General features: G+C 46.3%; 2 protein-coding genes across 2 annotated transcripts; one reads left to right on the top strand and one right to left on the bottom strand.

The window, feature by feature from the left end:
• The first annotated feature begins 401 nt into the window (after positions 1-401).
• Positions 402-44,113, top strand: GAMT (guanidinoacetate N-methyltransferase). Its single transcript, XM_082275595.1, has 6 exons — positions 402-623; positions 10,733-10,878; positions 33,317-33,380; positions 38,355-38,422; positions 41,308-41,418; positions 43,686-44,113. The coding sequence occupies exons 1-6, from the start codon at positions 452-454 to the stop codon at positions 43,824-43,826; spliced, it is 702 nt and encodes a 233-aa protein (XP_082131721.1). The 5' UTR covers positions 402-451; the 3' UTR covers positions 43,827-44,113.
• A 31,302-nt stretch (positions 44,114-75,415) lies between these two features.
• On the bottom strand, positions 75,416-100,126 carry NDUFS7 (NADH:ubiquinone oxidoreductase core subunit S7). The gene is made up of 8 exons (XM_082243359.1): positions 100,021-100,126; positions 99,821-99,857; positions 99,667-99,735; positions 93,352-93,469; positions 90,328-90,507; positions 85,906-85,952; positions 77,500-77,588; positions 75,416-75,541 (listed from the first exon to the last, which is right to left on the bottom strand). The coding sequence occupies exons 1-8, from the start codon at positions 100,034-100,036 to the stop codon at positions 75,444-75,446; spliced, it is 654 nt and encodes a 217-aa protein (XP_082099485.1). The 5' UTR covers positions 100,037-100,126; the 3' UTR covers positions 75,416-75,443.
• Between the last annotated feature and the right edge of the window lie 18,055 nt (positions 100,127-118,181).

The raw sequence follows: 118,181 nt of genomic DNA, 5'->3' as shown, positions 1-118,181 counted from the left end.
CGGGCCGCCCTGCTGCAGTATATATGCGGCGGGTGGTCCGGAAGTGGTCTTTTTGATACCCATATGGCCAGTGCACAATCATTGCTGGTACTGTATATATTTTTTCCCTTTTTGCCTATATTGAAAGATATTATAATACAACGGAGAGCCTGGTATGCATTTATTTTCTGAACAGAATAGCAGCACACAAACCTTCCAGTTCAGCTTTAGGGCCACTTTAAAACTTTAACCTCCCCCTGCCCAGCAGTGATCACTTTCCAAGAGCACCCAGCAGAAGCCGCCTCAGCCACGCCCCCCCCCGTGTCACCACACCCCCTAGGCTGACTCCCATTCATCCATGTGCTGCCAACCACGCCCAGTGCCAAAAGTCCTATAACTCTAGAGCCGGAGGGGCTGTGCTGTCTCTGTGTCCTGCTCTGATCTCTTAGCTGCACGATCTGAAGTCCCAGTCATGTCCTCAGAGAAGATCTTCACAGAGGGGGAGACCTGCAAGGCTCAGTGGCACCATGCATCTGCAGGGTACAATGAGGCTGACACCCACCTGGAGATCCTGGGCAAACCAGTCATGGAAAGGTGGGAGACCCCCTATATGCACAGCCTGGCTGGGGTAGCTGCTAGTAAAGGTATGTTCTTCTGATCACTGTTTACATGCTGATGGAAAGGATTTACAAAACAAGTGTATTCTATCATATGTGTTCTGGTGTTCCAACTTGTATTATGAATCTGTAGACTGACATGCACTGTGCAAGGCACTGTGCTACTCTAACTGTCACAGCTGTGTAATAGATCTGTGAGCAGTGTTCATTTTCATGTCAAGTTTGGATTTCGTTTTAGGCCCCTCTCACACAGGCTTTTCCGATCAGGTCCACCTGTCAGTTTTTAGACGACCCTGATCAGATGCCCCATGCACCCCTATAGGGCAGCAGATGGCAGTGGTGACAGATCTGCTGACCCCCGCCACGATCAGATTCTGTCTGTGAAATCCAGACTGATGGAAACCCTATTTTCCATCTGTCTGGAGGATCAGATTGGATCAAAACGAACATGCAGTCCAATTTCATCCGATCTGCCATAAAAGAGCTGGGATCTGACAGGTCTGTCTCTGCAAAGTAAGTGGAGACGAACCTGTCATCTGCCTGCTCAGCGAGGATCGTGGGATCGATTCCCCTGCTGAGCAAAATGGATTGCGCTGGGTGCAGGGCCATCTATAATATTGATTGGACCCTGGGCAAATATTTTCTTGGGCCCTCCCAAATCCATGTAACAACTATTTGCAGGCAGCGCGGGCTCAAGGGGCAGCTGCTTTGGACCCCACAACAATGACTGGGCCCAGGGCAGCTGCCCCTTTTGCCCTGTGTTAAAGACGGCTCTGGCTGGGTGGAATGCCCGTGTGAAAGGACCCTATGTCTTTTGACTAAAATGTCGTTTTAGTTGTATTTTTAGTGCGGTTCACACATGTGATGCGGGAACCCTGCGAAATCCACTGCGGGTTCCCGCATCGCACTCGACTCGCAGGCAGTTCACACTGCCATATGCGAATTGCTGGGGGTGTCAATACAAAGTTAACGACACCCCCAGGTCAGTTCGCATATCGCAGTACGAACTGTCAATTTGGACCTGAATCGGATTGCATAGGTGTGAACACCCATGGGATCCGATTCTGGTGCGGACCAAAAAAAGGGTCCTGTGCCACTTTGGTCCGAATGCAATATGAATTCAGCCATACACTCTGTATGGCTGAATTTGCAACGCACAGACGTCGCATGTGATTTGCAGTGCGCTGCGATTCACATGCGATGTCTGACATCGCATATGTGTGCTCAGGCACTCAGTAATCTGAATTTTTTTTTTTTTTTTTTTTTTTTTATGTGGGGTACACACTATAGGAAAATCAGGTGAAAGATCGTCCTTTTTTTTTTTTTTTTTTTTTTTTTTTTTTTTTATCCCCTCATTGTTTCACGGCAAATCGGAACAGATGAACGAAAATTATCGTACGACAAAGGCTTTTTTTTTTTTTTTTTTTTTTTTCTTTTTTCTGTTTGGGTTTATTGTTTCTGATCATGCGCAGTCTTTCTTTTCTGATTTTTTTTTTTTTTTTTTTTTTTCTTGTATGAAAATGGTACACATTAAACATCATTTGTTTTATTCCCATACGAGAAGTTTTGTTCCTTTGAGAAAATACAAAAATTCAGAATCGGCTGTCAAAAGTTGTGTACACACTATAGGAAAATCGTACAAAAATTCTTTGGATGAAAATGTTTGCCCGATTTTTCTTAGTGTGTACTAGCATTTAGTTCCAGTTCACACTGGTGCGATGTGGGAAACCCTGCGATTCAGTGCTGGTTCCAGAATTGCACCTGAATCGCACACTGGTTCCCACTGACCCCTGCGAACCCCTGGGGGTGTCGTAAAGTTAATGACACCCCCCCCCCCCCCCAGCCCTGCAATGCGGTGTGAATCACATGCAACATCTGTGATCGCACAAGTGTGAACCCAGCCTGAGTCGACTAAAATCTAGGGATCCATTCATACTTGAGCGTAGCAGTATCAAATGAATGGTCCCGTTCCAAAAACACTTGACAAAAAAGCTAAAAAAAAAAAAAAAAAAAAAAAAAAAAAGAAACACGCATCGTGCAGCAGCTGTTGCTGCACTATGCTTGGGTGTAAATGAAGCCTAATGCTTTTAGTTTAATTGTATTACTTAAAGTGGAGTTCCACCCTAAATTTATACTTGCCTCCATCTTCTCGCTCCGGGTCACCTGAAAAACAAATGGATAATCGCAATTTTTTTACTTGCCTCGTAGAGTAATATACCTTACTTCCTTCTTCCTCCCCTCGGCGGCCACGGCGATTCGTCACTTCCTGGCTTTTGCAATGATTCCTGGGAGCTGAACGTCATCGCTCCCAGGAATCAATGCGCCTGCACCGGCCCCGACGTCAGTTCCGGGCCGCGCGCGTCATTCCCTTCTAAACAGCTTCTGGGCATGCCCAGAAGCTGTGGAGGGATGACGCGCGCGCACCGGAACTGACGGCGGGGCCGGTGCAGTGCATAGTGGGACCGAAGAAGAAGGAAGAGGACACAGAAGAGGATCACGCTGGCTTCAAGCTGCCCACACCTGAGATGGCAGCGCTGGACAATACTTTTTCAAGGTAAGTATTTCTCCTAAAAGGTAAGTGCAACCCGGGACAGATCAGAGGCTAGCCATTGTGCAATGTACTAGCCCTGACTGTCCCGGGGGTATTTTTATTAAAAAAAGTATTCCCAGGGTGGAACTCCGCTTTAAGCATTTGTCTGAAATTGCCAAACTCAAGTGCCGGTTCACACTACCGCGGCACGACTTCGGGGGTGACCTGTGACTTCGGCGCGACTTGCACGGACTTCATATAATGAATGTCTATGCAAGTCGCTCCGATGTCGCCCCGAAGTAGTACAGGACCCTTTTTCTAAGTCTGAGCGACTTGAGTCGCTCCTATTAGAACGGTTCCCGTAGCACACAATCTTCTTTTTTTTTTTTTTTGTCATCTGAATAGATTTAGTCGACTAAAATAGTATTAATTTAGGCAACGAAAATATTTTCTTCACCAAAATTAACACTGCCTGTGAGATCCCTAGAGCAGTCTATCTTAGCCAGGGTTCCTAGGGGTTCCTTGAGAAGAGAACACTGATCCCCAAGGAACCCCTAATATAGTGATGTATGTCAGTGTAACCCTGGCCGCCACCGTTGCGAGGGCTCGCCTCCACCCTGGCCGCCACCGTTGCGAGGGCTCGCCTCCACCCTGGCCGCCACCGTTGCGAGGGCTCGCCGCCACCGTTGCGTGGGGCTCGCCTCCACCCTGGCCGCCACCGTTGCGAGGGCTCGCCTCCACCCTGGCCGCCACCGTTGCGAGGGCTCGCCTCCACCCTGGCCGCCACCGTTGCGAGGGCTCGCCTCCACCCTGGCCGCCACCGTTGCGAGGGCTCGCCTCCAACCTGGCCACAAAGTCAAGGGATCGTACAATGTTTTGTATTGCCTTTCTGGAAGGGGGCTTTAAGTAAACCCTATTATTATTTATTTATTTATTTTATACAAAATTGTCAATAACCTGCTAATGGTGTTAATGTACATAAGATGCAGATATATTTTTATTGGGGGTTCCCTGAGACCTAATTCAAGGATTACTTCATAATAAAAGGATAAGAGATGGTATACTTGACGGACAGTCCTCAAGACAAGCTTGCTCTCCAGCAATGTGTTGGGTGTCTCAGAATAGCTGTTTTGTATGGGTTACATTTAGTGACAGCTGGATGCTAGAAGGAGGGGCACTAGGCCTGTGTGCTCTTTTTTTAGTCCTTCCTTAGCTGAATAACTTTTTGTGTCTTGACTCCAAGTATGGAGCAACTAATTGTACAGTCTTCCGTATTTATCCTACGTTACTGGGGAATCTTCACATCTGCTGCTACATTTTCACAGAAGGTTCTGTGGAAGAGCGATGCAGACACAATTGAAACGAGTCGCGTTTTAGAAAATGGTATTATGGGAAGAATGACAGGACCTGCTTCAGTCGCCGCTCTTCCAATGCCTCACTTTGTGGTCTTTTGAATGTGCAACTTTTAACATTGTTTCTATGTCACATGCAAGAACAAGAAAAAATACCTTGTTTTTAGTTGGTCCCTTTTTTTTTTTTTTTTTACGCTCAAGCTGTCTGTGAGCGACTGCAACATGTTACGTTTTACAAGTGTGTTGATCCCTTTTTAGAAATTAAAATATAATCTCATAAAAAGACATGTAAAAAGGATTGTGCATTGTTGTGTGCCATAGGAACGTGCAGTTTTGCTTGCGTTCCTGCATCGCACAAGTGTCAATAGAATCTGAGCACATACTACTGCAACAGATAAACCTGGAGCTCCCTAATTAGAGGGACAATAGTGGGACACAATACTGGGAATATCTGACAGCAGTTCATTGGGTCACTGCAGACTAAGGCCTGTTTCACACCAATGCATTTTTAGTTTTGAAGAAACACACTACAGTCCATTTAACATGGTTTCTCTATCGTTCATTGAAGGACGCAGTTCTCTCTGATCCATATCAGTAGGGTTATACTGCCCCCTACAGGAGTAGGACACTAGGCTTAAAAAAGTTCTGGCTACGCCTATGGGCATTCCCGGAGAGTAAACCTGCTCTCTTCCTTCATAGGATGTCAGTTTTAATCTGCCTAGTCAGGAGTAAGGACCTACTTCCTTGCTGGGATCTTTTGGTCTTGGCATAAAAGTTTTTTTTTTTTTTAGCTAGCCTTTTTTCTCCGGAACTTTTCCTGTGAGATCTTCAAGCAATTATGCCGCACTGGGCGATGGGCTGGATCCCTATATCCAGTGGTCACCCCAGTCTGGCCAGCGAGCGCGTGCAGGCCTTGGCTCTGTGCTGGGTCGGCCGCGACATAGTCCCACTGGGCAGGCCGCATCGCATGGGGGGCAGGGGGGTGCGCCGTTTGCAACGCTCGGTCAATCGTGCAAGGGGGGGCCTCGGTCAGTTCCTCCAGGGCTGGATGGTGTAGGAGGGCTGGCGGGGGAGGGGTCTCCCTGTGGGGTCCTGTTACCGCGCTGGCCTGCCATTTTGTTGTAGCCTTGTCTGCTTCTATGGTGGAGGCCATCTTGGTACACCAGTTTTCGCCCATTTTGCAGTGGAGTTTTTTTGCTGTAAAGGCCGGTGGGAGTGTCTGGAGGCGTTGTTTTGGTGGAGGAGCAGCTACCTGGCTCACTCCTTTCTCTGAGCCACCGCTGGGACCCTCCTATGGGGGGGTTAAATCTGATTGCTATGTGGGGACAGTGAGTTACTGAGGTTAGTCTCTCTCTCTCTTTGGGGGGTTATTAGCGCGTGCGCGTGCCATCCGGAGCAGCTTATTTTGTTAGAATGCTCATGTAGGATGGGACCGTCTGAGACGTTCCCCCCTGGGGTGTCTTAAGTGGCTGCTAGACGTTACCCTTTTGAGGAATCTCTGGTATAGTGGACTGTTCCTCCTATGATGGCTCTGTACTCCCTGGTGGGGTCTGCACTGGGAACAGTGTTCTTGATTGCCCTTGCCATGCAGACTCTGCCTGATGGGCGGAGTTCCAATGCCGTGACTTGGTGAGGGGCAAGTCCCTGCTGCCCTGGGGGAGCTGTTGGACCAACTGGCGCAGGGGCTGCAACTGGTTTGCCATGCCGCGCTGGACACGGCTCCTTTTTATCGGGTTACCTGTCTGTTTTGGCGGTGGTTATCCAGTGTATACTTAGCTGAAGTGTTGGGGTCTGCGGATCAAACTTCTAAGAAGGCCTTAACAGATCTCCCCTTTCAGGGGGATTGCCTGTTTGGCGCTGCCCTGCTTTTCTTCCACAGGCTAACAAGGGTAAGAGCCTTCGTCGCGGATGGGGTCCCTCCCTTTCGGCTCACAACAGTTTTTTTTTTTGTCCCTCTGGGACAGTGGATGTGGCAAAGTACTTCAAGACCTCCTTGGGTAGTTCCAAACGACCCTAGTCTCACAAACAAGAGAACAGTCATTGTGTCCTTACCCATCTGTGGGTTGGGGGGTCGTTCTTGCCGGTTCTCGGACCTATGGCTGGCCCGGATCCCAGGCAGCTGGATTCAGGAGGTCATGCGGTCCAGTTGAAAGATCGAGTTTTGATCCATTTTTTTTTTTTTCCGTCGAGGTCCCTGGATCGCTTGCATGTGCTCTGTGGGGCAGTTCAGGCTCTGGTTCAACAAGCGCGACCTTCTGGCCCTTTGATGGTTTATTGCGGATCAAAACTTCCAGGCCATATCGGTACGCACAATGGGGGCTTCCCTACATCAGGGGGAGATTCCTGGCCTCCCTAGACCTCAAGATGCCTACCTTCTAATCCCGTTGTGTTCAGGACACCAATGGGTTCTCCGTTTTTGTTGTGGGGAAGGATCTCTATGGGTTTGGGGTGTTACCCCTTGGTCTCATTCCTGCTACTCTGATCTTCTTCACAAAGGTGTTGACTCCGGTCCTGATGCATTTGTGGCAGCGGGCGTATCGGTCCAGGTTTCCTCGCCGATCCGCTTCTCCGTGTGTACTCCCCTACAGTGCTGACAAACTAATTTGGAAGTCACCATGAGAACTCTGGAGGAGTCGAGGTGGGTTCTGATACTTCAGAAGTCATCCCTGGTCCCCTCCGTGAGACTGGACTATCTGTGCCTGACTTTGGACTCGTCCTCAGTCAGGGGGGTTTCTCCCTCCGGGGACAAAACTCTTGGAATTTTAGACTGCAGTTCAACTGTTCCTGTCCAGCACATGGTCCTCCCTTCGGACCTGCATGAAAGTGCTGGGACTGATGGTGTAGTCTTTCGAGACGGTCCTTTTCACTCAATCCCTCTCCTGGATCCCCCAGAAGGCAATCCTTCTTGACTTGGACTAGAATCCAACTCTCTGGACTTTTGGATCCGGCTGAGCTGGGTGACTAGGGAGTCTTGCTCTGGAATCCTTCCTCCCTTTTTTTTTTACTGGACGATTGTCACCGTGGTTACAAGCCTGTCCAGGTGGGGAGGAGTCCTCGGCAGGTTTTCTGCTTCCAGGTTACCCATCAATGTCCTGGAGCTGAGAGCGATCCGGCTTTGCCTAGTTCACTGGATCGGGCACCTACAGACGTGCACTGGACAGCTGTGGCTTATGTCATTCACCAAGGGGGCACCATTGGTGTCTTTGCGCCCTTGGAAGTGACAGGCATTCTTCGTTGGGCGAAGCGCCTTGTTCTAGCAATCTCCGCTGTTCCCTTTCCAGGTGTGAAAAATTGGCAGGCGGATTGCCTCAGTCGACAGGCCTTGGATGCAGGGGAATGGTCCCTTCCTTCAGAGGTGTTCCAGCAGTCATGCCTTCGTTTAGTGCACTCTAGACGTGGACCTGTTGGCGTTGCATCTACTGGATAGTGCAGAGGTTTGTGGTCTGCTCCAGGAATCCTCTGGCGGGTGCGATGGTGGCACCATGGGTTCTGTCAAAAGCAGAACCTTCGAAGGCAGAAGTTCCACATGAACGATGCTGAGAAGTTTAGCATGGTTGCCTGCGCAAGGCTGACACTGGCGTCATTTGAGATTGCTCACGGATGGGCCAAGGTCAGTATCGGCTGCTGTCTGCCTTTCCTCCTCCTCAAGTTGCTGCCAGGAATTCTCTGCAGGATCGAGGCGGAAGGGATTCTGGTCATTCTCATGGCTCCGGACTGACCTTGCTGAGCTTGGTACGCCGCCCTGGTCAGGCTATCCAGACGCTTTCTCTCAGGGAGGATTTATTGTCTCCAGGGCCAATCTTCCATCCGGCTTTACGGTCGCTGGCTTTGCTGTTGAAAGCCAGGTGCTGAAGGACAGGGGATTGTCTGCTTCGGTGATTCCCACCCTGCTTAAAGCGTGAGAAGCGACAACTAGGATGATTTATTTTCCTCGCTCTTACTCAGTGGTCTGGATCTTGGCTTCCTTCAACGGGGAGTTGCACACAAGTTGGCCTTGAGGACTGTCAAGGGTCAGGTTTCGGCTTTGGCAATTTTCTTCCAAAGGCAGTGGCCACCCGTTCCCTGGTGCGTAACCTCCGTCACCAACTGGGGCCCTTGATGGTGCAGTCGGTTCTTCCAGAACCTCCTTTTGCACGTATTCGCGGGTATCCCCTGCCTACCTTTTTACAGAAGGTGGTCTTCTGGTTACTGTCACTCTGCGTGCAGGGTGTCAGCACTGGCGACATTGTCCTGTCGTTCTCCTCCCTATATGTTGGTTCATGGAGACAAGTGGTACTTCGTCCGGATCCGTCCTTCCCTCCACGGGTTTTTTCTAGTGTTCACTTGAACGAGGACATTGTATTACCATCCTGTGTCCTAAACCCTTGCATCCTGCGTAATGTGTATTGCATTCTCTGGATAGAGTTCAGGCACTCAAGGTGTACTTGGCGACTACCGAGTCTTTTTCGTAAGTCAGGCTTGCTCTCTGTACTTGTGGATGGCCCATGAATAGGACTGCCTGCATCAGCTACGACTGTTCCCAGATGGCTTAAGCCCCGTACACACGCGTCGATAATTGGCTGTGAATTTTCGGCCAACGTCCGATCGGCCGATTTTCGGCTTGTTTAGTATGATGCTTCCGACTCCGACTTTTCGGCCGAAAAAAATCTGGTGTGCAGGCTATAAAAATTTTTGTTGGCCGTCAACACAACGGCCGATTTGTGTGTGGTTTTTTTTTTTTTTTTTTTTTTTTTTTTTGTCAGTCAGTACAGATTTCGGCAGACAAAAATCTGATGAGCAAGACTGGGCATGCTCAGAGAAGAAAAAACACACGGAAAGTAAACCAGCACATGACATCACTTCTGAAGTAGATTTTTGTTGGCCGAGAAAATTCGTGTGCAGGCTAGGCACATTCCAACCAACAAAACACCACTCTGGACAAAAGTCAGACGATCGGTCGGCCGATAATCGTTGCGTGTGTACGAGGCATTAGACAGACGGTGGTGCAGGCTTATTCAGTCAAGGGTCAGGTCCTGCCTTTCCCTGTTTCGGCGCATTCTACTAGGGCGTCTAGTGCTTCCTGAGCTTTTTCGCCATACTGGCATCTGTGCTCCAGGTTGCAAGTCGTTAGCCTGGTAGTCTGTTCACATCTTTTTGTAAGGTGGATGTGCTGGCATCTACAGATGCCTCTTTTGGTCACTGTTTTTTGCTGGCTGCTGTCTGGAGGGTGTTTACTGTTTGTTTTCAGGTGGGCCTCATCTTTGGTTCTGCTGAGTCCTATGTTGCCTGGTTGGCTATGTTTAGCCTTGGGGACTTGATCTTTTCTGCTGTTCCCACCACTAATTTTATGGCACTGCTTTGGGACGTCCCTACTGATATGGATCAGAGAACTGCGTCCGTCAATGAACTGGATTTTTGACTTGCAGTAAAATCCTTTTAAGTTCATTGACGGATGCAGTACCCGCCCCTCCCATTTTGAGTTGGGTTGGTGTTACTTTCTGACACTGCTTTGATACAAAACTGACATCCTATGCAGAAAAAGAGGGTGTACCCTCCGGGACTGCCCATAGGCCTAGCCGGAACTTTTTTCTGCCTAGTGTCCTACTCCTATATGGGGCAGTATAACCCTACTGATGGATCGGAGAGAACTGCGTCCGTCAATGAACTTAAGAGAAAAGGATTTTATGGGAAGTCAAAAATCCAGTTTTTCCATGGGTCACGTTCACATCTGTGCATTTTATGGAAAGGGCCAGGGACTTGTTTTTGGTTCCATAGACTTCAATGGATGAAAAAAGTGTATTGAAAAACGCAAAATGCACCTGGAATGAAAATATATATATATATATATATATATATTATACTGCATAGACGTGAACCAGGATTAAGGCTGGATTCACACAAATGCGTTTTTGCATTTCATTTTTCTTAACCTGGGTTCCTATGGAACACGCTCGCATCAATGCATTTTTGTGCCTCTGCATTAGTGGAAAGTGTCAGGGACCTGAGCACTGAAAGGTGAAATGCCTTTCTTGTTCAGTGGCTAATTTATTGATTTCTCAAGGCATTCCCACCTTGATTTTTAAAAAAAAAAAAAAAAAAAAAAAAGTCTCATCTCCTAATTTTATGTTCTTGTATGAAGGGGTACATTTTCAATCCCTCTGAAATATTTTGCTTTACTGTCACAACTCTAAAGAAAAAATAGATTACCTGCTGTAGTAAGTAGCATATTGCTTTTGGTTGTAAGTTAATTGCTTTAACCTGTCTCTTCAATTTAGGAGGACGAGTGCTAGAGATTGGCTTTGGCATGGCAATAGCAGCCACTAAGGTGGAAGAGTATAATATAGAAGAACACTGGATTATAGAATGCAATGATGGGGTATTCCAGCGGTTACAGGAATGGGCCAAACACCAAAAACATAAGGTAAAGTCATTTTATATGTGCCTTCTATGAGCAAAGTAGGAATTGTGGCCACCTAATTCATATTAACCACTTCAGCTCCGGAAGGTTTTTACCCCCCTTAATGACCGTCATTTTTTGCGATTCGACACTGCATTGCTTTAACTGACGCTTGTGCGGTCATGCGACGCCGTACCCAAATACAATTGATGTTTTTTTTTTTTTTTTTTTCTTCTTACAAATAGAGGTTTCTTTTCGTGGTATTTGATAACCTCTGCGATTTTTAGATTTTGCGCTATAAACAAAACAAAAGCAACAATTTTGAAAAAAAAAACATTTTTTTACTTTCTAATATAAAAACTTCCCAAGAACAAAATTTAAAACAAATTTTTTTTTTTGTTATCAGTTTAGGCCAATTTGTGTTCTGCTACATATTTTTGGCAAAAAAATCCCAAAAAGAGTTTAATTGGTTTGCGCAAAAGTTATAGCGTTTACAAACTACGGGATAGATTTATGGACTTTATATATTTTGAAATCCATGGCAAGTTCCCTTGCTTTCTTATTTCAAACTGACCACGCTAGGGATAGAAGCACATCCATCTCAGCTTAGTCAGTTGTTTTCTTTTCATTCTGCTTGGATACACAGCCTACCTGTACTTTAATGGCCAGACGTCTGCTGACACACTCCCCTGCACGGCTCTTCGCCAGGAAAATCAGTTTACTTTGGTTTCTCTGCCTCTTACCGACGCACCTCCTGGAATCTCCACCCCCACCTCTCTAAGACCCTCATGCAACTGAGAGCAGAGGTTATGTGATCACATATGCCCACTGTGCTATAGCTTAATTAATGGCTGCAGCGTGGCTCTGCAGTTCTGGGAAGGCGTCCCTAGATGTCCTCTTAAGAATGTGCTTCCTGTGGTGCGCATCTGGAAGTGTCTGTGATCACTGTGTAGCGGATCACAGATCAGGGCCAATTGCTGCGGCCCTTTACCATGTGATAAGCTGTATCCAATCACAGCTGGTCAAATGTAAACAGTGTTGCCGGTTATTGGTTCGCCTACAGACAGCGTGTGAGGAAAGGACAGCTGATCTAACAGGGCACAATGAGTACAGCATTTACACCAATAAACAGGGCTCTAATCAGGGCCCTGATTATCTGTGCAGCCTCATTAGCACACATCAGTGAAGGAGAAAAATTGCTTATTTGCAAAATTTTATAACCAAAATAATGAAGTGTGTGTGTGTGTGTGTGTGTGTCTGTGTGTGTTTTTTTTTATATATATACACACACGCGACCGGCCGCATCTCCCCCTCTCTCGATCTGACAGCTACAGCAGGAGGGGTCGAGAATCCCCCGCTGACATCAGTCGGGAGGAGAGAGGCGGGCAGTTTTGTGAGCGCCGAGTGGAGATCTAAAATAAGGTATAGACTATAGAATGGCATTTTGTTTTATAAAGCGCACACACACTGGTGCACCTATCTATATCAAACAGAGGATTATATGGGAATTGAAAAATAATTTTAGCAGCAGAAGGCGGGTACTGTCACTAGCTGACAGACGGGGGGGGGGGACAGGGGAGAGCTGCGGATGACGGAGGCACGTAAACTGACCACTGTGTCGGTTCAGCAGCCATGATAAACTGTGGTCTGTTTACAGAGTGGAGGGCAGAGCCAGGCAGGATCAGCCAGGTATTTTAGGTGATGAAGAGGACAAATTACACAGCACAAGCACTGTGCTATATAACCTGCTTTAACCACTTGCCGACCGCCGCACGACTATCTACGGCGGCGGTCAGCCCCTCACAGGCAAAGTGACGTAGGTCTACGTCGCTCGCCTGTGAGGGTTTAGGGAGCGAGCGCACGCCACCGGAGGCGCGCTCCCGCGTGGTCACGGACCCCCCCCGCGCGTGTGACCGGCGGACCCGATCGCCGCCGGCCACTCTGCGATCGGCGGGGGAGAGGGAGAAAGTCAGGCAGCTTGTGTAAACAAGCTGCCTGTCATTCTCCTCTCTGTATGAGAGATGATCACATGGATCTACTATGTAGATCCATTGATCACTCTGCATACAGTTGAAGCCACAGCCAATCACAGTTAGAATCACGCCCCTAGGGACACACACAGCCCCTCCCTCTCAAATAAAGTTAACCCCTTCACTACCAGTGTATTTTTACAGTAACAGTGCATATATATAGCACTGATTACTGTAGAAATGTCACTGGTAACCCCAAAAGTGTCAAAAATGTCAGTCAAGGGTCCGATCTGTCTGCCGCAATGTCGCAGTACCGCAAAAAAAATCGCAGATCGCCGCCATTACGCGTTAAAATAAAAAACAACAAAAATGACAAAAATCTTTCCCTTTGTTAGTAAACGCAATAACTTTTGCGCAAACCAATCAAAATACGCTTTTTGCGATTTTTTTTTTTTTTACCAAACATAGGTAGCATAAAACAAATTGGCCGAAAATATTAAAAAATTTTGATTTTTACATTTTTTTTTGGGGGAATTTCATATAAAAAAAAAGGGGAAAATATTGCTATTTTTGCAAAATTTACGCTCTTTTTTTGTTTATAGCGCGTGATCAAAAAATCGCACAGGTGATCAAATACCGCCAAAAGAAAGCTCTGTTTGTGGGAAAAAAAGGACGCCAAATTTGTTTAGGTACAGCGTCGCACGACCGCGCAATTGTCCGTTAAAGTCACGCAGTGCCGAATCGCAAAATACCCTCTGGTCGTTTAGCAGCCAAATCCTCCGGGGCTTAAGTGGTTAAAGCAACAGGATCAAACCCCCCCCCCCTTTTTTTTTTTTTCTTTTTTCTTTTCTTTTCGTGTGAATGACCCTTAAGTCATAAAAAATGTATTTTGATTACAAGATAATTTAATTTTGTACTATTTATCCTACATTTTGTAGGTAGTACAATGTGATTGCGTTGTGTAGTCAGCTAAAAGTAGAAGTTGATCTAATCCTGTAAAGCAAAAATTGCTATTGCTTATTTTGCAGCTGATCCAGTCACAGCATCAGCTTCAGTTTGGAGGCTGATGCAGGAGAGGCAGCTGACAACAGAAACCCAAAAGTAACTCTATGGGTGACGTCCCTTCCCAGCCATTTTACAGCCGTTGTCGGTCCTCTCCTGCACACAGCTTCCACTGCTGGAGACCGGATCGGCTGCAGAATAGGTAAGTACAGCGATTTTTAGCTTTACAGTGTTTAGAATGTGAGAGCAGGATTAGTGTTTGCTTTTGCCTGAACTTACACTTTAAGGAGTATATCACTAGGGGAAAGGGGGAAGTGTGTGGTAACGTGTGTGTGTGTGTGTGTGTGTGTGTGGCTTGTTACAGCTGAATGCCAGTGTTCTGACAGGCATAGCTCTGATCCTCCTGGGCAGTGACAGAGCTTGCCACTAAGCCCCGCTCACACACATTCCTAAAGGCTCATCACTATAGTAGGCAACCAATGCACATGGGACTGTACAACCCCACAAATAACCACGAACCCCATACCCATCTGACCAATCATGATCGCAAATAAAACCAGGAAACTGAAGTGTGGAAAATTTGGCACCCCCCTTAATTTGGGTTTTAAAAAAGCATATAAATAACCTTGAAGCTCTTCATTTTACAAGACCGTTAACAATGAACACACAGACCAATACCACCGTTAAAAGTTTAATTAAACCACCTAATCAGTCTTTTCACGACTTGAGCACCCATAATCTATACCAACCACCATAAACACTGTCCTCCCACCACTCCTTTGGAGTGACATTATCCCTGCTCAGTTTTTTAGGACTCGAGCACCAAGTAACCTCCACCATAAACTGTGTCCCCCCCCCCCCCCCGAATCTGTGGAGCGACATTACAAAAAAGTTATAGCTGACAGTTTGATTGAAGATTCAGACTAGAGATCGACCGATTATCGGCAACGCAGATATGCACTTTCCCCGATATATCTGAATCGGCTTTTGGATTTACCGATCGTCGTGATGTCATAGCGTATGTTGCGCCTCCGCGCACTGGACAGCACTTAGGCCGCCTCCCTCTGCTTTCTTACAGTGTCTTTTACCCGCCGCTGCCACACTGGAGTCTGCATGTGGCACAGGCGGTCGGTTGGGAGAGTTGGGACAGAGTTCTTCTACGCTGCAGTAGAACACCACTCACTGCTGCAATAATTTTTAATCACTAGTGCAGTAGTGATTTCAAATTATTCCAGTGAGTGAGTGCTCTACTGCAGCGGTAGTATAATCCAAACCACTGTGTAGCTGTTGCCTTGCTTTTTCTTCTAGCAGTATTGCACTGACTGCAGTAGTTGCAGTGAGTGCCATACTGCAGTGCAGATAGTTCTCCACTGACTCCAGTCCAATCCACTGTGACATGTGTAGCTGTTGCCTACTTGCCTTGCTTTTCTTCTAGCAGTATTGCACTGACTGCACTACAGTAGTTACAGTGAGTGCCATACTGCACACAGAGGTAGTCCTCCACTGACTCAGAGTCCAGTCCAGTCCAATCCACTGTAACACGTGTAGCTGTTGCCTTGCTCTTTTTATAGCAGTGTGTATGTGTATTTTATTGTATAGCTGTTGTTGTTGCCTAGTTTTTTTTTCCTAGCAGTTTTGCGCTGACTGCACTGCAGTAGTGAATTAAAATATTTATATTGCAGTGAGTGAGTCCACTACTGCAGCAGCACTTTATTATAAAAAATGCACAATCAGATGATGTGAAATTCTAATGTGCAACTCCTTGCAATTTAAGTTTTCCTTTCCGTTTTTATGCAGTTAAGGTGTGATGAAAGAGCACTTAATGTTAAAAATGTGAAAATATCAGCCGATACCAATATGCGATCGGCGAAATATCGGTATCGTCAACGAAAAAAACGATATCGGTCGATCACTAATTCAGACCAACAGCTGCTGGTACATAATAAAGGAAAACACTTTGTCCCCATTGGTTGCTTGCTTTATTTCACATTTTGCTTCTAAGCATTTTTTTGCCCAGTATCAAAGCAGAGATGATCTTCTGGCAATAGGTCTTCTGTGCCTTCTTATTAGTGGCCAGGATGTGAGGGGGGGGATGTCCCAGGACCTGAAAAATAAACTGAAAGCCAGCAGAAAGTTTCTGTACCTTTTTTTTTTTTTTTTTTTTTTTTTTTTTTTCTCCCCGCGGGACTGCAACATTACGGTGGACAGATCGGACCCTTGACTGACATTTTTGACACTTTCGGGGGTACCAGTGACATTACTACAGTAATCAGTGCTATACATATGCACTGTTACTGTAAAAATGACACTGGTAGGGAAGGGGTTAACTTAAGTGTGTCCCTAGGGGCGTGCTTCTAACTGTGATTGGATGTGGCTAGTGATGTAACCGCAGAGATCAACGGTCTTACATAGCAGGATTGTGTGATCTCTGCTGTTACACAGGGGAGAATGACAGGTGGCTTTGTTTACATTAGCCGCCTGCCTTTCTCCCGGTGCAACCGTCGATCACGAGTGACCGGCGGACATCAGGTCCGCCGGTCACTCGCGGGGGGGGGGGTGGGGGGGTCCGTCCGTGAGCGAGTGGGGGCACGCTCGCTCCCTAGAGCCTTACAGGCTAGCGACGTAGTACTACGTCACTTTGGCTGTGAGGAGCTGACTGCCGACGTAAATTGTCAGGCAGTCGGCAAGTGGTTAAATAGTGCTAATTCTAATAAAGCTGTGAACCATGGAAGACCAATCTAGGAAGGAAAAGGAGGGATGGTTGTAGGGGGTGACGTCCCATAGGGACATTTGGTTAGCCCCATGTCCCAAGCAGGAGACCTAAAGGAGCAGGCAAGTTTGGCACAATTCGGAAAGACTGAAGCATTGCCTCTTGGAATGCCATGCAATTTAGCTGTGACCAGAATGTCTGGGATGCTGCTACAGGTGTTTAAAGGAATCACTAGTTGTCTGTATTTTTTCTTATTTATTTATTTTGGATCAACTTTGTTAGTGCAATGGATGAACACCAGCTCTTATGATACCATGGGGGTGATGGGTCCTCTTTATGGAGAGATCTGGGGTCTGAGACCCCAGATCTCTCCGCTGGCATCCAAAACATCTGATCAAACTGAGATTGGTTTGATCTGATAATTGCACAAGCTGGTAAAGGCTTGGGATTACACTAGACCAAAACTGGAGTTTACTAAATCCTTGTCGCTTCTGGTTTCTGACATCCCACAGTGGGAGGAACATCTGTTCCTCTCACTGTGTCCCAGGAACAGAGTGCAGCCATTCACATCCTTACTGAGCTCCCTGACCGAAAGCCTGGTAAAGGCGCCTGTAGAAGTAATCCAGCAGCAATATAGTCCATCGGATTACTTTTACATTGTGGGTTATTGTCTGCAGAGAAAACAATACCCGGATCATGATTGCAGCCTCAACCATGATCGCTGCACTGTATAACCACTTCAACCATAGGCTGTTTATAAACAGTCCAAGGACGAGATCTGATTAACCATGCAGTAGGCTCCATTTGTCTACTCGCATGCTCCCTATCCTCCCATCAGACACCAACAGCCTACAAGTACATTTTCCCTTGTGAAATGGCAGGCATATGCACAGCTTTGACAAATTGCCCTATACTCTGATCTACTGAAAAAATGCAAAAGAACTGAAATAGTTATTTTTTTTTTTTAATCAAACGAGTCTTTATTGTACAAGTATCCGTAAATAACAGTAACAGAGGAATGCAGTGAATCACAGTCAATGAAGTGAGCAATTCAAGGTACATCTGAACATAAGTATCAAACAGGGCGTAATAAAATAAAAGAACAAAAACAAAACACAAACATGAACAGTGCGAAAAGTACGCCAAGGAGGCGTCTCCTGCGTGGAACCAAGTCCAAATATAAAACATGAAGACCGAGGCATACAATAGCTGGTCGACAGACCACCTGCACAGCACAACATAAGAGGGGAACCCAGACTAAACACACGTTTCCGGGGCCTGCGTCCATCTGTCCCATATCTTATTAAATTTTGTGGGGCAACCCCGATGCGTGTACAACAGCTTCTTGTAGGGCACAACAGTATTAACTTCCCTAAGCCAGTCATGAAATGTGGGGGGTCTATCACGCATCCATCGGCGCGCTATCAATTTCCGGGCGGAGAATAAAGTTTCGTGCAAGAATATAGTAGTAAATTTATTCATACTGGTATCAGGAAAAATTCCCAATAAGCACGGTTTGGGGAGCAGGGAGAGGGGGGAGCCCATAGTGTCATGAAGGAATTTAACTACCTGAGTCCAGTAACCCTGGATTTCGGGGCAGCTCCATATCAGATGATAAAAAGTACCCCGCTCTCGGCTACACATAGGGCAGGCGTCCGTGGCGTCTCGTCGGTATTTGGCAGTCAGCAGGGGGGTAAGGTATGCCTTATGTAAGATGTAAGTCTGGGTGAGTCTGTCGGACAGTTTAGGGGAGACTAATTTACAGGCATCCAGAGCGTCACTCCACTCGTCATCCTCCAAGGGACCCACATCCTCCTCCCACTTAGTCTTAGATGCGTACGCAAGGACCGTGGAGGCTGGCTCGTGTAGCATAGTGTACAATATCGAAATAAGATGACTAGGATTCGAGCAACTGACCACCTCAAGTACTGGGACCGGGGGCAGAACCGGCACCGGTTGAGGGAATTGCGTGTGGAACGCATGCCGCAGCTGAAAGTACCGGAAGAGCATAGTACGCGGGAGGTGAAATCGAGCGGCCAGGGACTCAAAGCTCCTAAGCGTCCCATTCGCAACGATATGGGTCAGAAAAATAATACCGTGTCGAACCCACACATGCACATCAGGGATAGTTCGGAATTCAGGGAGGGACACGTTGTTCCACAGCGGGGTATATTCATGGAGCCCAGGGAGAGCCAGTTTGCTGGAGACAACGTCCCACAACCTCCTGTATTGGTATAGCATTGATGCCCGACCATCCCTGTGATCCGCTCCCCGGATCCCTGATACAATAAGAGAAAGGGGGTCTGTGAGTGCATGGGTCCGAGTCGGTGCCAGAAGTGCCAGAAATCTATCCCTATCAGAGGAATTATAATGGAAAAAATGAGACAGCTGCGCTGCAATATAATATAGGTTAGAATCAGGGAGAGCCAAACCACCCAGATTGGTAGCGTTCTTCAGCTTCCGCCAGGACAATTTGTGCCTGGAGGTTCCCCAGACAAACGGTTTGAGGAGAGACTCCAGCTGGAGAAAATAACGGAGCGGAAGATAAATTGGGGAATGCCACAGCACATAAAGCAATTTAGGAAGCAACACCATTTTTATCAGGTTAACTCGACCCATCACCCCCAGCGGTAGTCTAGTCCACGTCTGAGTCCTCGCTTTAATCATAGTAAGGAGGGGTAGCAAGTTGTCCGACACATAGTCTGTCGGCCTCACCGTGACCTGAACCCCCAGGTATTTAATGCGATCTACTCTGCACAAGGGGAACTCGGGATTAGAAGGGAAAGACGAAATATCGTCAATAGGTAAAATCTGGGACTTGTCCCAATTGATCTTCAGACCAGAAAACTGGCCATATCGACCAATCAGGGAGAGTGCAGTATTCAACGAGGGCCCCGGGTCAGCGAGAAACAGCAACGTATCGTCAGCGTACATACTGATTTTCTCCTCCAGGGGCCCAACGCGGAGACCTCTGATATCCGGGTGATCCCTAATAGCAATGGCCAAAGGTTCGGCGACCAGGGCATACAATAGTGGTGACAGAGGACAGCCCTGGTGTGTCCCTCTACTCAGAGGGAAACTATCAGACGTCCAGCCGTTGGCCAGCACCCTAGCCACCGGGGCCTGGTAAAGAACCTGCACCCAGCGGACAAACCGCGGGCCAAAGCCATAGCATTCCAGACATCTCCATAGAAATCTCCATTCCACAGAATCAAAGGCCTTGGCCGTGTCTAAGGACACAACTACCCTGGCTCCCACATTGTCATGAGTGGCCTGTAAATTCATGAATAGCCTTCGCAGGTTGAATGAAGTATTGCGGCCAGGCATAAAGCCCGATTGATCAGTGTGTATTAACGAGAGAATAATCTTGTTGACCCGAGTAGCCAATATTTTCGCCAGAATTTTAACGTCTACCTGGAGGAGAGATATCGGCCTGTAGGACTCAGGTCGTTGCGGATCCTTGCCAGGCTTGGGTATCAGGACCACCAGAGCCTCCCGCATGGACGGGGGTAGGGAAGATGTCTCAAATATATCCTCAAACAACGCTAGTAGGCGTGGGGCAAGGTCTTCAACATACATAGAATAGAATTCTATCGGGAGTCCATCCAGGCCGGGTGACTTAGCCCTTGAGAACTGTGCTATGGCCTCCGAGACCTCCTCCACCTTGAGCGGGGCCTCCAAGGACTCAACCTGCTCGGCAGTCAATTGAGGAAAGGCCACCGAGGCCAAAAAGGCGTCCATGATAGAATCATCCGCCAGGGCCGTGGAAGTATAGAGGTCCTGAAAAAATGCCCGGAAGGCGTCTGCCACCAGTTTTGGGTCAGCAATTAGGGTTCCCTGCGCGGAACACAAACGAATCACCACAGGGGGCCTATCCTCACAATGAACCAAATAAGCCAGGAGTTTACCCGCACGCTCCCCGTGTTCAAATAATTTCTGTTTCTGGAAAAACAGCTTCCTACGGGCCCTATCATACTCCAACTGTGTCACCACTCTAGTGGCTAGTTTATACTGTGCAGCTCCCTCCTGCGTAGGAGCCGCCTGAAAGGCCCGCTCCGCCGCGGACAGATTGCTCAGGGCCCTGTGATAGCTCTCCAAAGAGTCGGATTTGAGTTTGTTAATTGCAGCCGTCAAGTGGGACCGGACATGGATCTTGAACGTTTCCCAGACCACTAACGTGGACGCAGAGTGAATATTGTCTGTAAAAAACTGTCGCCAAACCGATGCCAGATCCGCCTCCACTGGGAGAAGCCCAAGCCAATGGGGGTTGAGCTTCCACGCTGGGAGGGGGCGGTTACTGCCAAAACCAATCTGCACCCAGTAGGGGCAGTGGTCCGATAGCCCACGAGCCGAAAACCCAGCATCCACCAAACGTGGGAGGAGGGAGGGGGAGACCAATATAAAGTCTATACGAGACATGGACTGACGAGCAGAGGAGTAACAGGAGTAGGCCCGTCTGTCGGGATACCTGGCTCTCCAGGAATCAAACAGGTTAAATTCCGTCAATAGTCTAGCAAATCTGGTCGTGGTAGGCAAAGGGGATGTCGGAGCTGTCGTGTGTAATCTGTCAAGGGAGGGGTTCAAGGTATTGTTGAAGTCGCCCAACCAGATCACCGGAACATGGGGGTTAGATAACATGAAGTCTAGGCCTTCAGTAAGGATAGTGGATGAGAAAGGGGGGGGCACATAAAACGCCATGAGCAGGAAGGGCTCTCCGCATAACAACACAGAAAGAAAAACGTATCTACCCTGAGGGTCTACTAGGGATCCCCGAAGCTCAAACTGCACCGATTTGGCCACTAAAATCGCCACTCCCCGGGAATGGGAAGTAAACATGGAGTGGAACGTCCAGCCGATCCACGGGCGTCGAAGCGCCATCTGAAGACGGCCCTCCAGATGGGTCTCCACCAGCACCACCACATCCGCACGCTGGCCCTTAAGATAGGCAAACACTGCAGAGCGTTTAATTCTATCGCCCAATCCCCGGACGTTCCAGGTAAGAAATTTAAGTTGAGCCATCAAGTACTAGGAAAGATGAGTGGCATAGGAGCCTCGGGGGTCCCGTTCGACGCGACATAATAAAGGTCATAAAGTGCATTAAATGAGTAGCCTCGGTCAGGCAGGCATATAACTGTTCCTGAGATAGTGCATCCACACGTAAAAAACAGATCAGAATATTCGATATACATTCCCATAGACATAAAACAAAAATGAACAATAAAGAAAACAACAACACCCCCCACCCCGCCCTGCACCAACCCAAACACGTGCGGGCATACCATTTCCCAGTCCAACCACAGTAAAGACCGGACCTGCAAAACATAGAAACATAATAACAGTACGAAAGTAAAGGAGACAAGCAGGTCCAGTATTTGGCCCAGAGGAACAACAATCTGAGCATAGGCCCCCACTGACCACACAGACAGTGGAGGGGTGGTTGGCGCGTAGCTCTGTCACTCACAGAGCTTGCGGGCGAAACTTCGCTGGGTAGCAAAGCACAAGTGTAGGAAAATACTAGAGAACCAGAAAAAAACACAGAGACAAAAAGAAAAGAGGAAGAGGGGGAAGGGGAAGAAGATATACAGCCTAAAGTCACATAGAGCCAGAAAACCAGCAGAGAGGAAAAAGGGGAAAGAAAGGGAGCCAGAAAGGGGAACATGTATGGTGAAAGAAGAGACGAGAGAGAAAAAAAAAGGGGGGAAGAGAAAAAAAAGACCAGGGCTCGCCGGCCATAGTCATGGATAGCAGCATCCGGAAGGATAACTCGAGACATCTAAGAGAAATATAGAGAAGTCCGGGATAGTTCAGAAGGCAAGAGATGGCAAGGATCAGGGGGTAGGGACGGATGGAGAATGCAGGCATAGGAGGCAAACGAGTCACCATGGAGAACAGCAAGGTCCTCCTCCAGACTGAGTAAAAACCGGAGAGATGACAGGTGGCCGGAGGGTGTATAAGTGAGGCATGTCCATTCAAGCCAGTGATTTCACAGCCACTCCGCAGACGGAGGTGCAGAGCCTCCCTCCATACTGTAGACCAACAGGCAGTAAAGGATATTGGGTAGAGAACAGTCACCAGCAGGCATCAGGGGTAAAAATCGTGCTGGAAGGGAGGTCAGTTCCGAGTGTCCAGGTGTTCCAACCATGTTATGACAGCCTCAGGATCATCAAAAAATTGCACCCTCCCCTCCCCCTCAACCCGCAGTCGGGCAGGGAATAGCATAGCATATTTGATATTCTTGACGCGAAGTCTGCGCTTGGCCTCCAGAAAGGTCTTGCGTTTCTTCTGTACCTCGGCCGAGAAATCGGGGAAGATTGCAATCCTCCCGTTCCCAAAGGGGATATTGCCCTTTTCCCTGTTTAGGCGCAGAATGGTGTCTCTATCCCTGTAGTTAAGCATCTTAGCAATAAAGGTGCGGGCAGGCGCCCCTTGAGGAGGGGGCTTCCCGGACAAACGGTGGGCACGTTCCACAGTGAATGTGGGGGAGAAGGCCTCCCGGCCATAAGTATCGGTCAGTAGACGTTCCAAAAAGTCAGCCGGGTCCCTGCCCTCAGCCCCCTCAGGTAGCCCGATCAGTCTGATGTTACAGCGTCTCAGACAATTTTCCATGTCGTCTTGTTTGACTAATAGCTGGCTCACCTGAAGTTGGAGGCGATCAGAGACATGCTGCAGGGGGGGCAGGGAATCCTCCACTCCACTGATTCTGTGCTCAGCTTCGTCGACCCGTTCCCGCAGCTTCTGCTGGTCCTGGCGGAGCAGGGATATGTCCATTTTAACTTCCTCAATCTTCGCCGTAAGGGAGGCTTGGCATACCGAGATTGCATCTAAGACACGGGTAGTGTCTGCAGCCACCACGCTCCCCCCCGCTCCCGCCTCGGCGCCATCTTGGGCAGCACTGTCCTTCTCCTGACGGCGGAACTTATCGAGCTTCGCTACGGTGTCTGTAGGCTTCTTCGGCGGCGACATGATACCCGTGGCGTCAGGACACCAGCAGGAAGCTGTAGAGCCAGAAAGTAGGGTCCGAGATGCAGGATAAACGGGATAATAGGATATTCAGCCGGCGGAGCTCCGTGCACTAGCTTCCTACTTCATGCCGCTCCAGGCCACGCCCCCACTGAAATAGTTATTTTAACTGTTTCTGTTGACTATTGTTTTCCTTTAACCATTTAAGTCAGTTGAATGAAAACGATGTTCTAAAAGGCTACAAGTGGAAAACAAAGAAGATAAGACACCCAATGGCAATTGAATCTTCATTATTGCTGAGTATTTTATTAGAGCCAGAGAGAAGAAAAATGAATGGCCTCTGGGGACAATGGGGTTTTAGTCTGTAGTTGCAGGCAACTGAGACATTGGTTAGAAGGTACCAGTTTATGTAAATGGAGTGGAATTGGGGAGAAGTCAGTCTACCATTTTTTTTTTTTTTGTTTAAGCTGTCTATCCAATGCTCCTTCCCAACACTGGCTTGCCATGGGCTTTAGGACTCCCATACACATATCAGCCTGATCTGACCCCCTTTTCTCTTCGGGTATATTCAGGTGCATCTCAAATTAGAATATCGTCAAGACCACAACATACAGGGGTATACAATGTACGGTTAAAAGCAAACACACACACGCATCATAGGTTGAACTGGATGGACTGATGTCTTTTTTCAACCTTACTAACTATGTAACTATATGTCAAAAAGTTAATTATTTCAGGAATTGTATTCAAAAAGTAAAACTCATATTAGATAGGGTAATTACACACCGAGTGATATATTTCAAGCATTTCTTTCTTTTAATTTTAATGATTATTGCTTACAGCTAGTGAAAACCCAAAATTCAGTATTTTAGAAAATTTACATTTTGTGATAAAGTTCAATATGGTGCCACACTCTAATCAGCTAATTTATCCAAAACACCTGTAAGGGTTTCCTGAACCTTTAAATGGTCTCTCAGTCTGGTTCAGTAGGTTACACAACCTTTTAAATGGTTTCTCAGTCTGGTTCAGTAGGTTATACAACCTTTTAAATGGTTTCTCAGTCTGGTTCAGTAGGTTACACAATCGGGGGACTGCTGACTTGACAGTTGTCCAGAAGGTAGTCATTGACACCCTCCACAAGGTGTGTAAGTCATAAAGAAGCTGGCTGTTCAGAGTGCTTTATCCAAGCAAATAATGGAAAGTTGAGTGGAAGGAAAAAGTGTGGTAGAAAAAGGTGCACAAGCAACAGGGATAACCACAGCCTTGAGAATATTGTGAAGCAAAGGCCATAAAAGAATTTGGGGGATATTTACAAGGAGTGGACTACTGCTGGTGTCAGTGCATCAAGAGCCACCACACACAGACTTATCCAGGACATGGGCTACAGCTGTTGCAGTCCTTGTGTAAAGCCACTCCTGAACCAGAGACAAGGTAAGAAGCATCTTACCTGGGCTAAAGAGAAAAAAGGCTAAAGAGAAATAAGAATGGACTGTTGCTCAGTGGTCAAGTCCTTCTTTTTTTTTTTTTTTTTTTTTTTTTTTTTTTTTGGATAAAAGTACATTTTGCATTTCATTTGGAAATCAAGGTCCCAGAGTCTGGAGGAAAAGGGGAGAGGCACAAAATCCAAGTTACAATGGGTCCAGTGTGAAGTTTCCACAGTCAGTGATGATTTGGGAAGCCATGTCACCTGCTGGTGTCGGTCCACTGTGTTTTATCAAGTCCAAAGTCAGCCCTCTACCAGGAAATTCTAGAGCACTTCATGCTTCCCTCTGCTGACCAGCTTTATGGAGATGCTGATTTTATTTTCCAGCAGGACTTGGCACCTGCCCACACTGCAAAAAGTACCAATACCTGGTTTATTGATCATTATATCACTGTGCTTGATTGGCCAGAGGAAGATGAGACACCAGACCCAACAATGCAGATGAGCTGAAGTCGGCTATAACAGAAACCTGGGCTTCAATTTTTTATTGGTCTGGTGTAATATTCTTAATTTTCTGAGATACTCAATTTTGGGTTTTCACTAGCTGGAAGCCATAATCCTAAAATTTTCAAAAAGAGAAATGCTTAAAATATATCACTGTGTGTGATGAATCTATAATAATGAGTTTCACTTTTTGAATTACTAATCTAAATTTACTTTTTGACGATATATTGTAATTTTTATGAGATGCACCTGTATAGGTTGGCCATCTGATCTGAAAGCCTGATGTGACACTTGAGTGGGGATCTGGCTAGCTAATGGAATCCCCTTGAAGTTCATGAAAATGTATATGTATTCTGTGAGGCAAACCGTGTGATTACCCTTGGCAGGTATTGGTGCTACCAAAAATGGGGGGGGGGGGGGGCTGGGGAGATATCTGTGGCTAGTATGGTTAACACCTCATCCCATTTTTTTTTTTTTTTTTTTTTGAACACCTATTAATTACACAGGCTCGGTGGCTGATTAAGGTGGTAATTAAACTCACTTTGTGCCTTACCTGGGTAATTCTTATGTTTTGGGGTTTAATGGGATGAGGTGGCAATCCTAGTGGCTTGTAGGGCTGAACGATATTCGATGTAACATCGAATATCGTGCTGCGGCCGTGGGCGATATTCACATCGCCGGATCATGCGATATTGGGGACTCAGTAAAGGCAGAAGAATACAGCCGTCCCACATGTTAAGTCCGGTGTTCTGCAGCTCTCCTGACTGAGCGGTGAGCAGCACGCTGTGAGCAGCGGCACAGGGAACCAATCAAGCGTGCCTGCACACCTGATTGGTTCGCTGTGCCGCTACTCACTACGTGATTGGTTTCCTGTGCTGTGGGGCGGAAGTGTATTGTGGGGAACTGGGAGTGTGCTTCCGGTGCGAAGGAGCTGCCTGGTGAAGAGGACTACAACTCCCAGCGTTACCCCCACTTCCCGCGTGTCCGTCTGCCCCCATCCAGAGAGATTCCCCCCCGACTTCACAGCCCGATCATGAGGGATAAACAGAAGAGGCGGAGGGAGCGCACCTGGGCCGAGGCTGCCAAGAAGGTACCAAATAAGGAGGGGAGGCGACTGTACCATGTACACCAGGAAGAGGTGGGTAATATCGCAATATATATTGTTGGGGGGAACAAATATCGCAATGTGATTTTTTTTTTTTTTTTTTTTTCCCAATATCGTGCAGCCCTAGTGGCTAGCCTTCATGCACACTGTGAATTTAGCCGTGATGAGCAAAGATCCAGAGTTTAGAAGCAGGTGTAAGGCACAGGCGCACAATCCACCGAGTGCTACTAACCTTTAGCCCCCGTTCACATCAGCATGATTTGACAGATCAAATTGAAGCCTTTTGCCGGCAATTGGCATCGTCCCATCAGTGCAACGCCAACTTTGCGGTGCCGTACCGATTTCCAAAAGTAGTTCCTGCACTACTTTGGGGGCAATTTCAATAGACCTCTGTTCATGAACTTGCACAGCTTTCTTTCAAGTTGCGCCCCAATTCGGACTGCGATGTCCGCTTTGAAATCGTGCAAGTTCAGATGAAGTCGCATGATTTAAAAGCCGCTTTCAATGTGAACGAGGGCTTAGGGCAGTATGTGCCCAAGGTCAGAATCTCATGAGGTGCAAGCTGGTTATACATGCTTTGAATTTCCCTCATTCAGACTTGTAGGCTGAACAAGAGAAATTGATTCCTCTTCCCCTCCCCCATCCACACTAGGCAGCGCTCATAGAGTAATGTCAGCTGTTAGCTATTTTTCTCAATGGCAGCTGAATACTTGAACAGTGCTATCGATCTGCTGAAGTGGCTCCTTTTGATAAGTCAATTGAAAAATTACCCAGGGTGGGTACGGGGAAAAATCAAGAGAGCAGCCTAAAAACATCAAAATTACGAGGCTTATATACCAATGCCAGAAGCCTGGCCAACAAGATGGGAGCTGCTGATGTTTGAGGAGGACTTAGATTTTGTGGGGATAACTGAGACTTGGTTTGACAGCTCTCATGACTGGATGGCGACCATTCAGGGGTATTCCCTTTATCGCAGAGATAGAGAGGGTAAAAAAGGGGGAGGGGTATGTTTGTATATTAAGAACAGTATACAGGTAAATATGAGGGATGATATTAATAATGGAGCTATGGACGAGGCAGAATCCCTATGGGTAGAGCTTCAAAGGAAAGGCACGGTGGGGAAGGTAATATTGGGCGTATGCTATAGGCCCCCAAACCAGAGGGAGGAGGGTGAGGTGGACCTCATGTTCCAGATAGGATTGGCAGCAAGGATGGGAAATGTCATTATAATGGGGGGCTTTAATTATCCTGATATAGACTGGGCAGAAGGAACCGCGCATTCAGCCAAGGCTCGGCAGTTCCTAAATGTTTTGCAGGACAATTTCATGGGTCAGATGGTGAATGCACCGACAAGAAACAATGCGGTACTTGACCTACTGATTACCAACAATACAGACCTGCTCACGGATATAGAAATACGGGACAACTTAGGGAACAGTGACCATAGGTCAATTGGTTTCAGTATTAATTACAGTAATAGGAAACACAAGGGTAATATAAGGACACTGAATTTCAAAAGAGCCAATTTCCCTAAACTGCGCTCGCTGCTAGAAAATATCAAATGGGATAGAACCCTGGGAACAAAGAACACGGAGGAAAAATGGGAGTGCTTCAAGAGCATACTTAACAAGGGGGTGGGCCAGTGCATTCCACAGGGAAATAAATTTAAAAGAGCAAAACTAAACCCTGGGTGGCTAAACTCCAACATAAAAATGTATATTAGAGCTAAAGAAAAGGCCTTCAAAAAATACAAGACTGAGGGGTCATTGGCAGCATTTAAGCATTACAAAGAGTGTAATAAGAAATGTAAAGATGAAATCAGGGCGGCTAAAATAGAACACGAGAGACATATAGCGGAGGAGAGTAAAAAGAACCCCAAGAAATTCTTTAAGTATATAAACAGTAAGAAAGCGAGGCCAGAACACATTGGCCCCATAAAAGATGATAAAGGAAAAATGGCCACTGAGGACAGAGAAAAGGCGGAAGTGTTAAATAATTTCTTTTCTTCAGTCTTCACAAAGGAATCGGGGGGCTACACGAACCCCGCTTGTAAGGCCGAACTAAATAATACACCTCAGGAAGTGCCGCCATGGCTAACAGAGGATAGACTTAGAGCTAAACTAGAGAAACTTAACATAAATAAATCCCCGGGACCAGATGGCTTGCACCCAAGGGTTCTAAATGAGCTCAGTCAGGTGATTGCCAGACCATTATTCTTGATCTTTAAGGATAGTTTACAGACAGGTATGGTGCCAGCTGATTGGAAAAAAGCTAACGTGGTACCAATATTTAAAAAGGGGCCGAGATATATCCCGGGTAACTATAGGCCGGTCAGCCTAACATCTGTAGTCTGCAAAATTTTGGAAGGGATGATAAGGGACCACATACAAGACTTTAGTAATGAAAACGGTATTATAAGTAGTAATCAGCATGGATTCATGAAAAATCGTTCATGCCAAACCAATCTATTAACCTTCTACGATGAAGTGAGCTGCCACTTAGATAAAGGTAAGCCTGTGGATGTGGTGTATCTGGACTTTGCAAAGGCCTTTGACACCGTTCCCCACAAACGCTTACTGTACAAACTAAGGAAGGTAGGTATGGACCATAAGGTGAGTACCTGGATAGAGAACTGGCTCCAGGGGAGAGTACAGAGGGTGGTGATTAATGGGGAGTACTCGGATTGGGCGGGTGTGGAAAGTGGGGTCCCCCAGGGTTCTGTCCTGGGACCAATCCTGTTTAATTTATTCATAAATGATCTAGAGGAGGGGATATCTAGTACAATCTCAGTATTTGCAGATGATACTAAATTAGGCATGCCAATATCTTCTATGCAGGATGTGGAAATCTTGCAAGCAGACCTGAACAAAATAACGGGATGGGCAACTACTTGGCAGATGAGATTTAATGTAGAAAAATGTAAAGTAATGCACTTGGGGGCCAGAAACCAGAAAGCAAGCTACTCACTAGGGGGGGAACCTCTGGGTGAGTCTAGGATGGAAAGGGACCTGGGGGTACTGGTAGACAACAGGCTTGGAAGTGGCATGCAATGCCAAGCCGCTGCAAGCAAAGCCAACAGAATACTGGGTTGTATAAAAAAGGGGATTCACTCCAGAAATAAAGAGATTATTCTTCCACTCTACAAGACTCTGGTCCGGCCACATCTGGAGTATGCTGTCCAGTTCTGGGCACCGGTCCTCAGGAAGGATGTGCTGGAACTGGAGAAAGTCCAGAGAAGGGCAACAAAAATAATTAGGGGAATGGAGGACATCGGCTATGAGGAAAGACTACAAGCACTGAACCTATTCTCTCTGGAGAAGAGACGCTTGAGGGGGGATATGATATCAATGTACAAATACTGTACTGGCGACCCTAGCATAAGGAACAAACTATTTAGAGTAAGGGAATACAATAAGACACGTGGCCACTCACTAAAACTAGAGGAAAGGCGGTTTAACCTTAAAGTGCGTAAGGGGTTCTTCACTGTAAGAGCGGTAAGGATGTGGAATTCTCTTCCGCAAGCAGTCGTATCAGCGGGGAGCATTGATAGTTTCAAAAAACTATTGGATGGACACCTTAAAGACCACAACATACAGGGGTATACAATGTACGGTTAAAAGCAAACACACACACATAGGTTGAACTGGATGGACTTATGTCTTTTTTCAGCCTCACTAACTATGTAAGCTAAAAATTGACTTGTGGAGCGGTGGGGTTAATAATGACCGGTTCACCCACAGCTTGAATTCCTGCTGAATCAGTCAAAAATTTGAGTAGTGTATGGTCAGCTTTTGCTAAAAGGACTGGAGATAAGCTCAGCATGCATATGGTAGGCTCACATGTTTGTGGAGTGAGACTGTAGAAGGTCACAGTGTAGAAATGCGTAAAACTGGGTTCACGGATGCAGGTATTCATAGGAAATGCTTACAGGATCATGTTTGTATCTAGAGTCAACAGAATAGGACCAAAGGGCACTAAGAGTAGCTGTAAGGGACGAGTAAGCTAAGCAGCTGCGTGGGAAATGCACTGTCAGCATAGAATAAATATCTTGCATGAGGTGGATAAGTAGAGAATTCTTACATGCTTAAAATGGTTCTAAAGGCAAAAGTTTCCCCCCTAAAGTGTTACTAAACCCACAGCAGTAAAATCAGTCTGTATATGCAGTAAAGCATGCTTGTTATACTCTGTGGGGCCTAAGGGGTTAATCTTCTGCATTGTGTAAAAAGGCAGTTTGATCTTGTTTTCTCTGATCCTTCCCTTCTTCTACTGCCCCAATCCATCTCCTGATATTACAGAGCCCTTAGGGGCACTCTACACTTGCTCAGTTTGGTGTGTATTGCTAGAGAGGTGTTTTTTTTTTTTTTTTTTTTTTTTTCCTTGGGAGGGTACATGTGACCAGTCACAGGGCCAAGCAGCACTGTGCAGACAGAGGGTCAGGGGTCCTGCAGCCTCATAGGACAAACGGGGAAGAATGAAAACCCTTCCTCCAACTTTTAACCAGACACTGATATAGAAGTCACAAGACTGCTATATAATGCTGATGAGAAAAGATATTTAGCAGTTTATATTTACTAAAACTTTTGTATTGCCATGTACTGTGGGAGACCGGATATAGTGAATGCAGGGTCCTGGGTTTAGTAACACTTTAATGCATTCTATGCCTTCTGCAAGCAGCTCCAGCCCCTATTCTTTCCCGAGCCCAATCTCGATCCAGGGATGTGCATGAGAGCAGAAGCTCTCTTGGCTTTCTATCCCTTTGGCTCAGACACAACTGCTGTCATTTACAGCCAGTGAGGAGGGAGTGTGGAGCCATGCTCTGTGTCAATGCACCAGTGCCCTCATAGCAAGTGGCTTGCTATGGTGGGTACTTGGCAGGGGGAGGGGCCAGTAGCGTCAGGTGGGGAACTGAGCGGATCGGAGCTGCTCTGTGCAAAACCATTGCACAGCGCAGGTACATATGACATTTTTATTGTGTTTAAAAAAATATCCTTTTGCGTCACTTTTTTATTTTTTTATCTTATGTATATTTAAACCAAAACTTTTATTTATTATTTTTTTTTAAATCTTTGCATGGAGTAAGGAATGGTTAAAGCTCATCAGTTTTTTTTTTTTTTGCCATTGTCCCATTGGAAATGTTTCCCTACAGCACAGGTGTCAAACACAAGGCCCGCGGGCCGAATGCGGCCCCCCAGGCCATTTCATGTGGCCCTCGCACCACTCTTGCGGCACCCCTCTTTTGTTTCTGCTCCCACCTTTACTCAGTAGTCAGCAGCAGAGAGGACAGAACTACTTTTCCAGATCCTTCACTCCTCCGTGCAGCTGCAGAAAGGCTAGTCTTTGCCCCCCCCCCTTCTCAGCAGTCCACAGCAGAGAGGAGGGCAGAACTCCTCCATTCAGATCCTGCACCTCTCTGTGCAGCCGCAACACCACCTTGCCCCTGCCTCCCCTGGTCTCAGCATTTAGCAGACTCTGGAAGCTGACTCCAGCCCTCCTTTGGTTCTCCTCCAGATCCTGCGCTTTATTCTTCCCAGATCCACCCGCATCTTTTTCCTGGCAGCAGCACAATGTAAGGGGGTGCATTGTGATGTAAGGAAGAGTGGGTGACTCTTGACTTCTCATGTAAGGGGGCGTGGGGTGCTCTGGACATCCAATCTTGCAGATATAACCGGCCCTTTGAGGGCAACCATAATGCTGATGCGGAATGAAATTGAGTTTGACACCCCTGCCCTACAGACACAACAGGAAGTGAAAGAAAACCTGTAAAGTGAGGTAAATCCATAAATATTTGTCACAAGTAATCCCCCCCCCCCCTTATTCCTGTTATGGTGACCACTCAAATGTTTGTCTTATCCCTCACTTTGAGACCCGATGACCATTGTCCGCTTTAAAAAATAATTAGTAAATCTCCATAGCAGGGACACAAATCACAAAAACAACCTGACAAGGGTTCTAACTACTCACCACTTTATCCAGAACTAAAAAAGATATGATTTTTAGATACTTTTAATGGATGTGCCCTTAAGTGGGCACACAAAGGATAATGTGTAAAAGTGATATTAAAGGTGTGTGTGTTTTTAACATTTTTATACTTGCCAATGGTTTTACAGCCCAGATCCTCTTCTCTTCTCTTGGTCCCATGCCGGCGCTCCTGCCGGGTGCCCCCACAGCAAGCAGCTTGCTCTAGGGGTACCCAAGTAGGCTCGCTCCCAACCCACAGCTCTGAGTGTCCATTCACACATGTATCCCTGGTTCGGCCCTGCCCTCTCTCTTGATTGGCTCACTGGCTGTGATTGACAGGAGCGGGAACCAATGGCTCCTGCTGCTGCCAAAAGCCAATCAGGAGTGTGAGTCCCTGGATTTCCCAGGCTCTCATGGACATCGCTGGATCGAGAGGGGGCTCAGGAAAGTATAGAATGCATGAAGGTAAAAAAACCTTGTGCCTCTACAACAACTTTAAAGATGAACTCTGTGCTACACAGCACAGCCCTGTATGACCGGGCAAGGGACCTGATATTTCTCTGCTGCAGTTCAGTAACCCTTACACAATTCGGCCAAACTGGTGACCTGGCTTTCTATACTGTAGTAAAGAAATACAATTTGGTCACCTTCCTGCTTCCAGCCTGTGATTGAATAAAAAATAGAGCAGCCACAACCTAAAGAGCTTGGCCCCCTGCTCTTCTACTGTCAGCATAATCCTTGTCAGCACATATGCAAGCACCACACCTGATTTCCTCTATTGTCCCTCCCTCTCCAACAGCTAACCTTTTTTGGTCTTATTTTTTTTTTAGATTGTCCCACTGAAGGGGCTTTGGGAAGATGTAGTACCAACATTACCAGATGGACACTTTGATGGTAAGTTACTGTGAAACTATTAACTGAGTGACATATGTGTCCATGTCGACAAATGGACACATGATTTTAACCACTTGAAGACCAAGCCTTTTCTGGCACCTTTTGTTTACAAGTTTAAATCAGTATTTTTTGCTAGAAAATTACTTATAACCTCCAAACATTTTATTTTTATATATAATTAAAAAAATATATATTTTTTTTTTCTCACAAAAGTGAGTACACCCCCCCACCACATTTTTGTAAATATTTTATTATGTGACAACACTGAAGAAATAATAACACTTTGCTACAATGTAAAGTAGTGAGTGTACAGCTTGTATAACAGCAAATTTGCTGTCCCCTCAAAATAACTCAACGCACAGCCATTAAGGTCTAAACCGCTGGCAACCAAGGTGAGTACACCCCTAAGTTAAAATGTCCGAATTGGGCCAAGCGTGTCAATATTTTGTGTGGCCACCATTATTTTTCAGCACTGCCTTAACCCTTTTGGGCATGGAGTTCACCAGAGCTTCACAGGTTGCCACTAGAGTCTTCTTCCACTCCTTGATGACAACGTCATGTAGCTGGTGGATATTGGAGACCTTGCGCTCCTCCACCTTCTGTTTGAGGATGCCCCACAGCTCAATAGGGTTTAGGTCTGGAGACATGCTTAACCAGTCCATCACCTTTACCCTCAGCTTCTTTAGCAAGGCAGTGGTCGTCTTGGAGGTGGGTTTGAGGTTGTTATCATGTTGGAATACTGCCCTGTGGCCCAGTCTCCGAAGGGAGGGGGATCATGCTCTGCTTCAGTATGTCACAGTACATGTTCCCATTCATGGTTCCCTCAATGAACTGTAGCTCCCCAGTGCCTGCAGCACTCATGCAGCCCCAGACCATGACACTCCCACCACCATACTTGACTGTAGGCAAGACACGCTTGTCTTTGTACTGCTCACTTGGTTGCCGCCACACACACTTGACACATTCTGAACCAAATAAGTTTTATCTTGGTCTCATCAGACCACAGGACATGGTTCCAGTAATGCATGTCCTTAGTCTGCTTGTTTTCAGCAAACTGTTTGCGGGCTTTCTTGTGCATCATCTTTTAGAAGAGACTCCCTTCTGAGACGAAAGCCATGCTGACCAATTTGATGCAGTGAGCGGCATATGGTCTGAGCACTGACAGGCTGACCCCCCCCCCCTTCCCTTCAACCTCTGAGTGCTGCCAGCATTGCTGCATACATCTCTTTCCCAAACACAACCTCTGGATATGACGCTGAGCACGTGCACTCAACTTTCTTGGTCGACCATGGCGAGGCCTGTTCTGAGTGGAGCCTGTCCTGGTAAACCCCTGTATGGTCTTGGCATCCGTGCTGCAGCTCAGTTTTAGGGTTTTGGCAATCTTCTTATAGCCTAGGCCATCTTTATGTAGAGCAGCAATTCTTTTTTTCATATCCTCAGAGTTCTTTGCCATGAGGTGCCATGTTGAACTTCCAGTGACCAGTATGAGAGAGTGAGAGCGATAACACACTTGCTCCCCTTTCACACCTGAGACCCTGTAACCCTAACGAGTCACATGACACCGGGGAGGGAAAATAACTAATTGGGCCCAATTTGGACATTTTCACTTAGGGGTGTACTTACTTTTGTTGCCAGCGGTTTAGACATTAATGGCTGTGTTTAGTTATTTTGAGGGGACAGCAAATTTACACTGTTAGCCTCGGTTCACACTAGGGCGACCTGTGAGGCGACCTGGTCGCCTCACAGGTCGCCTCCCATAGGGAAGCTGCGGACCCGTTCTAATAGGAGCAACACAAGTCGCTCCGACCTAGAAAAAGGGTCCGGAGCTTCTTTGGGGCGACCAGGAGGCGACCGCCATAGACTTCAATGTTATGAAGTCCGTGGCGGCCGCTCCGAGGTCGCGGCGCGCTGCTCGCACCGCGATCTCGGCGATCGCCCAGGGAAGTAGCGTCGCGGTAATGTGAACCGGCGCTTATACAAGCTGTACACTCACTACTTTACATTGTAGCAAAGTGTAATTTTTTTCAGTGTAGTCACATGAAATAATAAAATATTTACAAAAATGTGAGAGGTGTACTCCCCTTTAAAAAAAAAAAAAAAAAACAAAAAAAAAAATCCAATATATATCCACATTTTTGGGCAAAATATGAAAGATGTTACGCCCAGTAAATAGATACCTAACATGTCATGCTTTAAAGTTGCAAATGATCGTGGAATGGCGACAAACTACGGTACTTAAAAAATCTCCATAGGCGACACTTTTTACAGGTTACCTGTTTAGAATTACAGAAGTCTAGTGCTAGAACTACTGCTCTCACTCTAACGTTCATGGCAATACTTCACGTGTGGTGTGGACACCATTTGCATGTGTGTTCACAAATCTACGTTTGTGTTCGCTTCTGTACACAAGCACGGGGGGATGGGGTGCTTTAAAATTTTTTTTTTTTTTTTGCTATTATTACTGTCCGTTTTTATTTATTTTTTCCTTTGATCACTTTTATTCCTATTACAAGGAATGTAAACATCCCTTGTAATAGAAATAAGGATGGCAGGTCCTCCTTTATGGAGATGACTCCAAAAAGCAAAAGATCAAAAAAACAAAATTTAGATCTTTTTGCTTTTTTTAAAAAAAAAAAAAAAAAAAATAATAATAATAATAATAAAAAACAGTTTACTTCAGCCCTAGACTGGAAGTGACATTGTGACATCACTCCAGTACTCTAAGACCATAGAGGCCATCAAAGACTATCTAGTCTTTTATCGCCTCTGTGATTTGCCAGCCACACCGTCGGATCATTTCTCAGGTGCGCTGGTGGACACGGTAAGCCCGAGAAACACTGGCTAGCGGCGGGAGGGGGGACGCTTCTGAAAGCATTCCAGCGGCTTATGAGCTGCTTGGAGTGCTTTTATTGGAAAGCTAGCCGCCTTCAGCCATAACCTGGTAAACCACTTGCAAATGGCTATGTATGTATGTATGTGTGTATATATGTGTGTAATATATATATATATATATAATTACATTACAGTGCCTTGCGAAAGTATTCGGCCCCCTTGAACTTTGTGACCTTTTGCCACATTTCAGGCTTCAAACATAAAGATATAAAACTGTAATTTTTTTTTTTGTGAAGAATCAACAAGTGGGACACAATCATGAAGTGGAACGAAATTTATTGGATATTTCAAACTTTTTTTAACAAAAAACTGAGAAATTGGGCGTGCAAAATTATTCAGCCCCCTTAAGTTAATACTTTGTAGCGCCACCTTTTGCTGCGATTACAGCTGTAAGTCGCTTGGGGTATGTCTCTATCAGTTTTGCACATCGAGAGACTGAAATTTTTGCCCATTCCTCCTTGCAAAACAGCTCGAGCTCAGTGAGGTTGGATGGAGAGCGTTTGTGAACAGCAGTTTTCAGTTCTTTCCACAGATTCTCAATTGGATTCAGGTCTGGACTTTGACTTGGCCATTCTAACTCCTGGATATGTTTATTTGTGAACCATTCCATTGTAGATTTTGCTTTATGTTTTGGATCATTGTCTTGTTGGAAGACAAATCTCCGTCCCAGTCTCAGGTCTTTTGCAGACTCCATCAGTTTTTCTTCCAGAATGGTCCTATATTTGGCTCCATCCATCTTTCCTGTCCCTGTTGAAGAAAAGCAGGCCCAAACCATGATGCTGCCACCTCATTGTTTGACAGTGGGGATGGTGTGTTCAGGGTGATGAGCTGTGTTGCTTTTACGCCAAACATAACGTTTTGCATTGTTGCCAAAAAGTTCGATTTTTGGTTTCATCTGACCAGAGCACCTTCTTCCTCATGTTTGGTGTGTCTCCCAGGTGGCTTGTGGCAAACTTTAAATGACACTTTTTATGGATATCTTTTAAGAAATGGCTTTCTTCTTGCCACTTTAGAGGGACGGCCAGGTCTTCGTAGATTTGCAGTGGTCGGATACTACTTCCATTTCAATATTCTCGCTTGCACAGTGCTCCTTGGGATGTTTAAAGCTTGGGAAATCTTTTTGTATCCAAATCCGGCTTTAAACTTCTCCACAACAGTATCTCGGACCTGCCTGGTGTGTTCCTTGTTCTTCATGATGCTCTCTGCGCTTTAAACGGACCTCTGAGACTATCACAGTGCAGGTGCATTTATATGGAGACTTGATTACACACAGGTGGGTTCTATTTATCATCATTAGTCATTTAGGTCAACATTGGATCATTCAGAGATCCTCACTGAACTTCTGGAGAGAGTTTGCTGCACTGAAAGTAAAGGGGCTGAATCATTTTGCACGCCCAATTTTTCAGTTTTTTATTTGTTAAAGTTTGAAATATCCAATAAATTTCACTTCATGATTGTGTCCCACTTGTTGATTCATCACAAAAAATTACAGTTTTAGATCTTTGTTTGAAGCCTGAAATGTGGCAAAAGGTCACAAAGTTCAAGGGGGCCGAATACTTTCGCAAGGCACTATCCTTGTTCTTTAAAATGATCCATACATATCCACTGTTTAATGGCCATGTAATCTGGTTTTCATTAAATTGTTTCTTACTGAGTGTTTCTGCCTTCTCCTGAACTACCTAACCTCTAATTTTTTTTTGTTTCCACTCTTCTTTGGGGAGAACAGTGCGCATTAGATAGCGATGTGCACTGTTCTATGCACACTACAAATCCCATAGTCCCTAGTCTAAGTTGGGTGTGAGCAAGAGAGGAATGGCTCTGCTCCCACATACAATGAGACCATGGAGCATGAACGTAGCCACCCTCTAATGCAAAGATTGCTCAATGCAGAAAAAAAAAAACACTTTGGAGGAGGCTTAGAGCAATAGAAGGTAATGCGTTAGCAATACATACTCTAAATACTTGAATGGAATTCTTTACTTTTTTTTTTTTTTTTTTTTTGTCTTTTTGGAATTTTTAGGGTCGCTTTATTCTGTTAAAAAAAATTAAAGAAAAAATATATATAAATGTTTCTTTGTTCAGGAATTCTCTATGACACATACCCTCTCTCTGAAGAGACATGGCATACACATCAATTCAACTTTATTAAGGTAATTTTATGTACATTCTAAGGTTGAATGATAACATAATGTATTATATTATTTACATTACATTTTAGATTTTCCTTTCTTATGGTTTGAATGCATTACACAGAAGATGTACAACGAGCGTAATGACTTGTATATAAGTCCTTACGAGGTGATGTATTGAATTGTTTTCACCTCTTTAGGAAGATAACTTCCGGCAAACCCAGATAGGATTTCACTGAATCCCATGGAATGCATGTATGTGTTGTGGGAAAACACAAAAAAGCTGGAATTCCTTCTCGTGTAACCAGCTTTTGTGTAGGTTTGTACAAATGGTGCCTTGTACACTTTGATTACGTTTCCAGAAACACCACTCAGGGCTATCATGCCACTCTTGCAAGATATATACAGTACTGTGCATAAGGTACAGTCTTATGCAGGTGTGAAGAAACTCTGCTGTAAATTAAGAATGCTTTTAGACATGGAAGAGTTAATCTTCAGGTAAACTTAGCTGAAAGAGTCCATCCTCCAGATGAAAACCAATAAGCCCATGAAGTCTCCTGGGATGTATGAGATAATTTTGGCCTAGGCCAGAAACTAGGAAGCAACCGAAGAAATCCTTTAAGCAGAAAGTCTGGTACTAGAATTATTGCTCTCACGCTGACGATACTTTACGTGTGGTCTGATCACCGTTTACATGTGTGTGCAACCTATGTACGTGTTTGCATGGGGTGATGGGACGCTTTCGTTTTTTATTTTCCTAATTTTATTGCTATCACAAGGTATTTATAATATCCCTTGTGATAACATGGGCAGTGACAGATACTCTTTAGTGAGAGATCTGAGGTCTATTAGACCCCTGATTTCTCCTCTGCCCTCTAAAGCAGCGCATTAAACAAAGATCATTTTGATCAGCTGCTTTACTAACTGATGACAGCGGGTAAACAAACAACTGGAATTGACTAAATCCTCATTGCTTCCAGTTTCATACATCATAGGTAAGATTGGGGAATGGATGTTACTCTTTCTCTTTGGACAGCTGGTACGACTGTCCACAGTGGCCCCAGGCTTCCTGGTGGGACAGGGAAGCCTGGAAATAGTGTATTGGTGCTGGGAGGGGAGTCCCCTCCCACTCCTTGTGAAAGTGATCAGGCGGGTGTATAGCTGCTTGGATCACTTTTATAAACCAGAGAATTGTCGGCTGGAAAAAAGAAACCAGGAGCTGCAGCTATGATCCTTGTATAACCCCTTCAGCCTAAGGTCGGTAATATATGGCCTAAGGGCATGAAGTGGTTAACATACAATCCATCCATGCTTTATTTTGTTGAGAAATCACATTTATAACGCCCTCCTAGCATTTCTAGCAAAGCCCATCTTGAGTAAGGGCAGATGGCTCATTGTACTTTCTAGAGTCCATCTACCCTTAGCTTAGGCAGGCAGGAGTGCATCCTGACAGTCCCTCCTCCAGATGAAAACAAAAAAGCCCATGAAGACTTTTTTTGGAATGTATGACATCATTTTGTCCTAAGCCAGAAACCAGGAAACAACCGAAAAGAGGTGTGTGCGTGAGTTAATGTTTGAGCGTGTTTAGCCCCACTTTAACCACCTCCCACCCGGCCATAGTACATATACGGCCGGGCGGGAGTCTCGTCCTTCTGAATGGACGTTCCGGAACGTCCTTCAGAAGGAGAGAGATCGCGCCGCCGCGGGCACGCGCAGCGGCGCGATCTCGATGTGCCTGTGTCCCTGGGACACAGAGCAACAAGACTCGGCAGGAGGGCCCTGTGATTGGCCCTCCTGATCACATGACGGCTGTGACCAATCACAGCCGTCATGTAATGTCAATACAGCCGTTGTAACAGCTTCGATCTCTTCTCCTCCTGACAGATCCTGTCAGTGAGGAGAAGATCAGAGGATCGATTCTGCAGCCGGGGTGATCAGTGAGTATTTCTAATTACTCACTGATCACAGGGGGGGTCTGTGCTGGTAATCAGATGATTGATTACCAGTGCAGCCCTGGGGGGAGGGGATGCCACTAGAGCCACCAGGGATGCCCACCCATGACCACCAGGGATGCCCACCATGACCACCAGGGATGGCAAACAGGGCTCAGAGAGCCTGCCAGTGGTGCCCCCCTATCAGTCCTGCCCACCAATGCCATCTATCAGTGCTGCCCACCAGTGCCCGTTATTGCCATCTATCAGTGCCGCCCACCAGTGCCCATTATTGCCCATCAGTGCCACCCATCAGTGCCACCCATCAGTGCCCATCAGCGCTGCCTATCAGTGCCCACCAATGCTGCATATCAGTGCTATCTATCAGTGCCACATACCAGTGCCCATCAGTGCTGCATATCAGTGCCACCCCATGAGTGCCACCCCATCAGTGTCTCCTCATCAGTGCCTGTCAGTGCGGCCTCATCAGTGCAGGAAAAAACGTATCTATTTACAAAATTTTATAACCTAAACAGAAAAACTTTTTTTTTTTTTTTTCAAACTTTTCGGTCTTTTTTTATTTGTGCACCAAAAAAGAAAAAACCTGGCGGTGATCAAATACCACCAAAAGAAAGCTCTATTTGTGGGGAAAAAATGACATAAATTTGGTTTAGGTACAGTGTTGCATGACCGCACAATTGTCATTCAAAATGCAACAGCGCTAAAAGCTGAAAATTGGTCTGGGAAGGAAGGGGGTTTAAGTGCCCAGTATTGAGGTAGTTAATGTACAGCAAGTGTTCTGTTGTCTGTAGATTTTCATACAAGTGGACCCATCCTTCTTCAAAGGACAGATGAAAATGTTGTTTTTGTTCAAGATACTGATCTAATTTACAGTGCTACTCTTCTCAGAGCTTGGTTCTAGTCATTGCTTTGCTATATATTTACTAGCTTGGCCAATTTTATGAATTTCTGCAGGGTCATGCACATCGCCTTCTCAAGAAAGGAGGTGTCCTCACTTATTGTAACCTGACATCTTGGGGAGAGTTCCTGAAGACCAAATACACAGACATTGAAAAAATGTTCCAGGTAAAGCAACACTATTCTACTACTGTGTAACCTCAAATGCTGACATGACTGGATTTAAAATGCATGTCCTAGATGGCACCAGGTCACATTTGTTTGCTTTGGGCCGCTGATAAGGCAGTACAACAAGACTGGTTGTACGGGGCCCAGGCCCCATCCGCTAAAAAGGGGGGCCCAGGGCAGCAAGGCCTCATGCACACAGGGCGTTTTAAAGCGTCCAGGCTTTTTTTTTTTTACAGCTTAAAAAAAAGCCTCTTCATTGTATTCAATGTGTCCATGCACACGTAGGCTTTTAGGAGCTGTAAACAGCATAGGTGGTTTTAAAGCTGCAAAAAAAAAAAAAAAACCAGGGCCAGTACATTCTGGAGCAGCAGCGTTCCAGCTGTAAAAAAACGCCTTATACAGCTAAACGTATGTTAACGTTGTATACAGCATTCAGCCACGTCAAACTTTTTTAAGCTGTAGTAATTGTATTTGTCAGTGGAAAATAAGATGGCAGAGAAATGATGTTAAACGCACATAACGCCAATGCAAATCGCTTCTTTTAAAAGAAACAGCTGCTTTTTCCTTTTGCCGGTACTAGCTTTGCAGCTCGCTTTTTAAAACGCCCTGTTTGTACGAGGTCCTATTCATTTCTTCCTAAATTAATTTCACTAGACCACACCCCCACTCGTACTTGCTTACTAGAGCTTAAATTACATTTCCCTGGGCACCATGAGGTGAGAACAGAAGTAACTTCTTTTTTTTTTGGTGTGTAGGCGGATAATGTCAGTGCTGCTGTTCCACTGCAACCTGGGAGTGGGGGGGGGGGGGGGGTAGGTGTAGTTGGCCCCATTATTCCTAAGTGCAACCTGGGAGTGGGGGGGGGGGTAGGTGTAGTTGGCCCCATTATTCCTAAGTGCAACCCTGTCTGTGATGCAGCACTTCTTTTGAAAAAAAGCTCAGGTTCATTTTGGGTCTGTTTTAATGCTTTTTAAAGCGGAGTTCCACCCAAAAGTGGAACATCCGCTTAAGTGCTCCTGACCACCCACTGACATGCCACATTTTGGCATGTCAGTTTTTTTGGGGGGGGGGGGGGAGGGGGTGTGGGAAGTGGGTACCTGTCAAAACTAGGTACCTGCTTCCCCCCCCCCCCCCCTTCCGCTCGGGCCGCCTAGGTTCTCCTCTCCCCTTCCCTCCCTGCAATCTTCTGGGACACATCACAGGTCCCAGGAGATTGTCCGTCCACTAGGGAAGCTTGGTGCATGCGACTCGCGCATGCGCACCTGGCTGTGAAGCCTCAAGCTGTCACAACCGGGTGCCCACACTTGTGATGCTGGCGCTGCAAGAGGGAGAGAACCGAGGCTCCAGCCGGCCACATCGCTGGATCGTGGAACAGGTGAATGTGTGTTTAAAAGTCAGCAGCTATACTTTCTGTAGCTGCTGACTTTTAATAAACACAAAAACGGCTAGAACTCCGCTTTTAAAGTAGTTGTAAAGTCAGAATTTTTTTTTTATCCTAATGCATTCTTTGCATTAAGATAAAAAGCCTTCTGTGTGTAGCAGACCCCCTAGCACCCTGTAATACTTACCTGAGCCCCCTCTCTATCCAGCGATGTCCACGTGCCTCAGCCATCAAGGGACTGTTCCTCCTCATTGGCTGAGACACAGCAGCTGCGCCATTTTGGCTCCCGCTGCTGTCAAAGTCAGTTAGCCAATCAGGAGAAAGGGGGCAGGCCCGAATGGCAGCTTGGTGTCTGAATGAACACACGGAGTTGCAGTTTGGCTTGGGTGCCCCCATAGCAAGCTGCCTGCTATGGGGGCACTCAACAGGATGGAGGAGCCAGGAGCAGTGAAACAGGCCCGAGAAGAGGAGGATCCAGGCTGCTGTGTGCAGAACCACTGCACAGAGGAGGTAAGTATTATACGTTTATTAATAATAAAAAAAAAAAGAACATGAAAATTAGTCACTTTAGGGCCCACAAAGTCAAAGGATGATGCATGAAAATGCATGCATGAATAAAGCATGCCTAAAGTGTTTAAAGCCCCTAGAAATGCAAGTGTGTGAACCTAACCTAGTTTTATTGCTAAAGTTGCATACTTGTGTGCATTGTCACTGTGCATCTATAGATTCCCATTCCGCTTCTTTTACTTCTAATTCATTAGTTTTATGATCCACATTAAATCTTTGTTCTTTTTGCTTCTCTTGCCATAACCCTTTTGTTGCACTACCTTATTCAGCTCTTTGAAATGACTACTGACTTGCGTTGCTGTCCTCTTATGTTTTATAGGAAACGCAGATACCTCCGCTTCTGGAGGCTGGATTCAAGACTGAAAATATCAGCACCACAGTAATGGACCTAATCCCCCCTGAAGAATGTAGATACTACTCCTTCCCCAAGATGATCACACCCACCATTCTAAAGGTCTGAGAAGACCTCCTTTCTCTCCCCACCCCACACTGCCAGCCAGTTACACTCGCTGACAAACTGGGATTTAGCATTTTTATAATGGAAGTGTCCCCTTTTAACTGTAGGTGCTAGTCCTGTAGTTATTAGTGAGTTGTCAGCCACTGGTTTTACTCCCAGTATTAAAAGACCTAAATTACACTACAGTGCCGTTTACTGTTTCAAGCAGACATTTTTCACTCTAGGTTATTCTATCATTATAATGTGAATGTTATGTGGCATGAATGCACAATAAAGTTATTTGCTTTAAATTCTAGGTTGTCTTTTTTGTTCTAAAATCGTATATATATATATTAATGCTGTAAATGTTTTATAGCTTCTTGACCAAAAGCTTAGCCTAGGTTCACAGAGTTGCACAGGAGGTTTGGTGCTAGAATTATTGCTCTAGCTCTGATGCTTGCGACAATACCTCACATGTGTGGTGCGATCACTGTTTACATATGCGTGCGGGAGTAACATATACGTTCGCTTGTAAGGATGGGGTGCTTAAATTTTTATTTATTTATTTTATACAATTTTTTTTTTTTGTACAAATTTTGCTATCACAAGGGATGAAACAACATCCCTTGTGGCAGCATGGGCCATGAACGGTCCTATTTTTGGAGGTCACCAATCTATTAGACCCCACATCTCTCCTCTGGCCCCCCTATGCAGCCGATTACACAGAGATCAGTCCGATCAGCTGCTTCTCTGGCCGCTGGTGTCCAGGTAAACAAAACCGGAAGTGACCAATATGCGTCACTTTCGATTTCCAGGGTTACAAAGAGAGGGGACGACGTCAGTTCCTATCTCTCTGTACAGGGTAGCCATCACTGCATCGCTCCCGTCCTCCGCAATGGGACCGGAGAGGCGGGACTCCCTTCCGCCACCCGCAGAATGGCTAATTAGCCACTAGGATCACTTTTGCCTTGTAGAGAATCGCTGGCTGCAAACAATGATGCTGGGATGATGCCTGTAGGTGCAGGCATCATCTCGGCACAACCACTGAAACCCAAGGACGTAAGTAGTTAACAGAAGTCAATGCAAGTCGTATTGAAGTCGAACCAAAAGAAGTGCAGGAACCTTTTTTTAAGTCAGAGTGACCTGAGTCGCACCAATTTAGAACGGTTCAATTTCAGTTAATAGGGTACGACTTATCGTGCGACTTTGAACTTTCAAGTTGCATGATAAGTTGTAGCAGTGTGAACCGAGGCCTAAAGGATAAGTTCACCTTTCATAACCTCTTACACTTCTATTTAGGGTGTAACATGTTCCGAACAGACCGGCCCCCGCACCTCCCCTATCTAAAACAAAGTGGCTGAGCGGGGCTTTGCCTGCCCAGTTGTCACACTGCGAATGGAAAACTACAAGATTTGCGGCTGTCAGCTTGCAGTTTTCAATGATCTACCAAATAGCTATGGAGTTATTCTCTCTTCCTGTCAGATTGTCAGATTGTATGTGCTTGCCAGTACATGAAGTACAACCACACAGATACACTGGCAGATCTGCAGGAGACCTGCATGGCACCAATGATCTGCTGATTTTTGGTGCAATGTTTTACAGGCTGAAAAAAACAAATTTATAAATGCATTTTTTTTTCCTGCCAAAAAAATGTGCATTTATTTATTTTCTAAAAAGTGAACTTTTCTTTTATACAAGAATTTCTCTTTCGTTTATTGCTCCTGATCCTCTTAACCATTGGGTTCTACTTCCCTCTACAGGAGTGGGACAATAGGCAAAAAAAAAAGTTTGGGTACACCTATGCGCAGTCCCAGGGGATATACTCCCTCTCTCTGCTATAGGTACTCAGTTTTGTTTCTGTCTAGTGTCAGGAGTAAGGACCTAGTTCTTTGCTGTGATATTTTTTTTTTTTTCCTTTTAGACAATTTGGACTGGGCGACAGGCTTAATAATATAGATCCAGTGGTGACCCCAGTCTGGCCAGCGAGTGCGTGCAGACCTCAGCTCCGTGGTAGGTCAGCCGCGACATGGCCCCACCAGACAGGGGCTGGCCTGCGAGTTAAACGCCTCAAGGTCGCATACGAGTCTTGAGTCTTGGCCGAGTCCCAGCATTTTTCCCGACGTACATCCCCCCCCCCCCCCCCCACACACACACACACACACACACTTTCGATGGAGAGGAGGTTCTGTTCTAAATGGATCCTAAAGAACGATTTCAGGGACTTAGGTAATAGATTGAGGAATAGGACCTCCAAGGTGGTTTTCGCTGAAATACTGCCTGTACCTCGAGCCACACGAGAGGCAGAAGGAGATTAGGGAACTTAACAAGTGGCTGAGGAATAGGTGTAGGAAGGAGGGGTTTGGGTTCCTGGAGAACTGGGCTGACTTCTCAGTCGGCTACCGGCTCTTTAGTAAGGATGGGCTGCACCTTAATGGGGACGGTACAGCTCTTTTGGGGAGAAAGATGGCCAGCGACAGTAGGTCCATAACGTCAATTGGCAGGTCTGTGCGGGAAATCCTCAGATCAAACAGGAATAAACATGACCACCAATCATGTTTTAACTTCCGTAAAACTAAGAGGGGTATATGCTAATGCCAGGAGCCTAGCTAATAAAATGGATGAGTTGGAAATGTTAGTACATGAGGATGACATAGACCTTGTGGGAATAACGGAGACTTGGTTCGACCCCTCACATGACTGGCTGGCCAATATCCAAGGGTATTCGGTGTACCGGAAGGACAGGGTAGGAAAAGGAGGGGGAGGGGTATGTCTCTGTCAAGAACAATGTAAGGGTGATAGAGAGGAGTGACCTTACGGAAGGGATGAGCATGGATTTAGAATCTGTGTGGGTAGAACTCCATAGGGAAGGAGAAAAGGGAAAAGTAATTGTGGGGGTTTGCTATAGGCCACCTAAACAAGGGGAGGAGGTAGAGCTGGAATTTTTAGCACTATTGGGTAAAGTGGCAAAACTGGGATCAATCATCATATTGGGGGACTTCAATTATCCCGACATTGACTGCGTAGAGGGGACTACACACTCACAGAAGGCCCATCTATTCACGGAAACCTTACAGGATAACTACATGTCACAGTTGGTGGACTCTCCGACTAGGGAAAACGCAGTCCTGGATCTATTGATCACTAATGACCCAGTCCTAATCTCGGAGGTAGGACTCCAGGACTACCTGGGCTCTAGCGATCACAGGATGATTACATTTAGTGTAAATAACAATATAACAAGGCAAGTGGGGAACACAAGAACCCTAAACTTCAGAAGGGCAAACTTTCCAAAATTGTACTCATTGATGGAAAGGGTAAACTGGGATCACTGACCAGAGGAAAAATGGGAATGCTTTAGGAACAAATTAAGCAAATGCATCTTGCAGTGCATTCCTATGGAAAATAAATTTAGAAGAGACAAAGCCAAACCTGGCTGGCTAAACCGTAGCGTTAAAAAACTTATTAGGGGAAAAAAATTGGCCTTCAAGAAATATAAAGCAGAGGGCACAGTATCGGCTTTCGAGCAATACAAGGAGGTAAATAAGAAAAGTAAACACGAAATCAAGATGGCTAAAATCAACTTTGAGAGACAAATAGCGGAGGATAGTAAAAAAAAAAAAAAAAAAACCCAAAGAAATTCTTTAAATATATCAACAGCAAAAAAACTAGGGCAGAGCATATTTCACACATAATTAACGATGATGTGAGGATGGTTACTGAGGACACTGAAAAGGCAACCATGCTGAATGCTTTTTTTCTCGTCAGTCTTTACACAGGAAACGAAGGGGTACACTGACCATGCCTGTATGGTTAGTAGAAATACACAAGACTTGCCACTATGGCTAACAGAGGGTGAAATCAGGGAAAGGCTGGATAAACTTAACACAAACAAATCACCAGGCCCGAAGGGCGTACATCCGAGAGTACTCAAGGAACTCAGTAAGGTGTTATCTAGACCACTGTTCCTGATCTTTGCTGACAGTATTAGGACAGGAGATGCACCAGGGGATTGGAGGAAAGCTAATGTGATTCCGATATTCAAAAAGGGTCAGAGGCATATCCCGGGAAATTATAGGCCTGTCAGTTTGACATCAATAGCATGTAAACTTCTGGAGGGGATGATAAGGGACTATATCGTAGAGTTTGCTAAAGACAACAACATCATCAGCAGTAATCAGCACGGGTTTACAAATGGGCATTCTTGTCAAACCAATCTCTTAACATTCTACGAGGAGGTGAGCTGTGAGCTAGATAGGGGCAGACCAGTGGATGTGGTGTACTTGGATTTCGCTAAGGCGTTTGATACAGTTCCCCATAAGCGCTTAATTTATAAAATAAGGTCTGCAGGTATCGACAGCAGGGTTTGCTCTTGGATACGGAACTGGCTAAAAGAGCGTGTCCAAAGGGTGGTAATTAACACTGCATACTCAGACTGGTCTGAGGTAGTAAGCGGGGTCCCCCAAGGCTCAGTCCTGGGACCAACCTTGTTCAATTTATTCATAAACAGCATTGAGGTCGGGATCAGGAGTTCAATATCAGTTTTTGCAGATGACACAAAATTGGGCAGGGCAATAACTGCACAGCATGAAGCAGATATCCTACAGAATGACCTGGACAAAATAACGGAGTGGGCAACGACTTGGCAAATTAGGTTTAATGTGGAGAAGTGTAAGGTTTTGCACTTGGGGACTAGAAACATAAAAGCACAATACACGTTAGGAGGGGAACCCTTGGGGTAATCAAAAATGGAGAAAGATCTGGGAGTCTTGGTTGATGATAGATTAGGCAATAGCATGCAATGTCAAGCGGCAGCTGCCAAAGCCTGCAGAATATTAGCATGCATAAAGAAAGGGATGTATTCCAGAGATAAGACTATAATCCTTCCACTTTATAAAACTCTGGTCTGACCGCATCTGGAGTATTCTGTCCAGTTCTGGTCGCCAGTCCTCAGGAGGGATGTGTTGGAGCTGGAGAGAGTCCAGAGAAGGGCAACTAAACTGATTAGGGGATTGGAGGACCTTAATTATGAAGTGTGTCTGCAATCGCTTGATTTATTCTCCCTGGAGAAGAGACGCCTGAGGGGGGACATGATAGCAATTTATAAATACCTCAATGGGGATCTCAGCTTTGAAAAAAAGCTGTTCAGTCGAAGGGATTGCATGAGGACTCAAGGGCATACAATGCGATTAGAGGAGAAGCGTTTTAACCTCAGGCAACGTGGGGGGTTCTTTACTGTTAGGGCTACAAGATTGTGGAATTCTCTACCACAAGAGGTGGTTTCTGCAGGTAGTATGGTGGCTTTCAAAAGCCTCTTAGACGTACATCTCAAGGATCAGAACATTCAGGGCTATGTGAGATGATTACAGCCACACACAACTACACAGGTTGAACTGGATGGACTATTGTCTTTATTCAACCTCACCTACTATGTAACTATGTTTGGAGCGGTGCCCGTCTGGTTTCTGGTATGGTAATTGGCTGTCTTCGCTCTCCCCCTGGAGGGTTTTGGAGCGGACGTGGGCCCCTCCACGGGACAGTCGGATTCTCGCTGGATTCTGAATTTTCAGAAGTCTGCTCTGGTTCTGTCCACAAAGCTAGACTATCTGGGTCTGACTCTGGACTCTCAGATCCGGCTGAGTCGGGGAACGAAAGAGTCCATGATATGGTGGCTTTGTTCTCCGGCTGGGCAAATCCTTCCTCCCCTTGTATTGGACAGTGGTCACCACGAATGCCAGCCTGTCCGGCTGGGGAGGTGTCCTCGGGAAAAATTCTGCTCGGGATCTGGACACTGGAAGAGTCCAGACTCCCGATCAATGTCTTGGAACTCCGAGCAATCAGACTGTGCCTGGAACATTGGGCAGATCTTCTTCAGGGATGTCCAGTGTGCATTCAATTGGACAATGCCATGGCCGTGGCTTATGTCATTTTACCAGGGGGGCCCAAGAAGTGTCCTGGACGCTCTGGAGGTAGCCGGCATTCTAAGGTGGGCAGAACGGTTTGTTCCAGCCCTCTCCGCCGTACACATTCCCGGGGTGGAAAACTGGCAGGCAGATTACTTCAGTCAGCAGGCGTTGGACCAAGTGGCTCCTTCATCCGGAGGTGTTTCATCAGTTGTGTCTCCGGTGGGGCATTCTTGAGGTGGATCTGTTGGCGTCCTGGCTCAACCTAAAGGTGCAGAGGTTTGTAACTTGGACATGGGATCCTCTGACCGATGCCACAGAGGCGCTGGTGGCCCCATGGGATCAGTATTGTCTGATTTACGCCTTTCCTCCGCTCAAGCTTCTGCCAAGACTTCTACGCAGGATCGAGGCAGAAGGGATTCCGGTAATCTTAGTGGCCCCGGACTGGCCTCGCCAGGCTTGGTACGCCGATCTGGTGCGGCTGGTCGCCGACGTTCCTTGAAAGCTTCCTCTCAGGGAGGATCTACTGTCCCAAGGACCAATCTTCCATCCTGCTTTACAGTTGCTGGCTTTGATGGCTTGGCTGTTGAACACCAGGTGCTGGTGTATAGAGGTTTGTCTGAGTCAGTGATTCCATCGCTGTTAAAAAATGAGGAAATCTACTTCTAGGAAGATCTACCATTGTACGTGGAAGATGTACGTTGCGTGGTGTGAGTCACTTGGGTTTCATCCTAGTTCTTTTTTCGGTGGCTCGGATCTTGACCTTCCTTCAACGGGGGGTTGAGCAGAAACCAGCAAGAGCCAGGTGTTGGCCTTTAGCGGTCTTCTTTCAACGCCCCTTGGCCACACACTACCTGGTGCGTACTTTTCTTCAGGGAGTTTAGCACTTGACTTCTCCAGTACGGTCTTCGTTACCGCCTCGGGACCTTAATTTGGTGTTCTGTCCTCCAGAAGGCTCCGTTTGAGACTCTTCGGGAGATTCCCCTGCTTACGCTGTCCCAGAAGGTGGCCTTTTTGGTAGCTATCACTTCTGCGCGCAGGGTTTCGGAATTGGAGGCGCTATCCTGTCGTTCACCTTACTTGGTGGTTCAAAGAGATAAGGTGGTTCTTCGCCCATCCATCATTCCTTCCTCAGGTTGTCTCTGATTTTCATTTGAAAGAAGACATTGTGTTGCCTTTCCTGTGTCCCAGGCCAAAACATTTGAAGGAAATAGCTTTGCATGCCCTGGATGTGGGCCGGGTGATTAGGGTGTACCTGGCATCAATAGAGTCTTTTAGGAAATCGGACTCCCTATTTTTGTGCTCACGGATGGACTTTGGAAAGGGTTGCAGCTTACACATGCATTTGCAAATGTGTGCTAACTAAGGCCCCTTTCACACAGTCTGTCCGTTGGACGGACTCCGTTTATTTCAGCGAGGGATTGATCCCCCGCTGAGCAGGAGGATGACCGCTGTTCTCCACGCTGTGTGCGGAGACACAGCTAACCGGTCCCCATGCATCTCTCTGGGGGAATCGGATGGGAACGGACCATCGGTCCGTTCTCATCCGAAGCGCTGGACGGATGGAAAATAGGGTTTCCATCCGTCCAGATTTGACGGATCGGATGTCAGCGGACATGCCCTATAAACATGCATGGGGTGACCGTTCAGATCCGCCAAAAAAAAAAACCGGACAGGCGGATCTGAACGGTCCGCCTGTGTGATAGGGGCCTTAACCCCTGTTTTTTTTTTTTTTTTTTAAATCTTTTTATTGATTTATAAAACAGTACCAATGTTACAAAACATAACTAAGACAAAAAACTAGGTGCGAGAAGTCTATATCAAGGATTAGCAGAAAATAAGCAATCAACAGTATGCTGCCCACACAGGGGCTAGGCCATTCAAGAGGAGGTATCAGCCCAACTCAGAAACAAAACGTCCTTGTGGGGATCATGACAGCCGGGACACAGCAAGTATCAAAGGGTAAGGAATTCCAATACAATCAACTAGTAAATGGCAGTGCAGTGAGACCGTGAGTCAGAGTCACCGTGACTGTTAACTCGACAATGCAGAGGAAGAGTCCACACCCCAGGGCCATTGATGGGGGGGGGGGGACCACCAGCCCTCTTGTAGGGGGCCCGAGCACACAGGGGGGCCCACACAGAGAGGGGGATTAGTGATATTCAACAAATACAGAAATCATTCTCCAGCACCTGAATCTGATCTGTCCCCCCTCCCTGCTATCAGCTTTTATCTGCTGAGAAAGAGACAGTCCCTTCACTAATCCCCCTCCCTGTGTGGGCCCCCCTCCCAGCACTGGCTCTAGTGTTATCTCTACTCAGGAGTTTATTTGTAACTTTGTTTCTCTCTCTCTGTCTCTTTGATCACTGAGCTCCAAGTGCCCAGCCTGTATATTTTGCTCATCTCATCTTCATTTTTATTTAGCATATATTTTTTTTTTTTTTTAGATTTAGCAGGAATTATGTGAGTTATGTTATATTTGTGATTTGTGTCTGCTAATAGTGATTTTGTTGTAATTTTAGCTAAATATATCTTTAATATTTTCTTGGGGGGGGGGGCCCTGCCAGCTAGTCTGTATGGGGCCCCGCGATTTCTAACAGCAGCCCTGACGCACCCTATCATACTTCTTGGGGCAACCCCTATGGAAGTAGGTATCACGATACAACGGAATAGCCACGTCCACCAGGCCCCTCCACTGCAGAAGTGTTGGGCGAGCCCGCTGGCGCCAGCGGAGGGCTATATTTTTCCTGGCGTAAAAGAGCAGCAGGCCCAGGAGGGTGCGATCCACTGCTCTAGGAACTATGTCGTCTAGAAGACCTAACAGGCCCAGTCTGGGGGAGGGGATATCAAGATTTGTAGGATAGCGGAAGACACCTCATAATTCCGGGACCAGTAGGGTGAGAGGTGTGGACATGTCCAGAAAATATGAATGAAGTCACCCATAGCTTGTCCGCAGCGCCAGCACGCTGGGGGATGGGAGGCATGAATTTTATGCATACGGTGGGGGGGGTGAGATATGCTCTGTGGACAATCTTATATTGAACCAACCGAACCAGTAGGGAAACCAGAATAGTAAAGGGGGATTCCCATATGTGTAACCAGTCCACTGAGTCCAAGTCTGGAGCATCCCAGGCCCAGCGAGCATGTAGGCCAGAAAGCTCCGGAGAAGAGACTCGGAGGAGATGGGCATGAAGCACAGAGACAGCCCGCTCGGAGCAATAATGGCATACCACCCGCTCAAGATCCGATTGTACTAACTGAAAACTTGTGCCAGGGAACTGGGGTCCGAAGGCGTGGGAGAACTGCAAATAAAGGAAAAAATAAGAGGGCGGAAGATTGCAAGTAGTGACCTATTGAGAAAAGGAGGGGAGGGATAAGTCACCTGTGAGATCCGAAATCTTCTTAATGTTATGCTTAGTCCATTGACAGGGTCAGGTAATTTAAACAAGTGTGGCAGGGCGGGGTTGATCCACAAGGGGACACTGGGGGAGACCGCGGTGCTCGGGTATGCCTCCAACGACAACCCCTGCCACCAGGCCCGGAGCGTCGTCTTCATGGAGGTAGTCAGGGCGTAGGGAGCCCGAGGATCACTAAACAGTAGTGGAGTCAGGGCTTCCACAGACCTCAACACCGCAGCCTCCACCACAACAGCGGAGTTAGATGCCTCCGAGACCAACCACCAAACCGCAGTGACCAGTTGAGACGCCAAAAAATATTTGTGCCAATCTGGGAGCGCCAGCCCCCCCTGAGACAGGGGGCGCATGAGCGTAGCAAACTTGTAACGAGGGAGACTACTACCCCATAGAAAAGCGGAGAACAATCTATTGAGATGGCAAAAGAAAGATTTTGGAATCCAACAGGGCGAATTACAGAGTAAATTTGGGAAGAATTTTCATTTTAATGAGATTAATCCTGCCCAGAAGGGAGAGAGGAAGATGCTCCCACGCCTTCAGTTTGGCCCTAAGGTCAGAAACTACCGGGTCAAGATTGAGAGCAATAAAGTCTGCTGGGTCTAGGGACACCCGCACCCCCAGGTATGTAAAACTCTCCATCCACTGCAGAGGGACATCCGGAGGAGCCCCGGACCTGGCCCCGGGTTCAATGGCCAAGAGCTGTGACTTGGACCAGTTCACCCTCAGACCTATCACTTCCGAGAAGGCGTCCAGCCCCCGCAGGGCCCACTCGAGCGAGGGACCCGCATCATTGAGGAACAGCAGGAGATCATCAGCGTACAGGGCCACCCTCTCCTCCAGCCAAGCCACTCGCAAGCCCTTAATGTGAGGCGAGACGCGAAGCGCCTCCGCCAGAGGTTCCATGGCAATGGCAAACAAGGCCGGAGAGAGGGGACAACCCTGCCGCGTACCGCACGACAGCGGGAACACGGAAGATAGCCTACTGCCCAGGCGGATGGCAGCCACCGGTGACTTGTAAATGATTTGAAGCCACCTAATGAACAAGAGGGGGAAGCCCATCCATCTAAGGGTCTCCCACAGGAAGAGCCACTCCACAGAGTCAAATGCCTTCTCTATGTCGAGTGAGGCGACAACCCTAGAGTCGGAGTTAGTATGTTGGGCCTGCAAGTTGGTATACAGTCTATGAAGGTTGATATCAGTAGATCTATGGGCCATGAAGCCGGTCTGGTCTTGATCAACAACAGAGGGAAGCAATGGTTGCAATCTGGCAGCCAGCAATTTGGTAAGTATCTTAAGATCTCTATTAAGCAGCGCAATCGGCCTATAGGAGGCACATAATGTGGGGTCTTTAGGAGACTTATAAATGAGAATAATATGTGCCTGCGTCATGGAGAGAGGGACCCAGCTGTCAAACAATCATTAAACAGGGCAGCTAGCAAGGGAGCCAGAATGTCGAGATGGGCCCTATAAAACTCAATAGGCAGCCGTCGGGGTCAGGGGCCTTGCCTCTGGGTATGGAACGGACCACCACCCGGACCTCCTCCTCTGTAATTGGCCGGACCAGACCGGCTCTCTCCTGATCAGACAACCAACCCAGGGCAATAGGGTCGAGGAGGGGATACAGGTCCCTTGGGCAAAGGTCTGGGGGGAGAGTGGTGGTGTACAACTGAGAGTAAAAAGCACAAAACTCTGAAAGTATTTCCTCCAGCGAGGTAATGGCTCCACCCGTGGGAGACGTGAGCTCAGGGACCAAGGTCAGGGGACCCATGATGAGACATAGTCGCCAGTAGCTTACCATTACGATCAATGTGTTAAAAAAATTGCTGTTTCGACTGGTACAGGGCAACAGCGTTATCTCAGAGTGATGGAGGTGAAGGTCTCTCTTGGAGGCTTGTAGCGCCTCAAAATTGGGGGGGCGAGGGGTCCCGTTCATAGCAGGCGGAAGCCTCTCTAGCTGCCGCCTCCAAAGCAGAGACCTCAGCAGACTGTTGCAATTTAACTGCCTTAATGGCCGAGATATAGTGGCCCCTGGTGAATGCCTTGAATGCGTCCCATACTATCTCAGGAGAAGATGTACCAGCGTTCACATCCCAGAACCCCCGCAAAATCCGGGGGGGGGGGGGGTCTGAGCTGAGATATCCTGTTGTTCAATTCATTGGGCGCCTAAGCGCCACATAGAGCCAATGCGAGTACATCCAGAACGCAACTTGACCAGCAGGGGGCTGTGATCAGACAACCCGCTGGGCAAATAGGTCACCTCCTCCACATCCGACATCATGCCGGGGATGGCAAAAGCATAGTCAATCCTGGATGAGGTCTTACTGGTGGGGTACTTCCACCGCCAGACCTCTTGGACCCCGGCCGCCACTGCCCAATGAGGGAGATCCCCAGAGAACACCTTGGGGGGTGTAGGCCGGTCCAAATCGGGAGAGAAGATGGCATTGAAGTCCCCCAGCAGAAGCATTTTGGCAGGGTTGTAAGCAGAAATCTTATCTAATACTGTATACAGGACCTCAGATTTAAACGGCAGGGGGACATAGATACCAGCCACCACATATCTTTTTTGCCAGATAGAGAGTACTAGGATAACATACCCGCCGAGGGGGTCAGTGTGCACCGCCTCAACCACCTCGGGCAGGGACTTGTGGAGTAAAATGGAAAACCCTCTAGCATAGGTGGAATATGAGGTGTGGAATGCTCTCTGAACCCACGGTCTCTGTAAGGACTGCAACTTGCTGCCCACCAGGTGTGTTTCCTGCAAGACCAGGATGGAAGAATTGCAGACTTTAACGTACTGAAATAGGAGCGCCCGTTTAAATTTGGAGTTCAGCCCACGGACGTTCCATGCGGGTCACTAGACGCCATGATAAAAAGGGTAAGAGGGGCCCGTAACGGCGGGCCGGGAGCTAAATAGCAGCACCTGGTGAGCAGCAATAAAGCAGAATTCCTCGCACCAAACTACATAAAAAAACCACAGTGAAACACATAACAGAGCAAAACAACCTGAGCAAAAACAGCTCACCCTACCGACCCTCGGGCACCCCAAAAAACACATGGGGGGACCGGGGGCGGTCTATACCCAAAACGAAAAGAAAAAAAATAGGTAGCACAGTAGCTCAACCCTAGGGCTGGCTACCGCCACCGAAAACGGTGGTGACTTTCACAGTTTCAAAGTGTATGAGGGCAGAAGGGATACAGTGCATGGGGACCAACAAAAATAGAAAAAATTAAAATCAAAAGAAAAGGGGGGAGAAAATCAGCAACAGCAGGAACAGTGGCAGGCGGGGAAAAGAAAAGGCACCATAGGGACAGCTCCTGAACAGCGGGCATCCATCGAGGCAGGTTGAAGTCCGGATCCACAGTTCTCATGAAGGGCAAGGAAGAGGAAGATGGCAAGGGAGGTAGGGAGCAGAACATGGGGAAAGAAGGCCAAGGCAAGGGACCAACCGGGCCCCACCTGTGATAGTTAGGAGAGGTTCGAGAGCCAGCAAGCAGCACAAGGGGGAGAGAAAAAAACAAAAAGGGATGGTAGAAAGTTGGGCACATATACTTGCGACAATTTCAGCAGCGGTGGGGATGGGCCGGGAAGGCAATCGGCAGAGGGGAATCAATTCAGCGAGTGTCTAGCCAGGCCGCCGCCTCCTCCGGATCATCAAAAAAGCGGGCCCGGTCACCATCAACCACCCGGAGTTTGCTGGGATATAGGAGACTATATTTCAGGCCTTTATCTCGCAATTACTTTCTGATGTCAGTGAAGAGACGGCGTTTGCGTTGCACCTGCGAGTAGTCCGGGAACAGCAGAATTTTAGCGTTGCCATAGCGAAGATTTTGTTTGGCGCGGGCCGCAGCCAGCAGGCGGCCCTCAGCCCGTTCCGGCATAACCCAAGATCCGGATGTTGTTACGCCGGAGCCGGTTTTCAGTATCAATGGCCCGGTCCTGTAAGGCTTTGACCTGGATCTGGAGAGCGTGCAACTCCCGAGAGTTGGACCCGGTGGAATCCTCCACCTCCGACATCCTGGTACGGAATTTATCCAAAGCATGCTGGATGAGGCTGATGCCCGTAGCCAAGTAGTCCATCTTGACAGTGAGGGTATCCTTGCATGCCTTGATGGCCTCTATGATATCAGATGGAGACTGATTCGAGGGCCCCCTGGGTCCGCATCGGTCTGTGTGCCAGCAGACATGCTGGGAGTGGAGGCCGTGTCCAAGATGGCCGCCGCAGGACCTGGAGGATTTAGTGGAACAGAGTCTTCCCGGGGAAAGCAGAGGAGCCCGCGAGGTGCCCCCTGTTCTCCTGGACCCCAGGGTGGAGGTAAAGGTGAGGTAATAAAGAGAGATGGATGCCGATGGAATCAGAAGGATGAGGTAAGGAGCGGAGCAGGAGCCCAGTGCGTCCACTCAGCTTCACATCGTAGCCACCCTTAACCCCTGTTTTTAATGCATAATGTTGGGCAGGTAATTTGTTTGGTTGGTGAATTGAGCTGGAAATTCGTTGTTTTGTTTCACATGCGTTGCCCTTCCATGTGCTCTTTGCTATGAAGGCCAGTTATAGGTGGGGGCAGGGGCCATTTTGTTGTTGATCTATACTGGTGAGTGGACACACTGGATGCCTTTGCCTCCACTGTGCAATGACCTGGGCGTCCACTGTGCCCCCAAGTACCTTTTAAGGAGGGTTGGGCTCCCTCTAGGCTCACCTGCCCCCTATCTATCCTTTAGAGTGCAAGTGCTTCCACTGTGGAGACTCTCTTAGATTTCAGGAGTTAGGACTGCAGGTAATACAGGGTGCAGTGAAGTGGGCCTGCAGCCTTCACATGCATTTGCAAATGTGTGCTAACTAAACCCCTATTTTTAACACATACTGTTGGACAGGTTATTTCGATTGGTTAGCAAACTGGTTGGTTAGTTGAGCTGGGAATTCTTTGCTGTTTAGAGGACCTTGTCCTCTTTGAAGATGTATTTTTTTCAGGTGGGTTTCAATTGTCAGGTTGAGCTCCTGTTTACCTGGTTGGCTATAGTTTAGCCTTAAATTTCTTTTTCGCTGTCCCCCCCCCACCCCTCGTGTTTAACACTGCTTTGGGACGTCCCAATGGTTAAGATCAGGAGCTGTCTGTCAATGAACAAAAGAGGAAATGGGATTTTTGACTTACCGTAAAATCCATTGTTCTGATGTTCATCAACGGACACAGCACCCACCCCTCTGTGGTGTTGTAATTCTTCTGACACTGCTTGTAACAAAACTGAGTACCTATAGCAGAGAGAGGGAGTCTACCCCCTGAGACTGCTCATAGGCGTAGCCAGACTTTTTTTCTGCCTAGTGTCCTACTCTTGTAGGGGGCAGTATAACCCAATGGTTAAGAAGATCAAGAACTGTGTCCATCGATGAACATCAGAGGATGGATTGTACAGTAAGTCAAAAATCCAATTTTTTAAATGTTAGTACATTTTCAATTCGCATTGGTTCACCACTTTCCCCATAAACATCACCCCACCACTTTTGGTATTCGATCTAGTGTCCCCATGCAGGTACTGGCCTTAAGCTCTAATATAGGCATGGTTTCAGAAAAGTTCTTTACAAAAGAAGTGGGGGGGTGGCATCTCTGTAAGCACCGGTGTCTGTTTTTGCACCTCTAGTGCTCAGAAGGAAGTGTGGGAAAGCAGCAGAGGTTTATGGGATAACTACCTTAAAATACTTGACCCCTTCCCCAGGCCAATTCTGATATTTATCACATACATGGTAAAATTACTTAGAACCCTCAAGCATTATTCTAAGTAAGTCCTTCTAAATAATTTCAGGCTGCTCCCTTTTGCAGGTAAAAGTGCCTATACTGCAGTAATACTCACCCTGTTCTTAGTTCATTCCATTCTTAGTGCATCCGATAATGCCAGGCGATTGGTCCTGGTCACCCTGGAGGGGCAAGAGGACCCCATTCTGCCACCTGTAAAAATGATCAAGCAGTTGATTAAGCGATCAGATCACTTTTACAAGATTGGGAATTTCAGCCTGAACAAAACTGGGATCATAGCTGTAGCCTCAGACATGATCACTGTATACCCACCTCAACATAGCTGTGTGTGTGTGTGTGTATGTTTATATATATATATATATATATATATATATATATATATATATATATATATATATATATATATACAGTAAAACCTTGGTTTGAGAGTAACTTGGTTTGAGAGCGCTTTGCAAGACAAGCTAATTTTTGAAATAAATTTTGACTTGATATACAAGCGATGTCTTGATATACAAGTAGCGTCATGTCACAACTGGGTATAAAAGAGAAGAGAGGCGCCTCTAAGTGTAGAAATATGGTTACATTTAATGAAGGTTCAATATTTAACAGCTCACATGGTTGATGATTAAAACAGGCACATCTAAGTATGCAGGCATCCCGGGTAAAGCTGTCCACATAGACCATCCTCCGCACTGCCATCTTCATTACACCCTTCCACGCTGCACTTCACGAGCGGTTCAAAGTCTCGCTTTCAGATCACTCTACTGCAGGGTAGTCTTCCCAATCACAATTGCAGACTGACATCGGTGAGAGCCAGTGGTTCAGAAGATGGTCTATGTGGACAGCTTTACCCCGGAAGCCTGCATACTTAGACGTGCCTCTTTAACCATCAACCATGTGAGTTGCTAAATGTTGTACCTTCATTAAATGTCCCCATACTGCTACACTTAGAGGCGCTTCTCTTCTCTTTTATACTCTGTAGCTCCTGCTGAATTTTGCTTCTAATCCCCTTGTGGAGGCTACCATTTGGGGATGGACATTTTATGATGACACAACCTATCACATTGCTATAATCTTTGTATATAGACTATAAACTGAAAGACTTATGAATAAATGGTTGTGGAACGGATCATCTGAGTTTCCATTATTTCTTATGGGAAAATTCGCTTTGATATAAGAGTGCTTTGGATTACAAGCATGTTTCCGGAACGAATTATGCTCGCAATCCAAAGTTTTACTGTATATGCAGTGGCATTAAGGTGGTTAATAATAAAGTGCTTCAGTTAACTGAACACCATGCAGTTGCTTAACTGCAGTTGCTTACATTTTTACTTAGCTTCGTAAAGGTGGAGCTGTGTACACTTTGAAAACTCCGTCATGTGCAAGGGAACAAGGTACAGCAGCCGTATTTGCACACAAACTGTAGCTCATGTTCCACATAGATTTCTGTATGCTGTCATTGTGTAAAACTCTGGTATGTGTGTGTCAGCACTAATTGCCAGGGCTTTCAGTGGCGCACTTGTTCTCTAGCACCACCAATGCTTAAGGCGATATAGGCTGGTATTAGCATGGCAAGGGGCCACATCCCTACACGGCATTGATAGCAGGCTGTATAGAAGTCCAGCAGAGCTACAGAAGCAGCACCAGTCTTTTACATTTCTAGATTTTAACAAATGAAGCTTGTCCTAGGTCTATGATGGGGCACAGGTGACACTAACAGGATAGGAGGATGAACTCGGTCTGGCTCCAGGGAGACATAAAACAGCTGCAAGATATTTACTTAATTACTACACACATACAAATTACAAATGGGAGAGGCATCTGCCTTGCCCCACACTTTTGGGAAACTCTCGTCACAGTGGTTGTGGAGAAGGGGTATAAGATTACCGGCCAGGCTACTCCTAGAAGTACTTATTCCTACTATATGGACACATTTGTCTGCCCCCCAAATAATCCTCATTTGTATTCAGTATATCCACTCTATCCCCTTCTTTCTCCCTAGGAGGGCTCCTCTTGTATTGCAACCCTTGTGAGCAGCTTTCCCCCTCCCCCCTCCTGCTTGGGTGCATCCCTTAGGACCAAATTGTGTATATCTACACCTGGTGCTTTTCATATGATCAGCCCAATAATATACCATCAGAATAAGCCTGAGCACCCCATACCCTCCCCAAAGTAGAGGTATATCCAGATTCTAACCTAATATGTACATCTATACATCTGAGACACTGATACAGTGTGAGTACGACAAATTAATTCTGTATCTATTTGGATGCTATATATGTAACACGCTTGGTTGTATATACTAGGTTAACACCTATTTATATTACACTTATAGAAAGGAGACTATGCGCTATCTCCATTTTTTCCCCCCTTGCAGAAGAAATTACTCCAAATTTCAAAATACGTTGGGATGGATCATGACCACTCAAGACCATTCCTAGGTTTTAGATTTCAGAGCATATTCAACAAGTTTTAAGTCTTGTACTGGATATGTAATCATATCCCCTACTTGTTCTTAAAATAATTTTGGTGAATGTTTCACCCTTTTTAAAGTGTTTAAAATACTTTCCAATAAAATTGATTGATTTTACATTGTTCACTTTGTCTGGTTGGCCTGTGCCTCTAAAATCCCTATGGGGCATCTATTCTCTCTTTTTCCTTAACTATTTTGGGATGTGGTTGCGCCCCCAGCAGCACTTGACATCCATCCTAATACAATTATTTATGTCTATGATAGATTAATCTGACGTACTATATATAATAAAGTGTTAAATATATATCCACTTGCAATATCTGTTACTATAGCAATTCAGAGTCCATGTCCTTTATGTTAAATGTATCATCGATATTACCATAATTTAGGTCTCTTAAAATGTACTGTACTTCAAGTATTAGAGCCTACATGGCTTTGGTCATACAGTGTCCATGTAAACACTCGGTTTCCTCTCCTAAGTTGCTTTGCTTTCCAGCAATCTAACTTTACTCCCATTGCAGCCACCATAAATTTACCTGGTGTTAAAGCCTACAGGCATGGGCAGCCATCATTCCTTTGTGTGACAATGCTCAGGCCTTGCAGACCATTACTGCATAAGAGGCCACATGGCCTTTTATATCAGGGAGGCTTTGCACAGACATTATCAATTCACTTTCAAAGAGAAGTTTGGGAATTAGAAAAAAAAAAAGGTTGGCTTTGCACGAAGAACTAAGTGATCAAACACAGCTGATCTCTGAGCACTCTGTGAGCAGAGAGTTGGGTCTGCAGATTTCTGCCGGTCCAGGGTTCTGGGGTGGATCTTTTCAGAGCCTGGACAGCTCTGTGACATCAGCCCACTGTAGGCTCAAAATTACTCACAGGAATGCAGAACTAACTGCACTCTTGTTATCCATCGGAGGAGTACACCCAAAATAACTTTGGCTATACTTCTCCTTTAAATAGGCAAAGTGGCACTGTCTGTTTAACCGCTGTGATAGCTTGACTGACAAATATTACAAATGCTTGGTCATGTAACATTGTACTCATTGTATTTTTTTTTTTTTGGTACTATTTATTCCTATTTTCAAAGGGGGGAAAAAATTTATTTTTCTAAGAACTTACAAGAAAATCCTTTTCTCTTGAGTCCATTGACAGACGCAGCTCTCATACTTTTTATCCATTGGGTTAGGCTGCCCCCTGCAGGAGTAGTACTAATCAGGGAGAGAAAAAAAAAAAGCAATTCACCACGCCCACAGGGCTGTCCCTATAGGCAAAACCCCACACACCCTGCTCCAGCAAAACAGTTTTGTTGCAAGCAGTGAAAGACACAAAACCATTCCCAAAACAGAGGGGCGGGCACTGCATCTGTCAATGGACTCAAGAGAAAATGATTTTACGGTAAGTTCTTACAAAAATCCAGTTTTCTGTATTGTCCATTGACAGACGCAGCTCTCATTCTTCTTATCCATTGGGACATCCCAAAGCAGTGTAGGCATGAGGGGTGGGGAGAACGCAACCAGATAGTAAACATAAACTCTAAAGGCTAAACTTAGCCAACTGGGTAACATGAAGCTCAACCAGGAACAGGAGCTCACCATAGAAAGAAAAAAACCCTAAAGGGAAATAAATTATTCCCTTATGAAACAGCAGCCTGCAATACCTTGCGGACAAATCATCTACCTTGTAGAATTTCGGAAAAGTGTGCACAGACGACCAAGCCGTTGCATTACAAACTTCCTGATGAGGAAAAGCCCAAGAGGCACTCAGCACTCCAGTAGAATGTGCCTTCACAGATGACGCACCCCCTGAATAAAAGTGCGAATCAGAGCATTAGTAGCCAATGGACTTTGGAAGTAAATAGCTAAGGCTGACACCAGGCCCTTGATAGTGCCCAAAGCCAACTGCTGCTCAACCCCTTTTTGCAAAAAGGCCAAAACCCTAGCTATAGAGAACAAGCGAGGGTGCAGCTGCAGCGATTCACACCATGAGATGTACGATTTTCACGTACGATGATAGATCTTCCTAGACGTCGACTTCCTGGCCTTCAAAAGTGTAGGAATCAGAAAGACATCTATCCCTCAATGCCTTTCTTTCAACAGCCATGCCATTAAAGCCAGTGACCGTAAAGCAAGATGGAAGATCGGTCCCTGGGACAGCAGATCCTCCCGCAGAGGAAGTCTCCATGGAGGATCAAAGACCAATTTTACGAAGGTCCACGTACCAAGACCAACGAGGCCAGTCTGGGGCCACCAGAACGACCGGAATTCCTTCCACTGCCACCCTGCGAAGAAACCTCGGCAGAAGTTTGAGCGGAGGGGATGCATAAATCAGCTGATACTGGCTCCAAGAAGCCACTAAAGCATCTGTGGCGTCGGCCAGAGGATCCTGAGACCTGGCCACAAACCTCTGGACATTTCTGTTGAGGCGAGACGCAAACAGATCCACCTCCGGTGGCCCCCACCGGACGCACAGGAGATGAAACCCCTCCGGATGAAGGGGCCATTCCCCTTCATCCAGCACATGACGACTCAGGTAATCCGCTTGCCAATTCGCCACATCCAGAATGTGGACTGCAGAAAGAGCTGGGACATTGTCTTCCACCCATACCAGGATCTCGGCCACCTCCTTGGCCACCAGGACACTCTTGGTGCCCCCTTAATGATTGATGTAAGCCACAGCCGTGGCATTGTCCGATTGAATCCGAACCGGGGAACCGTGTAGCCGATTTGTCCAGTGGAACAGGCAAAGCTTGATCGCTCTGAGCTCCAGAATATTGATCGGCAAGGAAGACTCCTTTGTCGACCAAGTCCCCTGGGCACAGAGCTTCCTCAGCACTCCACCCCAGCCTGACAGGCTGGCGTCCATGACCACCGTCCAGAACAGCGGCAGGAAAGACTTGCCCTGACACAAAGCTGGTGACTGGATCCACCAGGATAGAGCCAACCTCGTGAGATGGCTCAAATGTATATTCTGGTCCAACGACCGTGGATCCCTGTTCCATTTTGCAAGAATCTCTTTTTGCAGAGGCCTCGAGGGAGACTGAGCAAACAGAACCGCCTCAAAAGGTTGATACCATCAGACCCAGGACTCTCATGCAAATCCGTAGGGAAGACCGATCATTTTCCAACAGCAACATGATCGCCCCTTGCAACTTCTGAAGCTTTTCCAAGGGAAGAAAGACCCTCGCCAAGGCAGAGTCTAGAGTCAGCCCCTGATAAGTCACCCGTACGGAGGGCGTCAGAGCAGATTTTTTGAAATGCACCGTTCATCCGAATTCCTGAAGGGTCTGAACTGTAATTGAGAGATCGCCCAACAGATCCAAGTGAGAGTCTGCTCGTTATAGGAGATTGTCCAGATATCCCAAGATCACAATCCCTCTCTGATATAACAAGGCCAACACTGGGGCCAGGACCTTGGTAGAAACCCTGGGAGCGGAGGCGAGACCAAAAGGTAACGCCACAAATTGAAAATGCTCCTCTGCCACCGCAAAGCGGAGGAATTGCTGGTGTCCCCCAAAGATGGGGGACGTGCAAATATGCATCTTTGATATCGATGGATGCCAGAAAATCCCCGATTCAAACATGCTACCACCGACCGCCGAATGGACTCCATTCAAAACTTCTGCAACTGCACAAAGTGGTTCAGAGCCTTGAGGTCCAGAATTGGACACACCTTGCCCTCCTTTCTGGGCACCGTAAACATAGAATAGAACATGAATAGAAACCTTGAAAACGTTCCTGCGGAGGAACCGACACAATCAGTCCTTGGACAAGGAGATCCTGCACAGCCTCCCCGAGATCCTTTAAACGATCCGGAGACAGGCGAAGATTTGACTGAAAAAACCTGTCTGCCAGCCGGGACCGAAATTTGATCTTGTACCCGGAACGAATCAGTTTGTGAACCCATTTGTCTCGAATGAAGGAAGTCCAGGGTTCCTGAAAGAAGCGCAGATGTCCCCTAAGCCCAGAAACTAGTGAGGGCGCCCCTTCCTGCGGAAGAGGACTTGTCCGCAGAACCGGGCTGACTGGTCTTGGGCTTGCCCCGGGGCTTCTTAGTCCCTCCAGAAGCTCTGAACGACTTACCTTTTTCTTGCGCCCAGGAGGCACGAAAAAACCGTCTATGAGCGGGAAGGAAGGCCCCCCGCTTAATAAGCGGGGTGCTTTATCTTTGGAGGATTGGGGAAGAAGAGTACTCTTCCCACCAGTCAGACCCTTGATCAACTCATTCAGCGAGTCGCCAAATAATCACTCTCCCAGAAAATGAAGATCTGTTAAATCCTTCTTAGAAGTCTGATCAGCAGACCAGCTCTTCAACCAAACCATGCGTCTTAAGGCAATCCCCACAGCCGATACTATGGCCACCAGGGGAGCCGCATCCAAAAGACGCATCACACAGGAACACCAGGGCCTGAGCCATCTGGCCCATAAGTTCCATCAGCGCTGGGGGAACTATGTCAGGATCCAAGTTCCCCTTTAGAACCTTCACCCATTCCGTAACCATCTGTGACACCAAAACAGACAAAAAAAACAGTTTCGGGATAGAACCCGCCCACACATCAAGAAGGCGGGAAAGGGATTCCACCGGATCAGTAAAAACCGGGGAATCAACCACAGGCTATATAATAGATTTATTCAACCTGGAAACAGGATGATCCACCATAGGCGGAACCGTCAAACGATTGGAAACCGTCTCAGTAAAGGAATAACATAGTTTAAAGCGCTTAGGCATTACTATTATGTGCTTGATGCGCCGCCATTGGTCAGTAACAATATCATGAAAATTCTAGGGACAAGGAAAAACCTTGCTCGATTTCTGGGTCTTGCGGGAGCCAAAAGACATCCGTGTCCCTGCCGGCGTGGGCTCATCTGCCATTTTTAAAGTTTCCCTTACTGAAACAATCAGGGCTTCCACCAAGGCCCGTCCCCGCGCTGCAGCCGAGGAGGACAGGTCCTCTTCACCATCTGATTGTGAGGACAGCAACCCATCAGGTAGGGGGGCGTCCTTGGCGATCATATCAGTCTCTGAATCAGAGGACCCCACCAATGGTGGTGAAGGCAGCGGCCGTTTGCGGCTAGTAACGTTTTTTTATTACAAAATCGACCTTGGTCGCCAGGTTTTCCAGTGCTGCTAAAATCGCGGCCAGCAACTGCGTTCCGGAAGGTCCGGTAGTCGCACTAAGGGTGAAATCACCACCTGGGACTCCATAGTAATGCACAGAAAAAAAAGGAGTACTGTCACTTTAAAAACGCCGATTGCGGTCATCACCGCGGCCTGCGTAGTCCCCCTTAAATATATACAGATAGCAGAGTGCGCAGGGATATGCCCACAAAGACCCCAGAACTTTACCGCCCTCAGAGAAAACCTCCTGAATCGATCTGCAGCAGGAAGTTAGAGTCACAGGAAATGACATCAGCCTGATATGTGAAAGGTCACGCTGCCTGTGTAGCTCCATAGGGCTACACAAAAATGGCTGCCAATGCAAGTCTATGGGAAACACAGGGAAAATGGCTGCCCCATACAAGTAAAGTGAAAAAATTTCTATTGCCCACACTAAAGATGGCGGCGCCCACGGCGTGCCATGCGGCAGGGACCCCCAATATGAAGACCAGAAGGGATCTACAACCAGACCCAGCAGGAAAAGGTACCATGTCCAGGGCACCAGGCGCTGCAAAAATAGCGTCCCCCATCAGGCAGCGGGAGAGGGGGGCAGGGCACAGGGCCGGGTAACCTGACAGGCCAGGGGGATCTTTTAGGAAGTCCAGGTCCCATTATCCCCAGGAGAGGGCCCACGTCCCACGTTACTCAACAAACCATGGACGGGTGGGCTCTGCTCTGGACAGACCACCTCCCACCCAAGGGGGTGCTGCCAGCCGAGGGGTACGCTGCAACTCTGGGCGTTCCAGGTAGTCACGTCCCAGCAGGCTTGTCTCCATCCGAAAAGGGGCTCCGTCGTGGCGAGGCCTAGTGCGGGACTATAACCTGCTCACACTCGTAGGCCAGGCTGGGAGACCTTAAGGATCTAGATTATCCAGTGTGAAACCTCAGCCGGCATTGCTTGTAGATCACCAGGAGGATCCCCCTGAAGACTAAGGCTCCTTTCACAAATGGAAAACTTAACGGCGGATCTGAACAGATGCCCCATGCATCTCTATGGGGTAGCAGATGTCAGCGGAGACATGTCCGCTGACATCTGATCCGATCCTGTCCGTCAAATCCAGACGGATGGAAACCGTATTTTCCATCCTTCTGGCGGATCGGATCAGATGAGAAAGGAAAGGCGGTCCGTTCTCATCCGATTAGAGAGACAATAATAATAGAGGACAGCGGGGACCTGACACCTCTGTCTCCACACAGAGCGGAGACGGAGCTGTCATCAGCTTGCTCAGCAGGGATCGGCAGATCGATCCCCGGCTGAGCAGAACGGCTCAGTCAATGGAACAGAGCCTAACTAGCAAAGTGAGTAAAGCTAAATAAAACAAAATAGTTTTAAAACAAAAAAAAACTGGAAAAACCGAAGTCCCAGCAGGAAACCTACTAGGCAGAAACAAGCTGTTTGCTGGAGCAGGTTGTGTGGGGTTATGCCTATAAGGACAGCTCCGTGGGCGTGGTGAGTTGCTTTTTTTTCCCCTGCCTAGTACTACTCCTGCAGGGAGCAGCATAACCCAATGGATAAGAAGTATGAGAGCTGCATCTGTCAATGGACGATAGAGAAAAACTGAAACCTTTCCGTAATTTTCCTTTCCTGGTGCATATTCATGGCAACAATGGGTTGTGACTCCACCCCCACAACCTGATAGGACTGGTTAACTATAAATCAAAGACATACCTGGCTCACAGCATTCTTTGTAACTCTCACCATTGGGGTGGAAATCTGTATGCTGCCATGAAGATGCCCCAGGAAAGGAAAATTATGGAAAGGTGAGTATACAATTTTCCCTTTTCCTGGTGCATCATGGCAGCATACAGTGGGAACTAACTCGCCATAGGGGAAGGTGCAAGAAAAATGTTGTAATGGTCAGTAGCGTAAGTATGCATTTTCCAAATTTTACTGTCGTGAGTCGGTTTCAACTAATAAAGTGTAATGAAGTTGTCCTAGTAGGACCATATTGCTGACCTGCAAATAGCCTCAGGAGACACTCGGCACTACTCTGGCCACAAAGCTGGCACTGCCCTAGTTGAATGTGCTCTTAAGTCCTCCCGAACAGGAGGGTCTTGTGAAGAGTAGGCGCTTTTAATCGTCTTAATCTAGGAGATGACTGTACGTGTTGATGCTGACTGACTCTGCCTTAAGCCATAGTGGAACCAAGCATAGATTTCAGCTTTCCTGAATGAAAAGGTAGCTGCCAAGCAAGTCATCAGAGTTAGGTCAACATCCAGGGGATGTGGTTCTCTCACTCAAAGCGGAGTTCCGGGCATGAAAACGTTTTTTCACTAAACATACCCCCGGGACAGTCAGGGCTAGTACATTCCACAATGGCTAGCCTCTGATCTGTCCCGGTTCGCACTTACCTGCAAGAAGAAATACTCACTTATAAAATTTCTTCTCCAGCGTTGCCATCTCTGTTGTGGGCAGCTGAAGCTGGCGCGATCCTCTTCTGCGTCCTCTTCCGTGTCTTCTTCTCCCAGAATGCACCTGCACCGGCCCTTCTCATCACTTCCGGTGCGGCGCCGCATTCCTCCACAGCTTCTGGGCATGCCCAGAAGCTGTTTAGCAGGGAATGCGGCGTCGCCCCGGAAGTGACGAGCGGGGCCGGTGCCGTCGCATTGATTCCTGGGAGCGATGACGTTCAGCTCCCAGGAATCATCGCAAGACAGGAAGTGACGGCGGAGCCGCGGCACAGAGGGAGGAAGTGGAGAATAGGTTAGTATTTTCTATCTACAATTACAAGGTGAGTAAAAAAAAAAATATACCTAACTATCCAATTCCTTTTCAGGTGAAGAAGATCCAGCGGATGGGCACAAAATTTTGTGCCCGGAACTCCGCTTTAACCAAGAAAGACGGTAAACTGATTTCCTAGTTACAGTGGAAAGTGAAAGATACCCCATGGCTAAAAAGCAGTCTGGGGTTTTAGGACTGTTGGTCCAGGTAGAACGATAGGCGAGGCTCCTTGAGTATAAAGCCTGCAGCTCTGACACCATTTTCACGGAGGTTGTAACAACCAGAAATATGGTCTTCAGGGTTAGATTGCAGAGTGTGGTCAATTCTGTAGGATAGACATGAGGCCTTGATAGAGCTGAGGACCATAAGCAAGTCCCACATAGGGAACATTGGTTTCCAGGCAGGTTTATAACTTCATGCAAGCCTTTTAAGAATTGCATCACTAAAGGGTTAAGGAATCCTTAACCACTTGCCGACCGCTCACATGGAGAGTACTGCGGCAAAGTGGCTCGTTATCGTCCAGCGACGTAGGTCTACGTCGCTGGACTCCTCCCCGCCGGAGACTCGCTCCCGCTGTATTCAGACACAGCGGGAGTCAGGCCAGGGGAAGAGAGGCGGTGATCGAGTGAGGAGATCCGCCCGCTTGTGTAAACAAAGCAGGCGGATCTAAGTGACAGGCAGGGACAGATTACATGATTCGGCATAGCTGAACCTGCAATCTGTGCCTGTGTCACACAGTCCCCTCCCCCCACACACGTCAGTAAGCACCAGGCATACATTAACCCCTTGATCAACAATAAAAGTTAACCCCTTCCCTGCCAGTGTCATTTTTACAGTAACAGTGCATATTTATAGCACTGATTACTGTAGTAATGTCACTGGTACCCCCAAAAGTGTCAAAAATGTTAGTCAGGGGTCCGATCAACAATGTCACCAATATAGCTGATGTGGCCCACTGATCCTGAATATTTTCCACCCCAGGGGGTTTGCAAAGCTTTACACAGGCACCCCCTGGATGAGTGCACCCTAAAAGGACTTCTGCTGTTCTAACACAGGTGCCTTAGGCTTCAACAATAAGGATTGGGTACTTCTCCAGTTCCCTTACTAATCTTTTTCCCAGTGCGTAGGCGTTTGCCTCCTTGTATCTACTTGGGAGTTGCCGCCTGGACCATTTCTGATTTTTTTTTTCCCCCTTTTTTGTCAAGATGATATTCACTCTGACCTGCTCGTGGTCCCCCCTGAGATGGCTGTAGCCTCTCTACTCCAAAATAGATTGGATCCGTTGTCTGGTATCTTGCACCAGTTTTATTTTTAAGGTGGGATCCGTCGACCATGGTTTCAGTTATAATGCCCTCCTTGTCGTGAACGCTGGGAACACCGCGCTTGAAAAACATCAATTGACGTCTACTGACACATCCGCGGCAGAGTCTCCCGCCAATTTCAGCTCTTACAAAGCCGTTACCACCTTGTCTCTCTCCACTTCCTCCAGAAGGACTTTTCAGTCTGCAGGTCTGTAATTTTCTGTAAAATGCAAGGCAATATCTGGAGGTGTTCAGTATGTCCCCCTCAAACATAATTTCCTGCTTGTGTGATTAGCTCACTGATTTTCCCAGAAGTTTGCACGAAGATAAAAGTCAGATTTTTGGCATCTACTGCAACAAAAATTTTATTTTTGGTAAGATACTCCCAATAGGAAATCATGTCTAAAGGGATGCAGACCCTGCCACTTAAGAGTCCTGTAGGTGCAGCGGCTGGTTAATAATTATGAAAGCACTTCCATTAAACTCACTCAGCACATGGACTGGATATTGCTGGTCTGCAGGCAGCTGCTACAGTACGTAGACGCACTTCAGAGCTGGGTCTAATTTTAGGACTAGAGCCTCCTTGAACACAACTGCAAGGTGACATGTCTTGCCAGCTGCATTAATGATGCATCCACCATCAGAGGAGACAGCAGCAGGTTGAACTCTAGCTTTTTTTTCAGGATATACCATTTGGACAATCTGTTTATACAGGCCTTTTTCTCTGACCCCTTCCATTCTTCCTGGGATTAACTCCTCCAGTTGTTCATTGAAGGGAAATGAGTACTTTCTAACCTTATGGAGGAGTTTCCTCTACTTCACTCCAGGCATTTGCATCCTTAACTGCCCTTGCAAAAAGGCTCTTTTGGGTAATCGTCAAAGCCTGTGGCCCCTCTAATGCCTTCTTATCCCGACAAGCTTTCCAATTTGGACACCACCTACTGGCTCTGGTTGGAAGTACTAGGCAATTCAGCCACTAACTAGGAAGTACAGGCTTCATGTATTAACTCCTTGGTCAATTCTTTAATCAAGGTGGCTACTTTCCAGACATCCCCTTCTTTGTCAATTGTCGCTTCCTCCAAGCAGACTTGACATAAAAGCTTGTCAGGCCAGGACTTTCTACCAGAAAAGCAGCAACCATTAGGGCTGGTAATCTGTGGTGTTTATAAAAACAGGGTATGCAGCGCTCAATATGGTGATCACAGAAATCAATCAGTAGTACTAGTAATGATACTAGTTAGTGATCAATGCCGGTCCCCAACCGGTTTCATCAAAACCTGACATCAGGGGGCGTGGTTGATGGTGTCAGGTTTTGATGAAAGCGGTTGAGGACCGGCAATGCTCGCTTCCTGAACACCTTTGCAGCGTTCTCCTTCCTCTGTTGAGAAGACTGGAGAATATCTGGCTATAGCTACCACACTGACCACTCGCAAGTCCCCTCCAGGATAATGATCCTTGATGCCTGTTTTTATCAGCTTAAATGTGAGTGTTTTATTGGCTTTCTTCATGAAAGCATTACCTGTGTTTCATACGTATTGCACCATGAGGAGTTTTTTTTCTTCTTTTATGTGCTACTGGTGAATTCACTGAGTCCATTAGAGGATTGACTGGTATCCATAGAGGCATTTCCTGTGGGAGGAGTTTATATGTCTGTCCACCTAGTGAGAAAGGAGCCAAGTTCCTGTTTAAGGCATACGGAGATCCCTGTAATGGGGATCACCCATTTCCGGTAAGAGGCCACTTATACTGGTGTTTGGTGGAGGCTACTCTCTGAGTTTCATCACCCTTATCTTGGACCTCTTACGGGACTCCTTTTCTCCTATGGACTTTCGTTTTAGTATCATTACTAGTACTACTGATTGATTTCTGTGATCACCCTATTGAGCGCTGCATACCCCGTTTTTATATTTGTTTGAGGTTGCGGTACAACAACTTTTATATGCTAGCAGCTGATACTGTGATCTGAGTTCCTGATTTGATTAAGCGCAGTATAATCTTTTTTTATAATCTGTGGTGTTTGTAAACAGGGAGCAGTAATAATGAAGGGCGAGAGGATGACCTTGATCAATGTTGCCTGGATGTCTGCGCCTAAATGGTAAATGTTCTGGCATTTAAAAATCTCCCTCCATCTTGAGGTCCTTCGGGGCTGTATCCTGCTTGTTCCAGGCAAACCTGACATATTAGCTTGGCAGGCAATGACTTCACCACAAATGCAGCAACTATTAGGGCTGGTAGCATGTGATGTTTGTGAATGGGGAGCAATGATAATGAGTGGTGAGATGATGACCATGATCAACATTGCCTGGATGTCTGCTCTTAGATGGATACTCATCTTGACCTTTAGAGGGCTTCCTCCATCTTGAGTTCTATTATACAGGGCTGTAGATATTGGCTCTTGTTTTCTCAATCTTCACTACCTAATCCCTATACCTTAAAAGCAACAGGTGGTCTGACTGGGCAGCGTTCCCCATGGAAACAGAGCAAAGCAGCAGACAAATGAAAAACAGCATGACAGAGGTCGCAGAGCAAGGCATTGAAAAGGGGATAGGAACAGCCAAGGTGAAATGCCATAAAGAGCACAGTGATCCCAGAGCAACACTGAGAAGGGGGATAGGAAAAGCTCAGGCGAATGCCATAAAAAAGGAAAAACATACCTGCAAACAGTAACCACATAAGCATCCAGCAAGCATGAGTAGAGAGCGACCACCATGTGTTGCCCAAAAATACCATAAAACCATTTAAAATTATCACATTTGCCATTTGTGATGATATCAGTGCCTGAGCATGCTCAGATCACCATCTTGGAAAAGGGCTAGCCAGGAAATAGGCCACATCACTTCCTGCCTATCATGCTCAGAGTGTACTTGCACTGCTACAGCCATCTTGGAAATGGCAATTGCCCACAAAAAAAAAAAAAAAAAAAAAAGAAGGAGCAAGGAGGTGAAAAGCATATGGAAAGCAAAAGGAAAAACACTGTCACTTACGTCAAAGCTTGTTTAAATCTTTGACAGGCCTGCTCTGCCATAATGGGGCTCCAACCATAGAGCTCGTGTAGAGGCTGTACAGGAAGGATGTCCACCCCAGGAGAGGCTGAACTTTCCCCCCCCCCCCCCCCCCCAGGCAACCAGAATGGGGCTCCAACCATATAGCTCATTTAGAGACTGTACAGGAAGGACTTACACCCAGGAGAGGCTAAACCTGGCTGGGGCGACAAACTATAAGGGATACCTCGGGACTCGGGACTCCAGTCCTGATCAGGCGAGGACAAAAAGGAGAATGCTGAGAGCCGGGTCTGTCTTTGATTTATAGTTAACCAGTCCTATCAGGTTGTGGGGGCAGAGCCACAACCCATTGTATGCTGCCATGGATTAAAAAAAAAAAAAAAAAAAAAAAGTTAGTAGCGACTACAAAGTAACCTCATTAACCATAATTTTTTGGAAATGAAGAAACACGCTGATATTAAGGGGTTTAAAACTACTACTATACTGTTTACAATTGTGATCGCGCATCAAAGTGGCCAGACATCGAAGAACCAATCCAATCTGCTCTGTGCCATTAGCCAATACTCTCCGCTGTCTTAATGACAGCGTGAGCATAGGCTCTGTGCACACACCAGACAGGTACACAGAGGTAAACAAAGATAAATGGATACATCCACCCCACCCTAGTAAGGACACCCTCCAGCTGTTGAGTTACAGCAGACAGACTTAATATAATTACATTCTTACATAATTTTTACCAGTTTATAAAGCTGTATGAATATGACATATTGCTGAAACTTCCCTCTGTAGTAGAGCTCTAAGGCTCCATTCACACCTGGGCGTTTTTGTTTTAGACGTTTTTTTTCAGGCGTTTTTATGGGCGTTTTTGCAGGCGTTTTTTGTGCAGGCATTTTTAGATTGAATGGAGACCAATGGAAAACGCCTGTAATCTGCCCAAAAAGAAGCTCATGTACTTTGAGCGTTGGGTGTTTTGCTTCAGGCGTTAAAACGCTCAGATGTGAACAGGGGCCATTTAAATGAATGGGGTTTTACTTGTTGGGCGTTTTGGAAACGTTTCTTTTGAGCGTTTTTGGAGCTGAAAACGCCCAGGTGTGAATGGAGCCTTAGCATCGATCCTATTCTATACTTCTCATGGTGTGGTATAGTATGTCACCCACTGGTCTCTGTGGTTCTTCTGGCCAGACCCTATGACACTGTTGTGTCCTACAGTGGCTAGGCCATTGGACAGGTATGTATTAAACCTTCGCCTTGAGCCTCTAAAAAGGGTAATTTTAAAGCCAGTAGGAATCTAGCAATTTTAGAGTGAAAACTGTGCAATAACCTTTGGGTGGGAATGTTCTGCCACAGGTACAGCTGTTAAATACCAGAGGTAAGAAGCTGTTTTAAACTGTAGAACAAAAGTGTTCATATCTATGGGATTTAAACTCCTGAGGCAATGTTCCACCCACACTACGGGTACTACCAGTGGCATGCATCCCAAACTTTGGAAAGACACTGCTCTTTTTAACAGATGGTAAAGTAGAGCAAATGAGAAAACAAAACCCCAACGCTTGGGGTATAAAGCACTTGCAGAAAGGTTATACTAGTGACACAGAGAAACAGGTGTTTTAAGTCCCCCCCCCCCCCACACCTGTGGTGCCTCTCGGTTCCTATTATAGCATGTGAATCAGTGCAGGTGTACAAATATACTACAAGGAATGTAAGCAATGAAAGAAATGGAAAAACACTACAGTGTATAACCGCTTCAATGCTTTAATAAATGCATGTTACAACACAAGCCAGTGATTTAGGTTCGATCATAATAAAGATATTTCAGAGCAAACATTGCTTTATGGTAGAAGTAAGAATGGGATTATGCCACTGCATCAAGAAAAAACATCTGAACCACCTTTACTTCTAATTTAAACTTTAAAAAAAAAAGCCACCACTTATTTTCGATACCAGAGTCGGATTTTCTTTTCTCTTTTAATCTTCTTTTGGAGTTGTAAGATACCATACAAGAGAGCCTCAGCGGTGGGTGGGCAGCCTAGAGAGACAACACATGAAGGTGGTAAGCAGTCAGAAGATTTAAACAGGCTCCTAATAATAATCATATCTACCAAAGCAGGTAAGCTAGGGGTAATGTGCTATCATTTTTGTGTACATAATGGTGTATCTTCCTCAGCAGAAAAGAAATTGCTACCCAACAGATATTCAATAAAAAGGCAGAGTAAAAATGTATGTTTAAGCAAAGGGAAAAATCAAAAACAAACATTCAGTACATCATTTACCCAGGTTTTGCCTTTTAAAAAACACTGTACACGCACAGAAAAATACCTCCTGACCCTGCCAGAGACCGGGTAAGGTCCTAATCTTTTTCAGCTGACTACTCTTTGCTGCACTGAAATCCTAAGACCCCTTTCACACAGGCAATCTGATTGGGTCCACGTGTATATTTTTTAAGGCGTACCCCCCCCCCCCCCATGTGCAGTCAGATGTAAAAAGAATTGGTTTCCTTTTACGCCCAGCTACCGCCATCCGACCCAGCAAAAAAAAAAAAAAACTGAGAATCCGTTCCTTGCCATCTGAATAGATCAGACGGCAGTCCAGCTGCCCATAGAGCAAAGAGGGCTGTGTCTTGTGTTCGTTTTGCATAAGCGGAGTGAACACAGACCTGTCACCCAGCCACTTAGCTCAGCAGGGGATCAGTGAAAAGATCCACTGCTGAGCAAAACCAGATCCAGCCTGTGTGAAAGTGGCCTAAGCAACACTGAAAGCCACGAGTTCTCTATTCTGCAAGAGCCCCACCTACTTATGGAGATGAGGAGATAGGACAGTGTTCTGTAGACCAGAAGGGAAAAAAATGGGCAGGACAATAAAGGCTGAAATTTAAATGCAGCAGAGGCATTGCCTCATAAGCTTCAATGGGAGATTAAGAGCAATCTGAATTTCTGGCAGATCAACAGTTGTTTTTCTGCACTTGCAGTATTTTTAAAAGACAAAACAACAAAAAATTGTACATGAATATGTTTGAATTGGCCCAATTTAAAGCAAATTCACAACAGTTATATTAGGCGCTATAAATTATAACAGTCTTAAATTGTGTGAAGTAAAAGTGATTTTCAATACTGTATGTGGAGCTCTAAGTGAGGGCACTGTTGGGCTGCACTGATAATCAGTGCCCTGATTATCTGTACAGGTCTATCCTGTGAGGAGATACCGCTAATCAGCTCTCCTCTCACTTACTGTCAGTGTGAAGCGAGGACAGCACATAAATGGCACCTCCCTGTTTACATGTGATCGGCTTTGACTGGACACAGCTGATCACATGGGTAAAAACCAGTCATCGGCTCTTTACTGAGATCAGGGTTGCGTCGTGTCCCGGAGAAACAGCGAGAACGTGTGCTGAGACGTTGTATGTCGTCCCAGAAAGAGGGGATCCCACCCTTCATCATTTGTCTATATGGCAGGTGGGAGAGGGTGGAGGATATAAAAAAAAAAAAAAAAAAAAAAAAAAAAAAAAAAAAAAAAAAATGTACCTTACTAATAATACTAATTGGCAATCTTCAAGGGTGGTGCACCAAAATGAAAATTCCGGTGCCGAAACATAAAATTCAGGATGAACTTGCCTGAAAACCGAATTAGACTGTTTTCTTTTTTAAATATTTAATTAACATGCCATTTTTCTACTGAGGGCAATGTGATGCAGCTTGCCATTATCTGCACTTGGTTTTCTTTTCCCTATCGGCAAAATGCTGACAACCCTATTTTTTTTTTTTTTTTTTTTTAAGCGGTGCATAGCTAGTTGTGCTTATGTGAACACAGCTCTAATCATATTTCTCTACTTGAAAACAAGCTAGGTAAATGCGATTAACATGACCACACTGACATCATGGACTCCTCTATGTGGGTCAAAGAATATCCAAGCAGAAAGCTTTTTTATAAATATCAAACAAATGGGTATTTGTCCTAAGGTCCAGAGGAAAAAAAAAGGGATATAGTCACCTGGAACATAGATATCAACAGGAACAATTCTGTCACAGCCTCTGACCACCGAATATGAATAATGATAGTAGCCTCCGCCATTGGCACAGCTGTGGGAGACACACGGTGATTCAATTATATTTTATATACAGTTTGCATAGATCCCTGAATTTCAGATTACCAAATATTCAAAGAATAACCAAAGTTCCTATTACACTTAAAGTGGAGTTCCACCCACATTTTAAACTTTTCGCCCCTGCATTCACAATTAATAATTGGGCAATTATTTATTTTTCCCCCTAGCAATATGTGTATCCTAAAATTGCCGGGCAACGCTCTGCTTACGCTGTTCCTCGCCGCGGCGAGTCATTGACTCCTGGGATAGGAGCTTCATCAATCCCAGGAGCCAATGGGCATCCTCCCCCTGGAGTATTGCGATATTTGTGCGACGCACTTTCTATCCTATCCTTTGTATCCTGGAAGCAGCAACAAGTGGGCTTTGGATGCCCACACTCAAGATGGCAGGGGGCTCACAGGGAAGACTAGTAGTATTTTTCTGGTTAAAAATTGTACTTTAAATACAAAATTACTCATACTAATTTATGTGTCAGCATACACAACACATATCTCTTGCGCTCAAAAGTCGTGTCTATCTAGGCTCTTGTCCTGGCAAATCTGGATACATGCTGCCCTCATAAGACTGGGATGTGTAGATGCACGAAGAAGAAAGAAGAAGACGCACAGGCCTAGTGCATTATACTCAAAAAATGCTTTAATAAATAAAAACAGTATTATACTCACAAACGTGCTCTTGAATACAGCATAACAGTAATAGTTTTTCATCCACGGTTTCGCATGACAGATAGAAATTATGCTGTATTCAAGAGCACATTTGTGAGTATAACTGTTATTCAAAAAAACATTTTATGGAGGATAATGCATGAGGCCTGTGTGCCCTCTGTTTATTTCTTAATTTCAAGTTATATACGCGTAGGTGCAACCATGATATGGGTGTAAACAAAAAAAAAAAAAAATAGTGAACTGCTTGGCCTCTCCTATATCCAAAACTTCCTTAGAAATGGAAATCACAGCTGAATAATTGATACAAGGATATCTTAAAAAAAGCAGACAGTCTGCACTAATGGTTGTGTGAAGGAGAGCAGACTCAGCATCCATCCAGGAGAACATGTTCATTTCTGCAGGAGATGTGAGCAGCAACAACTAGAGGATCCTGATATGACCACGTATGCAAAGTCCTATGTTCTACTGTTAATGCAAAATATCCCACAGCATTGTACATACAGCGGTTTAGACAAACAGGGCAATAATAATAAGAAGAAGAGAGCACTCAGTCAACATGAATTTAATCAAAGCAATGGTGTTCAACTTTTGTATTTAGACACGCATTTAAATTAACCCATTTACAATTTTAGAGATTAGGTGACAACCATAAATATGGTAATGAAACTAGTAAAGACATACATACAACAGGAACAACTTCCTTTTAGGAAGCTACTTCCTCAAGGGGCCCTTCTGCTCGCCCTTGTACTACCGCTGTATCCTCCCTCTCATACCAGCCTGTATAAAAAGGAATGCAATGCCAGCCAACAATAGATCACTAGATCATTCTGCTGTGCTGCAGTGTGGGTGAATTCCCTCATACAGCAATCAGAACTAATGGCACCACAATGCACGCACTTTGGTGCAACATTGCAGTAACCCATGGTAAAACATACTTTTTACCATGCTGCAATTAATAAATGTAAATTGTCTGTTACATTGAAGTGTATATAAACCCCAAATTCCGCCCCCATTTTCTTCCTTTTGCCCTTTACAATGTATATAAACTCGTGATTTTTTTTTTTGCTCTGTTAAATACACCATTATAGGCATTTTGTTAGATTTGTTCGATATGTGGAAATAAGGGAATTTTTGTAAAATCTTACCTGTAAAATTCCTTTCTCTGAGTCCTCCGACAGTCGCCGCCATCTTCATATTCGTCACAATGGGGTATTAGACTTTGCTCCGAAGGAGTAGCTAGGCAACAGAATATGTTAACATTAAAGCTTTTAACATATCCCACCCCCAGGGGGTGGTCCCCTCAGTCAATACCCTCCTACTTCCTGCATCCATATCTCAGTTTCAGTGGAATAGCAGTAGAGTATACAACCAAACCCCAAAAGAGGGGCGGGGGCGGCGACTGTCGGAGGACTCAGAGAAAGGAATTTTACAGGTAAGATTTTACAAAAATTAAATTTTCTCTTACGTCCTCCCGACAGTCGCCGCCATCTTCATATTCGTCACAATGGGGACGTCCCAAAGCAGTGCAAACATGAGGGGTGGGAAACGCAGCCGCGCCGTAAGGCAACGCAGTCTCCACATCAAAGAAAGGAACCTTACCAAAGGATGGAAACCAGCTGGGCAACATGAAAAAAACTTGCTCAACAGGAGCAACAACCCAGGAAAAGCAAATAACCCAGGGATAAAAAAACATATCCCAAAACGCCAGGGGTCCAAAACAAGGGACCCTAAGGAACTGCCGCACTAAGAACCTTGCGGCCAAAGGAAGCATCTGCCGATGCCTGAACATCCACTAGAATTTTGTGAAAGTGTGTACGGTCGACCAGGTCGCCGCCTTACACACCTGGGCCACAGAAGCCCCATGACGACAGGCCCAAGACGTACTCAGAGATCTAGTAGAGTGCGCCTTCACAGGCATAGGGGGAACTTTTCCCTGCAAAGCATATGCCTGTTCAATGGTCTGTCTGATCCATTTGGCGATGGTAGAAGCCGACGCCGCCATGCCCTTCCGAAAGAACAAACAAAGAATCCGTCTTGCGAAAAGACTCAGTCGATTTAAGGTAAACCCTTATCGCCCGAACAACATCCAAAGAGTGCAACCTCACCTCCTTCGGATGTTCAGGCAAGACAATATCTTAATTGAGATGAAATTCCGAAACTCGCTTTGGGAAGAAAAGAAGGATTAGGTCGCCAGACCACCTTATCCAAGTGAATGACCAGATACGGAGACTTGCAGGACAAAGCCGCCAGCTCCGACACTCTGCGAGCCGAAGTGATCACCACCAAAAAGGTGACCTTTTTGGACAACATAGACAACGAGATCTCCCTGATCTGTTCAAAAAGGAGCACGTTGTAACACAGATAGAACGAGATTCAAGTCCCAAGGAGGCAGAGGTTCCCTCCTAGGAGGGACCAGATGCCGCACCCCTTGAACAAAGGTGCCAACCAAGGAGTTAGAAGCCACAGGACGTTGAAAAAGAACGGCCAGCGCAGACACCTGACCCTTGATCGTAGCCAGCGCCAAACGCTGGTCGACACCCGTTTGAAGGAAGGACAACACTCGAGAAACCGAGTACGTGCGAGGTGAAAACCCCCTGGACTCACACCAGGCAAAATAGGCCTTCCAAGTACGGTAATAGACCTTCCCTGAGGAAGGCTTCCTCGCGTTGATCAAAGTGCGAATGACCTCAGGGGAGAGACCCCTAGCCTTCAGGACCTCGGTCTCAACAGCCAGGCCGTCAAAGCCAGCGACTGTAAAGCAGGATGGAATATCGGCCCTTGAGACAGGAGATCTTCTCGAAGAGGTAGACGCCATGGGGCGTCGACCGCCAGATTCACGAGGTCTGCGTACCAGGACCGGCGAGGCCAGTCCGGCGCCACAAGAATCACCGTGCTGTTTTCCGAGTGCAACCTGCGAAGGAACCTGTACAGCATTTGAATCGGTGGAAACGCATACATCAGTCTGTACCGATGCCACGGGACCACCAACGCGTCTGACGCGTCTGCCCGAGGGTCGCGCGTCCTTGCCACGAACCTTCTCACCTTGTTGTTCAGACGAGACGCGAACAGGTCCACATCTGGAAGACCCCACTTCGCGCACAACACCTGGAAGACAGCTGGGTGGAGAGACCATTCCCCCTGACCCAGGGTCTGGCGACTCAGATAGTCCGCCTGCCAGTTCTCCACTTCCGGAATGTGAACTGCCGTTATCGCCGGGACATGAGTCTCGGCCCAAGACAGAATGTCGGCCACTTCCCGAGCCGCTCGGGCACTCCTGGTGCCCCCTTGGTGGTAGATGTAGGCCACCGCCGTGGCATTGTCCATCTGCACCCGAACCGGACAGCCCTGCAGCCTGTCCGTCCAGCGACGAAGGCAGAGATTTATCGCACGCAATTCCAGAATGTTGATCGGAAGGGAGGACTCCCCCTCCGACCAAGTTCCCAGGGCGGACAGAACGCCCAGAACACCACCCCAGCCCGACAGGCTGGCATCCGTGGTGATCACTGTCCATGAGATAGGACGAAAGGACTTGCCCCCCGATACCATCGGGGACTGGAGCCACCACAGAAGATCCCTTCTGGTGCGATGGCTCAACGAGATCTGAAGATCCAGAGATTGAGGTCGCCCGTCCCACCTGGACAGGATCTCCGCTTGGAGACCCCGCGTGTGAAACTGGGCGAAGGGAATCGCCTCGAAGGCCGAGACCATCAATCCCAGACATCTCACGCTCGTCCGCAGAGACGAGTGCGGAACGTCCCTGAGGGACCTGACTTCCTCCTGAAGAGTCCTGAGTTTGTTTTCCGGCAGGAAGACCTTCGCCTGGACCGAGTCCAGGATCAGCGTCGAATTTGGAAAATTTATCGTCCAACCAAACTCCTGCAGAGTTTGCATCGTGACGGACAGGTCCTTTTCCAGACCCTGGCTGGTCGCAGACCGAACCAGAATGTCATCCAGATACCCCAGGACAGAGATGCCCTGGGCTCTCAGCAAAGCCAGAACGGGTGCAAGCACCTTGGTGAAAACCCGTGGATTCGAGGCGAGACCAAAAGGTAACGCCACAAATTGGTAATGATCCTCCGCAATGGCGAATCAAAGGTAACTCTGGTGACCCTCGACCCTCGAAAATCGGGATGTGAAGGTACGCATCCTTCAAATCGATGGAGGCCATGATTTCCCCCGGAACCAGGGCAGCCACCACCGACCGCAGGGATTCCATGCGGAACTTGCGAACCCGCACAAAGCAGTTCAGAGCCTTCAAGTCCAGAATTGGACAAACCTTGCCCTCCTTCCTGGGCACGGTGAACAGATTTGAATAAAACCCCCGAAATCTGTCCCGATGAGGCACCGGAACCACCACTCCCTGAGCCCTCAGGTCCCGCACTGCTAGGTGCAGATCCCGCAAACGCTCCGGAGACAGTTGAAGATTTGAGGGAAACAATCTGCTCTCCGGCCGAGAGAGAAACTCGATCTTGTAGCCAGATCGAACGATTTCCTGAACCCACCGGTCCCGCACGCGGGCCAGCCAGGGTTGAAGAAAACCGAGCAAGCGTCCCCCCACCCCAGAACTGGGTGAGGGCGCCCCTTCAGGCCGCATTGTGATGGGCAGTGGGTCCGGACTGACCGGACTTCTGTTTAGCAGACCAGGGCTTCTTTTGGGAGCCTTGACCCTTGAACGGTTTGCCCTTGTAGTGCGACCGAAAGGCACGAAAGGACCCCTGAGGAGGCCGAAAATTAGTATGCTTCTTACCAGGAGCCCCCTTAGCCTTGGGGAAGTGGGGCAAGAGAGTGCCCTTACAGCCCGTGATCCCCTTTATCAACGTATCCAAGGATTCCCCAAAAAGGCGAGATCCATCATAAGGCAGATTGGCTAAGGTCTTGCGCGAAGATTGGTCCACAGACCAACACTTTAACCAAACCAGGCGGCGAGACAACACCGCCACGCTTTGTACACGTGCAGCCAACGGCACTAAATCCAAGTCCGCATCACACAGATACATGACACCCTGATGGATTTGATCCACCATATCCAATGTCGCCGATGAGGCCGAATCAGCCACTAAGACGCGCCTAAGCACCTGCGTCCAACTTGCGACAGCCTGGGCTGCCATAAGAGAGGCAAACAGAGCTTTCAGCATCGAACCCGTAACAGAATAAGTATGACGGGCAAGAGACTCCATTCTCCTATCCGTGGCATCTCGGAACACCGGAGTATCCTCTGCAGGAATCACAGTGGATTTATTCAAAACCGCAATCGCGTGATCCACAGGGGGTGGCACACACCACCGTTCATCAGTGGCAGGCGTGAAAGGATAACGCAGCCTGAACCTACTTGGCACAGCAAAAGGCTTGCGTAAATTGCGCCATTGTTCCTTAACAGCGCGCTGAAAATCATCAGTGCAGGGAAAGACCTGCGATGTCTTGCGTCTTTTCTGCGTCCCATAAGCCGCCAGGGCAGCAGGAGGACACAGTTCATCCTGCAAACGCAGCGTTTGTTTTATAGAAGCAACCAATTCATCCATGATTGCAAGCTCTTCAGGCGAGCCAGGGGGAGAATTATCAACCCCCTCAACCTCAGCCTCCACCTCGGACCCCACGAGATCCAGGGAGGAACGGGACCCCGATAAGGAGACCCCAGCCATAGCAGCCCCATCACCATCACTCTCAGAATCAGAGGAAACAGAAACTCTGGGTCTTTTAGTGGATTGAGCAGCCACCAGCATCTGCACCTGAGCAGCAAGGTTAGCCACCACTTCGGCTAAATCCCCCCCTGGGGGGGAAACAGCAGTCCCCTGGCTTCCCACCAAGGTGGCAGGAAATTTGCCTTCCTGAGAATCCATTGCCCCAAAAAATTATGCCGGAGAATAAAGGGTTAACTGCCCCTTTAACAAGCGCGGCGAGCGCAGCCCACCGTACACACACACACAAGCACAATGAGACCCCCACTTGGACAAAACTGAACACAGGCAATGGATATAGGAAGAACAGAAGGATAAAACCTGAAGAGACCCCTGCTGCTGCTGCCTTGATCGCTGCACCCAGGAAAGAGGAAGTGATGAAATCAGGGCGCTCTATTAAAGCCTATGGAAGGCTACAAGAAAATGGCCGCCCGCAGTGAAAACATGCGGCTGGAGCGAGCGCACTCAAAATGGCGCCGTTACCGCTGCTCCCCCACTACTGTGATGCATATAACACCACACATGTAAAAAACATGGCGGATCGCCGCAGCGATCGCTGTATTGTGCCCAAAACATGACAAAAACATGCCCCACAGCACACAGCCCTTCACACCTTACACAGGCTGACACAGACAGTGCCACACAGCCCCCCCCTGCAGCCAGAGCGATAGGGAGCCAAACAGTGTGAACAGAGGCAGGTTACACAGTCCCAGACTGACACCCCCCCGACAGACAGGTCCCCACATAGATACACTTACCTCTTAATGGCGTGGGGAACCCGCACAGGCGAATAAGCCGCTGCACATGAGGCAGGGAGAGTCGCATCCAGGACGCACAAAATCGGGGTTAAGAAACCGCACAGCGTCCAGTGAGGTAGCCACCTCACCAATCATCCCTGCACCGAACAGGGATGGGTCGTTCACTGTGCCAGGAGCGTTACCTGGCTGAACGCTTCGAAGGCAGGCTGGGAAGCCACTGACCCACGACCTGCGACCAGGGGGATCAGCCCGAGACCCAGACCGCACGAATCATCTTCATCAGAAGAACTAACTAATGCTGACAAAAAAAAACAGCAAGTAAAGAGAGAGAAAAAACTCAAACAAAAAATCAAAAAGAAGAGAAAGGCTGAGGCAAAAAACCCCCAGCATAGAGAGATCCAGCTACTCCTGACAAGCTAGACATTGAAACTGAGATATGGATGCAGGAAGTAGGAGGGTATTGACTGAGGGGACCACCCCCTGGGGGTGGGATATGTTAAAAGCTTTAATGTTAACATATTCTGTTGCCTAGCTACTCCTTCGGAGCAAAGTCTAATACCCCATTGTGACGAATATGAAGATGGCGGTGACTGTCGGAGGACGTAAGAGAAAAAGATCTGCTAATCGTGTCAGAAGTTTGGATCTGCCTTGTCACCGGTGTTATTTAAGGATTAGAAATAGCTTTGATTCCTATACAAACAATAAGCGGTTAGCATCAAGAGAACCGACCAGGGCTGACACCATTAAGGCCTGCTATAGACTGTTCCTGCTGAACCCGCCGAGATTTGAACCATGTAATGGCAGACTGAATGTACCCAGATCAATCAGCTTGGGTACAACCAGCCTGTCTGATATTACTTCTGATGATCACAATCACGGTCTTCTCTTAGCAGCTCCCGCCCCGCTGGGAGAATACAATGTCTCGGCAGGAGAGATTCCCCCTGTCAGCGCTGTCTGTTGATGGGGGAACCATGTGAATCTCTTTACTGCAACAGACAATAAGCGTCTAGAGCTGAGCTGTTATCAACAGAAAATGACAGGTCAAGAAATGATTTCATGAAATGAAATGACAAGAAAGCAGATTCCGCAGAGACAGTCCGGAACATAAGACAGAGAAGAAGTTCCAGAACATTAGGAGTACAGTAAAATACAAAGGGCTGAGAGAAAAAAAAAAAATAGTGAGGAAAATCTACCTGCCCATGGACACTACATAACGTGGCTCAGGCATCTGATCATAAACCTGTGGACAATAGAAAACACACATCTTACAATCTGAAAACCAACTTTGTCAACAATCTATACAAACATAACAGATATACACTTAAAACGACAAGTCCGGGCAAAACCTAACTAACGCTAAACCTGCTCTGTGCCACATTCTAAACCTAATCTATCTAACCCTGTAAGGCAAAAATCGCTGTATTTACCTATTCTACACAGATCTGGTCTGGTCTCCATCGGCAGCAGCTGTATGAAGTAGAGGACCAGACAACAGCTGTGAAATGAATGGGAAGCGACGTCACCTATAGACTTACTATGAGGCTTCCGTTGTCGAGTGCCTCTCCTACACCCGCCTCCAAACTTAAGCCGCCACTGACAGCGCAGTATGGGACCGGATCGGCTGCAGAATAGGCAAGTACAGTGATTTTTGCTATACAGAGTTAGATAAAGTTTAGAATTACAATGTGGCACACAGCAGGTTTAGCGTTAGTTAGGTTTTGCCTGGACTTATCCTTTAATATATAATGAGGAACTAATTATCCATAATGTCTCCTTTGCCATGATTTAATTTTAAAATTTAGAGCAAACCGGAGCACTGCAAGAGTAAATATAGGACCACTAAGTCATATTCACCCACTACAACTTCAGTAAGGCTCAAGCCTAGGTACATCACATTCCCTTTATTTTGCTGCCTTGCTAGTACAATACAAAAAAGCAATTCTGACAACATTATATCCTAGTTTAGCATTGTGCATATCATAAATCATACCAGTAGTTCTAGGCTACCAGAACAGCATAGCAGGATTAGTCTCCCCCCCCCCCCCCCCCTCTACTACAGTTTCTTGCCTTCCGTTACCTTTTTATAACTTAAAGGTGCAGGATATGCATGGTGGAAGGTAGGATCTTTTTTGATATGACCACTTTAGGTACAAGTTTTTGTAAGACACTAATAGCCAATAGAATAGAATGGGCAGGAAACCAAAGCCACCCTATAAACTTTCTGGAACATCAGTTATCAGGCAAGACTATCCCTTTCTACCTTCATCTAGAAGTGTCATTGGCTACAATTTATCCAGTGGAGTATGTATATAAACTAGATGATAAAAAAAAAAAACTACCACCGGTGCTATTTGACAAAAAATAAAAATATCCCAATAAATGTTATTCAGGTAAAAGTTTGTGCTGTACCTACACCACTCAAATGACATGTATATTAAGGTGAACCACGCTGATATTCCCCCACGGTAACTACATTTTAATATAATAAAAAAAACACACTGTGATCATTAACACATTTTTAGGCATAGAAATAAAGTCCCAGTGTGATGAATAAATTAGAATTTCTTCAATCCTTAAAAGGGTAACTCCACTTTCGTGGGGGAAAAAAAAATATATAAAATTAAAGAACAATATAGCGTATACAATTGCGACACAAATCATATTGTAATTGAATGTGAATAAAAATTACCTTTCCTTTTCAATCTGCAGCTGTTGTAATTTTCTGAAAATACAATATGGCTACCTGAAGCTGTTCTGTGCACAGAATGTGTACTGACCACTCCCCAGTATCACCATTTCCTGCATGTGTGATTGGCTCACCAATTTTTTCAGAAGTCTGCCTAAGATACAAGTAAGATTTCTGGCATCCCCTGCAACAAAAATTTCATTTTTGGTGAGATACTCCCAATAGGAACATGTCTAAAGGGATGCAGGCCTAGCCGCTTTCCTCAGAGCTCTGCAGCTTCCACAGCTGATAGATACACTCAGGTCCATAAATATTGGGACATTGACACAATTCTAATCTTTTTGACTCTATAATGGATTTGAAATTAAACAAAATGTGCTTTCCCAATGTTCCACACCATGCATGTACTCACCACAGCTCCACGATTCATATCCAAGGCTTCTTTAACACTGACGGTCCAATAGGATCTGCCTGTCAGTTTTTAGGCAAACCCGATCAGACCATCCATTGTTTTCTGTGGAGCACTGGATGTCAGCGGACATGTATCCATTGACACCTGCCAGCATCCGATCCGGTCCGCTAAAAAAAAGACAGGGGGGAGAAATCGGCTCACAGTGGAATGGAAATGGACAGGCGGTTGGTTTCCATCAGACCGCCCCATAGAGAACAGTGGGCTGTGTCCGTGTCTGGTCTGCATAGCGAACACGGACCTGTCATTCGTCTGCTCAGCAGGGATCAGATGGGAGTCCACTCTGGGCTGAAAAGGGTCGATAAGCGCTTTTATTAAAAATACTCCTCTATACCACTGCTGCGATGGCCTATAAGCAAAGATGTTCTAGCTGACTCATGTAGGGGCATTTGAAATTAAATCCAAAGTATAAAAGCCATCATCGCGCAAGCCAGTTTATCATGCTAAAAAAAAAAAAAAAAAAACATTAACCACTTGCCTACTGGGCACTTTTACCCCCTTCCTGCCCAGGCCAATTTTCAGCTGTAAGCACTGTCACATTTTGAATGACAATTGCATAGCCATGCAACACTGTACCCAAACAACATCTTTTTTTTTTTTTTTTTTTTTTTTAGATAGAGCTTTCTTTTGGTGATATTTAATCACCACTGGGTTTTTTTTATTTTTTGCATGCGCAGGAGTGACGTCGCACAGCCAGAGTCTATGGACCCGGAAGGAAGATGGGTGAAGATAGATGTGGCCTCCAGGGGTAACAATGCATCGGTGGAGGGATTTGCAGGTAAGTTTCACATAATGTGCTAGTATGCATCGCAAGACTATACTTTGCAGGACGCTTTAAGAATGAGCGTCCCAACACACTCACATTCTATAGTGCCCTTTTACCGGCACTTAGTATGTCCAATAGGCACGTACAATCCTGAACGTCGCTGCTCTGACCAACCAAGCTGACGTGCGTACCACCAACCGGAAGTTGCATTACCGGAAGTGAGATTCCAGTATAATGTTCCTAAGCGTTTCAATTTTGACAGACTCCTTTCAGGAAGCTAAATACACATACACGAGCAGTCTGCTTAAGATGAATGAGTCATGGCTCTCTGGTGAGTACATGCATGGTGTGGAACATTGGGAGAGCAATTTAGTGAATGAATCTGGATATTGAACACTTAAGGATTGGAGATTTTATTTATCCATCACATTGGGACCTTCATTTCTAGGATTATAAATGTATTATTTATCATCAGTGTATTTATTATATTCAAATTTAGTTACTGTGGGGGAATATCAGCGCGGTTTACCTTAAATTTTAAAACAGGTTATTGCAAATAAGCAGCAGATTTGTATTTTAACAGTTGGAAGCAGCTTACGCTTATCTGCTATGCATCGATCAGCCACAAACGAGTCATGGGAACAACATTTCGTTAGATTTGCCTCTGAAAGCCAGTGGGACATATTAGGCAGCAAGAAAACATATTGCCCAGGAAGTGGTTTTGAAAGCAGAAAAAAAATTGGCATTGCAGTTTAATGTGGGACTGGGTCAGGGTGCCCATGCTGACCTGTGTCCCCATCAAGCATCTGAACTGGACCACAAAGCAATGGAAGACAGTGGCCTGGTCCAAGGATTCACATTTCCTTTTACATCATGTGGATGGCCGGGTGCGTGTGTGTCACTTACCTGGGGAAGATATGGCAAAAAGATGCAGTATGCGAAGAAAGCAAGCCGAGAGAGGCAGTGTGGGAAACCTTGGGTCCTGCCATTTACGTGAATGGTACTTTGCAACGTATCACATAAAAATTGCAAGTGGACAAGTACACACCTTCATGAAAACGCTATTTCCTGATGGCAGTGGCCTCTTTCAGCAGAATGAAGCGCAATGCCACACAAAAAAAAAAAAAAAAAATTGGTTCAAGAATGGTTTGAAGAAAACAAGTCTGTGGTGTTGACTCCAACACCTCCAAATTCTACAGAGCTCAATACAATCAAGCATCTGTGGGATGTGCTAGAAGTCCGAACCGTAGAGACCTCAACTTGCAACCTAAAAGGACTTGAAGGATCTGCTAATGATGGCTTGGTGCCACATACCGCAGCATACCTTCAGGAGGTCTAGTGGCTTCCATGCCTTGATGGGTCAGGTCTGTTTTGGTTGAAAAAGGGAGACCTATTAAATACTAAGTGGGTGGTCATAAATGTTATGGTTGATCAGTCTATACCATGTATAAAGTTTGAAGTTCCTGAACACTGCAATACGTAAGGAATAAATCATAACGTCCCATCTACAAAAAACCCATATACTGTCCCTCCCACATACCCTAGACATGAGAGCATACATCCCAGAGACATAAAATAATCTCATCTATAGCCAAGCTATTTAGCCAATTGTCCAGTACCATCTAAAAACTTGATCATAGCATACACCAACATACTTGAAAACACAGCTTGGTCTACAGAGACAGTATTATCACCTTTCTTAATGCAGGAGCCATTTTATTTGTAAGCGTTCCAGCCACAATCATAACATCAGCTTGCCTTGGACTAGCACGAAAAACCACTCCAAACCTGTCCATGTCATAACGTGGAGCAGCCATGTGCATCATTTCTACAGCACAGCATGCCAACCCAAAGGTCATGGGCCATAGGGAACTCTACAGAGGAAAAAAAACATACAAAACAGAAAGCATTACATTAGATGTTCATCCACATTGCTTTTCACCATTATATCTGCTACAACGTTTGTAAAGAAGAGTGTAACAGGTGTATATTTGTAAAAATGACAAAATTCTCTTTGCCTAACCCACTTCTCCCCAAACATGATCAGTACCTCGGTTTCTCCCACTTTCAGGACACTGAGCAGAAAGGAGAGAGAAATGAAAGGTCCTGTCAAGTCCAGAGGGTGACCTCTATAGTTGACAAAATGCAGCTTTTAATTAATGCAGGCAGCCTGAAAAATCGGTTTTGATATTTTAATAACTTTAAAATGCAACTCCAACTAAAACTTGTTTTTGGAGGTTTTACCCCCTTAAAGACCAAGCCATTTTTTTGCAATACGGCACTGCATTGCTTTACCGGACAATTGTCGTGCAACGTTGTACACAGAAAAAAATTGGATGTCCTTTTTTCCCCCACAAGTAGAGCTTTTTGGTGGCATTTGATCACCTCTGCGGTTATTTTTTGCACGATAAACAGAAGACTGAGAAAATTTGAAATAAAAAAAACCCCCACACACAAATTTCTAAGTCAGTTTGTATTCTGCTACATATTTTTGGTAAAAAAAAAAAAAAAAAAAAAAAAATCTCAAAAAGCGTATATTGATCGGTTTAAGCAAAAGTTATAGCGTTTACAAACTATGGGATAGATTTATGAACTTTATTGGTAAGGTTACCGATTTTTAGCAGGAATGCGACATTGCGGTGGGCAAATCTGACACTAACACCAATACAGTGATCAGTGCCAAAAATATGCACTGTTACTGTATAAACACTGGCAGGGGAGAGGGGGAGAGAGGGAGGGAGAACACAAGAGCCATTTTCCTGTCTGACAGAAAGGCCGTTCTGTCATTCTACTGAACGATCGCGGGTGGTTGGCAGCAAATCGCAATCACTGGACCCGCTGATTGGACACAGCTATGCCCAATCACAGAGGGAGCGTGGCTCCGGCGGCGCGTGCGTGCGCCCTAGAGCCCTTTACAAAATCACGTACAGGTACGTTATTTTGCACTTAAGGGCCACCCTGCTACAGTAAATATATGTGGGGCGGTCCTTAAGTGGTTAAGCCATGCAAGCAAGTCTTCTCTGCTTGCCAGTTGTCTTGTGTACCAATATTTTATTTGGAATCCCCCCCCCCCCCGACAGGGACATAAATACTTTTGCTTTTTTTGGGTGGAGAGGGGTTAGAAGTCTTTTAATGTTGTCTGCGACACCTTTCCCAATGCAAGGAGACTCCCCAAAATCTCTTTCCAAGTGGCAGCAGTCACTGGGACAGCAAGTGAAGCAATATTATCTGGGCTACAGACAGCAAAATATTTCAACCAGGAATCTGCACTTCTGCATTAGCCAAAAGGTATAATAAAATAGGTTTTGGTTGCAGTTCAATTATAAATAGGGTGTCTCCAATGAACATGTGAAAAGAACAATTTTATGTTCATCATATACACTCTTCCTGGCTGTTGATTACCCAGTAAATTTCACAGTCCCAACATTGAAAACCTATAGTTTTACCACGTAAAGCGTAGACAGGTAGAACAACTGTTTTTACACCCAACTCCCGTAACAGCCTGTATATCAACATTTACAGTGCAAAAAGGAAAGTGCAGAACAGTAAGCCATTCGGACTTTGCTGCATTGCACAGTGTTGGCTAACTGGAGGGGAGAGCAGAGCGACAACCTTAATAGTGAACTGCTGTTCTTTATCACAGCCTTTTTCAAAGTTTATTACTTTGGCAGCAGTGGAGAAACGTAGTCAGTACCTATGGCTATAAGAAAAACAGAGCGCCTCTAAGTGCAGCAGTTTATTGTAAAGGAAATCACAGAAGACAATTAACAACTCACTAGATGTAGAAGTAAACAGGCTTGACTTCATCCCACACTTGAAAAAAGAGCGCGCATGCCCACTAAGAGCCGTGCGCGAGCTCTGAAACGCGTCGTATCATCCACCAGCCCCAGTGACGCCACGCAGCATGCGCTGCGTTCCAGCGAGGTCCTACGGTGATCATCCCTACCCGGAACCCGGAGGATTCCCAGCGTGGTGTCCGCCCACCTGACGTGATCGGGACTTGGGAGTCTCACCCTATGGGACCGCTGTGACTGCTACCATCTCCGTCACTGGCACCTACAAGCCCGTTTACTTCTACATCTAGTGAGTTGTTAATTGTCTTCTGCGATTTCCTTTACAATAAACTGCTGCACTTAGAGGCGCTCTGTTTTTCTTTATGTACATGTATTCACAGCATCGGCTTCATCTGTGTCTCGGAGCTAGCCCTTTAGCAGCATTTTCCATCTATTGACATTTACCATTTCCCCCATTGGACTTGGATTTTTATTGGACTTTTACAAAACTATATATGTTGTCATCTAGCCCCAATTTTTTATAGTCCATTCTTATTGCTCCAACTTTTTATCCTCTTCCTACATGTATGTTTAGTATTGCCACTATCCCACCGCGCCCAAACCAGAGCGCTTGTTCTACTTTTCTTGTTGTACCTATGGCTATGGTGTCCCGAGTTAAAGACAAAAAAAAGCCTCAATATAAATTATAATTTTTTTGCTAGGTAAGAAATTTCACATAGTGTAGTTTTAAAGTGTGTTTTGCTGTCTGCCTACACTTGTACTTTAAAGCAAACTATAAAGGCAAAGAGAAGTAACAGGCTTGCTCTAATCTCCCCTCATCAGCTGCACAAACTCCTTCTCTTCACTTCCCTGCTGCTCCTTTAAGCCTCAGAGAGAGAAAAAAAAAACAAAAAACCCCCAACACACACACACACACAATACTACCCTTCGAGCCCAGTTCACCAGATCATCAAGTTTGGTTACAATATATTCCCCTCTGCCACTTGGTACTGATGATTTTGTTGCAGGGACAGCGCTGCTTTGCTGTCTCACCAATGAAGTGCTGTAACAGACAAGAAAATAATTTATATAATCACCCAATAAAAAAAAAGTATGGAAAAAAAAAAATCCTAAAAAAAATTGTCAAGTTAAAAATGAAACCAAGGCAAATATTCAAATACACAGCTGAATTGCATTTATTGGAGCTATTTTACCTGCAATAGGATGTGCATTTCTGTCTACCCAGATCTAAAATGATTGGTCTGGCAGACAGAGACAAGTTGGTGACCCAAATTTTTTCCCACCCCAGTGTATGGAACTCAGCAATAAAGGAGCAGCAGCACACTGACAAATCCATTCCACTGCTCTCTACGTTCAAAACGTGAATGCCGCATGCTTGATTGGCTCATAGTGCTGCCCCCATCTCTCCCTCTCGGACTTCTACTGTACAAGGAACTGCAAGAAGCTCACATCAAGACAAATGCAGGTACTTACATTATCTGCATATAAAAACACTTGTTATGACCTTCTATGCATACATAACAATGTTTTATAAAAGCCTGGAGTTCAACTTTAAACTAGGACACTTTACAAATGCCACTGCACACAATCTAATTAGATTTATAGTGATCTCCTGAACAGAGTTTATTCAGAACAGCAATGTTCCCAATCGATTCTTCATGACAAATATGCTTGTGAGCCCACATAGAGGTCCATGTCAAACTATCCTCTGTAGCCCCAGCACAGGGAAGCCCAACTACTCCTGACGCTAGGCAGATTAAAACTTGAGTTGGGAGTGGTCACTGCAGGGGGGTATTGACCAGATGGGACAGCCCCCATGGGTGTGTATATGCAAATGCCTTTGTTCTTTTGACTAAGTCTTTATGCCTAGCTACTCCTGCGGAGCGGAAGTCAATACCCAACAGTGATGACAGAGGAGGCGGCGACTGTCGGAGGACGTAAGAGAAAATGGTTGGCTGATATAAAGTGGAACAAAAGTAAAAGATGATGCCCAAAGCAATCAGACTTCATGCTTTTCTCCCTCTTTTTGATAAACTAGACCTACACACCACATTACAAGATCTTGCATTCTGCTTAGTGTTTTTTTTGTTCTTTAATTACTAAAAGTATTTTGCTGATCAAAATTCTTAAAATACATATTCCCCTTAAAAAGGACATCTGTGCCTGTTTAGTTTGTGTTTGGTTGAGAGCACAAGCAACTGACAGTTATTCATGGCATGCCTTCAATGCAACTGTTTTGGGAAGCGGTTATAAATTCAGCCATGTTTGGGGTGGAGAATGTCTCGGCCGCTTATGACTGGCTTTATGCAGGGGACAGCTAACTAGTGGGATAGCTGAGCTGGGTTTGGACTAGGATCCAAACATGCCTGAGCTCATCCCTGCAACAGGTAAAGTGGAACCTAAAGTCAGCAATGCTTACCTCTCCTTTAATGGTCCAAAGTTCCTCTCTGGCATCTTCTAATTGGTTTCTTCCGGGTATTGGGCTGTGACCACTTGCCTTCTGGGCACTTAAACCCCCTTACTGCCCAGGCCAAATCTCAGCTTTCAGTGCTGTCGCACTTTGAATAACAATTGCTGTACCCAAATTAAAATTATCATTTTTTTTTCAAACAAATAGAGCTTTCTTTTTGTGTTAATCACTACTAGGGGTTTTTTTATTTTTTTTTTTGCGAACAAAAAAAAAAAAAAAAAAACAACAATGAAAAGACAATTTGTTATAAAATTTAGCAAATAGGCAATTTTTCTCCTTCATTGATGTGCGCCGATGGGCCCCAATAAAGGCGGCACTGGTGGGGGGCACTGATGGGCAATAGGCACAGTTGATTTTCCTCTTCGGGACTGATGTGACTTTTTTTCTTCTCACGCTGATAGTGTGAGGAGAAAAAAAAAAAAGCTGATCACCAGCTGCTGTTTACATCACGTGACCGCTGACCCCCAATTACGTGGTAAGGGGCCAGGACCTGATCACAGAGCGAGTCACGCGCAGGCAGCTCATACGGGACGACATAAAATGGACACCCTCCTAGCAATTATGGTCCACACTGTAGCTGTCTTTTGGCTATAGCGCGGGCATGAAGCAGCTAATCAGCCAGCACAGAATGATGTCACTCCTTTGCATGTGCAGGAGGAGTTTAGTCATCCCGACACACAAGACCTGTGCCAAAATGTTAACCAACATGCACATTGTAAAGAACACCGTGAGCAGGTACACTAGCTGTAAAGTTTTAGAACATCCCAATTTTTCCAGTTTTTATTGAAAGGTAGGCAGTGTATTGTCTCAACGTACTCTTAAAAATAAAGCATAGAACAAAAACAATTGAACATAAAAAATAAATCATGGAATCATTTTAACAAAATGTAATCCATATTTTTGACTCAAAGTAGCCACTGTTTTCAGATATAAAAGCCAAACACACTTGTGGCATTCTGTCTACAATGGAAATCAAAAATTGTTCGAGAAGCTCTTCCCGACACTTGTTGCAGAGGTTCCCACAACTGTTTTGAACTCGTAGGCCGCTTTGCTTTCATCTGTCTGCCAAGTTCATCCCAAACAACTGAAGACTTTGCTGGCCATTCCATGATTTGAAGCCTACTGCCTTGTTCTCTTCTCAAGGTAGTCACGACACAGCCTGGAGGTATGTTTTCAGTCATTATCTTGCTGCAGGATGAACCCCTAATCAACAAGGTGTATTCCAGAGTATCACATGAAGCTGAAAAATGCTGTGCTAGTAGTCTTGGTTTAGAGTGCCACTTGCTCTGTGCAAGTCGCCAACTATGGATCCAGCAGAAGAGCCACAGACCATCACGATTCCTCCTCCATGTTTGAAAGTTGGCATTACACATCAAGGAACCATCCTTTTACCTACTCGACAGCATACAAAAACCCTGCATGATGAACTAAAGAGCTCAGATTTTGATTAATGGATCCATAAAACCTTCTTTCAGTCTTCAGTAGTCCACTGGCAGTGCTTCATGACCCAGACAAGCCTCTTTCTTGCTTTGCCATCTTAACACAGTCTGTTTCAACACTGCTTTTATACAGGCCTTGTATAATGGCAGTGTAGATTGTAAGTACCATAAGTCCTGTAGAAATTATTAGCATAATCTTTTGAGGCTTACTAACATTGCTGCAGAAAATCTGGGATTTCAATTCTTAAATTAAATATTCCCCTTGCAAATGCTACTAAAAAATGTACTTCTTCCCTGAAAAGGCCTTTTTGTATAACAACTCTGAAAAAGTACATTTCATCAGTTTTTGATAACCTCGACTTTATTTTTTTTCACCTCTAGCAGTTTACCTTCTTACCTTTGTACCATTATAGCTTAGCAACTGGACTTGAATGGTTTAAAATTGCAATGAAAAGTGGAAATATTGGGGTTTTCCAAAACTTTTGACCGGTAGCGCAGGCAAGTTTATTTTATTGCAGGAAAGACATTGCATGTCTCTTCTGCAATAAATAGCCTGTCTTCTGTTCACAGGTTAATAAATTAGAGACTTTAGTTCCATTTTAAACTGATGGGTTTAGTGCTGCTTTAACCACTTGACCTCCAGAAGATTAACCCGCCCCCCTTCATAACCAGGCCATTTTTTTGCAATACGGCACTGCGTTAAACAAAAGATTGCGCAGTCGTGCGACATTGTACCCAAATAAAAATTTTATGAAATTTTTTCCCCTCAAAAAGAGCTCTCTATTGTGACATTTGTTCACCACTGTGTTGATTTTTTGTGCTATAAACAAAATACGACAATTTTGAGAAATGATACATATTTTTTACTTTCTGCTATAAAACATACAATATTTTTTTTTTTTTCTTTTTAAACCAGATTTCTTAATTCCTTTTGGCCAATATGTATTATTCTACATGTTTTTGGTAAAAAAAAATCCCAATAAGCATATATTGATTGGTTTACGCAAACGTTGGGATATTTTTATTTATTTATACTAGTAATGGTGGCGATCAGCGACTTAAGAGTGGAACTAGGATATTGCAGCAGACATTCTGACACTTTGCAGGAACCAGTGACACTAGTAATACAGTGCTAAAAAAAAGCACTGTCACTGTACTAATGACACTGGCTGGGAGTGGGTTTACATCTAGGGCGATCAAGGGGTTAACTGTGTGCCTAGCCAGTATTTGTTTACTACATGTGCTGCTTGTACTAGGGGAAGTAACTGATTCTAGTCCCCCACAGAATCCATCCCTCCTCACGCCCCCCTATCAGAACAGGAATCTGCCTTGTTTAAAGATCCCTATTCTGTGTAGTTTACAGACGAACGGAAGGTGCCGGAGGACATCAAGCACACAGCACCTGCAGATCTGCTTCTGCTGTGAATTATCACAGCAGAAGTGGCCCGCAGCCGGTGCATGCACGCCCCCTGCAGGCAGAATCATGTATGTATGATATATATATATATATATATATATATACACACACACACACACACACACGTGTGATCCGACGCACAGCTGCCGCCCTGTAGCAGTAAAACTGCTATGGGGCGAACGGCAAGTGGTTACTGCAGTTAAATCTGGAATTTCCTTAATGACTGCAGTGGCAGAAGATTGGTGTAGTGGGGAGTATCTGGTGTCACGTGAAGAAGCATTTTTAGTTTGAATATTTTTTATTTTTTGAAAGTCAAAATTTATGGGGGTACAAAATAAAAGAAAGGGAGGAGGATATGCGGTAACAATTGTCATTATTATATAAAAAGATATCTCAAATTGGAAGGAGCATTTTTAAAAAGGAACATATATGCCCATGCAGGGCCGTGCTTCACTATCACAGGGATGTACAGGGGTTGTGTGTCTATTGGGACTTGGGGGCAACATCAATACAGCTGCTGTGTCCCAATACAACATTACTGTGGGTACACGGTCCCAAATGCACCCAGGGTGAGTTCAGGGCCATGCACCCGCTTGAACATCATATTGGGACACAGCATCGGTATTCATGCAGCCATTATGTCCCAATAAACATGAATGGGACTGCAGGGGGGGGGGAAACGCATGCAACGCCTTTACATCCCTGTGACGTAAAACACAGGGCATAAAATGTAATCACCCTATGTGTACGCAGCTTTATGGCTAGGTTTACAACGGGTCAATGCCAGACCTCGCATGCGATTCGCACTGCATTGCTGTGCAGATTACAAGCGATGTCTGTGCAATGCAAATTCAGCCATACATTTTGTATGGCTGAAATCACATTTGCACCAAAATGGTGCAGGACCCTTTTTTTTGGCCCACACTGGAATCGGATCACATGAGGATATGAGGTAACAATTGTCATTATTGTATAAAAGATACCTCAAATTGGAAGGAGCATTTTTAAAAAAGGAACATATATGCTTTATTAGGCATTGTTCACACAGAGCAATTACATCTGTGCCCCATGCAGGGCTGTGCTTCAGCCCCGGTTCACACTTATGCGAGTGCGGGGTTCGCATGTAATGTCGGAGCGCACTGCTCCTTCATTACATGCGATCGGCTGTGCGAGTTTAGCCATACACTTTGTATGGCTAAATTCGCACCGCACCCGCAAACACGCACAGGACCCTTTTTTTGCAGCCGCATCAGGATCGGATCGCACAGCGGTTCACACTTGTGCGATCCGATCCTGTGCGAACTGCAAGATCGCACTGCGATATGCGATCAAACTGGGGGTGTCGTTAAGATTACATTGACACCCCCAGCGTATCGCATATGGCAGTGTGAACTGCCGGGGGTGCGTGTGCGATGCGGGAACAGGCTGCGAATTTGCAGCCTTCCCGCATCGCATAAGTGTGAACCGGACCTCACTATCACAGGGATGTACAGGGGTTGTGTGTCTATTGGGACTTGGGGGCAACATCAATACAGCTGCTGTGTCCCAATACGACATTACTGTGGGTACACGGTCCCAAAAGCACCCAGGGTGAGTTCAGGGCCATGCACCCGCATGAACATCATATTTGGACACAGCATCGGTATTCATGCAGCCAATATGTCCCAATAAACATGAACTGCGATCTGTGAAACAATTTGGGGGTGTCATTAACTTTATATGGACACCCCCATCGGTTCGCAAAGGGCAGTTTGAAATGCCTGCGAGTCAGATGCAGGAACCTGCACAGGAATCGCTGTGCTTCCCGCATCGCACCAGTGTGAACCCAGCCTAAAAGGTAATATAGGTCTGCCCAAAAATAAATATCAGTTACTATATATATATATATATATAAAAACAGATGCAGTAGTCACCTGATGCTGTTTTCATTGTCTGCTGCTGGTTGCCAGACCCGAGTATGAAGAGCTGCCAGGCAGGCTGGTCTGTATGAGATGGATAGAGAAGTAGAACGTTAGTGTGCACACCTCCAGAGAACATACATGAGAAATATCCAAGCATAATACTCACCGTAAGGTCTGTGCACAGAGCAGAGACAGCCGGGGAGCTGGAACACATAGAAAACTTTGTCACCTTCATACTTTATCATAACACCAGACAAGCGACGAGTAACAAGACGCTGAGCAACACTCATCATCATACTGTCCATTAATACACACAGCACCAATGTCCTTCATAAGCCAAACACAACAATCACATAACCTTCTCACCTGTCAACGCCGCCATCTTATGACAGTCACAGGACGTCCCCTGAGCGCTTCCGGAAACTGTGCGCCAACTAAATATTCCGCCGGACAAACTACTACAAAGCCTGGGTTCCGCATACTTTCACTCATTTCCGGTGGCGTGTTGTACTTCCACTACTGGCCTGGTGCTCACGCCGAAACACTGAGGAGTCTTGCTTAGTAGTCAGCTTAGTAGTTCCTGCTAGTATTCTGTATAAATTCCAGGAGAAATCCGATCTTTTAGTTGTATAATGTGTGTAGCCGAAATCCATAACTTCAAACTGCCCATCTTTAACAACCAAACATCTCTGGCTCTCTTTTCTCAATGTCCCTCTTTCTGATGTATAGTGAGACTAATATTAACATTAACCACTTAAAGCAGAGTTCCACCCAGAAGTGGAACTTCCGCTCATTTGCTTTCTCCCCCCCGCCCTCCCGTGCCACGTTTGGCTCATTTCAGGGGGGAGTGGGGAACGGGTACCCGTTTCTCACCTCCGGGAGACGGCGCCATGGCGTTGTCCCTCGGGGGTTTGGCCCCCTCCTCCTTCCCCTGCCGCCGAGCCAATCCAAATGCGCAGCACGCTTCGCGCATGCGCATTAGAGACCCACCCGTGAAGCCATAAGGCTTCACTGTCGGGTTCCCTCACTGGCGATGGCGCCGGCAGCACCCGACGGCCGATGGAAACATCGGCTGTGGTGCCAACATCGCTGGACTCTAGGACAGGTAAGTGTCTTAATATGAAAAGTCAGCAGCTACACTATGTGTAGCTGCTGACTTTTAATTTTGGGAGGGGGAGGCTGGAACACCGCTTTAACCACTTAAGCCCCAGGCCTATTTCGGACACTTTTTGTTTACAAGTTAAAATCAGTATTTTTTCCTAGAAAACTACTTAGAACCCCCAAACATTATATATATATATTTTTTTAGCAAAGACTCTGGAGAATAAAATGTCGGTCATTGCAATATTTTTTGTCACGCGGTATTTGCGCAGCGGTCTTTAAAACGCCATTTTTATGGAAAAATTACAAAAAAATCAACTTTCACTGCATTTAAAAAAAACTAAACAGTAAAGTTAGCCCATTTTTTTCTATATTGTGAAAGATGATGTCACGCCGAGTAAATAGATCCCCAACATGTTACAGTTTAAAATTGCGCACACCCGTGGGATGGTGACAAACTACGGTCAATAGAAATCTCAATAGGCAACGATTTAAAATGTTGTAACGGTTACCAGTTTAGAGGTAGAGTGTAGCTCTTTTTTTCAAATTATTGCTCACGCTCTGGCGATCGCGGTGATACCTCACATGTGTGGTTTGAACAGCGATTTCATTCGCGGCTCGACTTCCATATGCGTTTTCTTTCATGCGCGAGTTGACGGGGGCGGCTAAAATTTGTTTATTTTTTTTTTTCTATTTTTTTTTTAACTTTATCACAGGTTTTTTAAAAAAAAAAAAATCTGATCACTTTTATTGCTGTCACAAGCAATGTAAACATCCCTTGTGACAGCAAAATGCAGTGACAGGTACTCTTTATGGAGGGATCGAGGGTCTAAAAGACCCTAGACCCCTCCACTACACTGCCATGTATTCAAAACGCCGAAAACTGCATTTTTGAATACACTAGTTTTTTAAATTTTCCACCTTTAGCAGCAGAGTAACCTGGATGTGACGTCAGGGACGCTGCCTCCGGGTTACGTCATTGGAGACCCGATCAAAGCCGCTTCCGGCTTTGATTGGGACTCCATCCAGCCGGCGGACATGCCAGCTGGGTGCTCGGGTCTCCCGGTTTCAATGGGAGACCCAGGCAAAGCCACAGAAGGCGGCGGGAGGGGGGGGGGACATCCCCTCCTGCTCGCGGGGGGAACCACCGAGCGGCTCCTGAGCCGCATCGGTCGTTACCGCCGGAAAGCCGACCGCCGGCTCTAAACAACGGTACCAGGGTGATGCCTCTAGCTAGAGGCATCACCCTGGTATAACACTGCAAACTCAGCCGACATAGCCCTACGTCACTTTGCAGTAAGTGGTTAAGGACTGGAAGGTTTTACCCCCTTAATGACCAGGCCATTTTTTTTTGCCATATGGCACTGCGTTACTTTAACTGACAATTGCGCGGACGTGCGACACTATATCCTGATAGAATTGATATCCTTTTTTTCCCCACAAATAGAGCTTTCTTTTGGTGGTATTTGATCACCTGTGCAGTATTTATTTTTTGCGACAATTCTGAAAAAGTAACAATATTTTTTACTTTCTGCTATAAAACATTCCCAATAAAAGAATTAAAAAGTCATTTTTTTTCATTAGTTTAGGCCAATTTGTATTCTTCTACATATTTTTGGTAAAATCTCAATAAGTGTATATTGATTGGTTTGCGCAAAAGTTATTGCATCTACAAACTAGGAGATAGATTTATGACATTTTTATTTATTTATTTTTTCTAGTAATGGCGGCGATCAGCGATTTTTAGCGGGACTGCGACATTGTGGCAGACAGATTGGACACCTAACTGAAACTTTTGACACTTTTGGGGGGACCAGTGACATTACTACAGTAATCAGTGCCAAAAATATGCACTGTTACTGCACTAATGACACTGGCAGGGAAGGAGTTAACAACAGGGGTGCTCAACGGGTTAAATGTGTGCCTAGTGGGTGCTTTCTAACGGTGCAGGGGTGTTTACATCGGCAGACTGCCATTCTGTCTCCGTGGAGAGCGATCGCGGGTGCCCGGCAAACATCGCATCCGCCTGACCTGCTGATTGGCCCCTCTAGCCAATCGATGTGTGTGCGCGCCCATGCATGCCCCCACTATTCACTACACGAATCGACTTACAGGTACGTCGTTTCCCGTAACAGAGTCGACCTGCCTCAGTAAAACTATGGCGGCTGGTTGGCAAGTGGTTAAAGAGGAAGTAAGTCTCATTTTTTTTTACCTGCAAAGTAAAGGCATAATGTGCTAGAATGCATCACATATTAGCACATGCTGTGACCCTTACCTTACCTGCACTTACCTTACCTGCAAAGCCCTCGTCAGAGGCCACATCCATCTTCGTCCGTCTTCCTTCAGGGTCCGCAGACTTCGACTGTGCTACTGGCTGGAGCCGTGTGACGTCACTCGAGAGCCGCCGGTCACGGCACATGGCTCTGAAGAAACGGCAAGGACACGATGATGTCATCGGCGCACTATACAGTAAATATCTCCCAAACAGTACACGTTTAGGAGATATTTACAGTAACTATAGGTAAGCCTTACTTATAGGTACAATCAGTAGATGAAAGTTAACTACTTGTCCTTTGGAAGGTTTTACCCACTTCATGACCAGGCCATTATTTGCTATTTAGCACTGCGCTACTTTTCAAAGAAGTTAAGTGCACGTGCTCAGCGTTATATCCAGAGATTATCTTTGGGAAATAGACGTATAAGTGCTGCCAGCAATGCTGCAGAGGTTGAAGGCATAGGGGGGGTCAGCTTGTCAGTGCTCAGACCATACTCCTCTCACTGCATCAAATTGGTCTGCATGGCTGTCGTCCAAGAAGGAAGTCTCTTCTAAAGATGATGCACAAGGAAGCTGCAAACAGTTTGCTGAAGACAAGCAAACTAAGGACATGGATTACTGGAACCATGTCCTGTGGTCTGATGAGACCAAGATAAACCTATTTGGTTCAGATGGTGTCAAGCGTGTGTGGCGGCAACCAGGTGACTACTACAAAGACAAAGTGTGTCTTGCATAGTGGTGGGAGTGTCATGGTCTGGGGCTGCATGAGTGCTGCTGGCACTGGGGAGCTACAGTTCATTGATTGGAACCATGATTGCCAACATGTACTGTGACATACTGAAGCAGAGCATGATCCCCTCCCTTTGGAGACTGGGCCGTAGGGCAGTATTCCAACATGATAACAACGCCAAACACACCTCCAAGATGACCACTGCCTTGCTAAAGAAGCTGAGGGTAAAGGTGATGGACTGGCCAAGCATGTCTCCAGACCTAAACCCTATTGAGCATCTGTGGGACATCATCAAATGGAAGGTGGAGGAGCGCAAGTTCTCTAACATCCACCAGCTTCGTGATGTTGCCATGGAGGAGTGGAAGAGGACTCCAGTGGCAACCTGTGAATCTCTGGCTCTTGGGCTCCATGCCCAAGAGGGTTAAGGCAGTGCTGAAAAATAATGGTGGCCACACAAAACATTAACACTTTGGGCCCAATTTGGACATATTCACTTAGGGTGTACTCAATTTTGTTGCCAGCGGTTTAGACATTGATGGCTGTGTGTTGAGTTATTTTGAGGGGACAGCAAATTTACACTGTTATACAAGCTGTAGCATCATTGCAACACTTATGGTATGGGTCCGTGGAACGCAGAGTGTCCCAGACTTCCTGCTTGGCTTGGACCATAGGAGCGTTGTACACTGTGTATATGTAAGGAGATAATATATTTTTTAATAAAGTATACTACAGTTTTACACTATGGGGAACATCATTTTGTGTTCCATTGAGCCATAAAGAGGATACGATCACACTGAGACTGCGAGGGGGAGCGCAAGGGAGGACCAAGGAGGGAAGAGAAAAGCAGCTTTTTCCAGTTAAAGGCGATACACCCTTGTTGCAAGGGGGTAGCTATCTGGTGAGAGCACTCCTGGTGGGGGGGGTCACTAAAGGAATCGGGGTCAGTGCATGTTTGGACTCTTTATTGTGCTGGGCTAGCACTAATACACTGACTAATTGGTGGCACTACAAGGACCAGCAATTCCATGTGAAGATTTTTTAAATGGAAGTGCATGTATCTTTGGAGGACATTATTACACTGATAATATATTGGCACTTTGTATATTACTAGCACTTGCACTTTTTGAGGATATTGCTCTACGTTTTTGCACGTTATTTGATTTTTGTACAGCATTGTATGTGATCAATTCTACTCATTTTATATTTTTTTTTTTTGAGCAGCAGGTTTTGAAGAGTATGGTACAATTTGCACTTTATATACGTGGAGCAGCGCCTTAGCCATGTTCACAAAGTATCAGGTTTGTCATTTTTTCCGTTTACAAAAGGTTTTATTAAATAAAAGGCATAGGCATACAGCAGGTCTATGTATGTAAGTACAATGTGAATAATGGAATATATAAATAGATAGCATAATAAAGAAGAAAACATTGGGAGTGGCCCTACAATGGATGCCAGAAATAGGCTTAAACTCGTAAATTAAAATTAAAAGTCCCCCATCAGCAGGTAGCAAAACCACAGCTATGCAACATCAGAGAAAGTTCCACTGACTATGAGTAGACATGTTCATATAGTCTAAAACAAAGGGAAGTGTCAAACAGATTAGAAACAGAGAAGAGAAAAGAGAAGGGAAAGAAAGAAAGAAGAAGGAGAAAGAGGGAGAAGACGAGAGGAGGAAGCGGAGAGGAGGGGAGGAGTAGGACCTGTGGGGTGGGCATCCGGGGGGCAATTAAATGGAGAGGAGTATGTGCAAAGAAGGGGGGGAGGTTTCCAGCCTTGTCTAGATCAGGCAAGGATGGAACCAGAGGGGATTTAAATGTGCCACATATGTATATGAGTTTTTTCCAAATTCAGTCCATACTTAAAATTTCTTTAAAAAAGTATTTTTATTAAACAAATATATAAAAAAGTGGACAAACATTTACATTCATTGTGCTTTAAAACACATATACATTACATTGAACATAATACTTAGATTGCACAAAGCCCACATGGGGTTTTTTATGAGGCGATATGTGAAATGTCGCTGGAACTACACGTTTCGCTGTGAGTGCTTCCTCAGGCTCCAGCTGTTTCAGAGTATTCTTAATCAATATAAACAATCCTTGTTTTTAATGTAGATATATTCAATCAGATTGTCCAGTGTATGTATATGTTAGTACAAATAGATCTCGAGAAGGGAAGGAGAGCAATCCGTAATACCACAAAGGAAATGTATTTCTTCCCATAAATTTGAGATAAAAAACGAGGAGGAGGGGCGAAGGGGGGGGGGGGAGGGGGAGGGAAAAAAAAAGGGTTCCCTTCCAAATCACTATGGATGTGCAAACACCCAAATCCAGGTATATATACACCGGAACTTACTTCCGGTAAGATGCGAGAGCATTTGAGAGAGCCGTCATATACTGCCAGTCCTCCTTGTCCAGCTGACCTCCCAATTCCAGTTCCCATTGGGAATGATAGGTAGAAAGCGGGGGCTTGTCGCGAAAAATAATAGAGGCGTACAGAAGGGATATGAGCCCAGGCGAGTAATGCCAAGCCCTGCAAAGGCTTTCAAAGGGCGTAAGCGTATAGGGTAAGGGTTTGGTTTTTATAAGCTGTTGAAGAAAATGGTGAAGTTGCATATATCGGTAGTGTTCCCGTAGGGGATATCATGAGACGATCTAAGAGCTCCAAAGGGAGTATCCTAGTGGGGGTAAATAACGAGTGAACATCCTCAAATCCATGGTCCGTCCACCAGGAAAACTGCAGAGGATCGTCACAGCCGGGTTGAAACATGGGACATGGAAAAAGCCGCAATAGAGGCAAATGAGGAGAGATTAAATTGGCCGAGTATTTGACAGAGGCGAAGAGAATGAAGTAAACATAGTCGCATGTTCGGTGGGTGGTATTTCGAGGGAAGCCAAGGGATAGAGGGAGGGGAATCGGGTGGGCATCCAATAGATCAATCATAGCCCATAGTGGCATTTGGAATGTGTCATGCAGATGAGTGAGTGGGGCTATGGACGCCGCAGTGTAATAAGCGTGTAAATTGGGGACCGAAAAACCTCCAGAGATCCTACGGGCATACATAACTCTTTTATTGATATGGGGTCTGGAGGTTCCCCAAATGAACTTTAGAATTTACGTTGATGGATACGCAAGACGTACGGAGGGATTGGGACCGGTAATACGCTAAAATAATACAGCAATTTAGGGAGATAAGTCATACGAACAGCAGTAATCCTGCCTAACCAGGACAGAGACAGGTGAGACCAAGAGGAAAGCAGGTCAGTCAAGTGTAAGAAAAGGGATGAATAGTTAACAGCATAAAGACCGTCATAGGTGGGGGAGAGCTTAAACCCCAAGTAGGGCAAAGCGGGGTGCCACTGAAAAGGAAAGGCTGATCTAAGGGCCTCCTGGTCAGCGGGGGGCAGAGTAACGGACATCGCTTTAGATTTAGTAGGGTTGATATGCAGACCAAAGAAAACAGCAAACAAGTCCAGGAGAGCTAAAAGATTGGGAAGTGAAATTTTAGGAGAAGTAAGAGACAACAAGATGCCTGCAAATAGGGATGTTTTATGCTTTGAGCCCGCAACTTCAATACCGGAAATATCATGATGTGAGTGAATCGCTTCGGCCAGCGGCTCCAAAGCCAAAATAAATAAAAGGGGGGATAACGGGCAACCCTGTCGGGTGCCCCGGCCAATAGGGAAGGGAAGCGATTTAAACCCATAATACTTAATTCTGGCCCGGGGAGAATCATAAAGAGCCGACAACCAGGTCAAAAAGGATGAACCAAAACCATAATGGCGGAGTACGGTCATAAGATAAGGCCAAGACAAGGTGTCAAAAGCTTTGGTTAAGTCTAAGGATAGTAACATAGTGGGTATCATGCGTTGATGGGCAAAGTGCTGTAGTTGAATGACTTGCCGAAAAGCATCTTCTGCCTGTCGTCGGGGTACAAAACCGGCCTGGTCTTTCTTGATCAGGCGGAGAAGAAAAGAGTTTAGACGAGTGGCCAGGATTTTAGTAAGAAGTTTCATGTCAATATTAATATGGGATATAGGGTGGAAGTTAGCCCAAGAGGAATGCTCCCGGTCCGGTTTAGGTAGCATAACAATGTTGGCGGTCAGGAGATCTGGGGCTAGAGATTGGCCATTTTTTACAGCATTAAACACTGCTGTTAAGGGGGGGGGGGGGGGGGTCATGACAGCTGCAAATTTCTTATAATACAAAAGCCATCTGGACCTGGCTTTCTGCCCACCTTCAGTTCTTTAATGCATTGTAAAACCTCGGACTCCTGGATATCCTGATACATAAGAGTCCTATGGGAGGCGGGGGGGGGGGGGGGGCAGGTAGCGAGACGTTTTGCAAGAAGGTTTCTGCAGCTTGTGCATTGGCCTGCACCAGGGCCGAGTAGAGGTTGGCAAGGCAGCTACGAAATTCTTCCAAAACCCGAAGAGGATTGCTAGTGAGGATATTATGGCGAGTACGTAAAGTAATAGGCGTAAATTTGGGAGTAAACGTCCGCAACTTGTTGGCCAGCATTGCATTTGGTTTGTTAGCTTTGGCGTACCACAACTGGCAAGACCAGCGCAGGGTCCTTTCAGTTAGACACAAATCTAACTCGGCACGGCATTGAAAGTCGGTCCAGGCGGGATTCAAGTGTTTGTTGAAGCTTTTGCCTTTTCCGTTTGTGTCTAGAAGCTATTTGAATAACACGACCCTGTAGGACTGGTTTATAAGCTTCCCACAGTGTCACCGGGGAAGAGACTGAGCCAGCATTGAGAGTAAAGTATTCAGTTGACGCCTGTAAGAACTCTGCCTGAATGTCCTTAAAAGATAAGAGGGAGTCATTCATAATCCAAGAGGAACGATGGGGCTGACATAGAATTGACCGGCATTCCACCAAGACCGGATCATGGTCGGACCAAGGAAAGGCCAGTATAGAGACCGAGTGGACCAGGGGGAGATGCTGTCTCAGCATAAAGACATGGTCTATGCGAGAGTGGGAGCGGTGAGGATGAGAATAATGCGTAAAGTCACTCCGGTGAAGTTCCCTCCATAGGTCCACAAGGTCAAAGGAATGCAGAGAGGAGGTAAATCGTTTAGCAGCAGATGAAGAAGCTACTCTCTCAGGGCAATACTGTATTTATCTAAAGCTGGGTTCAGTACTACATTCGAGTCCCCCTGCCATAAGAAGGGTACCTTTCTCATGGGACATGATAAGAGAGCAGACAAGGGTCAGAAAGGGACCAGGATTAGAATTAGGAGCATAATAGATCAGGATAGTCACTTCAGTATCTTGAAGGAGGCCTTGGAGTAGAAGGTATCTACAGTCTGGATCCGCTATCTGTTTAGTGCAACGAAAGGTAACATTTTTACGAAATGTAATCAGTATCCCTCGTTGCTTCGTCGGGCCATTGGCCAGAAACACTTAGGGGGAAAGGAGCATCAAAATACCTGGGGTGTGAGGAGGAGAAAAAATGAGTTTCCTGGAGGCACGCTATATCTATATGTTTCTTTCTGACAAACTTAAAAACTTTTATCTTCTTTTGGGGGAGTTTAAACCTTGAACATTCAGAGATAACCAATGAAGCGTCATAAGGAAGAGATTAAGAAAAAGATCAGCTTACCTCGGATCACGAGCCCCACAGGACCTAGAAGAAAGGGAGAGAGGCAGAGTGGAAAAGAAATAAAGACAGCCAGAAAAAAGGAAGCGGAAGTAGAGAAGAAAAATACAAAGAGGTTAGAAACCACATGAAAAGCACAACAATGGTAACGCATAAATGCATCAAGGGGTAGGCCCGAGGCACCACAGACGCCTCGGGGGTTGGCCAGGACCATGATCCTGGACAAGATCCGACTCAGCAGGGGGGCAGTGGTCCACCGGTTCCATCCGGTCAATATAAAAAAGGGAAAAAAAAGGGGAAGAATACGTGAGCACTCAACCACAAGTGTAACAAAAAGAGCACTGCAGCAACGACAACGCAGCTGAAAAATAGCATAAGTCACAAAAAAAAAAGAAAAAAAGGGCATTAAGAGAACAACTAATTGTCATATAGAAAAAAACACAGGAGACAAGGTGGCCAGAACAAGGCAGCGATAACAATGGGAAGTCCCAGTCAGTTAGTGCAAGAAAATATGGCATTGGGTCAAGTTGTCTCCCCCGACCCCCTAACAAATCAAGGGGGCCACAGGGGATGCAGCCAACCCGAGAAAAAAAAAAAGGGGGAAAGGGGGGGGGGGGGTTGCCAGAGGGGTGATCAGAAAAAATGAGCAGGAGGTAATTCCGGGAATATACCTCAAAGACCCTCTGAGGGTCTACCTGAAACGGGGATAGGTCTGAGTAAAATGGAAGCAACCATAATGGTGGACCAAATGACGTCACTTAATGGGAACATCCTGGAAGTGTTGGGCTTGGAGGGAGCGGAGAGCTTGAGAGCCATTATGAGAGCCCTGGGATATTTGCTTGAAGGGGGAGGATGATGAAGATGATCTCATGCGGGATGCTGAGGATGATGATGAGGCGACCGTCTGAGATGGGGGGAGATCCAAGTTCAGTTCCTGGAAGTGGTGGCGCAGGTCAGCCAGAGAAGATGCCTGGAATTGACGGCCCTGAACAGTGAAAGAGAGCTTGAAGGGGAAACCCCGCCGATACTTAGTCTTGTGAAAAATTTGTAGGTACGGTTTCAAAGATCTCCTCCTGGCTATGGTGAATGGGGAGAGATCAGCAAACAATTGAAGGGAGTGGTTCTGGAAAGAAAGATCAGGGAGCTCTCTGGATGCTTGTAAAAGTCGCTCCTTAGTACGGTATTAATGAAACTTGATAATAACGTCTCTATGGGGGCCGTCTGCAGGTTTGGGCGCCAAGGATCTGGGAATCCGGAATCCTATCGAATTCCAGGCGTTCCAGGGGGATATCAGGGGCCAACTCTTGAAAGAAGGCCGTGGCGGTGCCCTGCAAATTAGTAATGGTCTTTGGGATCCTGCGAATGCAGAGATTGTCCCTGCGGGCCCTATTCTCTACGTCCTCCAATTTATCATGGAGGATGTTAAGTTCCCCGTTCAGTCTATCAACCTCATCTTCATGGCCCTCTAGTATGGTGGTGGCCAGGTCCATCCTCTGTTCCAATTGATTAGTGCTGCTGCCTAGTTCCTTAAGGCCTTGCATGAGGTCAGAGGAGAGTTTGCGGGAGGCCGTGGCAATTTCGTCCCGGACTATGACGCAGAACTTGGCCAGCAGAGCGTCAGAGTCCGGGGGAGCTGGGCTTACCAGATCTGCGGGGAATTGTTGGAGGCTGTCCGTCAGTGAAGAGGAGAGCCGCATGGAGTCATTGGGCTCAGGAGGTTCGGGCACCATCTTGCCCCTCCCGCCCGGCCAGGGAAGATTTTGTCTGGGAGTGTTGTTTGTGCCTGTATTTAGGCGCTCGGCGCATTCCCTCAAGTGCCTGGCGGTGTCCACAGTCGGATGAGGTGGAAGGGTCGTTGCTAGGGCGAGGCAGTGCATTATAAGCCGGATGGATGTTGTCCGGTGGTGCGGAGCACGGAGTTCAGGTGGCCGCCTTCCGTGATTGCACGCAAGCCCCCCCCCCCTTCGTCATTTTTTCAATATTTCAGTATTCACTCATATTTACATACTAAGTTTATCCATAGCGCGCAATTTTTCTTTTTTGCAGGCTGGCATCCATGGTGACCACTGTCCAATGCAAGGGGAGAAAGGATTTGCCCGGCCAAAGTGCCGGAGAACGAAGCCACCATATCAGGGACTCCTTCGTACCCCGACTCGTACCTCGTATGGAACTGTGCAAACGGAACCGCCTCAAAGGTAGACACTATTAGGCCCAGGACGCAAGACCCGTATGCAAGTCTGTAGGGATGACCATTTGTTGGACAGCAGGAGGTGAATTGCAGCCTGCAATTTCTGGAGTTTGTTCAGAGAAAGGAGCACTCTGGCTAAGGCTGATTCCAGAGTCAGACCGAGATAGTCCAGCTTCGTGGAAGGAACCAGAGCAGACTTCTGAAAATTCAGCGGAACTCCCGCAGAGTTCATATTGTAATCTCTAGGTTCTCCTCCAGAGCAGAGGGAGACACTGCTCGCAGAAGGAGATCGTCAAAGCAGCCCAGTACCGCGATCCCCCAAAGCTAGCACCGGGGCTAACACTTTTGTGAAGACACGAGGAGCAGATGCGAGACCAAAGGGTAACACCACAAACTGATAATGCTTTTCTCCTACAGCAAAGCGGAGAAAACGTTGGTGACTGGCACGTATTGGAATGTGAAGGTAGACATCCTTGATATCGATAGAGGCGAGAAAATCCCCCTAACATAAGGATGCCACCACCGTTTAGAATGGACTCCATTCTTAACTTCTGTACCTGCACAAGCAGTTTAGGGCCTTGAGGTCCAGGATTGGACGCACTTTGCCTTCCTTCCTGAGAACTGTGAACAGGTTTGAGTTAAAAACAACCCTGAAAACATTCAGAGGTCGGAACCGGGACAATCACCCCTTTAAGGAACAGGTCCTGTACCGCCCCAATCAGACCCTGTAAGCGGTCTTGGGACAGGCGCAAGTTGGTAGGAAAAAACCTTACCGGTGGGACAAGAGCGAAACTAGATCTTGTAGCCGGACCGAATGACTTTGTGGACACACCTGTCTTGCACCCAGGAAGTCCACAGGCCCCAAAACCAGCAAAGATGCCCCCTCAACCCTGATACGGGTGAGGGCGCACCTTCATGCAGAAGGAGCCTTGTTCACAGGTCTGGAAAAGCCAGATCTTGGCTTGCCAGACCAGGTTTGTTTGGATCCTCCAGAAGAGGCCCTGAAAGGCTTTGAGCCTTTGTCAGTCGACCCTAAGGGACGAAAAAATATTCTTATGAGCAAAGAAGGAAGGCCCACATCTACGACGAGGTTCCTTACCCTTAGTAGCCTGTGGAAGAAATGTACTCTTCCCTCCCTGTGAGACCTTTAATGATGTCATCCAGGGTAGCTCCAAATAGGCGATCTACTTGAAAAGGAAGATCAGTCAAGGCCTTTTTTGAAGTCCGATCCGCAGACCAGCACTTGAGCCAAAAGACATGCAGAAGGACCACTGCCAAATCAGAGAGGCGAGCCATCAGGGGAGCCACATCCAAAGAGGCATCACAGATAAACTGCAGCCCCTTGACCAGCTGGTCCACCAGCTCGGCAAAGGAAGGGGGTAGCTGTTCCCCCTCCAGGTCACGTGCAGGAGCTTAGCCCACTCAGTCAGAGTTTGCAACACTAGGGCAATGGTGAATACTGGTCTCATTACCGAACCAGCCATAGTGTAGATAGTGTGGGCCACAGCCTCCGCCCTCCGGTCAGCCGGATCCATAAAGGCCGGGGGACTCTTCAGCCGGAATCATGGTTGCCTTGTTTAATCTGGAAACCGGAGGGTCCTCCACTGGTGGCACAGTCCACTTCTTAGGAAGGGACTTCTCCTAGGGGTAACACCTACTAAAGTGCCTAGGGACCCCACGGGGACGGTTTGGTCGTCCCCACTCTTTAGCGACAATTCTGTCAAAAAAGGCAGATAAAGGAAACACCTTTGCCGCTTTGGATGGCTTGTGAGTGCCAAAGGGCATCTGTGCCTTTGTTGCAGCTTTAACTGCATCCTCCATCTTCAAGGGATCACGCACAGATACAATCAGTGCATCCACCAGTGCCTTTTCGTGCACAGTCGCAGATGTGGAGGAATCATCCTCACTATCAGAGGATTCCAGGCGCGTGCTTGCAGACCCAGCAGGGTGACCCATGTGAACTGCGAATCAGATTCAGGATCTGATGAGACAGATGAGTCAGGGGCGCTTTTTGCCATCTCCACCCAGGACACAAGGGATTTCAGGACCACCTTCATTGCATGGATGGATGTACGGGACCCGGAGGGCCCCGCAGCTTTAGAGAGGGAATCAGGTGGGGAAACGTGCTCAAAGGACTCCATGAGCACCAAACAATCCTCAGCAGAGAGGGAGAGGACCCCACCAGACTTACCACCCACAGAAACAGGCACCTGCAGCCACCAGGGGAATCTGCACTACACGTGTGGCGATTAGGAAGTTAAATAATCCAGGAGTCAGCAGCAGGAGATGAGGAGGAGCTCCCACTGCTGAAATCGCCACCCACAGTCATGGCCACTGCTATTTCCAATGGCAAACCACAACAAAATGGCCACCGGACTACACAAACATTACCGCCGTGTATAGAAACACACAGGCTACAACAAAATGGCGGCCCTGCACAGCACCACAAGGCTTACAGGGAACCAGAAGGAAGACCAGACCTCAAGGACAGATCCAGGCAGGATGGGGGGCCCTGGCAGGAGCCCCCAACAGGTACAACTCCAGCCCCCATCGCCAGTAAGCGCCCCACCCCCATCCCAGGAAGGTGGCCAGACCACCCAAACAGTCCTAGCATGGGGGAAGAAGCAGGGTGAGGGACTTGGCAAACGGGGGGGGGGGGGGTGCCTGCGGAAAGGAGGAGAACCCGGGGCTCCGACCGTCCCAAGGAGGGGCCCATGTCCACCACAAAATCCTCCAGGGGGAGAAGGGGGACAGCTACTCACCATACCAGGAATCAGGCGGGCATCACTCCAGACACAACTCCTCTCCATTGAAATGGGGGAGGGGGGCTATCGGCCAGGAGGAACGCTGTGACTCAGTCGTATGGGACCCCGTGAGGTGTTAGTCTCTCAGGCCAGTCCCTGTCCAGGGGGACTATGTCGCGGCCGACCTAGCACGGAGCTGGGGCCTGCGCTCGCTGGCCAGTCTGGGGTGACCACTGGATCTAGATTATCCAGCCAGTCGCCCAGCCTGGCTGTTGATTGTAGATCTCACAAGAAAAATCCAGGAGAATCTAAAAAGAAAAAAAATTACTAGGACCAGAACTAGGTCCTACTCCTGACTAGGCAGAAAAAAAAACTGAGTGGCTATAGCTATACTCCCTGGGACTGCCCATGGGTGTAGGCAGAATTATTTTCTACCTAGTGTCCTACTTCTGTAGGGCAGCCCTCAAATTTTCCACTCGCCTACTCGCATTTTGCGAGTGGAAAATTATTTAGGGCGAGCGTGGGGCTGCTCCCGGAAGAGAGTGGAAGAGGAAAGCCGATGGGCGGGATTACCATAGAGTGGGGATCGTTCCGCTGTAACAGCATTCATTGTAATTGCCGGGCACTCGCCGACACACACAGTCCCGCCTCCTAGCCCGGCTTCTTTGATAGACAGAACACCTGGCCAACCGGGACGTGTGACGCCCGGAGCAGTGCCCGGCCATTCAAATTAAAGCTGTTACAGCAGGACGATCCTGCTTTGTGATTATCCGGCCAGATATCCTCTTCCTCTCCTCTCTCTTTTCTGCACTGGTCAGTGCATTGATGGCACAAGTGAAGCTGCATTACAGGGCCCAGGTAAAGCTGCATTGATTGCACAGGTAAACTGCATTGATGTCACAGTTAAAGCTGCATTGATTGCACAGGTATAGCTGCATTGATTGCACAGGTAAAGCTGCATTGATGTCACAGGTAAAGCTGCATTGATGTCACAGGTAAAGCTGCATTGATGGCACAGGTAAAGCTGCATTGAAGGGCACAGGTGAAGCTGCATTGAAGGGCACAGGTGAAGCTGCATTGAAGGGCACAGGTGAAGCTGCATTGAAGGGCACAGGTGAAGCTGCATTGAAGGGCACAGGTGAAGCTGCATTATAGGGCACAGGTGAAGCTGCATTATAGGGCACAGGTGAAGCTGCATTGAAGGGCACAGGTGAAGCTGCATTGATGGCACAGGTGAAGCTGCATTACGGGGCCCATGTAAAGCTGTATTGATGGCACAGGTGAAGCTGCATTGAAGGGCACAGGTGAAGCTGCATTGATGGGCACAGGGGAGGCTGCATTGATGGGCACAGGGCAGGCTGCATTAATGGGCACAGGGGAGGCTGCATTGATGGGCACAGGGGAGGCTGCATTGATTGGCACAGGGGAGGCTGCATTGATTGGCACAGGGGAGGCTGCATTGATTGGCACAGGGGAGGCTGCATTGATGGGCATAGGGGAGGCTGCATTGATGGGCACAGGGGAGGCTGCATTGATGGGCACTGGTGAGGCTGCATTGATGGGCACTGATCAGGCTGCACTGATGGGCACTGTTGAGGTTTCACTGATGGGCACTGATCAGGCCGCACTGATAAGCTTCATTGACGCTGCTGCACTGATGGGCACTGGTAGGCTGCATTGATGGGCACTGATAATGTTGTTATTAATATTTATTTTTATAACTTCTACATTAATGCAAAAACATTTAACAGTATCATTCTATGAGATAATTTATCAAGGTGTGTTTAGGGGCGGAATTAGGGGCAGGGTAGGAGTTGGGTGGGGCAACTGGTGGCGAGTAACACTTAAGGCCTGGCTAGTAGCTCAGGACTTAAAATTTTGAGCCCTGCTGTAGGGGGCAGTATAACTCAATGGTTATGAGTATCAGGAGCTGTGTCCGTCAATGAACGAAAGATAAATATTTTTTCCATATTTTTTAAACATTATTTTTTTTTAATTTTTACTATTTGTTTTCATACTTTTATCAGAGTAGTTCAGTCTCACTAAATAAACACTGTACTACTCTGGGGGAGTGATCAGGGGTTGCATTCATAAACAGCTGTGGTCACTAATGATCTGTGATTGGCTACAGCCAATCACATAGTACAGGGTGCCGTGATTGGCCCAGGTACCATGCGACAGCCGTGGGCCAATCACAGCATAGGAAATACAGCTGTTGAATGTATATGAATGCCGCCTAGCAGCACTAGGGTAGTCAGTTTAAATCTCAACCACTGCACTGCCTGCACAGAGTTTGCATGTTCTCCCTGTGCTTGCATGGGTTTCGTCCGGGTACTCCGGTTTCCTTTCACACTCCAAAGACATGCTGGGAGGTTAGGTGGCTCCTGTCTAAATTGGCCCTTGTATGTATGAATGTGAGTTAGGTACAGTCTCTCTCAAAAGTGAGTACACCCCTCAAATTTTTTGTAAATATTTTATTATATCTTTTCATGTGACAACACAAGAAATGACACTTTGGGCCTGATTCATAGTACGGCGAATTGGCGTTTCGGCGTGATTTTGCGAAGCGGCGATTATTTAAGTCTGAAATTGGCATTCAAAGAACGGCGGGCGGAAAATAGCGCCTAGTGTGAGATTCATTAAGATGCAATATGGTCAGAGCGCGACTTAAAACCACGCCAGCTAAAAGCTCGACTAAAGTTTAGCCAAATTTTCCCCTGTACCCCCAAAAATCCCAAATCACTGTGGAAGGTGTGGAAGTCAATTTGGAGATGACTTGCGTTTAAAAAATCTCAAAAACTGACTTAGAAAGAGAGATATCTGCGAAAGTGTGGAAAGGTTAAACAGCTCCTCCAGCCGCGAGCTGCGAACTCGCGAATGTGCGCATGCGCAACGTCAAATTGGCTCAAAAAATTTCGCCAGCGCGATTTTGGGTCAATTTTTTTTTGAATACCGCTTGCAAATCCGCTGTCTCGCCCATAGAAAATGGCAAAAACCGGCGGAATTGGAAAAACATGCACACTTCCAACAAGGGATCCTTTAGTAAACACCATCACATTCCATACACCTTTCCTGCTAACTCCGAAATCATAGCAGTCAAATCTACAGTGTTTATATAGAACCTCCACATTCTCTGAAAAAACCCACAAAATATTACATTGGGGAATTGGTCGTCAGATAGAAAAAAAATAGATGTAAAACATATTTCAAAGAAAGATTATTAGCATTTCACACATATCAAGGAAATGTCACAATTTTGACAATATTTTATGTGTTTCCAAAGAATGTTTTTAGAAATATATTGCAAATACTACCTTTTCTTCCATATGGGTATGGCCAAGTGTTACCATTTTACTACACATTTAACTGAAGGTATATATATATATATCCCTTATACTTGGCTAATTAGCAAAGTATGCCCAACAAACAAATAGAGCTTTAGCTCACAATATTGCTACATATTGACTTTATGGGGCATCTTTTGTATTTTGTTCATGTCTTTGGATTAAAAGTTTGCTGATACACATGCCTTTTTCAAACATGAACAAAATTAATGATGTCAACATTTGGAGGATTGGAGATATCCAAGTGTTGCCCATACAGAGGGCACCTTCCGGATTCGAACTTACAAACCTACAGCAGGAAGGCAGACTCCCTAATCATTGTGCTATTTCTCAGTGAGCGTTGGGTGTTTTCCTCATGCCGTCAAAATGCTCACATGGGAACAGGGGCCATTGAACTGAATAGGATTGGATTTTTTGCCTGTTTTGGGAGCTGATCCTTGAGCTGGACAAATCCCCCTCAAACGCCCCCAAACGGGCTACGTTCACATGTACGTGTTTGTGGTCTGTTTTTGGGGCTTTTGTAGGTGATTTCATAT

Source organism: Pelophylax lessonae (genome assembly GCF_965119305.1).
Source record: "Pelophylax lessonae genome assembly, chromosome: 1".
NCBI classification, from domain to species: Eukaryota; Metazoa; Chordata; class Amphibia; order Anura; family Ranidae; genus Pelophylax; species Pelophylax lessonae.
Note: the sequence above shows the minus strand (reverse complement) of the source record. Positions and strands in the feature narration are given on the sequence as shown.

Excerpts from the sequence above, each read along its gene's own strand:
- GAMT (XM_082275595.1), top strand. The coding sequence starts at position 452 with ATGTCCTCAGAGAAGATCTTCACAGAGGGGGAGACCTGCAAGGCTCAG. Across the intron at positions 624-10,732 it reads TGGGGTAGCTGCTAGTAAAG|GAGGACGAGTGCTAGAGATT; the intron begins GTATGTTCTTCT and ends TCTTCAATTTAG. Across the intron at positions 10,879-33,316 it reads CCAAACACCAAAAACATAAG|ATTGTCCCACTGAAGGGGCT; the intron begins GTAAAGTCATTT and ends TTTTTTTTTTAG.
- NDUFS7 (XM_082243359.1), bottom strand. Across the intron at positions 93,470-99,666 it reads GACAATGAAAACAGCATCAG|CACTTCATTGGTGAGACAGC; the intron begins GTGACTACTGCA and ends TGTCTGTTACAG. Across the intron at positions 77,589-85,905 it reads TATGTAGTGTCCATGGGCAG|CTGTGCCAATGGCGGAGGCT; the intron begins GTAGATTTTCCT and ends TGTCTCCCACAG.